The 144,179-nt window shown below is 35.9% G+C and overlaps 9 protein-coding genes, 3 long non-coding RNA genes, 3 other non-coding genes and 2 pseudogenes across 18 annotated transcripts; 6 read left to right on the top strand and 11 right to left on the bottom strand.

The window, feature by feature from the left end:
- Positions 1-24,882: 24,882 nt before the first annotated feature.
- LOC125581197 lies at positions 24,883-25,014 on the bottom strand. The gene has a single exon (XR_007318904.1). It is a non-coding gene; the product is annotated as a small nucleolar RNA snoR80 (small nucleolar RNA).
- A 40-nt stretch (positions 25,015-25,054) lies between these two features.
- LOC125581184 lies at positions 25,055-25,165 on the bottom strand (annotated as a pseudogene).
- Positions 25,166-25,228: 63 nt separating this feature from the next.
- LOC125581182 lies at positions 25,229-25,315 on the bottom strand. Its single transcript, XR_007318890.1, has one exon. It is a non-coding gene; the product is annotated as a small nucleolar RNA R11/Z151 (small nucleolar RNA).
- Positions 25,316-25,372: 57 nt separating this feature from the next.
- Positions 25,373-25,475, bottom strand: LOC125581178. Its single transcript, XR_007318886.1, has one exon. It is a non-coding gene; the product is annotated as a small nucleolar RNA Z157/R69/R10 (small nucleolar RNA).
- Positions 25,476-32,796: 7,321 nt separating this feature from the next.
- LOC125580221 lies at positions 32,797-34,213 on the bottom strand. The gene is made up of 3 exons (XR_007317971.1): positions 33,886-34,213; positions 33,489-33,533; positions 32,797-33,181 (listed from the first exon to the last, which is right to left on the bottom strand). It is a non-coding gene; the product is annotated as an uncharacterized LOC125580221 (long non-coding RNA).
- A 2,125-nt stretch (positions 34,214-36,338) lies between these two features.
- Positions 36,339-38,936, top strand: LOC106373810 (annotated as a pseudogene).
- A 4,861-nt stretch (positions 38,937-43,797) lies between these two features.
- LOC125579989 lies at positions 43,798-44,226 on the bottom strand. The gene has a single exon (XM_048743918.1). It carries the CDS (start codon positions 44,224-44,226, stop codon positions 43,798-43,800), a length of 429 nt encoding a protein of 142 aa, XP_048599875.1.
- A 90-nt stretch (positions 44,227-44,316) lies between these two features.
- Positions 44,317-44,784, bottom strand: LOC125579990. The gene has a single exon (XM_048743919.1). The coding sequence runs from the start codon at positions 44,782-44,784 to the stop codon at positions 44,317-44,319; it is 468 nt and encodes a 155-aa protein (XP_048599876.1).
- A 1,144-nt stretch (positions 44,785-45,928) lies between these two features.
- LOC106376904 (peroxidase 30) lies at positions 45,929-47,973 on the bottom strand. The gene is made up of 4 exons (XM_013817031.3): positions 47,645-47,973; positions 47,222-47,410; positions 46,979-47,141; positions 45,929-46,541 (listed from the first exon to the last, which is right to left on the bottom strand). Exons 1-4 carry the CDS (start codon positions 47,864-47,866, stop codon positions 46,126-46,128), a joined length of 990 nt encoding a protein of 329 aa, XP_013672485.2. The 5' UTR covers positions 47,867-47,973; the 3' UTR covers positions 45,929-46,125.
- A 17,507-nt stretch (positions 47,974-65,480) lies between these two features.
- LOC125579991 lies at positions 65,481-65,984 on the top strand. The gene has a single exon (XM_048743920.1). It carries the CDS (start codon positions 65,481-65,483, stop codon positions 65,982-65,984), a length of 504 nt encoding a protein of 167 aa, XP_048599877.1.
- Positions 65,985-67,693: 1,709 nt separating this feature from the next.
- On the bottom strand, positions 67,694-69,582 carry LOC106376902 (UDP-glycosyltransferase 71B2-like). Its single transcript, XM_048744435.1, has one exon. The coding sequence runs from the start codon at positions 69,376-69,378 to the stop codon at positions 67,927-67,929; it is 1,452 nt and encodes a 483-aa protein (XP_048600392.1). The 5' UTR covers positions 69,379-69,582; the 3' UTR covers positions 67,694-67,926.
- Positions 69,583-84,804: 15,222 nt separating this feature from the next.
- LOC125579992 (isocitrate lyase-like) lies at positions 84,805-89,180 on the top strand. Its single transcript, XM_048743921.1, has 3 exons — positions 84,805-84,944; positions 85,359-85,951; positions 89,083-89,180. Exons 1-3 carry the CDS (start codon positions 84,805-84,807, stop codon positions 89,178-89,180), a joined length of 831 nt encoding a protein of 276 aa, XP_048599878.1.
- Positions 89,181-91,080: 1,900 nt separating this feature from the next.
- Positions 91,081-91,779, top strand: LOC125579993. The gene has a single exon (XM_048743922.1). The coding sequence runs from the start codon at positions 91,081-91,083 to the stop codon at positions 91,777-91,779; it is 699 nt and encodes a 232-aa protein (XP_048599879.1).
- Positions 91,780-100,863: 9,084 nt separating this feature from the next.
- On the top strand, positions 100,864-109,229 carry LOC125580222. Of its 2 annotated transcripts, none has more exons than XR_007317972.1 (4): positions 100,864-103,957; positions 104,055-108,706; positions 108,839-108,906; positions 108,989-109,229. It is a non-coding gene; the product is annotated as an uncharacterized LOC125580222 (long non-coding RNA). The 2 variants fall into 2 exon arrangements; XR_007317973.1 differs by having other exon boundaries at positions 100,871-103,588.
- An 8,672-nt stretch (positions 109,230-117,901) lies between these two features.
- Positions 117,902-118,634, top strand: LOC125580223. Of its 3 annotated transcripts, none has more exons than XR_007317976.1 (3): positions 117,902-117,934; positions 118,021-118,219; positions 118,317-118,634. It is a non-coding gene; the product is annotated as an uncharacterized LOC125580223 (long non-coding RNA). The 3 variants fall into 3 exon arrangements; XR_007317975.1 differs by having other exon boundaries at positions 117,902-117,925; XR_007317974.1 differs by having other exon boundaries at positions 117,908-118,219.
- Positions 118,635-124,827: 6,193 nt separating this feature from the next.
- On the bottom strand, positions 124,828-126,282 carry LOC106374857 (vascular-related unknown protein 1-like). The gene is made up of 3 exons (XM_013814791.3): positions 125,850-126,282; positions 125,540-125,611; positions 124,828-125,268 (listed from the first exon to the last, which is right to left on the bottom strand). The coding sequence occupies exons 1-3, from the start codon at positions 126,231-126,233 to the stop codon at positions 125,083-125,085; spliced, it is 642 nt and encodes a 213-aa protein (XP_013670245.2). The 5' UTR covers positions 126,234-126,282; the 3' UTR covers positions 124,828-125,082.
- A 2,254-nt stretch (positions 126,283-128,536) lies between these two features.
- Positions 128,537-130,302, bottom strand: LOC106376901 (septum-promoting GTP-binding protein 1-like). Its single transcript, XM_013817028.3, has 5 exons — positions 129,738-130,302; positions 129,388-129,511; positions 129,184-129,280; positions 129,051-129,090; positions 128,537-128,853 (listed from the first exon to the last, which is right to left on the bottom strand). The coding sequence occupies exons 1-5, from the start codon at positions 130,062-130,064 to the stop codon at positions 128,605-128,607; spliced, it is 837 nt and encodes a 278-aa protein (XP_013672482.3). The 5' UTR covers positions 130,065-130,302; the 3' UTR covers positions 128,537-128,604.
- Between the last annotated feature and the right edge of the window lie 13,877 nt (positions 130,303-144,179).

The raw sequence follows: 144,179 nt of genomic DNA on the forward strand, positions 1-144,179 counted from the left end.
CTATATTGTGCCAACATCAATAATCAAAAATATTTCCTACCCAAGATTTTTGGTCGTCTATTTATCTCCCTTACTTATCAATCCAATTTCACACAAATCTTTATTTTACAACTTAAAAGAAACCACAATAACCCAAACAATCAAAACACCAAAAACTAGAATCCCAAAAAAGATGAATCATTAATGATCACCTCTCTTTTTTGTCTAATCTTACAAATAAACTTCAAAACAAATATACCAAACCAATCAACTCAACTAAAATTCAACGACACATACTAGGGGTGTTCAATCCGGATATCGGTTCGGTTTAGGTTCGGTTTTTTTCGGTTTTCGGCATTTCGGTTAGTAAAATATAACTACCATTCTAAATCCATATTTACTTCGGTTCGGTTTATATACCGTAGGTTTTCGGTTTAATACCAAAAAACATAATTATTTAGTTTGAGATCATATAAAATGAATTTTAGAATCATATTGTCAACACAGTCATTTATTAAAAATATTTTACATGTTCAAATAAATGAACAAAAACGTAAAAATGCTTCTACCATCAAATAAAATCATCAAATCTATAATTAAAATCAGAGCCTGAAATTTTGAAAATAAAAATATGAAACAAAACATAAACATGAAAGAAAAGTTTTTCCACTCTTCCATATTTAGTGTTCATTAAAGTCATGTTTTTTCGATTGAACACGAAACTCTGTTTGTTTATAGATAAGAAAAAAGTTGTGAAAATTTTCCATTAATTATTTTCCATCAAATTTATCATCTTCATATTAATTTAGTGAATACTAAAATAAAGCAAAAAGATAAAAAAAAAAAAGACTTAGAAAATAAGATGTCAAAATTGCGATGTATTCAAGTGTTTTACAAATTATATAAGGTTCTTTATTACTATAACATTATGGTAATAGTTATTAACACAAATTTAACTTATATAACAAATAGATTTTCATGTATTGTTATAAAATAGATACATATTTACATGTTTCTACTTTTAATCGGTTTTGTTCGGTTTATTCGGTTTAATCGGTTATATACCAAACCATATCCAAATCCTACGGTTTTTATAAAATTATATCCATTCGGTTTATATGGTATATACCAAAACCAAACCATATTGTCTATTTCGGTTCGGTTCGGTTCAGTACGGTTCGGTTTTACCATATTGAACAGCCCTAACACATACATTGAGCCAGCTAAACAAATATAAACTACACGGTCAGCTATTTAACAATTTACAAACTTACTTTTGTAGATGCTTACGAAGAAGACGAAGACGACAACCAAGATCAGTGAAATTACCTAAACAAAAAAACAGACACTACAAGAAAACATATTTTTTACGAGGGCAGTATTCGAGGTTAATTCGTCATACACGGGGGGTTACAACTAATTAACCTCGAAAGACGTTTCGTTGTTAAACGTCCGTCGTAACGGAGGTTTCGTCGTAAAGGACTCGTTACGTTTACGACGAAATAAATTCCTCGTAAAGCGAAAGGAAAGGTTTCGTCGTAAAAGACACGTAACGCTTCGTGGTAAAGCCCACGTAATGCATTCGATGTAAAGCACACGTAAACGAATTCATTGTAAAGCCCACGTAAACGTTTCGATGTAAAACCCTCGTAAAAGTTTTGATGTTAATCACTCGTAAACTTTCGATGTAAACTCCATGTAATGTTTATGAGGAGTTTACAACGATTCTTATTATATTATATATAATAAATTTATATTTATACTTAATATTCGAAATTTAGAATATCTTAAATTTTAAAACGAAATATGAAAATGAAAAACATATTTTAAAAAAGTATTTAAAAGTCATACAATAATATTTAAATTCATAATACAAACCGAAGTATAAAAAAAACTACACATTCTCGAAGTAGTCGGTGGGGTTGCTCGGCTGTTGACAGTTTGGATCAGACTCTTCGGGATCCCGTACTGGCAACCCAAGAGCGGCTCGTCTCTCACTTAACATTCTCTGCATAGTCGGGTTTCACACCGCCATCACGTCTAGCAGATCCTCAAGAGAGTCTAAACAAACCTGATGGCTATCCAATCGAGCTTTCATCTGAGAATTCTCTTCATCCGGTCTCGAAGTATATGACGAAGTTGCCCTTGCAACTTCGTTAACAGAGTCAATGCCGACTGTCCGTCCCTTCTTTTTATGAGCCACCTATAAAATTAAAACATATATTAAAATTAATGTACCTCTTCGAAGATTCTGTCGACCTCTTCGGTGGTCAATGTGACGGGTAATCCATCGGGAGACTGTTGGGTTAGTTGCGTCTCCCGTTCTTCAGTCCGAGCAGCCACTGCACGGAAGAGTTTCTCAGATGTAGGATCCACAAAAACTCCGTCGGATGTGGCGTGAGTCATCTTGAATAGCTCAGACAGAGATGGTAAGACTCCCTTCTTCTCTAACTACACAAAAAAAAATTAAATATTAAAATTTAAATTAATTAAAAATTTTAAAATAAATATTAAAAACAAAACTTACAGCTTCTAGACAGATTCCTGCATGAGGTTTTTGTCCGGTTCTGTGAACCATGGGAAAATGACCATCATTATCCTTCGTTCTTCGAGAACCAGAGCACGAATGGACCTTTTTGATCGAAGAGGGTAGCTTTCAATAGGCGATGAGGCCATACCACACATCCGTCGTGAGCTCAGTGAGCTTTCCCTCATACCCGTAGATCTCCCACTTGTCCTTCCAATCGGAGACAGTGTTGCAAAGGCGGGTCTTTGCCTTTGCAACGAATTCCCTCTTCACCCTCTCGGTGATTCCCAAAGACCAATGCCACTTTTGCTGAAACACAAAAATTTTGAAGAAATTACAATTAATAATAAATATTTAAAAATAAAGAGTAATATTTAAAAGTGAAAATTTAATTAAATTTAAAAATCTTACCGCAAAACATTTAAACCAAGTGGTCTTAACGTGATCTGGTGTCATGCTCCAGTTCGGATATGCTCCGTCGTAGTAACCCTTAATCGTCTCCGAAACGCTCCGGCTAACACGGTTGTTAGCCCCAAACCTGAAACAAAAAACAATTTAATTGTTAGAAAATAAAAATAATTTAAATTTTAATGTAATATAAATTAATAACTTACCAAAAAGTTCCTCGCGGTCTATCGGGGTCTAGAACATCCAAACCCTCCCGTCCAGGCTGGCCAAGCAAATCCTCCACCGTATATCTCGCGTATGGTGCATATGAAGGCACACGCAAATCTGGATGAACTGCAGCTGCTGGAGCAGGCTGAGGTGCAGCCGCTGGAGGAGGAGGTGGAGGCATCTGCGGTGGAGGAGGAGGACTCCAAGAAATTCTCTGAGAAGTCTGAGAGTCTGGAACTGCATCGGAAGATGATGGACCGGAAGAAGAGGCTCCATAACCGCCAAACAACTGAGAATAAGTAGGTACTGATGGTTTCCTCCTAGGAGCCATCTAAAAATAAAAAAATAAATTTAATCAATTACGACATAATTAAAATATTATTCCGTCACCTAACTAATCACCTAAACTATTATTCTGTTACCTAACTAATCACCTAAACTAATTACCTAACTAACCACCTAAACTAACTAACTAAAAAAAAAAGAAGAGAGAGAGGGTACCTTAGAGGGAGAGAGCAAAGGAGTTTGGGAGGAATGAACGAGGCTGCCTCGTTCTGCGGCGTCTCAATATATAGAGAAAGGCATTCGTCGTAAACTCCACGTAATGTTACGACGAAGTTACCAGGCCCGTCTTTTTTCATTTACGACGAAGTTACCAGGCCCGTCTTTTTTCATTTACGACGAAATTACGAGGAATCGATTTAACCATTTACGACGAAGTTACCAGGCCTGTCTTTTTGCATTTACGACGAAATTACGAGGAATCGATTTAACCATTTATGACGAAGTTACAAGGCCCGTCTTTTTTCATTTACGACGAAGTTACCAGCCCCATGTTATTTTTACAAGGACTTTACTACGCTTAACCCTAAACCCCGAGAATGAAACCCCTAAACCCCAAAGTCAAATATCATCTAACATCATCATCTTCTTCTTTACTTCTTCTTACTCTTTCTCCAACTTAAACCCTAAAACTCCAAATAATTTTTTAAAATCTAAAGAAATACATATTATATAAAACAACATTTGTTACACATACATTAAGATGATATAAAAACAATATTTCCTTAAACAAACATTACAATAGAGAAATACAACATTTGTTACATATATTACATCACTCTAAATCGTTTTCGTTCTCATCAATATTACATAACTCTAAATCGTTTTCGTTCTCATCAATATCAGTACAATCATCATCGTCGCTTCCCTCGAACTCGTCTTCACGTGCTTCATCTGCCGCATCTTCGGGAAGATCTTCATACTGAAAGTTTTTCGGGTCAATCAAAAGGATTTCATCAGTTTGTTGTTCAGGTACCTCAACTTCAGTGATAGCGTCTTCTTCTTGCAAAGGCGGTTCTTCTCCAGCGACAATGCGTCCACGAGGTGTAATTTTGATAGCAGCTAACCAGTTTATCCCGGAAGTTCGAAGGCGAAGATAAGGAAAGAAGCTAACTTGGTCGGCTTGTGAAGCTAAAATGAAAGGCTCAAATTTGTTGTATCTTCTCCCAAAATTGACATCCACAACACCAAATTTGTTATACCGAATCCCTCGGTTCACAACAGGATCGAACCATTCACATTTGAAGAGGACACATTTTAGCTTCAATAACCTCGGAAATTCCACTTCAATAATCTCCTGCAAGATCCCGTAAAAGTCTGTTTCACCTTTCACACGTATTCCGTAGTTACTCGTTGCCAGATGTCTCCCATACTCGTATGTGTGAAAGGTAAATGCTCGTGTGAAATACATAAGTGATGTGGTGACCTTTGCTACTGGACCTTGAACAAAATCTTGAAACCATACGGGATAATATGGATCGTCATAATCAACCTGCAAAAAATAGATATTCTTAATTAATATTGAAGTATCAAAAAACTTGCTTAATTAATATATGAATGAGATATATTACGTACCTGTGATTTTAATCACTTGAAAAAGTGCTTATCTTTCCGTGTGTCCACATCAGTTGCAGATATTCCTGGTATTGCTTCTTTAACTTGAGATACAAACATGCTGCAAATTAAACAAATGATCAAGTCATATATAATTAACTTCAATTCATATAATTAACATTCACATAGTTAACATTCACAAAAATATTTACCTTTCAAAGTAACGGGTCACTGCATCCTCGCAGTTGAGCAGAATATAAGTGTGGGCACTATGTTTATCCTCTTCACATGACCACCATACTTCTTTCGTTTTACCACCAAACCGTCCAATTTGGCAGAAAAATGTCAGGAACACCATCAATTGCATATGATGTCGGTACTCCACCATCATCATATCTTCTAGGAACTCTTTTTCTCGTACGAACAGTTGGAGCAAAGTAGTATGATGTGAAGTTAGATGTTTCGGCTATCAAACTCTCCGCAACTATTGAACCTTCCACCTTTGCAAGATTTCTTGCTTTCCCCTTCAAATGTTTCATTTGTCGCTCATACGGATACATCCATCCGTTGTGAACAGGTCCACGAAGCAATGCTTCATACGGTAGGTGGACAACTAGATGCTCCATGACGTCAAAAAATGAAGGAGGAAATATCTTCTCCAGGTTACACAATATGATCGGAATGTTCTCATGAAGTTGTTCGAGGACTTCTTCCTTGAATGTACGTGTGTTAAGATCTCTGAAGAATGCTCAGATGGCTGTATATTGCAAAAGTAATCAAATTAATAACATTTCATAACATATGTATATATATTATAAATTTATAATTACCTGCAAGTGTTTCATGGACATTTGCTGGAAGGAGCTCGGCAAAAGCAAATGGAAGTGGTCGTTGCATAAACACATGACAATCATGACTCTTCATTCCTGAGAACTTTTGACCTCGTTCAACACATCTTGACAGATTTGAAACATAACCATCAGGAAACTTAACTTCTGATGCAACCCAGTCAAACAAAGTTGTTTAGGCTTCTGATGACAACCGGAAGATGGGAACATGAACGTTTCCATTGCTCTTGATATGTAACTCAGTTCTTGAGCAAATATCAGATAAGCCCATCCTTGACTTTTTGTTATCTTTTGTCTTCCCAGGGATGTTCAGTATTGTATTCATGATGTTCTCAAAAAAGTTCTTCTCAATATGCATGACATCTGGATTGTGGCGTAAGAGAAGATCTTTCCAATAGGGTAGCTCCCAAAATATACTTTTCTTATGATAATTGTGAGAGACACCATACCATCATGCATATTTCCAGGAACATGCCAGTTTTCTCCAACCTTAACTGTTTCCTGATCAATGTCCGCTTCAATCTGCTGGCCGGTGAGATATGGAGAAGGACTGTCTTATTTCTTCTGTACGGATGGGAAAGTGGAAGAAAGTGACGATGACAATAAAACCAACAACTCTTCCTACCATTCTTCAGTTGAAAAGCATCTGTCGATCCAAGACAATATGGACAAGATAATCTTCCATGTGTTGTCCAGCCAGACAACATCACATAAGCAGGAAAATCACTTATCGTCCATACCCAGAACTGCTTGCATCGTAAAATTGTTTTTCAATGAACAATTGTACGTCCTTACCCCTTCCGACCACAATTGCTTTAGCTCTTCTATCAACGGTTGAAGAAAAACATCAAGAGACCGTTTTGGATGCTTCGGCCCAGGGATTAATATGGTCAAAAATAGAAATTCTTGTTCCATGCACATATCTGTCGGTAAATTGTACGGCGTAAGAATGACTGGGCACAAAGAATATTGTCTCCCAGACATTCCAAATGGACTAAATCCATCGGTGCATAACCCAAGATAGACATTCTGAATATTTGTACCAAAATCTGGGTGTACCTTGTTGAAATGTTTCCACGCTCTTGCGTCTGAAGGATGTTCAACCTCGCCATCTCTCTGGACATGTTCAGCATGCCACCTCATCGACGCAGCAGTCCTCTCAGATTGATATAATTTTTTCAATCTGTCTGTAATTGGTAGGTATCACATCCTTTGGTACGGTACACTATTCCTCCCACGGCCTTGCGGTTTGAATCGTAGTTTTTTGCAGAATCGACACTCTTCTAACTTGTCATCTTCCTTCCAGTAGATCATGTAGTTGTCGATGCAAACATCAATCATCTCCGAGGGCAACCAAAGACTATAAACCAATTTATGAATCTCATAATAAGATTCAGCAGACACGTTGTCTTCTGGCAAATACTCTTTAAACAACTCCGCCCATGCATCCATGCAATTCTTAGGTAAATTATGATCCGTTTTAATATTCATCATCCTAGCTGCTAGAGACAATTTAGAGAGACCCTCTCTACAACCAGTGTAGATTGGTTGATTTGCAGCATCTAGCATTTCATAAAACCTTTTTGCATCCAATTTAGGTTCTTCTACATTTTCAGTTCCATCAGCTATTGTTGTAGTTGTTTCTAAAAATGCATCACTAATCATATCTTGAACCCTATCATGATCTACCATCTGCTTCTCCTGATGATAATTATATTCATTATGCAAATGATTTGGTTCTTCATTATGATGAGCATCCTCAAAATTATTATTACTACTACTAGCTTCATTTCCCCCATAACCCTCTCCGTGTTGATACCAAATGTAGTACTGTGGTGTAAATTTTTTGTTTACTAAATGCTTCCATACAGTTTCACTACGTGCCAATTTTGAATTCTTGCATTTCCGACAGGGGCAGAACATCTTACCGCTTTCCTGCGTGATTGGTGTACAGCCCGCCTGGTGCATAAATGTCTCTAGCCCACTTAGAAATGCGTTCGTCACCCTCTCGTTGGAATCTTTGTGCAAATACATCCAACTCCGTAACTCGTAAATACTACCGCCACCGGCCATTTTTTTCTTAGATTTTGTTTTGAAATTTTTTTTCTGATTTTTTTTGTTTTCGTTTCTGTGTTGTGAGGAAGAGAGTTGTGGAAAATGACATATATATATAGAAATTTTTGAGTTTGGTAGGTGAAATATAACAACGAATTTACAACGAATATATAACAACGAATTTACAACGAATATATAACAACGAATTTACAATGAATTTAGGTAAGTTAAAGCACATTGAATACACGTTTTCACCTAAATATAACGGTAACATGTTTTGTTGTAATGTCGATGTAACGGTTACGACGAATTTCTCTTTCCACGTACTTTCGTCGTAAGCTTACATTGACTTTACGACGAAACTGTTTCCTCGAAAAGTTACATGGAGTTTATGACGAATTTTGGACTCGTCGTAATTTCGTTGTAAACGCCATGTAAATTTACGAGGAAATATTTTCCTCGTAAATCTTCGTTGTTATAGAAACGTTTTCTTGTAGTGAGAGCAAGTTACAAACTCTGATAAATACAACTAACAATGATTTTTGTTTACATATTACCCATCAAATAAAAGAGAAACAAACACATCCACACCTGGAGATACAAGAGACAATCCCAACAGACACAAAGGCGGCAACAACATCTTCACCTGCTCACTCCCCTTGTCTAATGAAAATAGCTTACATGCTCAATGTCAATAGGCCAATGCTATTGTCTTCTTATGAGAAATGCATATATTCGTTTAAAACCCATTAAGGCTCAAATACTAATTGTCACTCATTTTATAGTTATTTCTACAAGTCTTCGTGTATTTGTTTTAAAGGTCCGGTAAAAACAACAAGTTTTAAAATAAAAAAAAACATATAACCAACATAATAAGAATAAAAAAATTATTACTTAATACACACAACTTACACAACTAAACTGGAGAAAAATATCCAGAAACAAAAGGTACTCTCAACAATCTTAATATAGTTTATGTAATCTCAGCAGTACAAGTAACAAATTAAAAAAACAAACAAACAATAAGTCTCAATGATACAGCAAACAACACCACGAACTATATCAATCACATTACTAACACAGTTTAGTCCTTCAAGAGTGGAGAACAAGGCATACACAGTTCATCATCACAACTCTAACCCTATAACAATAAAAAACTTGAAAAACAATGATCAACCCAAAACGCAAAATTCACAGCTACAATAACCCTAATAAATATTGAAATGAAACAAAAACTCTGTCCATAACCCCGCGCTTGCGCGGAGACAATGCCCCTAGTATTTATTTAATGTTTCGATGTTTTGTGTTGATATTTTCGATCTCCTACCAATCTCCGATTCGTGACACTTACACCTCTTGCCTCCGAACGTTCAGTGACCAAGCCCGTGATTCCTTTCCTTCATGTTCCATGATTGTTTGCTTACGGTTTAATGCTTCGGTTCGTCTTATTCCAACCAGAGCCGTGCTTACCATTGTAGAAAAAAGGCAGCAGCCTCAGGCCCCTATCATTAAATCAAAATATAGGGCCCCATTTTATATATTCAACACACTAGTTTATCGTTGTTATAACTGTTTGCATACATATTTATGTATGAAATTTGACTGTTGATACACATTTCAGTTTATGCTATTTTTTACTTTAATTATGAACATATTAATAATATCTATCATTTAGTTATTTGTAAAACATACACAGAAAATCTTGAAAACCCATTTTAAAAATCAAAATTGCCTTATGGCAACATTATCGGACACAAAATTTGGTCCTTAAGGGGAGGGGACCCACAAAAACACCAAAACCGAAGGGGAGAAATCATTAAATAAGAGGCGTTTTGGCTTGTCTTTGTACTGTTCACGGGCCCCACTGACACGTGGCGGCCCGCGATTGGTTCGTTTCTATTGTTTTTTTATTTTTTTTTAATCGGAAAAAAAAAGAAAAAAAGATAATTAAGCACTTTTACCGATAATGTTGCCCTTAGGCCCTATGAAACCTTCGCACGGCACTGATTCCAACTAAACCACACGTGAGGGTTAAGTAACATAGATAATAAAAGGACGTGGGGTGCTTAGATGATTGATTTTCAACTCACGGCGAAACATTGTCAGTGTTTGTTGGTTTAGTGATCAAGAAGAAATTTAAAAACACGTGACCATTATGGCCGTGTTCGTTTACATGTCGCGCGACCTGCGACCTGCGACTGATCGCAGGTCACAGGTTGTTGTTCGTTTTGCTGTCGCGTAACATGCGACCTGCGATTGGTCGCAAGTCGCAAGTCGCTGGTTGTTGTTCGTTTTGATGTCGCGCGACTGATCGCGCGACCAGTCGCGGATTCCCATTTAAGTCGCCCGAAAAAACAGCGACTAAAAATTAAGAAAATTTTGATCGCGCGACTGGTCGCAGGTCGTAGATCGCAGGTCGCGCGACACGTAAACGAACATAGTTTTAGTCGCAGGTTTAGTCGCAGGTCGCAAGTCGCAAGTCGCGCGACACGTAAACGAACGTAATCTTAGTCGCAGGTCGCAGGTCGCAGGTCGCGCGACACGTAAACGAACATGGCCTATCTATGTGATGAAAGGTCACACCGGTTCATGCGAATGTGTTCACCCAATAAACGTAACATGCATAAGGTAATAGTAAAAAGATTATTAGATTAATTTATAAAAAGGTCATCACTTGAAATAGTGAAAGGTGACAAACAAAAGAATGGTATTAATTAATTTTACTTATATTTTAAAAAGTTGCAATGTTGCATATTTGCTTATAATTTCTTTTATTTTTCAAGCTGTATTTTTCATATAAATAATGTTATGTTGGAGAATAAAGTGAACTGTGGCGATCATTTAAATGAAACACTTCGATTATTTGGATGAACATTTGCAACTGTTTAATGTATCATTGTAACTTTTTTATGGTTAACTGTTGTAAGTTTTGTGTTCAACCATCGCAACATTTGGTGATCAACCATTGCAACTCTATTTACCATTGTAATTTTTGGTGGTTAACCATTGCAATCTTTAGCCACTATATATATAGTAGTTGTGAGCAATGAAAAAATGCAACAACAAGAATCATCGAAACAAAGAAAAAAATAGATAAAAAGGAGAAGAGATTCAATAGTCCAAAGGATCATAAAAAGATTTTGAAGAAACACATATAAACTTTTAAAAAAATTGTTTGTATCTCTTTTATATTAGTCTAAAAGAAAACAAAATTTAGTTGCTTTATCCTACAAAATATTTTGTGTAACCCAAAGATTTACAAAGGTCAAAATACTTTTGAAGGAAAGTTCTTTAATCTTCAAATGATAATCAATTATGTAAGACTCTAAAAATTGTGAGAATGTTTTGATGGTAAAATTTATGGTTCTTTTAAAAGTGTTGGAGAGGATTTCTTAGAAGAAGATGTTGGCAAGATACAATAAAAAAAGCAGCATTTTGGATACACCATATGAATTGGTAATTTATCAATCATATTATTAGTTCACGGTAAAGTTACAAACCCATTACAATTATGAATTTCATATTGAAAAGAGCTTACTAAAGACATGGAGTTTCAGCAAAATAAATCTTTTTTTTTAATTGCGGTGAGCAAATTTATTTAAAAATCATGGTTCATTTTCAAATAACCTATTTTGCCTCCCTTACTGATTAGATAATTCCTCAATTTTCTTTAATTTACTGGGTTCAGTAAGATTTTTTTTTCTTAAAATTATTTCATTTACTAGTTTAATTTCAAACACCGACAATGTCGATGTTCAGAAATCAAACATTAGCAACTGCTTGTGAATTTTAAAACTGGAAATATAAAAAAACACATTACTGTTATTATAGATTTTTTCACCATGTATTTATTTGGTGTTTACATATCTTGCAGACATAATTAGAAAATAAATTTAATAATCTTAAAATATATATTTTAGAATTTCTTATTTTAAATATTTTTTAATTATACAGTTTTCAACAATTCCACATTACAAGAAAATGTTTTGAGAAGTTATATCACTTTCTCTAAAAAGTTTTGTTTGCTATATATATATATATATATATATGCATATTCTATAGACAATATTAAACCAAAATAGATTTAAAATATTGCATCATTTATCATAATTTTTTATATTTTATTTATAATTAAATTTTAATAATTTAAAATAGTATTTCATTTTAACTATATTAAGATATTTTTAAATGTTAAGTTCTACATATTATTTTTATATATAATTGTTAATATAGATTTACCCCGCTCCTAGTTAAGGTAAGAGCAACCATATCAATAAGAAACTTTCTAAAATACTTACACAAACAAAATATTAGTATTTAAATACAATTTAGATATGTGATTAAAATTAATTTTGAAATGAGATATAAACTAATAAAAGAGTGACAAGTGTGAGATGGACTTCTATGAGATTCTTAAAGCTTCTCTTTTGAGAAACCTCTCGACTCTCTGTTCTTTTTCTAATTATTTTGCTTTTGTAATCATGAGTTGCTCTAAGCTATAAACAAGTTTCATTTTTCTTTTTCTTCTTTTGTTATCTTGTTTCATCCATAAGAGAGAGTTGAATATGACATGAGGCTGAAATTTGGAGGAATTTGACCTAAGAACCCGTAAGTAGAAGCTCCTGCATCAAGAAGCATGTCACTGAGGGGTTGGTGGTTGGACACGTTACTAAAAGATGGAATCCAAGATCAAGGGGGTTCCGTTCCCCCATCAAACATGAATGAAACAGGCTTTGTAAAGTCAGTCTCAGACTTGTCCATTCCTTCATTCATTCCTTGCACAAAGGCATGTTTGTGACTGTGACTAATCCAGGTTCATATAAGGAAAGTGTGATTGCATCATAATTGAGAAAATTCCTAAAGTTGTTCAAAAGAAAAAAAAAGAAATTCTTAAAATTACTGGCTGTGACTAATACAGGTTGATATAAGGAGAGTGTGATTGCATCATAATTGAGAAATTCTTAAAACGACTGGAATTGTATCAACAGTTTACATATTTTATAATCGGAAATTAGATCACATAAACTAAATTATATTAATTGTTTAAATGTTGTATAGTGCATTCACTACAAGAAAACAGCGACATACTGAGGGAAAAAATCGTCGGTATGTCGTCGGAATAACGTTATTCCGACGACATACCAACAAAACAAGTCCTCGGAAATTCCATTTTCCTCGGAAATCCCTCGGAATATTCCGACGGAATTCCGAGGAAACAAATTTCCGAGGAAACTCCGAGGACCACTAGTTCGTCGGAAATCTCCTCGAAATATACCGAGGGAGAACGTCCTCGGAATTTACCTCGGAAGTTCCGACGAAATGTTCCTCGGAATTTTCATCGGAAAATTCCGAGGAAATGAACCCTCGGAAAATTCCGAGGAACAAGAGTCCCTCGGTATATTCCGAGGAACATGTCCCTCGGTATATTCTGAGGGTTCATTTCCTCGGAATTTGAACCCTCGGAAAATTCCGAGGAACTAGTCCCTCGGTATATTCCGAGGGTTCATTTCTTCGGAATTTAAAAAAAAATTAATTTTTTTTTAAAAAATAAAAATTTTAAAATTTAAATTCGAAAATATAAAATTAAAATTAAAATTAAAATCATATTAGTTAATATTCAAAGTTGTACAAATAAAAATAAAACATTCCGAGTTTTAGAAAAAAAAAAACTACGGGTCTGGCACGTCCGGGAACACCTCGTTCGGGTACATCCTCTGCATCATCTCCATCATTTGCTGGTTCAACCTCCTCTGTGCCTCATAGCCCGCCTGTTGAGCCGCCATCTGGGTCTCCAACAAAGATATGCGATCATCCTTGTCCTTCAACTGAGCCGTAAGTACTTCTGGATCAACAAAGGGCGGTGGTGCAGAAAAAGGAGGAACCGACCATGTGCGACGACCTAAACCGACTAAACGTCCATTCTTCTTTGGAACCGACTGAAATAGAAAATAACCAAATTTAAATCAAGAAATAAATGAATTAAACTTTTAAAAAAGAACTTACGGATTCAACGATTTCGTTGATTCGAAACCGGGACAAGTTGGTCGAAGCCGTCGAAGCGTCATCCTCGGTTTGAAGCTGAGACACTTCATCCTGCACCTGAGTTTGGACCAAGGTGACCACTTCACTCACAAGACCGTCATCAATCTGGCCGGTCTTCTTGTTGGTATACGCCCTCTTCATTAGGGCGAGATCATCAACCGGCTCGGCATCATTTTCTTCCGCCTTGAAAAAAACATAAATTAAAGAAACATTAGAAATTAGAAGAAATGCACAAAAAAATAAAATTTCAAAATTTAAATAATCGAAGAAAAAGCGACTGAACTTACCATGCGATCTCCCAGAGAGGCAATAGATTGAGCACCCAAGTTATGCTTGAAGACGCCCTTCCCTTTACGGTCGCTCCTGCGGTTGGTGGAGTTGGTGGAAGAAGTTTCTTTCGTCTCTTCTTTATCCCAATGCGCACACAACTCCGTCCAGACCGTGTTGTTTATCGACTTTGGGACCTTTTAATAAAAAAAAAAAGAAAATAGTTAAATAAATTAAAAAATCGTTTAATAAATTTAAAAAATTGTTTAATACATTAAAAACAAACCTTGTTGATTTCCACTTCTTCTTCCACTCGTGGATCTGCTTCCCATAGTTGTCCATAACTTTATGGACGAAGTGGTGATAGATAAAGAGCGTCTCATCGGAATTCCAGTTGAACTCTTGCTAAAAAAAACACAATTAGTAGAAAATTTATATTAAAGATTAAAAATATAAGTAAAAAAATAGAATATTTACCGCAAACTGACGAAACCACAGATGCTGCTTGTCGGTAGGGAAGTGAGTGAAAGTTGGATGTCCCCTGTCGAGGTCCGAGTACATCATACGGTTGATCCATGCGCTGATCCCGTTCCCGGATCGGTTGAACCTAACAAAAAGAACAAACGGTTAATAATGAATTAAATTTTAAAGAAAAAAAAAATGTTTAATTACCATGTTTGACCCCGTCCATGTGGATATGGAGTGAGATAGGGAAGATGGTCACGACCGGGCTGTCGGACCAACTCCGCAACACTCATCACTCCCGGAAGACCCGAAGGAGCAGGAGCGGGTGCAGCAGCAGGAGCGAGAGGAGCAGGAGCGGGTGCAGCAGAGGGAGATGTATGGTAGGAGCTGTGGGGCGAAGGGGAATCCTGAAAATGGCTGGAATCCCGAGACTGGCTCCCCGTACCACCACTACCACGACGCTGTCGAGGCCAGGTCTGATCATCATGAGACCTGTAAATTAAAAGAAAATATTTAATAAATATAGAAATATATAAATTAATTTTTTTAAAAAACAAAATCCAAAATAATAGTTTTTAATCACAAAAAAGTTTTATAGATATTAAAAATGTTTAATAAATATATAAAAATAGTTCTAATAAACAAAAAATAGTTTTAATAAATAAAAAATAGTTTAATAATTACAAAAAATAGTTTTAATAATATTAAAAATGTTTAATAAATATATAAATTTATATAATATAAATATATATATTTTTTATAAAAATAAAATCCCAAATAATAGTTTTTAATCACAAAAAAAGTTTTATAGATATTAAAAAATGTTTAATAAATATATAAAAATAGTTCTAATAAACAAAAAATAGTTTTAATAAATAAAAAATAGTTTAATAATTACAAAAAATAGTTTTAATAATATTAAAAATGTTTAATAAATATAGAAATTTATATAATATAAATATATATATATTTTTTTTAAACAAAATCCCAAATAATAGTTTTTAATCACAAAAAAAGTTTTATAGATATTAAAAATGTTTAATAGATGTCTAGTGAATGATCTGTGGCAGTTGTCTTATCCTAAAGGTTTTTGCTCCTTCGAACCTCCGGAGTTCTCTGATCATACGCCATGTCATATAAGGCTTACCTCCACTAAGCCAGATTTCGGGACCCGATCGTTCATGTTCCCAAGCTACTTAACAAAGCTGCCTTCTTTTGTTCCTACTATCAAAGAGTGTTGGTCTCAGTTAGGGGCTCCGGCAGGGAATCTCACATATCTGTGTTTTAAGCTCAAGCAGCTTAAATCTCCTATAAAGTCTCTTTGTAAGGAAAACTTCAGCCAGATTGAGAGAAGAGTTCAGGAGGCAAAATCGACTCTTGATTCTCACCAGCTGCAGGCACTTAATTTACCATCCCAGGATAATATTGCCTTGGAGAAGCAGTCTCGTGAAACCTGGCTGTTCTTATGTCTAGCTGAAGAAATGTTTTTCCGTCAGAAATTGCGTATTAAATGGCTGGAGGTGGGAGATTTAAATACCCGTTTTTTTCACAGAATTACTCTGGTCAGGAATGCACTTAATGGGATTACCTATCTATTAAGAGGTGATGGTTCACGTTCTCAATCTCTTAAAGAAGTTCACCAGATTGCAGCTTCTCACTTTGCGGGAATCTTATGTACTCTAAGAGGTTCTCACTGTCTTTTCCTACCTGAAGTTCTCTCTAGAATCATCTCAGCAGGCTGTTCTCCGGATCATCAAGCTCACCTTTCTGTTCCAGTGTCAGCTACCTTGATCAAAACCACGTTATTCAAGCTATCTCTAAATCGTACTCCTGGATCTGATGGTCTAACTGCTGAATTCTTCAGATCAACTTGGAGCTTTTTAGGAGATGAAGTATGTATGGCGATCTTGGATTTCTTCAGAACCAAGTTCATGCCTTCATGTCTCAATTCTACAACTCTTATTTTGATCCCTAAAAGACCGGGAGCAGACAATATACAGGATTTCCGACCTATTTCCTGTCTAAATACCTTATATAAGGTGATCTCTCGTATCTTGGCTGACAGATTGAAAGATACTCTCCCAGATCTTGTGCTGCCTAATCAAACAGGTTTCATCAAGAATAGGTTGCTGCTTGAGAACGTTTTACTAGCCTCTGAGGTGCTTAATGGATATCATAAGAAGAATCGCTCACCAAGAATAACGCTTAAAATTGATATTTCAAAAGCGTTTGATTCCGTTCGTTGGGATTTTCTGCTTCAGACTCTCAAGGTTATGCAATTCCCATCTGATTTTGTTGACTGTATTCGTGCCTGCATTACTACTCCATCTTTCTCATTGAGCATCAATGGAGTCACTTCAGGGTTTTTTAAACGAAAATCCGGCTTAAGGCAGGGAGACCCCATCTCCCCTCTTTTATTTGCTGTGGTCATGAACGTCTTATCTTTTATGTTGAATCGGGGAGCAGAGGATCGAATTTTTGGCTATCATCCGGGCTGTGCCGGAACTAGACTAACTCATCTCGCTTTTGTGGATGATTTACTGATTTTTCTTGATGGTACAGAAACCTCTCTGGCTGGATTATTTACAGTTCTGTCCCAGTTTGAAAAATTCTCTGGTCTTCAAGTTAATATGTCAAAAACTTCCATGTTCTCTTCTGGTCTAGCAGCGCACTCGCAAGATAACATTCTTAACCGGTTCAGGCTGCGATCTCTCCAGCTGCCTGTGAGATATCTTGGTTTGCCTCTCTGCTCCAAGAAGTTATCGGTTAGGGACTGTGATCCTTTGCTTTCTCAAATTCGTAGGAAGCTTAATGGTTGGATGAACCGGCACCTGAGTATGGCGGGTAGACTTCAGTTCATCTCATCAACTATTCCTGGCATACTTGGATTTTGGTCTTCTGCCTTCTCTATCCCTAAGAAGGTTTTAAAGATGATTCAGTCCCTTCTCTCCTCTTTTCTCTGGCATGGAACACTAGATAATGCATCGGCCAAAGTTGCATGGGATTCATTGTGCTATCCGAAATGTGAAGGGGGTCTTGGAATCAGAGGACTCTCCTCTTGGAACACTGTTTTTGGCATCAAGTTGATTTGGATGCTCTACTTTCGTGCTGGTTCAATTTGGGTGGCATGGGTTCGAGACAAATACCTCTCTGCAGGTTCATTTTGGTCTCTTAATTCGCGGAATTATTCCATCTCTTGGACTTTCCGAAGGCTGTTAAAGCTTCGTCACATAGCTTTGTCTTTTCTCAGCATCTCAGTGCGGGAAGGAGGTGAGACTTACTTCTGGTTTGATCCTTGGACACCTTATGGTATCTTGATTGACTATTTGGGACCTTCGGGACCTATGGATTTGGGAATTCCACTGAATTCTCTGGTTTCCTCTATTACTCAAGGTTTTGCTTGGATCTTAAGACCGGCCAGGTCTGAGAGACAACTGAATCTTCATGTCTATCTCACTTCATTCTCTCCTTCTCCTGGATCAGATGCTGCTATTTGGAAAGTTGGAGACAGAATTTGTACTAAATTCTCTACTAAGGATGTTTGGAAGTCTATTAGGATGGCTAAGCCTTCTGTTTCTTGGGCGAGATTCATATGGAATCAGGCAATTGTACCAAAGTATAGGATTACCTCTTGGTTGTTCACCCTCAATCGTAATCCGACTATGGATCGTATGATCTCTTGGGGACTTGATTTGGAGAATTGTTGTTTGCTTTGTGGAAGCGCCCCTGAATCTAGGGATCACTTGTTTTTTGTCTGCCCCTATTCCTCTCTTGTTTGGAAAGCTGTTATTGGGGTGCTTGGTTTCACTAACCCTCCACTGCAGTGGGATTATGTTTTTGAGTGGTTTGTTTCTGCTTCTTTTAACCGGATTCAACTTGCTGCGGTGCTTCAACTCTGGCACGGTTCTATATATGTTATATGGCAAGAGCGCAATGCTCGATACCATAACGGTCTTACGAAAACTCATTGGATGTTATCTCAAGATGTCATCAAACATGCAAAGGAGAAGTCTTCAGCTATGAGAAACTCTGGATCTGATCTTGGCTTTAGTTTGGTGGCGTTCTGGTCTACGTTTTAAAAAGTGCAGCATCTCTACTGCTGTGCTTTTTCCTTTCACTTCCATGGTCTTCAACGACATTGTGACCCTCTCCTTACTTTCTCTTTAAGTTCCCTTGCTCTGTTTCTGTTTAGTTTGTTGTTTTGTTCTTCCTCTGTAAACTCTGTTTCTTTGTTTTAAATATGAAAGCCAGTTAAAAAAAAATGTTTAATAAATATATAAAAATAGTTCTAATAAACGAAAAATAGTTTTAATAAATAAAAAATAGTTTAATAATTACAAAAAATAGTTTTAACAATATTAAAAATCCCAAATAATAGTTTTTATATACAAAAAACGTTTTTAAAATCCAAAAAATCGAATTTATATACAAAAATTTATAAAAAAATTCTAAATCAATTCAACAAAACAAATTATTCAACCAAATCACAATTCTAAACCTATTATACAACCAAATCACAATCCTAACCAATCACCCTAATAAAAATCTATAAAATTTACACAAAAACCTAACAAATAGAACCTAAGAGAGTGGGATAGGGTCTTTACATGATTTGTGTAAGAGAAGGGGGAGATCGCCGGAGATATCGTCGGAGAGAAGGTGGAGATCGCCGGAGAGGAGAGAGGAGCCGCACAGAGGAAGAAGAGAGAAATGGGGAAGAAGAAGCGGCTCGGGGTTATAAAACCTAGGGTCCGACGGATAGTATCCGTCGGAATTCCGTCGGAATTCTAATTTTAATTTTCGCGAAATATTTGCCCGGTTAAATGAAAAAATTCCGAGGAAATTCCGATGGAAACATAAATATCCGTCAGAATTCCGTCTGAATATTCCGAGGAATTTCCGAGGAACTAGTGTTTGGGGTTTCAAAACATCGATTTTTTTTTGCCGTATTTCATTTCTCATACAATTGTAATGCATACCATTGAGGATTCTTTGTATAGATGATCATAAACCATGAAATAACAAAATTTCAAAACGAATTGTAAGTATTCCCTTTACCGTTCATTAAAGTGTATAAGTGTTTCTCTTATGTTGTGGGGATTTCGTTCATACAATCCGAAAAGTGTTTATTATAGGGTAAAGAACAAATTTTTGACTTCATAATCAGTCTAAGACACTTAATAAGGGTTATATAAGTGTTATTCAAACCGCAAAACGTTGTTTTCGGTTTAAAAACCCTACTTCCTCGGAATTTCCTCGGAATATTCCGAGGAAATTCCGAGGAAACCCTTATCTTCCTCGGAATTCCGTCGGAATATTCCGAGGAATTTCCGAGAAACTAGTGTTTGGGGTTTCAAAACATCGATTTTTTTTCCCGTATTTCATTTCTTATACAATTGTAATGCATACCATTGAGGATTCTTTGTATAGATGATCATAAACCATGAAATAACAAAATTTCAAAACGAATTGTAAGTATTCCCTTTACTGTTCATTAAAGTGTATAAGTGTTTCTCTTATGTTGTGGGGATTTCGTTCATACAATCGGAAAAGTGTTTATTATAGGGTAAGGAACAAATTTTTGACTTCATAATCAGTCTAAGACACTTAATAAGGGTTATGTAAGTGTTATTCAAACCGCAAAACGTTGTTTTCGGTTTAAAAACCTAACTTCCTTGGAATTTCCTCGGAATATTCCGAGGAAATTCCGAGGAAACCCTTATCTTCCTCGGAATTCCGTCGTAATATTCCAATAAAAAAAAAATCGATGCTAGTCTGTTTCCGAGTCATCATCACCAGATGAATCTGAATCTGGATCATGGTGAAACTCTCCAATCACTGGTTCATCCTCTACGTGAACGACGGCTTCCTCTCCGAAGTCGATTAAACTGACTACAAGGCCAACTCCAGCTAAATCTTCTGCTGCATTTAAGTTGTCGGATGTGCTTGGTTGTAGTGGGTCTTCCAGCTCAGAACTTCCCTGAACTCGGCCTCTCGGGTTGAGTCCTGTAATAGTAACCCATGGATCATCTCTGTTCCTTACCCGGGGGTACTTGATATAACAAACCTGTAACATTTAAAAAATTATTAGTAAAATTATAAATTAATACACATGATGATGAATCATTCTGAATAATTAACATTTAATTACCTGATCGGCCTGAGAAGCAAGAATGAAAGGATCATAATATTGCAGCTTTCGCCTCGAATTTACTGATGTAACACCAAATGCATCTGTTCTCACACCTCGATCTAGAGTGTTGTCGTGCCAATCACAATAGAAAATAGTACAGCGCAATCCAACCATGCCCAAATACTTGATTTCCAAAATCTCATGTATGTGTCCGTAGTATACATCATCTCCTGATGCAGAACAAACGCCAGCATCATAAGTCGTACTCGAACGTCTCCTCTTCTGAGTTGTGAATGCATATTCTCGAGTACAAAATCTCGGATATGGCTTCACAACAAAGTTTGGTCCAACGACCATCTCGCGTATCCAATCGTCAAATGTTTCACCTCTGGCCAAACCAGCAGACACCTATTAATAGCACATATATATGTTATATCAATAAATGTGAATTAGTATAAATATGTGATAAATGATATTTTAATTTGTTTAAAGCTCTCACATAAGTAAACATCCATCCAGCAAATTCTCTCTGCTTCATTTCTTCTAGTTCGTCCTCTGTGGCGTATCTATATTCGAACCGCTTTTCTGCCATGAAAATCATGTACATATGATAACAATAATATAATTAATTAAGATTTAAATTTGAATTTGTTAAAATAAAAATTTGTAAGCTAATTTATTTACCTCTCATATTGAAGAACATCTTCGCAGTTGGTGAGCAAATATGTTTGCAAATTACTGCGCTCCTGCTCAGTAAGTCGACGGTCCTTTGGTTTTCCGCTAAGTCGTCCAACGTCTGTGAAAATGTCTGGAACCGTAACATGGTATGTTGCCCGTTCGCCTCTATCATCATGCCGAGCAGGTCTTCTGTTTTTGGTCTGAACTTCTGCTGGAAAGTAGTACTCGGCAAAGTTTGAAGTTTCTTCATTGATCATCTGTGCCACTATAGAACCTTCCACCCTACTTAAATTTTTCACCATCTTCTTCAAATGGAACATATACCGCTCATACAGATACATCCATCTATACTGCACAGGACCACCAAGTTCCAATTCTCTTGCCAGGTGAATAACAAGATGCTCCATAACATCAAAAAATGAGGGAGGAAATATCTTCTCAAGGTTGCACTGAATCACGGCTATGTTAGTCTTCAAATTTTCAATACCTTCAAGAGTCACTGATCTCGTGCATAAATCGCAGAAGAAACCACTTATCCCTGCAATTGTTTCATGAACATTTCGTGGAAATAGTTCCTTGAAGGCAAACAGGAGGAGGCGCTGCATCATTACATGGTAATCGTGGCTTTTCAAGCCAGTAAACTTTCCTTCCTTTCTGTCGATACAGTTACGCAAATTAGATGCGTAACCGTCTGGAAATTCCACATCGTTTGAAATCCAATCAAAGAACGCATCTTTTCCCTCTGCATCAAATCAGTATATGGGAAAAGGAGCCCTACCATTCTCATCAAAATGAAGTTCTGAACGAGCACATATATCGACTAAATCCAGTCTTGACTTCAAATTATCCTTTGTTTTACCTTGAACATTAAGGATCGTGTTCATGAGATTGTCAAAAAAGTTCTTCTCAATATGCTTGACATCTAAATTATGCCTTAGCAGATGATCCTCCCAGTATGGCAGATCCCAGAAAATACTTTTTTTTTGTGTCAGTTATGTAGGTCTTCAACAGCATCTACCGGAAAACGCTCATGTCCAGCGACGTCTGGCGTCCTTTCTGCACCAAAATCTCTTAGTTGTGTCTTCAAATCTTTCCCACAAATTTCCGGAGGTGGACTGTCAAACACCCTCTTGTTCTTCGTAAACAAATTCCTACTCCTACAATATGGATGATCAGGTGGTAGGAATCTTCTGTGACAGTCAAACCAACACGTTTTCCTTCAATGTTTTAGTTGGAAAGCATCAGTATTATCTTGACAATATGGACATGATAGCCTTCCATGCGTTTTCTATCCAGATAACATACCATATGCTGGAAAATCACTTATTGTCCACATTAGTACTGCCCGCATTTGAAAGTTTTCTTTACACAAAACATCGTATGTTTCAGCACCTTGAGCCCATAGTTGTTGCAACTCATATATTAGTGGCTGAAGAAACACATCAAGTGATCTCTTAGGATGCTCTGGTCCGGGAACGAGAATCGAGAGAAACAAAAACTCTCGTCGCAAGCACAAGTTTGGGGGTAGGTTGTATGGTGTAAGAATGACTGGCCATAGAGAATATTGTCTTCCACTCTTGCCAAACGGGCTGAAACCATCAGTACATAATCCAAGGTAGACATTTCTTCTCTCATACGAAAACTCGGGATACTTTGATTGGAAATGCTTCCACGCTTTTGCATCTGAAGGATGTCTGATCTCACCATCTGTTGAGTGCTCCGCATGCCATCTCATTGGTTGCACTGTGCATTCAGACAGATACAACCTCTGCAACCTTTCCGTCAAAGGCAAATACCACATCCTTTTATATGGCACTGGAACTCTTCCACTCGTATCTTTATAACGAGGCTTTCCACAAAATTTGCATGTAACCTGCTGTTCATCCGCCCTCCAATAAATCATGCAGTTGTCGCTGCATACATCTATTACCTGATACGATAAACCAAGACCAGCTACGAGTTTCTGAACCTCGTAGTATGAACCATGAGCTACATTATCCTCGGGTAGAATACCTTTTACAAAATCAGCAATCGCATCCACACAGTCTTCAGCCAAATTATAATCTGTTTTAATGCCCATCAATCTTGTAGCAGATGATAAAGCTGAATGACCATCTCTGCAACCTTCGTACAATGGTTGCTTTCCAGCATCCAACATATCATAAAATCTCCTAGCTTGTGCATTGGGTAAATCTTCCCCTCTAAAATGATCATTTACCATCTCCTCAGTACCTACACCATAATCTACATCCGTTCTAATTGGTTCTTCTAATCTAACCGCTGGCTGAGGTTCGCTAGTAATACCATGTTCATAATCAGTATCCTCATGATGATACCAAATTTTGTAATTTCGTGTAAACCCACTCAAATATAGATGAGTCCAAACACCCCACTATTTAATAACCTTTCTATTTTTACAATTAGAGCAAGGACATCTTAACATACTTGTTTTTGCTTCCGGTTGTCGGTGAACTAACCCCATGAATTCGGTTATACCTCGTTGGTATTCTTCCGTAAGCAATCTCGTGTTCGGATCCAAATGAGGTCGATCGATCCAAGAACGAAAATAATTTGAAGAAGACATGTTTTTTATGAATCAAATTCGTGTGTAAAGAGAGTAAGAGGGAGGATGAAGATATGGAGTGAATGAAGAGGAAGAGGGGTACTTGTATTTATAGTTGAAATCCTGCCGACAGACCGAGGAAATTCCGACGGAATTCCGACGGAATTCCGACGGAATTCCGACGGAAACGGCTAGTTCGTCGGAATTTCCTCGGAATTTTAAAAATCCCCCCAACGGCTCTCTAACGGCTATAATATATCCTCGGAATTCCTCGGTTTTTTCTGAGAAATACATTTTTTCTCGGTATTCCATAAGAATATTCCGACGGATTAATATTTCCTCGGAATTCCGTCGGTATCTTCCGAGAAAATTCCGAGGAAACCAAATTTTGTGTTTCCTCGGAATATCCTCGGAAATTCTTCTGGATATTCGGAGGATTTCATTTTCCATCGGAATTTCCGTCAGAATACCGCTGTTTTCTTGTAGTGATTACATAGTTATTAGATGCAATTTCCTCGGCTTCTCATAATTTATTTCATCACTGCTCCTTTCAACGATATCGACTCACCAAGTAGACAAAGTATATGTATATATTTATTGCATACCAAATTTCAAATATAAAGTGTTTTACTGACATTCCCATCTCTGAAAAGACGGCTGTGTGGTAAGACAAGTTTGATTTGCGATAGCTGCCTCGTCAAATTTCGTGATGCTAATTAAAGATAACAATACTGAGTATCTAGTTACACTCACATGTTTATTCGTACACAGGTTGAACATTCCTTATACAAGGAAATTAAAAAGTATATGAATCAAATGTATGAGGCATTTCCAGGATCAAATAACATAGAAAAGAAGTAAGATGATCAGGATATACCACAACTTAATTAATCTTGCGTCAATGCCATTATACCTAAAGGAACAGATTTTATCCCTCAGAATTGGTAAAAGACGCCTTTACTATCATCATATATTAAAAAGGTAATAATGCTCAGTGGAAGGAGAAGTCGTTTAATTAAGAGAGCTCACGGCAAAACATTTTCTATTTTGTCCACTGCCCTTCATGCACCTCCGTGCTGTTTTATCATCATCGCATCAAAACAATTAAACACAAAACAAACAACTAAAGTTCTATCTTTCAAATTAGTTATAGAAAAAAATAGCCTCAGTGTGTGTAACAATTCAGATCATTGATCTTAAAACCTAACTGAAATCCGCTAAGATAATTATTCTATCCTCATCGGCTAAATATAAATAAAGAAGAAGAAAAAATAACGTTTATGATTGAGGTGGTGAGCGTAAAGAGAGATACTCAGACAGCCAAGGGTTATATCTTCAACTTCTGGGTGAAGAGCCCAGATCTGAAACTCTAGTCCACGAAATTATTCGTTTCATCACCATATCCTCTTTCACGCCCTAAACGAAAACGAATCAATAACATAAAGACCCTAGTGAACATTGTGAAACCAGGCATTAAAGAGAAAGATAGAGAGAAGCAGCTCTTGTGTTTTGAATTATTAGAAGAAGGCGAACTATATATATACGGACTTAGATGGATTTGACCTTCTAAAATTAGGGTTTTCTTTATTGCCTTGCGGCTACAACATTCTCCTTGGTTTTTATTTAGGGTTCTGTTGTTAAAGATAGCCCAATAACTGAAATCTAGCCTTTTCTTTTTAAGCCCAATCACAGCACATACAGTTACACGAGAAAAAAAATTATGTATTTGGAGGGATCTTTAAACCGATTTCACCACGACCAACATTTAAGAATGTAGTCTACAAGAAAATAGCTCAGTGACCTTATATCAAAATTGATCATAAGAACATTGCATAAGAAATGAAAAGATATTTTAGACTGAAAAGGAAAGGAGGAAACATTATGGACTTTTCAATGTTCAAGAAACCGGTCGGGAAATGACCTAGCGCCAAGCGCCTAAAACAATTAAGCGGGCGCCTAGATTATTAGTTAGGCGTTTGTGTTGTAAACTTAAGAGATTGTAATCTGTAAGTTCTTGTTATATTAATCAATCATAAGATGCCCTTATATATGAGAGTTACAAAGTGATAAAAGGAAAGATATAAATATGGAAAGTGTACAAATACAAGGAAAAGGAAACTAGGGTTTCCCCTTTACTAAGCCGCCTCTGCCTCCTCTTGTTGTGCGGCCGCCTCTCTCTCTCTCTCTCTAGGTGTTGGGCCGGTTTATGGACCGGACCGGTTATGGACATCCATCATATGGTTTATAACACTTCTCCTTGGATGTCATAACCATTCAGAGTTTGTAATACGCTTTGGATGTTGCCTCATTAAAACCTTATCAGGAAAACCCAATGAGACAAAACCATGATGAAGAAAAAAGAGTACAACACGTATTACTACCCCTGATGCGAACATCACTGAAGGTCTTTCAGTCGACGCATCCCAACCTGATGGTTGAGCTTCATGGACGCCAATGACTAATGGTCTCAATACCAAGGTAAAGTAGTGCTACCGCGTTGCAAAGACATAACTTGCCTGGGATATATCATTGTGGATCCGAGAGATAACTTGTATCAATCAAAACATATTAACCCTTCTTTAGGTTTTGGTTAGTATAATGTAATCCCAAATTTTTAGTTGGACATGACCTAAACCTAGACAATAGGTTTACATCAATACTCATGTCCGGATGTGTATGACATGACAAATACATCAAGGCAAGGCACCAACAGTACTTAAGGTAAGGGACGTGTATGTCTTTATTTTCAGTGCCTCGTGGTCGAACATGAGCTAAACATATATAAGAGATTCACGGCAAGAACACATGTCCGGCCTAGTATGGCTTGCCTATTACATCAAGGCGACAATGGCACTTGGGTAAGGGAATTTACCGGACCAAAGACATATTTCTTGTCCTTCTTGGGACCAAAGGATCCGTGTCCAAGTCAGGGGTACTCATAACCATGTCCTTTTTGGGACTTACAATGGGTTTGTGTCCGGACCAAGGGACCTTATGGGACAACTCAATGGGAGAGCATTGGTCCATGTTAAAACCGTTTGAATACCTTTCTATAAGTTTTTTGATGCACAAGGATTCCATCTTTTAGATGTTCAATTTGTAATCCTAAACAAAACTTTGTTTGTCCCAAATTTTTATTTCAATCTATTTCTTTAGATAATCGTTTGAAAGTCTCTCCAGAGGTTCCTAGGATATTTTAGATCATTAACATATACTTGTATACTTTAGTTCTCGAGAACCTGTTGCATTTGACAACTCAATACCTTCTTGGACTTTTATATATATCTCATTATCCAGTGGACCATACAAGTAGGCGGTTCTACATCCTTTAACCGCAAGTCTATTTTTCTTCTTTTATGGCCAGACTTGTTAGGAATCTAAATGTTTGTTGCATCCACCACATGAGAGTATGTCTCCTCATAATTGATTCCTGGTCTTTGTGGAATCATTGTGCATACGGCCGTGCCTTATATCTTGCTATCTCGCTATGTATCATTTCTTTCACAACTTTTTTGTCCAACTGGTTTCACATCTAGAGGTGTCCGAACTATGGGACCAAAACCTCTCTTTTCTTAATGAACTTAACTCCACGTCCCCTTTCCATTTGATATAATCTGATTTGTTGAGTGCACTCATGTATGGACGTGGGTTCATGATCCTCATTCATTTCATAATCTCAAGTGCTACACTGCATGCAAATATATCATCAATGTCGACATTCTTTCTCTTGTTCCATTTGTGTCCTGGACATGACATAACTTATTGAGGTTTCATTATGACCTTCAGTACCTTGAAGCTTGGCGTCCCAAGCCTCATTGTTAGGCACCTTAGGTACAACCATGTTTATGGTTTCCTCATCCACGGCCGTGGCTTTTAAGTTTTTCCATCTTAGGATCGACCATGTCTAGGATTCCCTCGTCCACGGATTCATTAGCACCTTTCTTTAATATCCAAGGGATCTTATCTTTGGAACTTTATTGGTCTACCACGTTTCAAACGTGCCTTAGACTCAGTAGCAACTTGATTGTGTCCTTCTTGAACATCAATTTGAATTTGGTGTATTTACAGCTAGTATATATGACTTAGTCATTCTATTCGGGTCAGTAACGGAATCTGGCAATTGTTTAAGCTAGCTTTTGTATAATCTTTTGGACTTCTAAATCTCATTCTTGAATCCGAGGATCTTGCCAATATAAGGATGTATGATTCCATGTAATTTTGTTTACTCTTTTACCAGCTTATTACCTTTTTTCCCCTAATCCGTGTACCTGGCCTCAAATTGATCACCCATATTTGGCTCAAGGTACTTAATAATCGTGGGAGAATCATGTCCAACATATATCCCCATCCTCCTTTGAGGTCCCATCTTATTTCTCTGTGGTGGAGTAATTTGTATATAAACGGCGCATCCAAATGTCTTACGATGGGATATATCTGGTTCTTGACCTGTTATCTAATTGATGGGGAATATCTATGCTTACTAAATGGCCTGATGCGTATTAACTTAGATGCATGTACATTTCGTGTGGCCCAAGCTGTGACTGGGAGTTTTGACCTCATAAGTAATGGTCTAGCAATCAGCCGTATGCGTTTAATAAAAGATTTCGGTCAAGCCGTACTTGGTATGGACATGTATCACGGAATTGTCCACACTTACCCCCATGGACATACCATAATCATTTAAACGCTTGAGACATGTATTCACCAGTTTATTATTTACTTAGTCTTTTTGACTGGTGATGGCTTATCAATGAGTTTCCCTTGTGTACATGCTACACAAGTGAGATTCTTTGGGATAACTCTTTCTTTCTTTCAATGTGTGTCCATTTGTATATCAATTTCGCATCATGTTTGAACCAGGATGGCCAATCCGGTTATGCCATAAAGTGAATATTTTTCGCAGGCATTTAGCCTCTATCATCCGATCCTGATCTTGGCATAGTAAAGACCAGTAGAGAATGCATGTATAGTTTCGACCATTTTTCTATGGTATTGAGCGAATTTTATATATCTAAAAGGAACTTTTTATTTCCTTTGCCCATTGTTTCAATATGGAAACCACTCTTATATCTTTTAAACTCAATGGGCAAGTGAATATAAATCATTAAATTTCTTTAGTCTGGTCGTAGCTTATCATGAGAATGGCTATACCCGCAATATTTCTTATAAACTTATATATTTGAAAAAAAAATCACTCATTCCTTTTATTATGTTTGGAGAAAAAAAAAGTAATTAAATAAATTCAAAGTGATAAAACAAAGCAAGTATAAAAGCAAAACAAACACAGAAGTCGAAATCAACATTATTCTTTTAGGCAATCAAGAGTTTCATATTCCGTAGGATCATCTCTTTCATGATCAAAATCATCTTTACCATCTTTATATACCAAGTGGGCTTCAAGATTCTTCCCTTTCAGACTCTCTTGATAGAGGTCACAAAGATGTTTGGGAGTCCTACATATCTTAACTCAATGGTTCCCCATTCCACATCTATGGCATACTGATTTGGTCGAGCTTGGTGGTTTAAAGGATATACCACGGTCTCTGCCTCGATCATGGTATCTAATTAGGTTGATATCCACGGCCTTTGCCATAGTGGTTCCCACAGCCAAATGTATAATAGTAGCCATGGCCACGTCCTTTCTACCCTCCACGGCCATGTTCGTGTGGTCTATCATCCTGGACGTGGTTAGATTCTTTGGATTCTTTCTTTTCCTTTGCGTCCTTATTGGCTTCAGGTAATGGGGTTGTTCCAAGAGGTCTCAATTCATTGTTTCTCATCAGTATTGGAGGCTTAGCTCGCAATAGACTCATCCACGGACTTGTAGTCCTGGATTCTGAGATTCCTCCATAGCTTTTGGTAATAACACATTTCTTTGGTGATCATATCTCGATTTGAATTCTGTCCAAAGGTCTAGAGGATTCTCAATTGTCAGATACTGATCTTTGAGACTCTCAATAAGATGATGGCGAATAATTAATATTGCCCTGTATCAATCTTTCTCATTTGCATTATTGCCTTCTATTATACATTCACCAAGTCTTTTTGACTTTAGGATAATCTTTGTATCCAATGTCCACTGTAAATAATTATCTCCAGAGAGATTTAGGGCAGCAAAATCCAGGTTGATTTTCGACATCTCAAATCATAGATTATATAATTTAGCAATTCTAATGATCAAACAAAGCAATAAGCCTTAACGGCCAACAAGGAAGCCTCACGGCCAACAATGAAGCCTCACGGCCAAGACAGAGAACAAGCCGCACGACTATGGATGCAATCAGTTCGGTTTAATGCATTAAATTCATTTGTGAAATTGCAATCCTAGCATAGATGATTTCTATCAGTTCATGATGCAATCAAAACCTCTCGGCCAAGTCAAAGAACAATCACACAGCTATTTGATTCAATTCATTACCATTCTAGCATAAGGTTCTAAGTGTAATTGCAATCAATCAATGTGATCAGATTAGGTATGAATGCAACAAGGCCGCACGGCCACGAGGTATGATTAAGTCTAGAAAAATTAACCTTAGCATGCAGTTTCAGATTCGATATCAAAACAATCAAGACTACGTTATAAGGAAACACTTATCAAACAGGCGGTTTCAATTGGGGTTTCAGTTTAAACAAGCAAAACAATTTCATTTCATTCAGATTCAAGTTTAAACAATCTTAGCAACAGTTCTAGGTGATCAAGACAATCAATTCTCAAAACAATCAAACAATCGAAACGATTTTCAAATTAGGGTTTAGTGTTTCGATTTTGATCTTAGATCAAAAGAGATTGATTTGAGATTCAAAACCATCAAAGATTTTGATTTTAATTGATCAATAGATCAATCTCGATTTAGGGTTTGGCGTATCGAACTTTAGAGCTTCGATTTACTCATTAGGGTTTGATCTATTACACTATGGCTTTATTCATAAAGATTAGGTTTTATGGTTTCATTCTTTATCAAACAATCCAAATTCGATTCATAGGTTCTTAGATTTTGAATTACCTTTTAACCTAGATGTTTGTTGAAACCGGACCACCAAGAAGGATGAACCCCGAGCTGAACACGAACGGGTCGTGGGCTGACTCCTATTGGATCGAGCTGCTTCCTATCGGGTCGCGAACGGATTGAGGCTGATGTCGCGAACGAGCTGGAGCAATCAGGAACGGGATCGCGTCTATCGGGTCGCGAACGTCTGTCGCGAACGAGCTGGAGCAAGTCGGGAACGCGAGCTGGATGAGCTGAGATCGGGTTGATCAGGTCGCGAACAGGTTAGGGATCGGGATGGTTTGTATCGCGATCGGGGTTTAGATTTCTCGCCGGGAAGATTAGGGTTCAAGCCGGCTAGGGTTTCAGTGTTTGTTGATTTTGAGTATTATCTTATGGATTTAGAGTTTCGTGCTGATAACGTGCTGTAAACTTAAGAGATTGGAATCTGTAAGTTCTTGTTATATTAATCAATCATAAGGTGCCCTTATATATGGGAGTTACAAAGAGATAAAAGAAAAGACATAAATATGGACCGGACCGGTTATGGACAACTCTTGTTGTGCGGCCGCCTCTCTCTCTCTCTAGGTGTTGGGCCGGTTTATGGACCGGACCGGTTATGGACAACTATCATATGGTTTATAACAGTTTATAAATTATAACAATATATTAAATAAGGCTATTCTCTCAAATATATATATTTTTTTAAGTTTTTGTCACAAAAATAGACCTTAAAAATTAAAAAGACCAAAATAGCATTTTTTTTAATTTTGAAAACTTTAAATTTATTTTATTGTTTTTAATTTGAAATCATATCCACAAAACCCCAATTCTCAACTCTAAACCCTAAACTCTAAACCCTAAACCCTAAACCTTAAACCCTAAACCTTACCCTTAACTTTAAATCCTAATGTCTATATTAATAAACTTTAAAGGTATAAGTGTATATTTATTTCTTTTGATAAAACATTTAAGTTTATTTTGGTCATTTTTATTTTTAAGGTTTATATTTGTGACAAAAAATTTTAGGTCTATCTCAGAGAATTTTTCTATTAAATATGTATAATGTTTTATATTAAATATTATTATTTTAAAAAGATAAAATGCATATTACTTTATTTCTATAAGATCTATATTATAATATATTAATTATTATAATTTATGAATAATAAATAATAAATTATATATTATTACAATATTATATTTTTCTAGTTGGTTTAGAAAGTAATCGGCAGTGTCTTATAATGCCTAGCATGTAAGCACCGCCTACACAGTTTTTTAGAACATTGGTAATTATCAGCATGTCTGTTTTTTGTTCGACTAAAATTCATTTAATAAACCAAGATTACAAAATCTTAAACAGGTGTAGAAATATACTTTTACTTAAGCTGATACTCTTCGCCCATTAATTGAGAATGATACAATAACATTTTCTTCTACAGCTATACTTCGCCGTATGGCTTGCCAGGCTTCAGTGTACCATCTCTGGAAACAAAGGAATAACTTGATTCACAACCAAACATCTTTTCCTGCTTCTACAATATTTCAGGGGATTGACAGGGAGATTACAAACGGGATAACAGCGAGGAGACACAGAAAGAATTTCTCCTCCGTAATGTCTAGTTGGTTGAGATGAGCTCATTGTTGTTTACTTCAGCCATCAAATTTGTTTTCACCATGTTTTTATTTGTTTTTGGGGGTGAAGCAGTCTTAGAGCATCATTAACCCAAAAATCCACTTTGGATCTCTTAATCATTTTTAAGTATTAAATGTTACTTAAGAAATCTAGTTAAGAGACACTAACATATTTGTGTTCCAATGGGAATCTCTTATTTAGGGGTTCTTAAAAAAAAAATTAACAAGAACACATGTGAAGAAAGAACATGAGAAAAAGAAGGAAGAACAAACATATGAAAATATCAACGTAGACAATCCAAGTTATTATCAAACATTCGTTGATATTCATAGACAGAGAGTGATGAAAGGGGGAAGTAAAAAAACTGACTTGAAGGGTGGATTTGCAGTGAGAGCACTTGAAGCAAGACTTGTGAAAAGGGACACCATCAGCTGAGAGAAGCTCCATAGGGTACACTGTCTTCTCGCACGCCCTGCCTTTCTACTGCGTTCCTGTAAACGACATCGTCCACATATCAAAACCAGAACACAAAGACAAACCCCATCAGTCCATCAAGCATTCTTAACTTATCGACATTGACAATGCTTAGCTGTTTGCATCAAATCAAGACACTCAAAAAAAATTCAGAAAAAAGATTGATTCTTTATACTATAAACATTGTAAGACGCAGCCGGAGCAAGCACGTTTCTGTTCAGATCACCACAAGCACCGAGCGTGCTCCCCGTGTTTTTGATGATGGAGCTCATTAGAGAAAGAAAGACAAAACACAAAAACCAAACACCTATCTGTTGTATCTACCGTGAATATCCCATGATCAGGACCTCCCTTGATATGCTTCTTGATCTGCCAATCCAGAGGGAAAACATCAGAAAATGATACACAAGCTATACAAAACAGAGTCTCAGTGAGTAGCCAAAGAAGCAAGCTAGAGGATCCAAAACGAAAACTTTAACAACTCAAAACAAAATGTAGCAAAATCCACATAATTAGACCCACTGTGTGAGTTTTTTCAACCAACCAATCGATGCTTCAAGTTAAAGGTAAGAATCAAGTGAAGACTGATTCAGTACTAGTTCATACTCCAGAAACGCAATCAAAGGGAAAAAAAGAGCTTATACACTCATTCTTTCAACGCAAAAACTGAGCAAACAATATATACATACATAACACACAATGATTCAAAAGACTGACTCACCAGATTCTTTCCTTCAACAATGACACGATTTGATCTGATGACACGCTTAATGGTTTCAGATAGAGAGAGAGAGAGACTGATTCAAGGAAACGGCTTCTTCTTCCGCTGTTAACGCCACTGGTCCACTGGGTTTCGATTCCATTATCCTTCCCTCCTCCTCTCTATTGATTCAAGGAAAGCATCAGAGAGAACATTAATTCAATCAGAGAGAGCATTGATTCCATTATCCTTCCCTCCTCCTCTCTATTGACTCATGAGTATTATCAATCAAAAGTGAGGAAGAGATGAGACGATTCATCTGAACGAGAGATTCGACGGGAACAAGAGAGAGCGACGTGGCTTAATATAATTGCCTTTTTTTAAGAGAAAAAAGACAAAAATAGCAATAAATCAAGTTTTTGTTCTCAAACTAGCACTCAAGGTCAAAAGTCACAAAAATAGCACTTAATGTTTTATCAAAAGTCACAAACTTATGGTTTAGAGTAAAAGGGTGGGATTTAGGATTTAGGGTTTAGGGTTTAGGGTTTAGGGTTTAGGGTTTAGGGTTTAGAGTTTAGGGTTTAGGGTTTAGAGTTGAGAAATGAGGTTTTGGGATAAGATTTCAAATTTTGAAAAATAAAAAAATTAAAATATTTAAAAGATAAAATGATATTTTGGTCATTTTAGTTTTTGAGTGCTAGTTTTCTGATATAAATTTAGAAATGTGTTATTTTGGAGATTTGCCTTTTTTTTTTAATTGTAATAACACTAAGAGATGGGTTAAGAGACCGGTTAATGATCTCTTAGGGCAACATTATTGCTGTCCTTGGGCCGCGTCCTTAGATATTTTGGGCTGAAAAGAAAATAAAAAATAAGCAATAAAATGAAGGACGACCTTAACTAAGAACTTTTTTTTTTGGTCCTTACGTGCCAGCTGGCAGCTTGTGAGCACGGATTGAAGTCGTGCTTCTTCCTCTCCCGATTCACTTCGCTCTCGACGGTGAAGCATTTGGAGATAGGTGTTCCGACGATTTCATCCCGCAAACGAAATCCTCTCGGTTAGTTCGCAACACAAGACCGATCTGTTGTCTCCAGACTCGACATCCTTGGATTCTCCTCCGTTTTCGATAAAAAAAGGTATGTTGTTTTCCGTTGAATTTTTGTTGAATCTTTGATCTACCTCGTCGATGAATACATCTAAACGATAACAGTATACCGAATTTGTTTGATTTTTGTTCTGATCAATTAGTTTCGATTTCTAATTTTGTTTATTCTCATGAAATATTGAAACAATTGAGCTCAATTCATTGTTTCTTTGAATTTGTGAGCTTTCGATTTGAAATTTGAAGCTTAAAATCGAGAGGTTTCAGGTCGTGTGATTCGAATTTGCCGAGTATAAACTAACCTAGAGTTGCTTAAGGAGATTGATTTCAAATTCGGAGAAAGCTATATCTTAATCATTTCTTCGGGGTTTGAGCGGAAGTACTGTTGAAACTGATAGATGAAGCAATTGTAGAATCAATTAGGTTTCTGCTTGCTGTATTAACAGATAGATGTAGGATTGAGCTTTTGTGATTTATAGTGCTATTGGGTTTTGAATCTTTGGTAAAACTAAACATGGTTTCAGTTTTGAAAAGGTTGTATAGAAGAGGCTTAGCTAATGGCGCCTTCAAGATCAACAAAATCTAAGTACAAGAGAACTCCGCGTCCTAAAGATGTTTCTCCTCAGAAAGAGGAAGAAAGTATGAGCAAAACCAAACGACGGGTAAGCTCTTTTCTTTAATATTCAACTGGGCAAGCTGACTTTAGGTTATATGATTCGTGTACTCTCAACAAAGATTTGATTGTGAACAAAATTGTAAAGTTATGTTGCAGAAGGATACCAATCTTTAGATGTCTGCTAGACTTTTGAGTTGCTGTTTTTGTTCCATTTTTATCTCAAGAAGGTGACATTGTGTTACACTTGTCTCTAGTCTGCTAGCAATTTTTGTTGTTATTTTGCGGGAAAAATTGTACAAGGATCAAGGATAATCTTTATTTTACACGCAGAAGAGGAAGTTGTCGGATATGTTAAAGTCCCACCAATAATCATCACATTACATAAATTTTCTTAACAATGTCCTTACCATAACAATAATAATAAAAAATTCTAAGGACTAAAATTAAAGTTCCTGCAATAATGTTGCCCTTAAGGTCGTGCGTTTGTAAAACCTTTAATCATCTAATGATATTTATAATTTAGCTAAAAAAACTGGTATACTTTCTTCGCATATGTTCTAAGAATCTTAAAATTGTATAGCTGAGATCATTGTCTGTTAGAAAAATACTTGATTTGATGACCCCTTCTTTTGATAAGGCTGGTCTAATAATACGTTGAGGGATGTGAGAAACTTGTGACCACATGTTTATATGTCGCCCATGCTCATACAAAAAGTCTTCACCAAGATAACATGCCAGGATATTTAGTTTGTTTTTATTATTGAGAATAAAAAAAACACAGGCTAGAAAACGGACACATCGGTTAACCAGAACCTGTTAATAATTCACAAAGAACTAAAAACTCGATGCGATTGGTAAAGCTTACTATTAATCAAATCTCGTAAATCTATAGAACATAACACAGACAAAAAGAAACACAAACAGAGAAAAGCAAAAGAAGATGGAAAAAAATGAACTTCGAGCTTGTCTTCATACCGTATCCACCTCAGATCAACAGTGGAGATGGCGAAGCTACTAGTCGACCAAGAAAACCGCCTCACTATCTCCGTTCTCATCCTTCCTTTCCTCTCCGGAAGCGCAGCCGCTGCTTCCCCCTACGTGGAAGCTCTCTCTGCCGCATCCAATGACCGCCTCCGCTACGAAGTTATCTCCGCCGGAGACCAAACAACGGTCGGACCTGAGCCTAGGACGCTTGACATGCATATCGAGAACCACATCCCAACTGTGAGACGCGCCGTTGCAAAGCTCTTCGACTACTACTCCACACTACCAAACTCACCAAAGATCGCTGGCTTCGTCCTCGACATGTTCTGTACTTCGTTGATCGACGTGGCGAACGAGTTTCACGTCCCGAGTTATCTTTTCTACACGTCAAACGCCGGGGTACTCGCACTAGGATTTCACGTTCAGCACCTATACGATAATAATAACTACCATGTTAGAGAAAGTGATTTCGAAGACTCGGAAGCCGAGTTAGTCATCCCCGGTTTGACTCGTCCTTATCCGGTGAAATGTCTTCCACACGGCCTTGCATCGGAACTGTGGCTCCCCATCTATGTGAACCACTCAAGAAGATTCAAAGAGATGAAGGGCATTCTCGTAAATACTGTTGCTGAGCTGGAACCTTACGTGTTGGAATATCTCTGGAGCGGTGGTGATACTAATATTATCATTCCTCAAGCTTACTCGTTGGACCACTTTTGTATCTTGAGCACCAAGTGGACGAGACACAAGTGGAGATTTTACAGTGGCTGGACGAGCAACCGGCTAGATCAGTAGTATTTCTATGTTTTGGGAGCATGGGAGGCTTCAGTGAGGACCAAGTACAAGAACTCGCAGTCGCACTTGAACGAAGTGGGCACACTTTCTTATGGTCTCTCCGTCGCTCTTCACCGAATATACTAAACATACATCCTGAAGAGTTTAAGAATCTTGAAGAAGTTCTCCCGAAAGGGTTCTTGGAACGGACGCAAGAGAGAGGGAAGGTGATCGGATGGCCCCGCAGGTGGCTATTCTCGCGAAGCAAGCGATAGGAGGTTTTGTCAGTCACTGTGGGTGGAACTCTTTGCTCGAGAGTCTTTGGTTCGGTGTTCCGACAGCTGCGTGGCCGTTATACGCAGAGCAGAAGTTCAACGCGTTTGAGATGGTGGAGGAGCTTGGACTGGCCGTGCAGATTAAAAGGTACTGGAGAGGCGATCATTTGGGTGGAGTGGCGGCGGTGGACTTGGTGAAGGCGGAGGATATTGAGAGAGCAGTGAGGTGTCTGATGGAGCAGGATAGTGAGGTGAGGAAGAGAGTGAAGGAGATGAGCAAGAAATGTCATGCAGCTTTAGGGTCCGACTGGTTTAAACGTAGCGGTTGCGGTTGCGGATGCGGATGTTTGCGGATGTGGGTGGTTGCGGTTTCAAGCGTTATTAAGCGTTTTGTATGACTGGTACAACGTTTAAAAATTATTGCGTTTACGGGATAGCTGTGACTGGTTAATTATAAGATATTGCAGCGGTTTAATAATAAATTACCTATATCAACATATTATAACATTAAAAAAATATAAAAAACATACTATTGTAATAAAATATAATAATTATCAGTATAATATGATTAATAAAAATATTAGGTTTATTTATAAAAAATTCAAATTAGTTGAAAATTATAATTTTAATAAAATTTGTTTTGAAGATTTATATTAAAAAATTTTAAAAAATATTTTATTTCGTTTTATATATGTGTATATCTTTATATATGTGTGTATAGAAATGTTTAAAAATTCTAATAAATAGTTCGTTTAAAGTTTTTATAAAGCAAATTGTGATATTGTTTGTGAATTTTAATTAATATATAAAATATGTATATATTTTTATTTATAATATTTCCATTTTTAAATTTTAATTTGAAAATAATTTTATATTTATTTTTCCACCTGCAACCGTCCGCAAACGCAAACGCTAGCTGGAACTAACTTTTGATTTTAAGAGGTTCGGAGCGGTTTGGAGCGATTTGTAGTGGTTTGTATGATTGTTTCAAAACATTGTCAACCGCTACCAACCGCAAAAACTGCGTTTGCGGGTCGTATCGGGAAAACCAGTCAGGCCCTTAATGGATGGTGGATCGTCGCGTATTGCTATGCAAAAGTTCATCCAAGGCGTTGTGAAGAATATCGCACTACCATGCTCTCAAATTATATAGGCCCAAAAAAATTAATAAAGTTTTGTTACCATATTCCTCAATAATAGTACGTACTACTTTGAAGTATACATCGATTGTCTCAGAGATTAGGGTAATGACTCATCTTCGCACTAACTGAAGAGAGTATTTGATTAAGGAAGAATCAAGCCACTCATTGGCCAATAGTTTTGAATTTAAAACCCATAATAATTTCAAATTTAACATGGTATAAAAACCGGCTGATGTTTAGTTACTTTGTGGATATTATTCACATAGTTGCCCACGTTTCAGATGTTCATGCGTGAATGTAAGAACAATCTTTTGTACACCCGTGTGTTGTAAGAAGATTGTACTCAAAACTGGTTTCCAACAATTGATTGGTGAACAATCTTATCACGCAATACGAACTATCTTCCTCGTGATGTATGATATAATATATGAAGGGAAAGAAATGAAACAAGACATGGAGTCTCACCGACTATATCTCTATCCATTGCAAAGATGATAGACAAACATGTTCGCAGTGTACAAGTGTCCGTTCGAGCGGATGAGAGATCATAAATCCGATGCAAATTTATAATTGTAGTTCGCCATATGGTACTAAGCTCTGTTTCTTTCAAGATGTAAACAGTAAACCTACTATGTTTCTAAAATTCTAGAACTCTAAAACACTCCCATTTATCGTAAAAGGGGTATTTTTAGGTTTGAATAAATTTTACATTAAATTGAAGAAACAATGCAAAGTTTAATGGCAGATTATAACGTTGTGTTTAATTTTTAAGTTGCAAGGAGACACCAAAGTAATTTCTAACTCATATATAAGAGTTATACCAATACCTTCCATTGCAATTATTGTGTAATTTATTATGATTTGTTATGAAATAACTTATAATTTATAGTATCGAGAAATTTAAATAAGAGTAGAATTCAATATCCGTAGGAAGCAAATAACACTAATATAAGTGAGAGAGTTTATTATAAGGAAGAAGAAGAAGATGTAATGGTGTACAAAAGAGTGAGATGAGTGATGGTATTTATAGTGAACAACAATACATAAAATAATAAAGATGGTGCTTAATTTGGTAAATGAGTGGGTGATCATAGTGCTTGATGAGTAGATGATCATAGTGCTTGAGTTGGTAAAGGAGTGGAGGATCATTTCAAAGTTTATCTTATAACACTCCCCCTTGATCATCCATCTTGTATTAAATTAAGTTTCGTAACACTCCCCCTTGGGGACCGGTGTCACTCTCCGCTCTCGCTTAACGTCTTTGTTGCCTCGTTAAAAACCTTTCTAGGAAAAACCAATGGGAAAAACCATAGTTAGGTAAAAAGAGTACAACTACGTAAGCTCCCCCTCGATTGAGCAGTCATAGATCCTTCTGATGACGCATTCCAATGTTATGGACATGTTTTCTGAATACCGAAGTAGGAAGTGCTTTTGTGAAGAGGTCGGCTGCATTGTCGCATGACCGGACATATCTTACTTCAATCTCTTTCTTCTTCTCGAGCTCTTGAGTGTATGAGAAGAACTTTGGATGTATATGTTTTGTTCTATCACTTTTGATATATCCTTCCTTCGTTTGAGCAACACATGCTGCATTGTCTTCATATAGAATAGTTGGCCTCGTACTTTTGTCAATCCCACTACTTGAACAAATGTGTTGGCTTATTGATCTTAGTCATACGCATTCTTTACTTGCTTCATGGAGTGCGATGATCTCAGCATGATTTGAAGAGGTAGCCACAAGCGTTTGTTTCTGAGAACGCCAAGATATAGCAGTGCCTCCGATCGTAAAAACATATCCTGTTTGCGATCGGGCTTTGTGTGGATCTGAAAGATATACTGCATCTGCAAAGCCAACCATTTGACCATTTGAATCTCTAGGGTAAAATAAGCCTAAATCAATAGTCCCTTGTAGGTAACGAAAGACATGTTTAATTCCATTCCAATGTCTTCGTGTTGGAGATGAGCTAAATCTTGCTAGAAGATTAACAGCGAATGATATATCAGGCCGTGTACAATTTGCAAGGTACATCAACGCTCCAATTGCACTTAGATATGGTACTTCCGAACCAAGTATCTCTTCTTTTTCCTCAGGTGGTCGAAATGGATCACTTTCAATGTTAAGTGATCTGACGACCATCGGAGTACTAAGGGGATTAGATTTATCCATATTAAAGCGTTTCAACACTCTTTTGGTGTATGTAGATTGATGTACAAATATACCATTTTGAAAATGTTCTATTTGAAGGCCAAGACAATATTGTGTCTGTCCGAGATCTTTCATCTCAAATTCTCCTTTTAGATATTCTGATGCTTTTTGTATTTCCTTCTGAGTTCCAATAATATTTAGATCATCAACATATACCGTGATTATCACAAATCCGGATGTTGTTTTCTTGATGAAAACACATGGGCATATAGGATCATTCACATATCCTTCTTTTGTTAAATGTTCACTGAGACGATTGTACCACATACGTCCAGATTGTTTTAACCCATATAATGATCTTTGCAATTTTATTGCACATAACTCTTTAGGTTTGGAACTTAATGCTTCTGGCATTTTAAATCCATCAGGGATTTTCATGTAGATATCAGTATCTAATGATCCGTATAGATAAGCTGTAACAACATCCATGAGACGCATCTCAAGATTTTTATCAGCGACTAGACTCATCAGGAATCTAAATGTGATCGCATCCATTACAGGAGAATATGTTTCCTCATAATCAATACCAGGTCTTTGAGAAAATCCTTGGGCTACAAGGCGAGCTTTATACCTTGTAATCTCATTTTTCTCATTTCGTTTTCAAACGAAAATCCATCTGTACCCAACTGGTCTCACATCTTCAGGTGTGAGTACAATAGATCCAAACACTTTTCGTTTGTTAAGCGAATCAAGTTCGATTTGTTTTGCTTCTTTCCATTTATTCCAATCATGTCTCTTTTGACATTCATATATGGATTTCGGTTCTGGATCATTGGTATCTTCATTTACCTCATTTGACATAAGATATGAGAAAACATCACCAATGTCATCATTTTCATTCCTTTTCCATATCTTTTTATTATGGATGTAATTAATAGAAATCTCATGATTATCTTTCGATTCATGATGCTCTGATTCATCAGAGTCCTTATCATTTATTTCTTCCAAAATATTTTCTGCTATTTTGGGTGCATCATATATTTCAGCTTTCTTCTGTTTCCTAGGATTCTTATCCTTAGAACCAACAGGTCTACCACGCTTCAGGCGTGTTTTTGGCTCTCGTGTGTCATCCTCCTTTTCTTGTTCATTTGGCATTTTGATACGAGCAGGAGCATTTGCAGCTGGTATATGAGATTTAGTTACCGTCTTGGTATCTGCAAATGTATCAGGTAACTGATTAGCTATACTCTGTAAATGCATAATTCGTCGAACTTCTAGTTCTGACTCTTTAGTAGGAGGATCAAGATATAACAATGATGGTACACTCCATTTTATATCACTTCTAACATTTTTGTTTTCTCCCCCTAGAACTGGGAATACATTTTCGTCAAAATGACAATCAGCAAAACGTGATGTAAAGACGTCACCAGTCTGTGGTTCTAGGTATCTTATAATTGATGGAGAGTCACAACCAACATATATTCCCAACCTTCTTTGTGGTCCCATCTTTGTTCGTTGTGGTGGTGCTACAGGCACATATACCGCACAACCAAAGATTCTAAAGTGGGAAATGTTTGGTTCTCGACCAAACGCTAACTATAGTGGGGAATACTTATGGTATGCACTCGGTCTGATCCGAATGAGTGCTTCTGCATGCAAAATGGCATGTCCCCATACAGAGGTTGGAAGTTTTGATCTCATGATCAATGGTTTTGCAATCGATTGCAGACGCTTAATTAAAGATTCAGCCAAACCATTTTGGGTATGAACATGAGCAACCGAATGTTCAACTTCAATTCCCATTACCATACAATAGTCATTGAATGCTTGGGATGTGAATTCTCCAGCGTTGTCTAGTCTAACTCTTTTAATAGTATAATCGGGAAACTGTGCTCGCAGTTTGATTATCTGAGTTAGAAATCTCGTAAATGCCACATTTCGAGATGATAATAGACAAACGTGTGACCATCTACTGGATGCGTCAATTAATACCATAAAATAGTGGAATGGTCCACATGGTGGATGTATAGGTCCACATATATCACCTTGAATTCTTTCAAGGAACCTTGGTGATTCTTTATCGATTTTGGTTGGCGATGGCCTTACGATCAATTTTCCTAGAGAACATGCAACACATGTCATTTTATTCCCTTGAGAAATCTCCTGGATTTTCAGTGAATGACCATGTGAGCTCTCTATGATTCTACGCATCATTGTAGTGCCTGGATGGCCAAGACGATCATGCCATAGTGTAAAACCATCAGAATTTTCCTTAATCACCAAATGTGATTCAAGGGCACTTATATATGTATGATGCAGACCAGAAGAGAGTTTTGGTAATTTTTCCAATACCTTTTGTTTTCCCGATTTCTCAAGAGTAATATACATATACTTCTTTCCATCCTCAGTTGCAGACTGAGTATCAAATCCTTGAAGATATATGTCTTTAAAACTCAACAAATTCCTTTTAAAATTTGGAGAAAATAGTGCATTATTTATCGAGAATTTTGTCCCATTAGGTAATGTGAAATGGGCTTTACCAATCCATTCAATCAAGTCTGCAGGACCCGATATTGTGTTAACAGTGATATTTGTCGGTTTTATTTCGGAAAAATATTTTCTGTGTTTCAGAATAGTGTGCGTTGTTCCACTATCTGGTATACAAATATCTTTAGTATTGATCTTAGTTGATGTTCCATTTGTAATGTCCATTTCTGAGACAAACATAAGAAAATATTATTCATAAAATATTATACATCATTAGGAAACATTAAACACACAATAATTATACATAAAAAGGTAAAAAAACACACAATAATTATACATTAATCTTCCACAAATAATAATTATTTATGGTATAATTGTGGAATTTCAAGAGTCACATGATGGGCACTTAAGCTTCCGTGATAGTGGTCTCTTCGAAATCATTCACAAAATCAAACGCATCGAGGTGCGTTATACCCTGAGAGTGTTCCACAAAGTTTACTTCTTTTTCTTTCCCTTTGACGGACTCCTTGTACAGAGCGCAAAGGTGTGCAGGGGTACGACATAAACGAGACCAGTGTCCCTTAGTACCGCATCTGAAACAAACTTCTTCTCGCTTCTGGGAGGTATTTCCTTGGTGTTCTTTTCCCTTAGGGGTTTGTTCAGAGCGGACCCACTGAAATGACTTCCTATCTTTTGGATTGTAATTTTGTCGTCGTCCACGGTAGTTTTGACGACTGCGACCGCGAGCCCGAAAGGTATTATTTTCCCTTAGTGGTTTCTTCGCATCTAATGCGTTTGCTTCAGGAAACGGTTTAGAACCAGTTGGACGGGTCATGTGATTCTTGATCAGAAGATCGTTGTTCTTTTCTGCTATGAGAAGAGCTACAACCAATTCCGAAAATTTGGTATATCCCCGCAACCTGTACTATTGTTGCAGGGTGATGTGGCTCTTGTGGAATGTGGTGTATGTCTTCTCAAGCATTTGAGATTCGGTGATCGTTTCACCACAGTATCTCAATTTAGCCACAATTCCTAACACAGCAGAATTGTAATTCATCACTTTGTCGAAATCTTGGAATCTGAGACTCTGCCATTCATCTCGAGCAAGTGGAAGTGTTATGTCTTTCTGATGATCAAAACGATCTTTCAGAGACTTCCATAGCTCTTTAGGGTCTCTCATGTTGGCATAGTCATAAATAATACTTTCATCAAGGTGTCTTCTAAGGAAGATCACCGATTTAGCCTTTTCTTGAGGCGTTGAAGTATTATTCTCTTTAACGGTCTGGGATAGACCAAGAGATTCAAGATGAAGTTCAACATTTGTAACCCATGAAATGTAGTTGGTAGCAGTGATGTCTAAAGCTGGAAATTGGAGCTTCTCTACTTTTTCCATTTGTATTTCTAAGACACAAAATAAAAATTATTAGAATATTATTAATATTAAAAAGAACCGTTTACATTAATCATGCAAGCAATAACAAGTAAATATAATGCAAACAAACATAAGGCGATGTTAATGCCAAAATATTTATCAGTGGTTCCTCCAACAAAAATAAAATACATAGCCGAAAAAATATAAATCGCACATAAAATTAAAGCTAAGCGACTCATCTTCATTGCGATTGAAAAACCGAAATATGGCGATTTCAAAATTTTGAGAGGAGATGAAATGTTTTGGATGAGTGAATGAAGTGATGAATGAGTTGTATTTATAGATGAAAATCACTGTTCACGACCGTTTGAAAAAGGGTAAAAATTTGAAAAAATTTCTTTGTGACCGTTGGGGTTAAATCGAGTGCACCGAAAATCAGTCTGAAAATATTGTATTAAACGATCAATCAAATCTATTAATTTTCATAAAATTTTGATAAAAATAAAAATTATGGTGAATAAATATTTTTTGTTATGATAATAAATTATGCGACAGCTCAGCCGGTCAATGCAGAATAATAAATAAATTATACGGCGGCTCGGCCGACCAATTAGCAATAAACAAAATATAAGGTGGCTCAGCCGACCAGTTAACAACAAACAGAAAATAAAGGCGGCTCGGCCGTCCAGTTAACAATAAATAGAATATAAGGCGGCTCGACCGACCAATAAATTAATTAAAATATTAATAAATAATATATGCGGTATTCCGGCCATTATAACATAATATAAATAATAGTACAGGCGGTATACCGACCATTATAGCAGGGTATATATGATACAATAAATTTTACCGAATTGCAGAACGATCGTGCTGATAACGTGTTATGAAATAATTTATAATTTATAGTATCGAGAAATTTAAATAAGAGTAGAATTCAATACCCGTAGGAAGCAAATAACACTAATATAAGTGAGAGAGTTTATTATAAGGAAGAAGAAGAAGATGTAATGGTGTACAAAAGAGTGAGATGAGTGATGATATTTATAGTGAACAACAATACATAAAATAATAAAGATGGTGCTTAATTTGGTAAATTAGTGGGTGATCATAGTGGTTGATGAATAGATGATCATAGTGCTTGAGTTGGTAAAAGAGTGGAGGATCATTTTAAAGTTTATTTATAACATGATTCATATTTTAATAGAACCACAAACATAGATTTTTGGGTGCATAAACCCAAATGAAACAACGTCAAAATCAAATTAACAACACTTTTACCCCCAAGACTCAAAACGCAACAACAATGCACAATTAAAAAAAAACAGAATATAACATAACACCATTTCCCGATCAGGTTAGCTAACTTCGGGCAACAGAACAACGTGTCCTGATCACACCGGCTGAGCCCGTCTTCACTTTAACTCTCCCCATCTTCTCCATTGACTTAGCGAAAGCCTTGTAGAACTTCTTTTCAGAACCGTTGACCAAATCGTTGATCATCTTTAACGTGGCTGAGTTCTTTGTCAAAGCAGAATCAGACTGAAAGAGACCTCTCCTTTTCAAGACAAGCCTGTAGTAACTGAGATCGAAGCTTCTACTGCTACCGGGATCCATCTCAAGGATGGTGGTGTTGTCGGTGAGGCTCTTACATTTGTTGGCCTTTATGTTCGCTGCGTACTCGCTGTCCAGAGATGGATCTTGTTTGACTGTCGTCGAGAAGTTGTAGAGACGTTCACTCATGGAAGAACAATGCGAAACGCCGATCGTGTGAGCCCCTGAAAAAAAGAACAGTAAACAAAATACAAACCAGTTATACGGATGTCCATATTGGATACCAAACGATAATATCCAACGTTAAAAAAAAATTCTAGGCATAAGTAATTATAAAAATATAGCACTTAACCGGCTGTTTAGCCTAAACGCTAATACTGTTAATCATAAGTAACTCAACACTTAGCACTTAACACTTTTAATCAGAAATCTAAATAGTTACTAAGAACGTTTAGATAAATAGCATAAGTATAAAAATATATTAAATATATTTTAATATTTGGGTAGATACCGTTATTTATTATTATTGTATGCTATTTTTAAGCCATAGCGTTTAGGCTAAACAACCGGTTAAAACATTTTTATAACACTGATAACGGTCAGTGTCGGGGCTACATGGAAGCCCAAATCAATTTGGTTATCTCCGGTTATTGAAACTTACCGGAGAGTAGAACAAGGTCTTTGAGATTAAGGCCTTGGTTGGCGAAACGTTGTTGTAACGTTGTGAAGTTACTCGTCGGTCCGGGAATGTTGTTCGTAGCCTCAGCCAATTTTGAGATCCTACCGTCTCTTCTTCCGGTTGGAACACTCCACCAAGGACCTCCCTGTAGAATTTATTCAATGTAAAACTTCATTTTTGTTTAATTTGCAACGTTAGCTGAAACTTTTCAAGTTGTTTACTTACGGTAGCAACAACCGAGTCTCGAGCGGTCAAAGCGATGATATCAGCGCATGAAACAGTCTTAGGACACTCTGCTTCTAGAAGAGTTTTAATCCTCTCTACGAAACCGAATCCTCTGAGTGTTAGATTTGGTGGTGCATCTCTCTCTGCGTTTCCAGATGTTGAATTTATCAACACTGATCCATCGCATCCCTTCACATTTTCAAGAATCAATGTCAGTGTTAATGAAAATTTAATAATCTCAAATTTTCTACCCTAGCTCAAATTTACTATCAACTAACCATTTTATTTAATATATAATACATTTTCTAGGTTATTTCACCATTATTAGTAAGCTATTTGAACTAGATGTGTGTGGATATGTTAATCTATATGTACATAAAGTACGAACATATCTAAAATAAATGAAGACATTAGAAAAAATACCCTGACGAAGCAATCATGGAAGTGCATTCTGATGAGAGGAGCTGCAAGAGAAGGACCATTATGGATATGCTTTTGAATATGGTCTGAAATTATTTTCTCAGCGTTTGGACAGCTTTTCGCGTAGAAATTCATCTGAAGCTGAGCATCGGATGATTCAAACATTCCCATAAGTATCGTTGCTGCAACCGCAATAATGACATTGAAGCGATTCGTCGTCTTCATTAGATGCTTTCCTCGATCTTGTTTCTCAATATTCTCTTCGGCTGGGATATTAGTCTAAAAAATGCTTTCTTTGGTTTTGTGTCACTAAAGAGAGACCAGATATAGAGCAATAATGGAGGGGGTCTATTTATAATAGGAGTGATTAATATGGTAAAAGTAAACACATAACTTAAATAAACCGGAACTAACAAAAAAAAACTTAATATGGTGGTCATATTATATTTCCTTGTAGAAATATATAATATGACGTAAATACACACAAATAAACGAATAAAATTTGTGTTTTAAAACGTAAAACACACAAATAAACGAATAAAATATGTTTAAAATTTTATTAATACTAACTATTTATTAAAAAGGTAGATACGTATTGTTTAGACCAACTAAATGAAGTAAAGAACCGTAGATACGTATTGTTTATTTGTATTTGAGAAAAGCAAAAGGATAAAATTAGCTAGGAGAGAGAGAGAGAGTACATCATGTCAAAGACTAGAAATAGTAGGTCTAAATAATTAATATCACATGTGAATAGTGCATTTTTATTTAAAAGAAGGCTATTACATAAAAAATACTTATCAAACTATTTCTTTATAAAAAAGACGCAAACAAGGTATCATATGTTATAAATCAATTAGTGGATGTCCATAACCGGTCCGGTCCATAACCGATTCATACAACTAGAGGGAAAGAGTTGGTCACAACTTGGAGAGAGAGAGAGTCGGCCATGACATGGAGAGAGAGAGAGAGGCGGCTTGGAGAAAAAGAAACCATCTTTCATTTTTCTTGTAATTATTAGCTTTCTATTATTATATATTAGTAGTTTTCCTAATCCTATTGGGTTTAGGTTTTGAATACTTTCCTTTTTACTTATCTTGTAATCCCCTATATAAGGGAACACTTATTCATTAATGAAACATAGAAATATTCAGACCTAAAATCTTCGTTTTACAACACGTTATCAGCACGATTGTTCTCTGCAATCTAAGCTAAAATCGCCAATCCCTTAAACCTAACCCTAGCCGGCGACTTTAACCTAATCCCGACGAACCCTAATTCGTCCTAGCTCGCGTTCCAGCTCGTCAGCAACCGATCAGCTCCATCCCTAAGGTGTTCCTGATCCTAGACGACGTCAGCTTCTGTTCGCATCACAGCCAGCTCGTGTTCCCGATCAACCAGCTCGCAATCCCTATCAGCCGCTTGCAAACCCGATAGGAAGCAGCTCGCGAACCCGATAGGAAGCAGACGCGTCCCGTCCCGTCCCGTTCAGCTCGCATCCGACGACAGCCAGCTCGCGTCTGTCCGTGTGCAGCTCGAGGTTCATCTGTTCTCTTTGGTGGTCCAGTTTCAACCCTACAAACAAAGGTATACCGATTAATCTAAGAACATAATGATCAAACCCTAAAACCCTAATCCATTATTATGGAAATCCAATGTTCTTGATAAACCCTAAAAATTGGTATAACCTAAAACTGATCATCTTATAATCACTAGATTGAAATCGATTCCATTAGAACATGTTGATTGATTGTTCTGATCTGAATTATGAAAACCCTAAATCTTGGAATCGAAAACCCTAAAACCCTAAAGCTTGAAATCAATTTTAATTTGTTCTTGCTTGATTGAATGATTGATGATCTGAGTTTTAAGATTAATAGATTGATTGAATCTCGAAACTAAAATCTTAAGGCCTTGAAACCCTTAACCTCATGTTGATAAAATCGGCCACTTAAATGTTTAAAACCCTAAATCTCGTTTTAAATTCCTAAAGGCCTTGAAACCCTTAACCTCATGTTGATAAAATCGGCCACTTAAATGGTTAAAACCCTAAATCTCGTTTTAAATTCCTAAAGGCCTTGAAACCTTAAATCTCATATTGCTTAAAATTTGAATGATTGATTTGAGGTTTAGGATTGATTACATATTGCATGAGAGTTAGGTTGCTAGATTATTTGATTCTGGAACTCTAAATCCTAGCCGCATATTACCAGCCTTGAAATTAGTAAAACCATAATTGATATGCAACTGAATGATAAAATTGAATGCATCTAAATTGATTATCCTTGTTTGCATTATATTCTGTTGTGGCCGTGTGATTTTGCTATGAACCATACCGAGCGGCCGTGTGGCCTAACCATTCCGATGCATTGTTCATACTCGCGGCCTTGTGCCCTTGATAAATCACATTGTTTGCATCATGTGATTGAAAGCCGTGTGGCTTAATGCATCATAGCTTGGCCGTGTGGCCTATAGAGACACCATATCTTAATGGTCGTGTGACCTTGCTTGCATATCTCATGAACCGATCTCTAGGATTTTTGTATCACATTACATGGCCGTGTGGCCTAAGCATCACATATAGACCTAGCATTCTCGACTTGTTTCGCACCATGATCGAGTAGTAAAGTGTTTTGGTCGAGAGACTTATGAAATCATATGCACTGATTATTTTGAATTGGTTGCATCCTAAATCATGAATTGATTGATAATATGGTTTCAGATGCCGAGATTTGAGCCTTTGGATTATGCTATTCTAAATCTCTCTGGAGAAAATTATCTAGAATGTTCTGAAATCAAGAGGACTCGGTAGGAGTATCATTCAGGGTAATTATGCAACTGAAAGTGAAAAGTATAGGGCCATAACAATTATGCGCCATCATCTCACTGAGGATCTAAGAAATCTGTACCTAAATATTGAGAATCCTCGTGACCTTTGGAAAAAATTAAAATCCAGATACATAATGGTGTTATTATCAAATGTCAGGCATGAATGGATGAATCTCAGATTCCAGGACTTTGAGTCTGTGGATGAATATCATTTTGCTTTGTCCAAAATCGTTTACAAACTGAGACTATGTGGTGAAGTGGTAACAGAGGAGGATTTACTGGAAAAGACCTTCCTCACAGCCGATCCAAGAGATCTATTGTTACAACATATCTATAGAGAAAAAGGTTTCACCACCTATAATGATCTGCTATCATGCCTATTACTAACTGAGCAGAGTAATCAGTTGCTAAAAAGAAATAGTGAGATGAGACATCTTGAAGCCAATAAGGCTGAAGAAGATAAGAAAGAATCCAAGGAAGCCACGTCCAAAGTAACGGATGGTGTGGCCGGCTTGTCTATTGATTAAGAAAATAAGATTTCGACATACTGATTCTGTGTTAAGTTTTATGTTTTGCTTTGACCTTCTTGTCATTTAATAATAGAATTGTTTTGAGTTCATTGCTATTATACCTTGCCTGATTTTGCTTGGTAATGTGAATAATTTTATTGATAAAGAATACAAATTTGCGGGTATAATAGCCTAGTGAGAAATCTATGGCCAAGGCATTGTCTAAAGGGCATTATATACACCCAAGAATTCGTGACCCATTGAGTTATAATAAAATGGTTTCCAAATAGAAACAATGGGCAAAAGGAAACAAAAGGTTCATTCAGATTTAAGAAGAAAAATCGCCTAAGGCCTTATAAGAAAGTGGTCAAGACTATACCTGTGTACTCTACTGATCAAAACTATGCTACAGATCAGTATGATAAGAGGCAAGAGCCGTGGTGGCCATACTGATATATCCCACGAAATTATATACTTTTATGGCACGACTGGATTAGCCATCCTAGTCTAAAACTTGATGCAAAGATTGTTATTGAAAGGCACACAGAGTTATCCCATAAAGATCTCACGTTGTGTAACATGTACACAAGAAAAACTCATTAGGCTTGATTGTCCTAAGCATCACGAAATTATAGTATGTTCATGAGGGGGAGAGAGGATGAAACCCTAAATCCATGACCACACTACAAATTCGTGTACCATGGTCTATGACCATGCTATAAACGGTTTGGCCGTGCAGGTCATTACCTATAAGGTTCGGACATCCATCCTAAAGCTTAGGGACATCATGAATTTACATGTATATAAAGTTAAGATGCATCAGGCCATATAAGTGAGCATAGATATTCCCATCTCAGATTGAATACGGGTCATAAACCAGACATCACCATCTTAAGAGACTTTGAATAAACCACCACATACATATGTGCCGTCTAAGATGGAACCTCAGAAGAGGATTGGGAATATATGTTGGATAAAAGAATGACTTTCTCCCACGAGTCTTAAAGAGACCTTGAGCCAAATATGGGTGATCAGATTGTGGCCAGGTACACGGATTGCATGACCAATGAATCCGACTATCCAACATTAGAAGGAGAAAGTTATAAGCTGGTACAAAGAAAAGAATGATAAAGAGAAATAGTATGGTATCAACCATCATTGTCTTGGCAAAGATCCTCGGACTAGAGAATATGATTATAGACGTCTAAACAAAGAAAATAAAAGATTATACAAAGCTAGCTAATCGAGATGCCAGACACTGACCCGAAAAGAAAAGAAAAGAATGACTAAGTCATAACCAGCTTAGCACCAAACGATTTTGATGTCCTAGAAAGAGACACAGTCAAGTTTCTACAGAGTCTATACAAGATAGACCAATGTGTTCCATAAGATAAAGGAACCTCGGAAAGAAAAGAGAAAGGTGCATAGAATGAAAAATCCGAGGTCATAAGAGAAACCATACCAGACATTGAGAAAAGACTGCGCAACTACACATCTAAGGTACCAAACCATGTAGCTTGGGACGCCAAGCTGCTAGGTGACAAAGGTCCTGGTTAATGAAATCTCAAATGGATTAGATCATGTCTGGAACACAATGGAACCATATACATAAGTGTCGACACATAAGAGATATATTTGTATAAAGATACATAAGAGAGTAGCACTTGAGTTTAAAGAAATAAATGATGATCATGAACCCACGAAAGATTACTCATAAAGATTAAAGATTATATTGAAAAGATAAAGGTGGGGATTAAAGTATCTAAAGAAGAGATATGCGTATTGGCCATACACATATATAGAAACGCAATCTGATAAACCAGTGAAATAGATGGGTCTTGTGAGGAATAAGAAACCGTGAGAGATGGTACATGATCACAAGGTGTAAAGGTGTTCATGTTTTCCTACTAACATCATTAGATCATAGCTTGTTACACAAGGATACTCACAGAGACCATGGAACATATTATAAGGAGATAAACTCCTATGTGGTGGATGCTGCTATACAAATTCGAAATTGATAAAGGTCTGGTCATAAGAAAGAAATTAGATACTGATGTAGTAAGCATCATATGGATCACTGGATAAAGAACAACATTGTTCCTAAGCTGTTCATGGATAAAGAACAGCATTGTTCCTAAGCTGTACATGGATAAAGAACAGTATTCTTCCTAAGCTGTTCATGGATTGAAACAAAGCAGCTGCATATAGTATGTAATACTAGTAAAGGAATTGTATAAGGAAAATCCAAATTCAGTCCATACATATACTTATAAAAGAGATTTGAATTTCTTGTGTTTACTTTATACTAAACCAGCCTAAAGAGAGGTTAATTGGTTGATACAAATTATTTATTAAATCTGTGTGGGTGTCTGGCTAGAGGTGTCCGGCCCTTCTTCTTTGATCATGGCTAGTGGTAAAGAAAGATCAGCCATCATGATTGCCGTCCATAAGCTCGTGTAGTCGAGGTCCATGACCTAATAGATCTTCCAGTGCGTGGTATGATCCACGGCAACAAAGGTCATGGGACACCATCAAGGTATGGATAAAAGACTGCAATAGCATTACCGAATGCAAGAGAGATTACTGATCGAGATCCATGAGTGTGTTCGGCCGAAGAGCCATAGCTTGATGAGATTATAAAACTCATTACAACAATAATCATTGATCACATCTTGATCTAGAACACTCTTGAGACAAGTTATAAACATGTATAGAAGAAGTCTATGACTCAATATGGAGCGATCAGATTAGTGCATAGTCGATGATAATAAAGAAAGATATATGGACAGAGACATTGGTACACATCTGTGTAGTAGATACACCGGAACATAGGTTTACGACCTGAGACTATAAGTTCATAAGTACCATGCTCAGTATATATATTGTCCACAGTGTGTTTAGTCTGTCCGACCTAATTAAGAGTAGTCGACAGCCAAAGGTCCACTTCTTGACCACGCACACACGATGTCAGAAGACATGAGAAGAGACCGGAAAGGTCAAAGTAATCCAATTGCGGTTCAGTAATGAACTTGGCCGATTTGTTTACTCCCTACCTGCACGTTCAGGAAAGATCACGCATCAGATGCGTAGACTGAAGAAACCTCCACTGAGGTCCACATCAGGGGGAGTAGTACGTGTTCTACTCCTTTTCCTTCATCATGGTTTTGTCCCACTGGGTTTTCCTGATAAGGTTTCAATGAGGCAACATGAAGCGTACTACGATCCTGAATGGTTATGGCATCCAAGGGGGAGTGTTATAAATCAATTAGTGGATGTCCATAACCGGCCCGGTCCATAACCAGCCCATACAACTAGAAAGAGAGTTGGCCACGACTTGGAGAGAGAGAGAGAGTCGGCCATGACATGGAGAGAGAGAGAGATGGCTTGGAGAAAAGGAAACCATCTTTCCTTTTCCTTGTAATTGTTATCTTTACATTATTATATATTAGTAGTTTTCTTAATCCTAGTAGGTTTAGGTTTTAGATACTTTCCTTTTTACTTATCTTGTAATCTCCTATATAAGGGAACACTTATTCATTAATGAAACATAGAAATATTCAGACCTAAAACCTTCGTTTTACAACATCATATACATATATATAATTATGTGTCCCCTTTTATAAGAGAACGGTTAAGTAGTTTACATCTTTAAAACGAAAAATATTACGAATGTTTAGTTGTTTATCAAGACATAATATATACAATATTTTATATACGGGAAAACCTAGAAATAAAAGAAGTCAAATGAATTTCAGTTTAACTGCATAGATGAGAAACATAATCTATGTTGAACATATTGTTTTTAAATATCAATTACAAATGTATCTAAAAGAAAACAAAGCTAATTTGGCCTAGTGTAAAAGGGTCATAGCGGGAGTTTGAACCATGGATTCAAGTAGCATTGACCACTTAGCCGTATTTTAAATTAATTTAATCGTCCATGCATATTCGGATGCAAAGCCTCGTGAAATTAGTATTTAGACTTAGAAAATTTTTGGGATTCACGGTTATCAAAAAAAAATTATGGTGGTGCTAGTTATTTTTTGTTTGGATCTAAATGTTGTTCTAGTCATATATGAATTTTCTCGGTGCGATTTTAATTATAACTAGAGTTTAACTCGTACATTCGTGCGGATATTTTTTTTCATTTATAAGCTTTTAACTTTGAGATTATCATAAAAAAATTTAAATATATAATTAATATTTTAGTGTTATATATTGTATAACTCTTTAATTTTATTATTTATGTTTTATTACTTTGTTGATATAATATAGTGATTTGTTTTATATATTTTAATTTTTTATTAATTGTTATTATATTTTTGAATTTGGTATCAAATAGAGAATTTTCTTTAACATATGATTTTTGAAAATATATAGCCGTAGAAATAAAAAGAAAGTAACATTTGTTTATAACTTTATTTTTGTATAAAAGGAGTAAAAGTTAACATATTTTAACCCGTTTTAATAGTAAGTGATACTTTATTTAAATGATAATATTTTAAATATATAAATAGGTTAATTTATCAATTTAATATAATTTTTTATATTTAATTTTATAAGTTAATATAATATTACTATAATTATAATTTATAAAAAGAAATTTTATTTATGGTTTAATAATAAAATTTAATTTATATTATTTAATACTAATATCATATCACTAATAATGAAATTAATTAAAGCATTATTTAATAAAAATATTTTTAAAATAGTAGAATTTTGTTAGATTTTTTTCAACAAATTTTGTTATAACAAAAAATAAAATTTAAATTTATAGTTACGGCTGATTTATTATTAATATTATTATTGATTATAATTAATAATATGGTACTAGCATGACTTTTTGTGTCTCATTTTGTAGTAGATACAATACTACTTCTCTTTTAATAGAGAAGATTGCTAATTCAGACATTTTTTTTGTCGATTGTATTATTAAGCCTTTTAGGAAAAAAAATCTAAACAATGAGAACTACCAAAACAAATATAGAAAAGATATACATTAGTAGAGATTTAAAGTAAACTAATTACACATATATCTTGCGTGTGGATGACTAAAAATTTTTCGTATAAAAGCTTCATATTTGCTTCTGGAATAGTTGAATTTCAAGGGAGATAATCTTTGTATTAATCCAAAAACACCACGTTTCAAACTGAACTGGGAACGATTGACACTCTTTTTTTAATACTCTAGTAAGAGTCACCGAGACAAGACAACTCTTTGTATTGCTCTATTGAAAATAATAAAAGCAAAGAGATTACCATTTCATAGAATTTCATGATGTATTTCGAAGTAACCATAATTTGCAACAAGAACTCCATCTCCATCAAATCGACGACTGAAGCCGATAAGATCCATCACCACCATCCGCAGTAGATCTGTCAATTATTTTTTCTAAACGGTTCAATTGAACCAAAGTTTTTCTCTTGCCAAATCCATGAAAAAAAACATACAAAAGAACAACAAAAAGCTTTACGAGATTTAAAATAAATTGGAACTTTAAATACTTCCGGCCATTGGCTTGAAACGAAAAGAAAATCTCTCTCTCTCTTTCGACCGCTAGGATTTTTCTCTCTAAAGAGACACTTTCTCTTTAGCACCAAGATTTGCTGGAAATAAAACAGAGTGGTTGATAGATCCCAACAGTGGCGAGTGAATTAAGGACGACCTTCAATTCAAATAGGGTTTCACAAAAAAAAAATTAATTAAATAACTCAACTAATTTAAATTAAATTATTAATCCCTACCGGACTGGATAAAACTCTTGTTTAATTAAATTCGGTACAACAATTAAATTATTTTTCTTAATAGTAAGAAGTATTAATGACAAACAAAAATAATATTAAACATTATTACCGTAATTAACGCCTTAAATTGCACAATTTTTAAAATCATATAGATCTTTTTTACACCACTTATTAAACTGACCATAATTACTTAAAAATTGTGTACTCTAACCATAAATTTTAATATTGTGCATGAAAATAATTATGACCAGTCCTTTTTATTCCCAAACTTTCCATTTTATATTACAGAAGTGGATATAATTTTCCACGACATATGTGTATTTATATCTTTATATATCATGATGTAAATGACATAATTTTTATATACTATGATGTAATTTTTTATTTTTAAAAATATATAATCTAACAAGAAAATCTAATTCCACTAAATCATCGATCCGATACTAAAAATTGTTTTCTTGCTCGGAAGCTCATCCTGCTAGGCAGTCAGTTAATTAGGGACATGGTTGGAATAACTTAGAGAGTTAGAGATCATCCATGGATCTATGTGTCTATATAGATCATGTTCTTAGATTATCAAAAATGTACAAATGCTCTATTTGCCACTGCTGTTCTATAAATCTCTTCTTTTTTTGCTGTTTAGTTTCCTTATTTTTCTTGCTGCCATGGGCCATGCACTGACGTCAGGGTATTCGAGATTAATCTCTCTCTTTTTTTTTTTTGAAAACCGTGATATCACTCTTGCCAAGTTATATGTGAGCTGTAGAAGCAAAAGAATCAAATCGGAACATTTCAAACAGCGTTTGATATTATAAATTTCCAGAAAAGACACTTTTTCACTTTGATTGAAGGAACAATACAACTGGCCAAATAAAGAAGGAACAATGAAAAGGAAAGATACCGACGATAATCACCAAATCCCACTATCACATTTCTCCCTTCCATTTACACAAATAAGTCTCAGATTCGTAATAATCGAATATAAATGTATATACATTAAATAATAGCAATAATAATGAATAGTAATTAGATACGCAATAGTATGGCGTATGGAATTATACAACATGGGAAAATTAGGTCTTAAAATACTTGTAAATATATGTACTCTTTTTTTTTCACATCGAGGCCCGGTTTTAAAACATTTCGACTCGAAGAATTAAAATTAGAAGCTTTGTAAGGTTAACAACTTTTTTTTTTTGTTAACGTGGAGTATGATTTGCAGTGGCTGTACGTGATTGTTCACAACTCAATTTATTTTTACAGCACTAAATTTACAACAATCAATTTTTAATTAAAAAAAAAATTAAAATCATAGTTTTCGAAATAATCTACGGCTATACAACTGCTACGTAGAGCCAAATATCTATATAACTATTTTTGGAACTTTTTATAAAAATTTTACAGTAATAAAATCTAAAACCACAACAAAAAATCTATAAAAAATTTGTCGTATTAAAGCTACGGTCATTACCGATCGGATCCGAAGTCTAAAGATTTAAACTTCTACCTCTTTAAATCATTTTCAGACATTAGCCAATTGAATTACTATAGATTTTAATAAAAACAAGTTCAAAAAATATTTTAATAAAAGAATGGTCAGCAATGTAAATATTTTAAACAGAAATAGAAGCACATGATTCTTTAACTTCCATTACAACCGACACTATTCACACCTTTAAAAGACCATTACGGACATCCAGATTTTGAAGCCATAGATCGAACGTCAATATAATATTCTTGCAGATTAGTTAATTCTTATAGTCTGGAAACATAAGCAGCTAATTGATATCAAATAAATAATAATATTACTAAATTGTTAATACGAAATTAACTAAACTGATACTTTCTTTGAATATTTAAAAAACGTTTTATGAGATTTCATAATATTGAAATGACTCCAATAATTGCTTATACATTTATAGTAATTATAACAGAGCTTTACCTTTTAACTTGATATATGAAGGCAATGAATTATTAAGAGAACTTCCAAAGAAAATGTTCTTACCATATGTTTTCCAAAAGAGCATATTTAAAGTATTTTATATTTTGCAACATATTCTTTCCTGAATGTCCAGGTTAACAAATTTAGAGAAACAAAGTAACAAATGAATCATTAATATGATTAAAAATACATGATTATATTTGTAAAAGAGTATGAAAATACCATACCCCACCCCCACAAAAGAGGTTGTTCATATATGTTTTGTGGTCATGTTTAATTGCCAAAACCTCCTCGTCTCTATTATATCTTGTCTTCCTCTTTAGATTTGACATTGCCGATATTTTTTAGATTTTTTTAAACAAAAACAGAAACAAACGAGAATACTAGGAAGACTGTTAATAAAAAGAAAAAAATGAATCGTACAAGAAACCAGTAAGTAACGAAGGATGATTGTTTGGAAGTCACTTTAACATGTTTTGGAGCTATTTCTTAAACCGATAGAACTAGCAAAATAAAAAGGTCGTCCTGCAGTGGCTTTAGACACAATACCTAATGGCTTATTCTTTGCATATACATTTTCATTTATGATTTGTATAATTTTGATTGGTCAAGAAATCTAAGAGTGGTAGAAAAATTTGACCCAGTATAATACCAAATAAAGCTTCCATATCTTCTCCTTCTTGTTTGGCAGCAAAGAGTTGTTGGCAGATCCACTTTACAGGCTTACGAAATTGGTTAATTCCTTTCAACATGGTTTACTTTTTTAGCATAAACTTCTGTTGCAATTCATCTCCTTAATTAATAAAACCCTTTACCACAAAAGCAATAGTTTCAAATTTAAAAATATTCAGAATTCAACATGGATTATTCAATTTTTAGTAGAAACTTTGTTGGAATTTATTTCCTTTACTAAGAAAAGGTAGTTATAACAAAAAAGAAATATTTAGATCAGTGCTTATATTAAAATAAAATCAAGAGGTTATATGTTTTTTTTTTCTGCAAAAAGACTTTATATGTTTGAGTTAAGATTTTATTTGATTTAAAAAAAAAACAAATTTTAAACGGTAGTTCACGAACGTGAACGAAATCACATCCAGATAAAACCCATGAAAACGTGTAAAAGCTTATCCCTGAAGATGTCTTAACAACTGTGCGATCGCCAATTTTTCACGGGTGTTGGCGTAGAAATAATCTTTTGCTTGGCTTGAGAGTCTTGTGAGACTTTTGATTCATCTCTTTTAATCATTCACTGTCTTTATCTTTTGCATTTTAAACTATTAGTTATCCTTTTAAGCAAAAAAAAAAACTATTAGTTATCCTTTAGGATATTAAAAAATAAATAAAAAGAAAACGTTTTAAACTATTTTTTCTTCAATATAAAATAAAATAAAAGTGCACAATTATAAGTCTAGCTAAGACTACTAACTTCCCCACTTATGAGAGACTATTAGACTATTTTAAATTTAAAGTTCTCACGTCTCATGAATCCATATTAGTGGTCAACAAGACGTCTAAGCAGCGTCTAATCTCTAGCTTCAATTGGAATGTAGTACTTTAAAACATTTGGAAATTGGAATGCAGTATTTTAAACAAATAGACATTATACATGTATAGTAAAGTGGATAAAGCCTGTAATGCCTAGTGGGCGGCCTAGCCGCTGAGGTGGATACCGGAATGCTTGGCCAGACCAATCTGCAACAATAGGCTTAATTAATCGTTTGTCTAATATGGTTAGTGGGGGTTTACAGTCCGAATTCATATGCTTGTTTAACAATTAAATTAGATTTTTTGACAAAATAAATCGAAAAGGGCTTTTCCGGTGATGACGATTTTTGGTGCGATTTCCGGTGACAGTTTCTTTTCTCCTTCCAGGAACGGTTTTCCGACCGTTTCTCTTGTTCTTAAGGTTCGATGTGTCGGTTTTTGTCCACTAAGCAAGATCTTCGGTGGTTTCCTATTATGGTGGTTTCTCCTCTACGGTTATTCTCAAGTCAAACCGCCTTGGCCTTGGATCAATTTAAGAATCTTCAAGTTTTTGTTGGATATTCTACAACTTCCAATTTCAATGTCAGAAAATATTCGATTGAAAATGCAAAACATTACGCTCGGTGTTGATGATGACCCAGTGGCTATTCCCCCTTCCAATTGTGTTCAGGCAGCGGCGATTAATCGTCTCTCTCTGGTGGTGGTTCATGTCAATCCCCGTAAACAGAATCTCCGTGCTATTAATCGTCTCTCTCTGGTGGTGGTTCATGTCAATCCCTCTTCAGTACCTTACCCGTCCGACGATTGAATGGATTGGTGGAAGATTGGCTCCTGTGTTCGATGTTGATTTTGATGAAAACTCAACAAAAGTTGGTTTTGTTCGAGTTGAGTTACTGTGGAATGTGGACAATCCTTTACGCTTCCAGCGTAATTTTCAATTCTTGGAGGATGTCAACACTCTCCTCTCTTTTCGTTATGAGAGGCTTCGTTCCTTCTGCCAAACCTGTGGTCATCTCTCGCATGAGAGACAGGAGTGTCCCCTTGGCTTTGATGGTGATCATCCCCCTCCTGCTTCAGATGACGACAATGATGACGATGATGATGACAGTGGAAATGATGTGGACGGTCATGAAGTTCCTGGACAAATCAATCTGGCAACTAATGAAGTTCCTAACCCAGAAGGTGATCCTGATATGTCTGAATGTACGGCTGAAGAGGTGGAATCGCAACAAGGTGTAAAGAGGAAACGTGAATGTCCTCCTGGTGACGACCCTTTGGATGTTGATAATGTTGAGGAACCTTGGTTGTCTCCTCATTGGTCTCCTCGGGCTCTGGGAGATTTCCCTACGGAAGAGCAGTTCTGGCGTCATGCTCCAATGTCTGAAGTTCAAGCGGAATTTGATAGAATGGGGGCTGCACATACTTTGAGGAAATACCAGTTCATTGATAATCTTCTGGCTGAATCGTTTACTTCATTTGGTCCACAGTCAATGCTCATTCAACAGCTTGATGTGGAGGACGATGAGGATAGTGATCACATTATTCTGGAATGGGAGGAACGCCGTGATGCTGGTTCGTGTTTTGAGCATATTGGTGCTAGTAACCCCGTCTACTCCTTGCCTGAAATGACTATAGAGTCTGAGTATGTGTGTGGTGGTACTTCAGCAGATTTGGTTGTGGACAAGTTTCAAGTGGGTACGAAGGTAGTCGCGTCTGAGTTCTTTGCTCTTCAGAAGATCAGTGTGGACTATGCAGATGAGGAGCTTCTTGCGGAAGCATCCAACCCAATAGACAGAGGTGCGGTGGGCCCGGTTCCACCACCAGTTCAATGAGAGTTGAGGTTTGGAACTGTCGGGGCTTAGGAAAACACCTCACAGTTCGACGTCTTACGGAAATGCATAGGTTGTATTTCCCTGACCTGTTGTTCCTCATTGAAACTAAGCAGAGAAATGATTATGTTCGCGATATTGGAGTCTACTTGGGGTTTGATCAGATGGTATTGGTTCCTCCTGATGGTCTTAGTGGTGGTTTAGCTGTGTTTTGGAAGTCTTCTGTTTCTGTTTCTTGTATTTCCAGTAGTTTCAGACTTGTTGATTTGGCTGTTCAATATAAATCTTTTAAGTATTATCTTTCCTGTGTTTATGGTCACCCTGTCCCGAAACATAGGAATGATTTATGGGAAAGACTTCAACGTCTAGCAGTCCATAGGTCTGGACCTTGGATGATATGTAGAGACTAATGAAATTGTTGACCCTGCCAAAAAGAAAGGTGGAAGAATCAGACAGCTTAGTAGTTGTGTTGATTTCAATAACATGCTTAAGGCGTGTGACATGAATGATGTACCTTTCAAAGGTAACCCTTTTAGTTGGGTGGGTAGACGACGGAAAGAGATAGTGGATTACTGTTTGGATCGAGTTATGGTTAATTCAGAATGGCGCAAACAAATTATGGTAACAGAGACAGAGTTTTTGGAATTGGCAGAATCAGATCACATGCCAATGATCATCACTATTGATTACGGTTTAAGACAACGTAAAGGTTGGTTTCGTTATGATAAACGTCTGGCAGAGGATAGGGTGTTTGTTCATACAGTTTCTCAAGCTTGGGATCGGACTGACAATTTGGCAGATTGGAACAGGAAACTTGGGTACTGTCGTGGTGAGGTGATACGGTGGAAGAAAAGAAATCGTACTAATTCCTCCATTCCCATTCAGGAGATTAGAGATAAAATTGATGAAGGCTTGAGAGATAGTTCTGTCTCCATTGATCTGATTAATGATTATCGATGTGATTTGAATAAGGCATACTATGATGAGGAGGAATATTGGAGACTAAAGAGTCGTAATCGATGGCTTAATGTGGGTGAACGTAATTCACGTTTCTACCATGGAGTAACTAAAGCTAAAAGAAGCAGGAATGATATTAAAGGGATGCAGGATTTAAATGGAATTATACATACCAAAGATGAGGCAATTGCTCAAATAGCTGAAGACTACTTTTCTTCAATGTTCTGTTCTTCAAATGTTATGCAAGGCAATGATATCATGTCACATATTCATCGCAAAGTGACTCCTGCTATGAATCATATGTTGATGAAAGAAGTTTCTGAGGATGAGATAAAGGCTACAATGTTTATGATTGGTGCAGAAAGAGCCCCGTGACCTGATGGGTTCACAACCTTCTTTTATCATCAATTTTGGGATGTCATAGATCAGGATGTTTATTGTATGGTGAGAAGATTCTTTGCCAACAGCAAGTTAGATGATGGCATAAATCATACCCATATTTGCCTCATCCCAAAGTTTCAAGGTGCGTCTGATATGTCTGATTTCCGCCCTATCAGTCTCTGTTTCGTTGCATACAAACTTATCTCTAAAATCATGTGTCAACGCCTTTAACAATACCTTGACAGAATCATTTCTGAATCTCAAGCTGCCTTTGTACCTCGTCGTCAAATTTCTGACAACATATTGGTTGCTCACGAATTGATTTCGGCTTTATCGTCCAAGATTGATTGATCTCGTCAATGTATAGTAGTCAAAACTGAGATCAATAAAGCCTATGATCGTGTAGAATGATCCTTTTTGGAAGCAACTATGCATCAGTTAGGTTTTGATGATCGTTGGGTGATATTAACAATGGAATGTATACGATTTGTTTCCTATTCAGTACTTATTAATGGTCTCCCGTATGGCAACTTTAAGCCATCGAGAGGTTTACGACAAGGTGATGCAATGTCTCCTTATCTATTTCTTCTGTGTGGGGAACTTCTCAGTCAAATGCTAGACTATGCTCAACAATCTAATCAGCTCCAAGGCATGAAGTTGGCCCGTCGATGTCCAACTATATCTCATCTATTCTTTGCCGATGATTCCCTATTTTTTCTGTCGTGCTACTTTGCAAGATGTCACTTGTTTGGCCTCGATATTTGATCAATATGAACAGATTTTGGGTCAAAAAGTGAATTATGATAAATCCTCTATCATATTTGGTAAAAGAATTGACACTACAGAACGTGCTCAAATTCATCAGGTCTTGAAGATTCATTCAGTTGGGGGTGGAGGTAAATATCTGGGGTTACCAGAACAGTTCAGCCGTAGTAAAGTTTCGGATTTCCAGAGCGTGGTTCAAAGCGTGAAGAAGCAGCTCTCCCCATGGTACAACCAATATCTCTCCCCTGCTGGTAAAGAGATATTGATTAAATCTGTCTTACAAGCAAAACTTGTATATCCTTTGAGTTGCTTCCTGCTTCCTAAAACGGCTTGTGATGAAGTTAACTCTCTGCTATCTGGTTTCTGGTGGGGAGTGAGTGAAGGAAAAAGGAAGATTGCTTGGATTTCGTGGAAAAGACTATGCTTACCTAAGAAAGAAGGAGGAATGGGTTTTCGTGATCTGAGGGATTTTAATGTGGCTCTCTTGGCTAAGCATGCTTGGAGAATTTTAAATAATCCTCACTCACTGCTTGCTAAGCTTTATAAAGGAAGATACTATAACTCGTCGACATTCTTACAGTCGACAAGTTCAACCAGTTCTTCGTATGGATGGAAATCCATTCAGGAAGGTAAGAACCTTTTAAAAGAAAGGTATGGTTTTGTAAGTAGGGAATGGTAGGACAATTCGAGTTTGGGAAGACCTTTGGTTGCCAGTTCTCCCACCACGTCTAATTGAGTCGCCGTGTCTTATAACTAATATGACAGTATCAGAGTTCATTAATGAGTCTACGACTACTTGGAATGAGGAAAAGTTAAATATGTTTCTTCAGCATGAGGAAGTTGAGTTGATTAAGACAATTAGGTTATCGAAGTATAACCAATCTGATCAGTATGTCTGGCCTTATACCCTCAACTTGGATTACTCTGTTAAGTCTGGATACTGGACTGCAATGCATGACTTTTCGGAAGAGGATGCGATAGTCCCTCCTGAAGGTTCTGTGATATTGAAGGCGTAAATTTGGAATATGGAAATACTCCCAAAGATACAACAGTTCCTATGGAAGGTCATTTCAGGAGCCCTTCCTGTCTATGTCCAACTTTGTTCTCGTCGAATTAATACGGATCCAACTTGTCATCGTTGCTGTATGGAGGAAGAGACAATCAATCATGTCCTCTTTCTTTTCCCTCATGCTCAAGCTACATGGTGATGTTCAGGTCTTCCTCTATTCAACCTTCAGTCTTCTAATTTTGAAGAAAACATATCTGATGTATTCACATTTATGAATAATATTGATACTTCAAAAAAGATCTCCAAGTTCTCTTTTTGGGTGTCATGGTATATTTGGAAATCTCGGAATGAGTTCATCTTTAGTCACAGGAATGTTCATCCAATGGAAGATATTTATAGAGCGTCGTCAGCCAATGAAGAATGGAACTCTGTTTATGTTAGTCAAAAAGCTCCTCCGGTCATTAATCCGAAGCCAATTACATGGGAACCTCCCCCTATGGGTTGGTTAAAGTGTAACTTCGATTGTAGTTTCAGAAAAGAAAGTAACAGTGTTGGGATTGGGTGGATTATAAGAGATGCTAACGGTGTGTTTGTGTATGCGGGAATGGCTCGTGTAAACAATGTCTTAAATGCTTTCCAGGGAGAAGCTCTTGCGTTTTTGTATGCAATGCATCAAGTGTGGATCCGAGGATGGAGACAAGTCTGGTTTGAAGGGGATAGTATGGAGCTAACTTGTGTTGTCAATCAGGTGGTTCCTCGTCATGCTCAACTTGGAAATGTGCTTCATGATATTCGTCATTGGATGTCTTTATTATCAGAATGTTCTTTGGGTTCTGTCAATCGGGAAAGAATATGGAAGAACACGAGGATGTCATATGTTATTTAATTCTTCCTACGTGGTTGATAAAGTTCTTGTATTGTCCGTATACTATTCAATATCAATGAAACGTTGTTCAAAAAAAATCGAAAATGGCTTTTGGGTTATTATTGCGGCCCATTTAGAAATCTCAGTTACGCAAATGGTACGTTGTTTGACAGTTACATTGTTTAGAATGGTAGGCAAGTAAAAATTCAAAGATTCACTTGTTCAACATCTAAAATGTTGTTATGACTATCTATTCTATTAAAATATGATCATGACCTATCGATAAATATTATGTTAAATAGTAATAGAATAGCCTTTCGACGAAAAAAAAAAAATGTTATGTTCAATTATTTTTCCTCTTTATTTAATGAGTCATTTATTATTCTCTTTATATAATTGTATCTAGCTTTATTTAAACACTAACCACCATATTATTATAAAAACTGTCGTACATACTATTTATTATTAATACATATTCTTTGTAACTTTTAATTTAACTCAAAAACTTTTGGAACCCACCTCTACGGTTACAAAGATATATTTAAGTGAGAAAGCAAATGCTGGTCGACCAATAACGTATAACATGCTAAGTAATCATAGTAACCCACTCAAAGATAGTTCTTTTATTAATTCTTCTACAAATATATTTACCACTCACATATAGATCTTTTACGGACACATGGGACCTAAGGTATTTATCCTTTCCAGAACATTACAAACAATTTTTCTAGCTATTATTTAGTTCTTTGGTTTCATGTCTTCCGTTTTATAATTAACTTATCAGATATTAAAAATTAATTTTTTCAAACATTTTTTAAAAAAATTGTTTGGTTTTCGGTGTGGACCGGGTCTGATATTGGTTTTCGGATATAACACTTTAAGAACCGTTCAAGTATATATGTCATGTCTAATAGAGTATGAGACTTTGATTTTCGGATAGATTCCGAGTTAGGTTTTTCTGGGTACGAATATTCTTGACTAATTATGCTAGATAATTACTAAAAAAATATAATATGCTGCAAATTTTAGGAATAAAGTTTTAAAATAATTTCTGAAATGCATATGACACAAGTGTATAGTTATGCAACTTGATATATTTAATATAGTTACCAAAATTATCTATTCTATTAAATTTATATTAATTACAAATATAATTACCAAAAGACACAAATATAAATATTAAATTTCTCAAAAAAAATTTAAAACAAAAAAATATCCAAAAACGGATCAGATCTAGTATTTGTTAAAGAGGGATAAAAACATATATAGTGGTCAGAGATGATGGCATACAGATACAGTAGTTGTTTGGCATTTCCATTATTTGTTTCTCTATCGTTCATGGGTCAGAGATGATGGCATAAGACACGACTTCTGCAGACCCCGTTTTTGTCCACATACGACATAACCTATCAAAGAAACGTCCCCCCATTTTATCGCATTATAATTATTGATCTGAGCATACAAAAATGATTTGATATGTGTCCTTATAACTCTTAATCATAAGAAAAATTGCATTTGGTGACTTAACATAGATTTACAATTAGGAAACTAGCATTTGTTATATATAAATTAGCCACCATAACAAAAAAATATAGACGAGACTACGTACATCTTTAATTAACCCTTTGCAGTTTTGCGTAAAATTCAACACAAAAAAAGTTGATATCTGCAAAAACAAAATTCCAAATCTAATTAGTACCTTTTGGAAAACTCAACTACGCAAACGAGAATAGTAACAAAGTTAGACCCGTAAGCGTTCAAAGTTCACTTGTTCAACATCTAGATAGAGAATATAATGTAATGCATATATACAAACAAAGTGTAAGAAAATTCAAAAGTAACGTTCTTGTAATAACTCATTATCAACGCCATGGAAAATTCAAACCTACACATGGATATCGCCATAATGGAGACTAACACGATAGTTTTTTTTTTTTTGGAACGTTCACCATATCTCCAACATTCAAGAGATATTACGAGTAGCGTCTTGAATAAACTTTACAAGAGCAGCATGCGAAGATCCACCATCCATTACTGCCATGTGGCTCTTCTTACTCATCTTCCTCACTCTATCCCTCACATCGCTATCCTTCTCCATCAAACACCGAACTCCTCTCTCTATCTCCTCTGCCGTCATCAGTTCCATATCCGTCTCCGCCGCCATATATACTCCTTGAAAATGATTCCTTATCTCAACCGCTAGCCCCAGCTCCTCCACCATCTCGAATGCGTTAAGCTGTTGCTCCGCATAAAGCGGCCACGTGGCAATGGGAACTCCGAACCATAGACTTTCAAGTATTGAGTTCCAACCACAGTGCGACACAAACCCTCCAATGGCTGGACTCGCCAGCACGGCCCTCTGTGGGGCCCAACCTATAATCTTACCAATCTCTGATGTCCGGTCTAGAAACCCTTCTGGAAGAATCTCTTCAAGATTCGTGAATTCTTCGGGAGGTCCCATCGGTGTAGCACGGCGAAGACACCATATGAACCGATGGCCACTTCGTTCAAGCGCTATGGCAATCTCTTTGGCTTGATCCTCACTGAAACCTCCCATGCTCCCAAAGCAGAGGAACACAACGGATCTATCCGGCTGGTCATCAAGCCACCGTAGGATCTCCGTTTGTTTATCGTCGGCCGAGTCTAAACCGTTGTTTTTGACACTTAAAACCGGGCCCACCGCGTAAACCGTGGGAAGATTATTATCTCCGTTGGAGAGGAAACTCATAGCTTGTGGCTCAAGTTCAGCAAACGTGTTAACCAAGAAACCTTTAGTTTCGCGGAATCTTCTGGCTTGCCTTAGAAAAACAGGTAACCACTCCTTGTTTAACAACACGGATGGGAAGCACTTGGCTGGTAAAGAGCGAGTCAGACAAGGTACTTCCAACTCAGTGTCCGAATCTTTCAACTCGCTGATGATGTCGCACTTCTCAACGTCGCAAAGATACTGCACATGTATCTGTAATCCGAAAAACGTGGCGTTGGAAGGATAGAACAAGTATGTCGGAACGCCGAAGTCGTTGGCAACGTCAATCATCGTCGTGCAGAAAATGTCCATCACGAAGCCAGCAAGCCGGCTAGAGGGAGGTTGAGCATAGTCGGTGAGTTTAGCCACCGTAGCTTTCACCACCGGTTTATAACTCTCCATGTAGGAGATGAAATTCGGCTCGGCGTCAGGAGAGTTTGGTCTATCGGCAGATGATATGAAGCTGAAGCGTAGGCGGTCGTTGGAAGTTGTGGAGAGAGAAGCGATGTAGGAGGAATAGCTTGTTGTTTGGAATTCGTGCATGGAAGGGATGATGATGACGGTGATGGAGAGATGATCATCGTTGTCGAGGAGGAGCTTAGCAACCTCCACTAGTGGCCGGAGGTGGCCGTCACCAGTTGATGGTATGAGGACTAGCTCCAGTTTCATTTTGTGGTTTTTGAAATATAGTTGAGAGAGAAAGGTATGGTCTAATTAGTGAAATACTTTTCTTCACAGTTAGATAGTTGTACGAGCATATGGCTTCTTAAATACAACATTCTACCTGTCAACAAAAATCTTATGATTCAATCACTAGCTGCCATTTGTCTAATATCCATTGGCGACGAATGCCAAGCCAATATAATTTTATTTTCTTCCCTTTGAGGGCTGCCTTTGATTTCGTTGCTACGTTTGAAATTGTTTTGCAGAGACGAATCACATTTCGATGAGCTGATGGGCTTTCCGATATCTAGATTTTGAGATTTTGGGCCTAGGATGATATTTGCATGATTGCATCGTTTGAGGTTTTCTCGTTGAAAGTTAAACCAAATGCAAATCCCTCATTTCTGAGTTTTTTTTTCTTCTCCTAGCAGCAGGGTTTTTAAAACCGGACCGACCGATAGTTAAACCGGTTCGACCGGAAACCCGTTACATAGTCGGGTTGGGTTTAATAATTGGGTCGGACATGAACAAATCATGTAGCTGGATTGAATCTGAAAGTTATTAAACTGATAAAAACCATAAAACTATCAAAAATCTATAAACCATCCATATAAACATAAAACTAGTTTATATTTATAATTTTTTTATGTTTTAAATTCATTTATATTTTAACTATGTATCAATATTTATTAACATTACTTTTAAATTTATACACTAGAAATATATTACACCAGATTACTGAACCAGGTTTGATCCGGTCGAACCATATTGAACCGTGACCCAAAAATTATCCGATTCAGCTTCGGGTCCGGTTTTAAAAACACTGCTTAGCAGATTTTATGATATATATCTGTATTTATAGTTGAAAATATTTTAATTAGATTCGAAATAAACCAAAAAATCTAGATTTGGCATGTAAATATGTAATAGGAAAAAATTGACTAGTTATTTACACATAACTCTTTTTGGTATTGTACAACAAAGCCTTTGATTGGTAGAACATTTATAAAACATCATGTTTTTTCATTATCAAATCAACTGTTATTAAATTATCGTTTTGAAAATAGTTAGAGAATACAAATCCTCTTCAACTACTCTTCGCTCAATGTTTCATGCTATTTTGTTTTCTTTCTGACAATTTCTTTCAAAATTTGTTGTACTGAATCACAAAAATGAACGCATTAATGATCGGAATGCTCACTTGCACCTCGCTCATTTGTTTCTTGAAAAGAGTTTATACTTTTCCATCAACTCCTTCTCAAACTTTGCGGAGAAATGAAGCTTAAATTCATAAGGAGGAGGTATAAATGAAGTCTCTTTTGATGATGAAGTTGCCCATTTCTTATGTGAATCCTTTTGTTCTCCTCAAACAACCTTTTCCTTGCCTTTTGATTCCACTGTCTTCTCAAGAATCTCTTGATTCTTTTCTTTACTCAAAATATTATAGTATCGTCATATAAATTGATGATCATCTCCCTTCTTTGTTTGTTATTGTCTTTAATAAAATTCGAGAAAGTTTCTCCTTCCACTCCTAACTGCAGTGTTTTTAAAACCGGACCGACTCGGTAGTTGAACCGGATTCGACCATAACCAGTTACATAGTCAGGTTGGGTCTAATAATTGGGTCGGACATGAACCAATTATATAGCTGGATTAGATCTGAGAGTTATTAAAATTATAAAAACCATAACACTATCAAAAATATATAAATCATCCATATAAACAAAAAACTAGTTTATATTTATAATTTTTATGTTTTAAATTCATTTATGTTTTAAATATGTATCATATTTACTAACATTATTTTTAAATTTATAGACTAGAAATATATTACACCAGATTATTGAATCAGGTTTGATCCGGTCGAACCATATTGAACTGTGACCCAAAAATTATCTCGTTCAGCTTCCGGTCCGGTTTTAAAAACACTGCATAGCTGTAATATAATTGAGGATTTTCTTTGGGTTTTGTTCCGACTTACCACCACAATCACTATAGCACCCAAACTGATCAAAATATATGCATTAATTAATTTTTACCATGTTTTCCCTCTAGGTCAACCCAAAGTTCGAAAGTTTTAAGAAGGTTATAAATAGGTTTCTGAGGCAACAATAAATACAACTATCTAATCCTAGATTTCTTATTTCCTCTCATTATAAGATCCATCTTTTGTAATTCTTTCTCTAGTATATTGTATTACTTTTGATTTATCTTGATTATATCTCTTCTATTCCTTTTAAACACGAATCTTCAAAGAACTATAAAAATACTTTGTATGTTCATGTCTTTTGGTGAGTAGCCTTTTGAGTTTTTGGGCTGGGTAGATTAAGGTGGCTATGTGTTAGAATATGATGCTTAGGGTTTAGTTTACAATAATAATTGTTTGATTGATGTGTTAATTGCACTTGATTTCTCTTAATCTAAATGTTAAATACTTTCATGTTTGAAATATGTTTGATATAATGGTCGAATGAATCAATTATTTAATTAAGTGTCTAGTATATTTAGCAAATGTAAATTGATTTTAAGATGTTTAGTGGTTATTAAGATTTAAGAGTAATGCATTTTAACTTGTGATTGACCAATGGAAATTTGTATTAACTTCATGATAGAGGATAAAATTAAATTAGTGATTTTATACCTAAAAATTAAAAATGGTTGATTGTGTTAGCATCATATGATAGTATTTGATCACCCAAGTGAATACCATAAACACTAATGTTTGTAATTCTTGCATTTTTGTTGGTTTAACTTTTGATTAACTTTTTGGTTAATTTTTAGAGTTGTTTGTCATCAATAATTTCCTTCTATTTTTCTAGTAAGTTACTTACTTTTTGTTGAACAATATTGTTTTAATGAAAAAAATTAGTTCCTTTTTATGTATTATTTAATGTGTTTTAAGTAGTTTATATTTGGATACATGTGTCGTCAGTATAAATGTATTTGAAGTGTAAAATGATAAAATAACATCAATGTATTTAGAAATATTAAGAAAAATTAAGATAAACTTCACTATGAATAAAAACACACTATACAATCTATTCTTTATATTTATATAAACTTTATATACAATAATTATTAATTTATGGCTATATGAGAACTATATATATTTACATAAAGTTTTTTGAAAACAACTATTGCATTGTGTCATATTTTACATTGGCCCAACTTGAAACTGAATTTTTTATTAATTTATTATATTTATTAATTTATCAAGTATTAATTAATGGAATTTCTACTGTATTTGTTTTAACATAAAGACTTTTTTTTTTCAACCAAATGATTTATTAAACTTAAAATGGGTTTGAGACCCAGAGAGCTTGTTTGGCTACAGAGTCAGCCATAACATTAAACGGTCTAGAAATAAACTTAAACACAATTGACTTAAATGATCGAGACCGAAGTTAGATATCTCGTAAAACACCATAGATCTCCAGCTTCATGTCGCTCTTGTTGATTGTGTTGATAAGAAATTGTGAATCAGAGAGGATCATGATGGAGTCTACACCACGAGAAAGGGCAAAGTTTATTCACACTAAAAATAACGCAGTTGCTAAAAAAAACTTTAAAACGCCGACCGACCTGAAGTGTGATTCGTAAAAGCTTTCTGATTTCTGGAAATCACGCATTAAATCAAAGCTTTTGTAAAGTTTAGATGAAAATGATAAATAATCGTTTTGGAAAGATCTTGATTAAAGATTTAACATCTCCCAAATTTATGAGTCATATGATATAGCCATTATTTTGTTTAACAAAAGCAATAGGAAATACGTATGGTAGAAAGCTTCTGTTTATATGAATTGAATAAATAAGTTTTTATTATTGTAAATATATATTTTATTTAGAGTATTTCTAGTGTAGTTATGTGTGAATTTATTTGAAAGAATTGATTGAAATGCAAATTTTGAAATAAATTGTTCCATTTTATATGTTTATAACTATTTTTAATAAATTATTATTTTGTAATTATGTTTGTGAATGAACATGTTGAAGAATAAATTGATAATTCTATAGAGATAGTTACTTGTTAAGTGTCTAGATTGCAAATAATTTCAAATCTAAAATTCCTTTATTTTGAAACTAAAATCTTTCATTAATCGATGAAAATTTGGTCTGATCTTCTTCTGTTTCTTTTTCTTTGTCTTCTCTGGCTCAATCCGTCCCGCATATGACATGTTTTCAATCGGACCGATAAGAATCATCTTTGAAACATACTGAATAATAAACCGACTCATTAACAATCAGACATGATTGGCATGTTCCGCCACACAGCACAAGCTGGAGAAGCAGAGCTCTGGAGATAGCGGAGAACCGTACAGAGCCAGAATTAATTTTAATATAGGGTTAACATATTATGTGTTTTAAAAACATGAAGCGAAAACTGCAAGATGGTGACGACTAACATAGTGTTGCAAATATAATCTGCAAAATTCACATAAGCATTTGACCAAAACAATTTACAGAAGCATGAATACATATTCTATGGTGGTTCGTCAAAACATTAAGAATATATACCATCGGACTCACGACTAAGACATTAATGTATTTTATTTAAAAAATATCTTAGGTAATGTATAAAATAATAATCATAACTTTGTATATTTAGATGGATGCGTTGACCAATTTTAACCAGACATAAAATTTGGTTGATATAATAAGACTATGCTATAACCTTTGGTTGTATATATATATATAGGTTAAATCTAACTAATAGGTCCAAATAATTTTACAATAACTTTTTTAAAATGATTTCTTTTTAATAGTATAGATTTTAATTAACTGTAATACTATTAACTAGTACTAGATTTGACCTGTGCAATTACACGGGTGATTGTTTTCCCATTTATATATGTAGAAATCTTATGTTATACCATCAGTGGCAAATATATGTACATCAAACATCTTTTAAAATGTTTATATGAATTTTTTAAACACCAGAATGATATAGTTTACATGTTTATCATTTAATTAATTGTTTTTAACTATCACATGTATTTATAGCTGCTTATTATATATTTTGTAGTACTTATTAGATTTGCATTTGATTACAACTTAAAAGATTAACTAATTTGGATTTTTTTTATGTAACTATATATCGTTTAAATATCATATCAAAAATTATAAGTAATAAAAAATTAATGAGTTTAGTAAAATTTGCATCTTATGAAAATTTTACAATATTTAAATACACTAATTTCAAAACATTTTGTATTAATTATTTATATTATTAAAACATTTAGTATTAAATTTGATAAAAAATTAGTATTAATTATATTACAATTTAAATTAGGCATTAGATGTTGAACCGAACCAATCCTGCCAAACCAAAATTTTGGTGAGAAGCTCCTTTCGTTTCGACAGGTTTAAAAAAAAAATTAGTTTTTGGTTCAGTTCAGTAATCAATTAGTTTCAGTAAATTACGTGAAATTACCCAAGTCGTACAAAATTTTTAACCGAAATATAATCAAAACTAAAAACGTTTGTTTAGTTTCGGTGAAAAAATTTGGAACGATTCGAATGTTTTCCGGTTTAATTTGGAAAGATTTTGGTCGAAACTAACTACTCGAATTCTAAACTACCGAGCCGAGTACCCGAACCCGCAAGCCTAATTTAAATCAAACATATTATTATCTTATTAAATTGAGCTTAACATAAATATACAAAACATCTTACCTATTAAAACATTACATAGATCATATAAATGGGCCAATATATTTGAAAGCTATAACTCAAATGTATATGATATTGGGTATATGTATTGTGCATGTACCGATCATGGTTTTATATATGGATCTATTTGAATTTTAGAAGTATGGTTTAGGTGAGTCTTAGTAAAGAACGAATATAGTCCGGTTGAATATCTTATAAGAATATGATAATTTGTTCCCAAAGTTTGAGTATGTTAATACATGTTTATAACGTTCAAAACTTGGTTTATGTGAATATAATTGTTTAACACATAAGAATATGGTAAATTATTCCCATTATTAATCTGACCCGATTTGGTCAGAATTTAATCAAGGGTTAGTGAAATATTTAAATACAGTTCGCTAGTTAAGGGGGAAATAATATTTTTTTAGATTAATTTGAAAAGATTCTTAGTTAATATATATATTTTTTTTGTCATCGATTCTTGGTTAATAATGAGACATAAATGAAATGTTTTTCGATTAATGACTTCTAGGAATGATCCATTTTTAAAAAGATTATTGTGACTTCTATTTTAATAAAATAGATTAGTAAATATTCTGAAGCAGAAAAAAAAAACAATTATGGAAGAAAACATCAAAGTTAAAAAAGACTTCAAGGCTAAAAAAACAATAATAGCAACAAGATACTATAGTTTACAAATGGTTCAGCCCATTAAATATGCTATTTTGTTAGAAGTAGTCGCCCAGAATGTACGACCCAAAATATGGCCATTCAATGGGTGAGATTAAAGGCGAGTCTCCAGGTCCGTTTGGTTTTTTGCACTGCGACCGTATCTTAGAATCCTATATCGGGGTTTTGGAGATCTTCGTGATCCGATCTTTTTCGTCTAAATAATTAATTATCTGATTTAATTAGACTCGTAACTATCCGGATATTAAGTATCCCGATATACGAAATCTTTTAGATTTTTGACCGGATATCCGATTCAATTCGTAAAGTAATAAAATTAAAAATTAATTAAAATCCTAAAATAATATAAAAATAATATTTTATTACAAAAGTAAAAATTTATTTACCTTTTAAAATCCTAATAACTAATATAATAAATATAAATACTGTAAAACCTATACAGAATATAACATATATATTATATATAATTCTTTAAATATATGTATATGTATGCATACGGATATCCGCTCCTAAAAATATTAGTATTTGTGATTTTCTTTGTTTTCTTGCGGATATTGCATATTAGTATTTGCTTTGATTCGTAAAATTATATATATTCAGATTTTTCGGTTCGAATCGGAATAATAACGAATCGACCAAAATTTACGGATATTTTGTCTAGTCCTACTTATAAGTTTATATCAAAACCAAACTGAACATAATCTTTGTACGCTGCATGTCTACTGAATATTGATATTCTGTAGTCTGCAGTTTCCCATTATATTTAAGCTTGTAAAACTTCTTAAAATTTTACACCGGCAAAAGATGACAGTTGATACGGGCCATACGGCATGGCTACACCCGGCTACAGGAATAGGTTCGAGTCTCCACATCTGTCAATGCATTACTAGTTTAGACATTTTGACTTTAAACAGTTAAACATTTAGCAAAAAAAAAAAAACAGTTAAACAAAAAGAATTAAAATAATAATATTGTACCTTTAAGAATCTCATTTTGGAGCTTGACTGACGAAGTTGTTCTAATAGCATGATTATTGGGGGTTCTTAATGTTTTATTTAAGAACCGGCTCTTAGCTTTTTTTAGTTAAAAGTTAAGAGACAGATTCTTATATTCCGCTAAGGACCTCAGACCCCTCGATAATCATGCTACATAGCCGTAAAGCTGTTAAGTTGAAAGTTTAACTGTTCAAGCGATTGGCCCGTTTTGAATTTGGTATTTTTGTCCACCATTACCTGGTTACTACATCATAACTATCCTTTTCTCTAATCTCATATTGCTAGTTGCAATTATAAGATATGATCTTGAGCAGGCAACTGTTTTGATCCCGAAAAAAGGCAGCAACATAAAGACATTATATGACATTTGCAAAAGATAGATGTCTAAAACAAGAATTTGTAAGAACATATATTAGTAAAAGCATTTGAAATTTGTTCCTAATCTCGTAGAGTATTTGAATCAATGTATTCAACTGATATATATGTACTGGCTTCAGGTCCCTCGAATGGCTAGATCCGAATGTGTTATTGAGCTAATATCATTCTAATCCTAAAGCCCATACTGGGGCACACCTTCCAATGTCCAAGTTTCAATATAAAATCCAGTTATATATGATCAGTTTATCTGTTTATAGTGACGTAGTTTCCGGCCACGTCCAAGTAGCTTCTTGATTTAATCAACGACCAGTGCTAACACTCTCTTTTGTCCGTTTTCTCCTAAAAACTTCAATATCGTATTACATCTTCCCATATATCGGATGCGATGGTTTGGAATATCAATGTCATTAATTTTCTTTTTCTAGTAATTTGGTTTTGGGGTGGAAGTTGACCTAAATGAGTTAGATATGTGTATCTAGTAAAAATGCATTCATATAATTAACCAAATGCCAGAAAAGAGTTAGATACAATTTTTTTTTTTTGCTAAATTATAAATATCATAGATGAATAAAAGAAAGTACAAAGAATAATCTTAAGTCTGAACCATCTTAGCAAAAAAAAAACAAACGGGTCACAATTTTAAACTTACAAAATGTAAGATCTAACTTATCTCAGCCACATAACTATGAGTTGGATACAATTTTAGAAACATTAGATTAAAAATATCAGACTAAAATTACAGTATAAAGTTAGATACAAATTTATTTTAACAATTAACCAAATGCCAGAAAAGGGCAACATCCAAATTGAAATTCTCTACTAGGCTAAGGTTATTTTATAATTTCTCTACCGGTACATTTGAGGAAAAAATAAATATTATTTTGGTTTATATACGTGGATGGGCTACAATAACAAAAAAAAAGAGGAAATTACAAAATAAGAAAAATGAAAAAGTATAGAAGTTAAGACTAAAAAGAGCAACGAAACCGACAGAAACAAATTGGAAAGATAGGATTGCCAAGCAACTTTTTTTCTCTCTTTATTTGCTCTAACTTCTCTCTACAAGAGCCGCTTCATCAAAGTTGTCTGTCGGTGGCCGGTGGCTCTTGAGCTAAATGTTACAAATATGTCTGCAAATATTTTTAACATTTTCAAACTAATGTAATGTATTGTACATTTAAATCATACCCCACAAACTAATGTATTGTACGCATAAGTGGGACCCTAAAATTTGATTGAAAATTAAGGAGTCTGAGGCTTGTATTTTTTTCTTACAACGGTAGGCACGGGTTTGGCTGCTGCATGCTATGAACGTATTGAGCATGATTAAAGGACCGGGGATGGAGAAAGGTTACTATCACAGTTTTCAAAATTAAAAAATAAAAAATAATGAACAATTAAGAAAGAGGAAAGATAAATGTTTTTAACTAACAACTTAAAAGAAAAAAAAAACTAACAACTTAAAAAACCTGTTTCTGAACGACATACATATATGGCAGAAAACAATTGGAGTTCTTAAATAAATTATTATAATAATATCTTTTTTTCTTACAAACTTTTATGAGTTTTTTTGTTGGAGTTCTAAATTTTAATATATATATATATATATATATGTATATATTATATATACGTATGTAATTGTGGGATCCATTAGTTTACGGAAACCCCAACCAAAAATTTATTGAAAAATAAAAGTTTAGAAAATTTTGGATTAAATTTTCTATAAAATAATGGATCCCACAATTACATACGCATATATAATATATACATATACATATATACAAATATATGAAAGTTTAAAATCCCAATGGATATAACCTCCGTTGAAAGTTTTTTTAAGTTCTGAACCACGTGAACAATTTATTTTTTTGGGTTTTAATACAGTGTGGAACTCTGACCGCGAAGTTTCTTAAAACATGAAAAATTAAAAACTTTGGGTTTGGTTTCCATAAAATAATGAACTCTATAATAACATATGCATATAATATATATATATATACACACAGATATATATGAAAGTTTAAAACTCATAGAACTCCATTTGAAGTGCTCTCGAGTTCTGAATTACGTTGCACGGAATCGTAGCGGAATCGTCCACGGAGCTACGATTCCCGCTCCGGAACCGGAAGTGAAAACAGAATCGCTCAAAATCGCTTGGAATCGCATGGGAATCACGATTCTTAAAAAGAGGTATTTAGAATCGTAATAGAAACGCACGTTTCAGAGTTGGAAGCGAACTCAGTGTTGACCGGAAGCGTACGGAGATCTCAACACAGAGAAGTAAGTGCAGTTTCACGAACGTAAATATGTATGGCCCAATTGGAGTATTCATTTAACACAATTAAAATTCTAATTGCACACATATTTAATTTATTAACTTTCTTTAAGCCTAATAAAAATCCCCTAAACTATATTTGCGAAATGATTTATACACACGTCGCCACTTCAATCATTCTCGCTGAAAAAAATGACATGACACTTAAAATAAATAACATGGTTTTAGAAAATAGAGACATGACATCATATTAATTGTGAGATGTAAAAGTTCCTTATAAAAATTTAATTTTTTTTGCAGGGATTTTAAATATGGTAATAAAATAACTCATATATCATCATTAATGTCAATTTTCCATATAAATATTTATTTATGGTAAACTATTAAATATATTAATAATTCATATATCACAATTAAAATAATAATATATATGTATATATTTATCTCACATTAATAAAAATAAACTAAATAAAGTAACACTAATCCAAAAAAAATTAATAGTTAAATATTTAAACATTATTTAAATTTTTCTGTTCATCTTCATCGTTTAAATTAACAAAAAGATTTTTCAATTTAACTAAAACAAACAAAGTCTCAAATTTATTAGAATTTATATTTATATGTATATATATATATATATATATGTATATATGTACATATATGTATATATTTAAAATTAGATGGGAAGATATTTATATATATATATATATATATATATAAAATAAATAATCATTAAACACAATAATATAATTAAAACTATTTTTATAAAATCTAATTTTATCTTTATTAAAATTTAAATAAAATCAAATTTAATTAGTTATACCAAATAAAAAAAATAAGATTACAAAAATACATTTATGATTTTTCATAACAATTGAAATTAAAATATAAATTAATAATGTTGAAATATAAATTAAAATTTTTCTTTTAAAATAAAAGATGTTATGCTAAAAATTACTATTTAATGGCGCAGAAAAACTTCTAGTACCTAATTATTTATCACATAATACGAACTTTATCTTTTTGAGAAACATTTAATATGAATGTTTATCCGTAGCCATCTGATTTTTTTTCTAGCTCGTTAACTTACGTAACTCAATTTTTTTTTAATACTCTAGTCACATTGTTTTTCAATATCTAGTTTTCTTATTTTGTGTATAAATTCTTATTTATATTATATATATTATATTATACACGCTTCTATAATGTACCTGCTTCCTAATTTTTTTTAAAAATTCGATTCTATGCTTCTAAATGATTTATTTTTGACGTACCCGCTTCCGATTCCATACAACATAGGTTCTGAACCAAGTGAACAATTTACTTTTTTGGGTTTTAATAGTGTGTGGAACTATGACCGCGAGTACCACGTGTCATAAAGAGAATATTAAAGAAATTATCTTTTATGGCTGTTATCGGTGTTCTCGTTTCATGAAACTGCTTCGTTCGAAGTTTTCCGTTGCCACGTTTTAAGATAATTTGATCGTCTGTCAAACTGTAGTTTCTACACGTTCTAACAAACTTCCCACCGTGAATTCTCCGGAAAAATACGATAGATTATTATTATTAATTTTGTTTACCAATTCGATTATTAAGCCTCCAAATATTATATTTAGAGACCATTAACTAAATCAGTCATAGATAATGTGATAAATTTCCATCCGTAAAGTTGCATGCATCAGGTTTTAATCTCCTACATTTTAGACCATTAACGCCAATCCTGGATTACGTGAGACACTTTAATTATGTTTTATAAGTTTAGTTAACACTAAAAATATGGAATAATAACCCTTAATTATCTAATAACAACCATGTTTCTCTCGCAGAAAGCAGAGGGAGGCGAGAATGAGCATGTATTGAGGATATACACCCAAGATATTCCCATATATTTTACTTGTAATCTATTATGTTAATATTCTTTTAATATCGGTGTACATACCGTAGGACATTAGGTCATCTAGCGTGTATATATACTTCTGGTCTTTGACCTTGATCAATACAAGAAACTCTTCTACATACCTTCTAGTTTCTTGACATGGTATCAGAGCTTTAAACACAAATACTTAGCTTTGATCTTTTGAAATTTTTCATTCTCTTCTCTTTGACTCGAAACTATGGGAAGCAACGACTATGGAAAGCAACGACGGCGATGACGTCACCAAAGAATCTGGCGTGAAAACTTCCTCTTTGCAGTCTCGCGTCGAGGTTCGACGGCGTACAATATCACCATATGACCTATCGTCCAGCGACAATCCAGAATCGGTGATATCTCAACCCTTACTCAAAGGCCCCAATTACAATGAGTGGACTATTAATTTGTGGATGGCACTTAAGGCAAGAAAGAAGTTTGGTTTTGTTGATGGTTCGATCTCACAGACACATCAAGACTCTGATGATCTAGATGATTGGTGGACCAACAACTCTTTAGTCTTGTCTTGGATTAAAACGACTATTACTGAATCAGTCCGTTCTAATCTCTCCCACCTTGAGATCGCAAGCGACTACTGGGATCATATACGTAGGAGATACTCCGTTAACAATGGACAGAGGGTTCAACGTATTAAGGCGGAGCTTGCGACTTGCAGACAACATGGACGGTCCATTGAAGCATATTATGGGAAACTGATGCAACTCTGGACAGCGTTAGCGGAGCATCGTAATACAAAGAACTGCGGCTGCTCTATCGGTATCGACCTTGAGAAAGAAAGGGCAGAGGATAAGCTTTATGAGTTCCTTAAAGGACTCGAAGAATCACTTCACAGTTCAGTTAAGTCTAATCTTCTTTCCCGTGATCCTCTCCCGTCACTTGACGTTGCATACAGTGCTCTTCTTCAAGATGAGGATTCTAAACATACGACTCGAACTCTAGATGAGAAGATTGAAACGATGGCTCATGCGGTTCGTAAGAACCAGAGCTTTGGGTCTTCTTCATCTTCTAGCGCTGCTTACGTTTCCAAAGAGGAAAGAATGAAACTTGTGTGCACTAGCTGTGGTCGCAAAGGTCACATTGCATCGAACTGCTTCCGTACTCTTGGATATCCCGACTGGTGGGGTGACAGACCTCGTGGACGTTCTACATCAGGTACTGGTACTGGACGTGGATCTTCCTCAGCATCTACTCGTCCACCATCTACTGACCCTGCTCGAGCGAATGCAGTCTCTCATGGCCCTCCTCTGCAACATTCCTCTAATACGATCACTTCCTCCGATCGGATTGGTCTTACTGGTCTTAACGACGAACAATGGAAAACACTAGTGACCATGTTGAATGAGCGTAAGACACCACCTAATACGCTAAGCGGTATGTCTCTTACCTTTTCTTGGATAATTGATTCAGGGGCTACGAACCATATGACCGGTTCACTCGCCTCTCTTACTGACATACGAGATACAATCTCGTTGCCTGTCAAATTACCTGATGGCAGAATTACACTTGCAACACAGCAAGGAACCGCAGTCTTGAGCTCTAATCTTACGATTCAGAATGTGTTGTTCGTAAACGGACTTCACTGTCATTTAATCTCCGTGTCTCAGTTAGCACGACTGAAAAAGTTTATTTTTCAGATTACTGATAAACTTGGACTGATTCAGGACCGCATTACGAAGACGCTGATTGGAGTGGCTGAGCAGTCGGAAGGTCTTTATTTTCTGCGAGGGATGGAGTTTGCAGGCGCAATTCATCAAGACAAGTCTGTGACCTCCAATGTTTGGCACCATCGCTTAGGACATCCCTCTTCTAAAGTGTTGGATTTTTTACCTATTTCAGTTTCTATTGATAGTGTTTCTCGAAATAAGGTGTGTGAGACTTGTATCCGCGCCAAACAGACAAGATGTCCTTTTCCTATAAGTTCTAATAAAACTAAAGCTTTATTTGAGATGGTACATTGTGATTTGTGGGGGCCTTATAGAACTCCAGCGAGATCTGGCGCTCGATACTTTCTCACTCTCGTCAATGATTATTCGCGCAGTGTCTGGCTCTACTTATTGCCGACTAAAACTGATGTCTCCAAGACTATTCGACACTTCATATCTATGGTTCACAATCAGTTTCATACGGACATACAGAAACTTTGCAGCGATAATGGAACTGAATTCATGTGTATGGCACAATATTTTCGAGACAAAGGAATTATGCATGAGACATCCTGTGCAGGAACGCCTCAGCAGAATGGTCGAGCTGAAAGAAAGCATCGGCACATTTTAAATGTCGCAAGGGCTCTACGCTTTCAAGCTTCTCTTCCGATTACTTATTGGGGAGAATGTATCATGGCTGCTGCCTATCTAATTAATAGGACCCCGACCCCTTTACTCAATGGTAAGACACCATATGAGTTACTTTACAACAGACCGCCTCCGTTGAGTCATCTTCGTGTCTTTGGCTCTCTGTGTTACGCACACAACCAGCATCATAAGGGAGACAAATTTGCTTCTCGAAGAATTAAAGGAGTGTTTCTAGGCTACCCTCACGGACAGAAAGGATGGCGTATTCTTAACCCTGACACTGAGAAATTTTTTACAAGTAGAGATGTTGTTTTATGTGAATCGGAATTTCCTTATGCAACGAATTCCTCGGCTCCTGCATCTTCTGTTGAAACTCCAGTTCTACTAGAAGTCTCACCTGCTCCGGAGGAACTGATACTTCCTACTGTCTCTGTCTCTCCATCCGTACCTGATATAGTTCATGATTCCTCTATTCCCATGTCACCAGAGGTTACTTCGGATTCTGAGCCTACATCGGAACCTGCAATTGACCTTGGCTCCATGACTGAGCCTTTATCTCCACCGACTGACTCGGGCGACACCGACACACCTACTACGGCTATAGAGACACCTACTACGGCTATAGAGACACCTGAGCCCTTATCTCCGACTTCACATGTCTCTTTACCACCGACTGCAACAGAGATTGCTCCTACTACGGTTCTTCCAATACAAGAACTTGGACGTGGTCTTCGAATCAGGAATATACCTTCTAAGCTCCAAGACTACGTTCTGCAAACTATTTTACCAGTTGCTGCTTCTTGTACGAAAACTCCTTACGCACTTGAGTTTTACGTTGATTGCTCGCGATTATCAGAGAGTCATCGACACTTTCTTGCTGCTATCTCCTCCTTGATAGAACCAACCTCTTACCGACAAGCCATTCTTGATGAGCTATGGAGAGATTCAATTCAAGATGAATACTTTGCTCTTGAAGATAACAATATGTGGATTGTTGTTGACTTACCCCCAGAGAAACATGCTCTCAGCTGCAAATGGGTTTTCAAATTTAAATTTCGCGCTGATGGTACTCTAGAACGTCGAAAATCACGGCTAGTCGTCTGTGGGAACAGTCAGGTTGAAGGTGAAGACTACGAAGAAACATTTGCACCTGTTGCAAAGATGACAACAGTGCGTACTTTTCTTCAAATCGCTGCGTTTCGAAACTGAGAAGTTCATCAAATGGACGTCCATAATGCATTTCTCCATGGTGATTTGAAAGAAGAGGTTTATATGCGACCACCTCCTGGCTTCCGTGGCTCGGATAAAAACAAGGTGTGTCTTTTGAAAAAGTCGCTTTATGGATTAAAGCAAGCTCCCTGGTGCTGGTTCGAAAAGCTTTCTTCTTCGCTACTCTTCGCTAACTACTAGGGGTGCGGATATTTCGATTTAATTATGGTTCGGTTTGAGTTTGGTACGGTTCAATTTATTTAGGTCTAAAAAACTTTAACCAAAGTCAATCCAAATTAGTTTTGTTTGGTTTCTATTTAGCTTGGTTTGACTTTACTTCGGTTTGGTTTAATATTGTTTTGTTGCGGTAGTTGCAACAGATTATTTAAAAGTGTTATTTATATTTTAGCACTAACGATTAGATTCTTTTTAAACAATATTCTTATCAAGTTTGTAAATTATAATCCTTGTATGTTAAGTAAAATATTTATAGTATTTTCAAATCTTATCTATAATAATGTTTCAGTCATTCATTTACAATTGTATATAACCTGTTGGAATAACAGGTATGAGAACTGCCTTTCAAATGAACAAGGCCGGGAATTAGCAGCAAAACTCGGTGTGGTGGATCTTTTCTGGGACTGGGACTTGCCCAGGACCAGAGAAGGATTCTACCGGTTCCAAGGCTCGGTCACAGCAGCAGTGGTCCGTGGCTGGGCCTTTGCACTGATTGCTGACATCATCTGGATGGAAACCGCAAGCCGTGACCTCAAAGAATGCACCCAATTTGCAGAAGGAGTCAAGTCCAAGATACCAGAGGTCATGCTTGCCTACAACCTCTCACCGTCATTCAACTGGGACGCTTCTGGCATGACGGATCAGCAGATGATGGAGTTCATTCCGCGGATCGCTAGGCTCGGCTATTGCTGGCAGTTCATAACCCTTGCGGGTTTCCATGCGGATGCTCTTGTGGTCGATACTTTTGCAAAGGATTACGCGAGGAGAGGGATGTTGGCTTATGTGGAGAGGATTCAGAGAGAAGAGAGGAGCAATGGGGTTGACACATTGGCTCATCAGAAATGGTCAGGTGCTAATTATTATGATCGTTATCTTAAGACCGTCCAAGGTGGAATCTCATCCACTGCAGCCATGGGCAAAGGTAATGTTACTTTTTGTTTAATTTGCACACACCACTACAAGAAAACAGCGGTATTCTGACGGACATTCCGACGGAAAATGAAATCCTCGGAATTTCCTCGGAATATACCGACGGAATTCCGAGGAAACATCAATCCGTCGGAATATTCCGAGGAAATTCCGAGGAAAAATGTGTTCCTCGGAAAAAACCGATGAATTCCGAGGAAATATTATAGGGATTTAACAAAATTCCGAGGAAATTCCGACGAACTAGTGATCGATCGATGCGTTTTTGGACATATACCCATCGATCGATCACATTGTTACGCTTTGGTTCATATTAGTGATCGATCGATGCGTTTTTGGACATAAATCCATCGATCGATCCGTTTATAAAAAAACATTCGAGATTTTGAAACCCCAAACACTAGTTCCTCGGAATATTCCGAGGAAATTCCGAGGAAATTCCGAGGAACACTTGATATCCTCGATCGATCGATGGGATAATCTAATCGATCGATCACATTGTTACGCTTTGGTCCATATTAGTGATCGATCGATGCGTTTTTGGACATAAATCCATCGATCGATCCGTTTATAAAAAAATATTCGAGATTTTGAAACCCCAAACACTAGTTCCTCGGAATTTCCTCGGAATATTCCGAGGAAATTCCGAGGAACACTTGATATCCTCGATCGATCGATGGGATAATCTAATCGATCAATCACATTGTTATGCTTTGGTCCATCTTAGTGATCGATCGATGCGTTTTTGGACATATATCCATCGATCGATCCGTTTAAAAAAAAAATTGACGTTTTGAAACCCCAAACACTAGTTCCTCGGAATTTCCTCGGAATATTTCGACGGAATTCCGAGGAAGAAAAGGGTTTCCTCGGAATTCCCTCGGAATATTCCGAGGAAATTCCGAGGAAATAGGGTTTTTAAACCGAAAACAACGTTTTGCGGTTTGAATAACACCTATATAACCCTTATTAAGTGTCTTACGTTCATTATGAAGTCAAAAATTTGTTCCTTACCCTATAATTAACACTTTTCCGATTGTATGAATGAAATCCCACAACATAAGAGAAACACTTATACACTTTAATGAACGGTAAAGGGAATACTTTCAATTCGTTTTGAAATTTGTTATTTCATGGTTTATACTCATCTATACAAAGAATCCTCAATGGTATGCATTACAATTGTATAATAAATGAAATACGGCAAAAAAAATTGATGTTTTGAAACCCCAAACACTAGTTCCTCGGTATTTCCTCGGAATATTCCGAGGAAATTCCGAGAAACAAAATAAATTAATAGAAATACATGCACAGGATATTTTTTTTCCTCGAATTAATGAAAATATTCCGAGGAAATTCCGACGGATATTTAAGTGGCCGTCGAAATTTCCTCGGAATATTTCCATTTAACCGGGCAAACAAGCCGCCAAATATTTCGCAAAAATTGAAATTGAAAATACTGAGGGAATTCCGACGGAAAATATCTCTCTCTCCTTCCGGCGTTCTCCACCTTCTCTCGCGACGATCTCTCTGGCGAATCCTTTCCATTCCCTTACAAATCATGTAAGGACCCTATCCCACTCTCTTAGGTCCTATTTGTTAGGTTTTTAAGTAGATTTGATGATTTTAGAAGTTTTTTGATAGATTTTTGTTAGGGTGATTGGGTAGGATTGTGATTTGTTGTGTAATAGGTTTAGAATTGTGATTTGGTTGTGTTGAATTGATTTAGAACTTTTTTTTTATAAATTGTTTAGTATTTTTGTATTTACAAAACGTTTTTTCTATATAAATTCGAATTTACAAAACGTTTTTTGTATATAAATTTGATTTTTGGATTTATAAAAGATGATTTCATATTTATAAAAATATTTATATTTATTAAAACTAATTTTGTATTTATAAAACATTTTTTTGATTTATAAACACTATTTTTTTTTTATTTTTGTATTTATAAAAACTATTTTTAAATATACAAAACGTTCTTTGTATATAAATTCGATTTTTCGATTTATAAAAGATGATTTCATATTTTAAAATTAATTTTGTATTTATAAAATTTTTTTTTTTGATTTATAAACACTATTTTATTATTTTTTGTATTTATAAAAACTATTTTGTATTTATAAAAAGATGATTTCATATTTATAAAAATATTTATATTTATTAAAACTAATTTTGTATTTATAAAACATTTTTTTTATTTATAAAAACTATTTTATTATTTTTTGTATTTTAAATATGTTTTCTATTTCAATTTTAAACACTATTTATAAACACTATTTTATTATTTTTTGTATTTATAAAAACTATTTTGTATTTATAAAAAGATGATTTCATATTTATAAAAATATTTATATTTATTAAAACTAATTTTGTATTTATAAAACATTTTTTTTATTTATAAAAACTATTTTATTATTTTTTTATTTTAAATATGTTTTCTATTTCAATTTTAATTTTATATTTTCGAATTTCAATTAAAAAAAATAAATTTATAAATTTTTTTTTTAATTTTGGAAATATTCCGAGGAAGTTTATCCCTCGGAATATTCCGACGATATCTTCCTCGGAATATTCCGAGGAATTTCCGACGAACTTGTGGTCCTCGGAATTTCTTCGGAAATTTCCGAGGGATTTCCGAGGAAAGATGAATTTCCGAAGAGTTATTTCCGATGACTTTTTTCGTCGGTATGTCGTCGGAATAGCGTTATTCTGACGACATACCGACGATTTTTTCCCTCAGTATGCCGCTGTTTTCTTGTAGTGCACTGACACACACAATAACACTAGCGAAATTAGAATGTGAGATAAAAAAAATCGAAAATATGTTTTGGATTCAGTCTTAGATCTACCACTTACTAGAACAACCAAAATAAGTTTTATAAGTCAAAATTTTATATCAACGAAAATTGATCGAGACAAGTGATCTATATTTTCTATTGCACTTATAGTCGTTGTAGATACTCAAAATGCCTTACGTAGTACAACATTCTGTCTTTTACATACATATATAAAATTATATTATATATGCATGCGGCTACGTTCTTTCGCTCAACTATGTATATCTTCTAGCTATACGAACTTTTTCTTTATCTCCACTCGTAAAATGATATTTTTGGTATATAGGTGTTACGGAGGAACAGTTCAAAGAGAGCTGGACAAGGCCGGAAGCTGCCGGAATGGGCGAAGGGACTAGCCTTGTGGTCGCCACGTCGAGAATGTAAGACAGACGTTCATTGCGGCTGTGCCGGCGTGCCGCCAAAGCTGTTCGACATCTTCGCAGCAAAACTTGGAAACAACACTATTGGGCAACCGAGTAAAAGAAAAAAAGAGAAAAAAGAGAGACAAATAATAAATGTTGTTATAAACCAAATGATGATCGACCATGGACCAGCCCGTACTGCAGGTCTAATCCGGGACATGATAAAGACAACCAGAGACTATGTGTTTATCTAGTATATATTCCATGTATATTCGTAACATAGTGTTAATCCTTATCCTTATCTTGTTAGGATAAACATGACCTTATGACGGTCTAATACCTTGTATATATATGGACCTTCTGGTCGACAGTAATGATAACAGAAGTATTTCCTCAACACTTCATTTACAACACGTTATCAGCACGACGTTGCTCTCATAAACCCTAACCCTAAAAACCAGAAATAAATCCGAGCAGTAAAAACCCTAATTCCCGACAAACTTCAAACAGCTCTATCCCTCAACTCCGGTGGATCCAGACGACGAGCCAGATACCAAATTAAAGCTCTTGACGAGACGAAGCCAACGCCGCTAACCCCGCATCAATCGGAGTTCGGACGCGCCCCCACGCTCAGCTACAATACAGGCGGAAAATTTGTTCCAGAAACCAAAATCTCTCTCAACCATATACCAGTCTCCTATTCCAACAAGCAGCAACAAAAACAATAATTCCGAGCAATCCATCAGCTAACCAGGAAGATCTCTAACTGATAGACAGATCAACCCATCAAAAGTTTTCAGGTATCATCGAAAACTCATCTAAAACCCATAAAGTATTTAATACCCCCATCCGCAGCCATGTAGCTATATTTAGCAACATGTCTCTGCAAATAAAATAAAACCAGAAACCATAAACTCTTTAAAATCTCGAACCTGAACTTGTTTTGAACCTGTTCTTAATCTGAAACTGATTTTAAAATTGTTTAAAACTTTTCCTGATGATAGTTTCACATTAGAACTGTTTAGGATTGAAAGTTAAACAATTTTTTAAAAAAATCTGACTGCTATATGTTGAAAGAAACCGACTGTTACTTGCTTAAACTTATCATTATTGTCCTGTTTAATGTTCTTATCTGATCTGAATCAACTAGAACTGTTAAGGACTGCATGTTACATAATTGTTTTTGAAAATCTGATCATGGTTTCATAAATTAATCCGAGGTTTTACCTCCTGTTCTTGTCTGAGAAATTTGTTTTCCTGATGATTGATAACGACTAGAACTTGATTAGGATTGAAAAAAATATTTTTTTTAATATTTAAAATCGAAATATCAGAGATATATCTGAGAAAATATATTTATTTTTAAATCGAAAAGTATATAATAAATTGCTTGAGTAAATCAAATCTTCCTGATTTATTTTTTTTAAGTCACAATAATTTCTGATTTGATTATTTTTCGAAAAAAATAATAATAAATATATGGTATATTTTTCGAAAACCCTAACCTGATTTCATGATTGAATTGGTTTGCTTGATTGCATATTGTTTGCATACTAATATTGCATACTGAACATGAAATCTCGACTGTTAGGGATATAGATCATTCATAGTTTTCAAGCAATCTGATCTGAACTGAAAAAAATCATTATACTAAATGATCCGATCCAATGGGATGAAGAAAATATGGAACATTTTCCTAATCATCTAAGATAGAATCCCTAAAGGCCTTGAAACCTTGTGTTTGAAATAAGAGGACCTTAAATCTGAAAAATACATTGATCCACACCTTAAACCGTATGGTTTTAAGAAAATGCATCATTTAGAAAAAAAATTTCATTTGGTCCGTGTGTGGCATTGATATGAAGCATGAATTTTTCTAAAAAGATTACTTAATTAAGACCTGTTTTGAATAATGATTTCAGATGTCGAGTTTCATACCCTCAGATTACAAAGCCCTTGATCTCTCTGGAGATAATTATCTTGATTGGGCTATAAACACTTCAGCCGTCTTGAAGTCTAGAGGACTTGGGAAGTGCATCAAGTATGGCAATGACACCCTTGCGTGTGAAAGACACAGAGCCATAATGATTATGCGACACCATCTCTGTGAGGACCTAAGAGACGAGTTTGGATATGTTAATGATCCTCATAATCTCTGGTCATTTTTGAATTCTAGATTCTGTGAGCCATTGTTGCACGAATCCAAGAAAAAATGGGAAGCTCTAAGGTTCCAGGATTATGAATCCGTGGACAATTATCACTCTGATCTTATGAGAATCACCTATAGTCTTAGACTATGTGGTGAATTGGTAACAAACGAGGATTTGTTAAACAAAACTCGTGACACATTCCATTCAGAGGAAGTGTTGTTATCACATCAGGCCAAAGGTTTCACCACCTATTATGACGTGTTCTCATATTTATTAGACATTGAGCAAAAGAAGCAGAAAATGATGGATAACATCACACGGTTTAATGACATCATAGAGATATATTATGAAGTACTAGACAGTGAGATGAAAATCCCTGAAGCTAATAAAGCCACATTTGATAAGAAGAGATCTGAGGAGGATTCCGAGTGGACACTCATGGACCATGAGGTCGGATTATACATTGAATAATTTTCCGACATTCTGATTTTATGTTTTCATATCTGATTTGATTTATTTGTTATTCATTTATGTTATTGAAATAATAAAAACGATTTTGTTTTTATATATTATCTTGATTGGTCTTGCTTGATGATTCTTGATTAAATAACAAATAAAACCTTAATAAAAGGATAATCAGTCCACTGATAGTTGATTTCATGCATAGTTTAACTTTACCTTGATTGTATAGGTTTAACTTTACCTTGATTGTATAGGTTTAACTTTACATTCCTGCAATCACATAAAATCAATTGTTGGGTGTAGACTAATGAGTCAGTTCACTGATAGATTGATTTCTCGCATAGATTTAACTTCATCTTGATTGTATAAGTTCAACTTTACCTTCCTACAATCACTTGAAATCAATTAATTGGTACTGACAATGGCAAAAGACACGACATTATTCAGACCCATTGAGTTATAAAGATTTATAACATTCTACATTGAACCAGTGAGCAAAGAAAATACGATTCCTTTCAGATTTTTGAAAAATCGCCTAAAAGCATTATGAATGCCTATACCCATATTTTCTACTGATTTATTCTATGCTAAGGATCAGTATGAAAGAGGCATAAAGCCATGGTAACCAGTATGGTTCACCACAAAATAAACACTTATGGCATGACCAGATTAGCCATCTTGATCCAAAACATGATGAAAAATTAATTAAGGCACAAAAGTGATCCCATAAAATCTCACAATGTGTTATAAGTACACAAAAGGGAAAATCACTAAAATAATTAAGGCTCCACTGTCCTAAGCACTACGAAATTATGAGTATGTTCATGAGGGGGAGAGAGGACTAAAACCCACAGTCCATGATCATATCATAAATTCGAATTCCATGGTTTACAACCATAATATACACGGCTGGAAAGCTTTAAAACCCTCACTAATGGTACATCACCCACGTCCAGCCTAAAGCTTAAGGACATTATGTATATAAATATTGATTTACATCAGGCCATACATGTAAGCATAGACATTCCCACCTCTGAATGATTAAGGGTCATAAACCAGACATATACACAAACCATCTTAAGAAAATACGAATATTCCACCACATATATGTGTGCCATTTAAGATGGAACCTCAGATGAGGATTGAGAATATATATTAGATAAATAAGACTTCCTCCACGAAACTATAATGTATCTTGTGCCAAACATGGATGATTTAATCAAGTGGCCAAGAACACAGATTACAAAAGATAGTAATCTGATTATCCAACTTTGAAAGGAGAAAGTTATCAGGCTGATAAAGAGTAAAGAGTAAAAGAGAAATATAATGGTATCAACCATAGTTGTCTTGGCAAGATCCTCAGACCAAAGATTATGATCTAGACGTTCTAAAAGAATATGATCAAAAGATATAAAAGCTAGCAGAAATATATGCCAGACACACTGACCCGAAAAGAAAAAATGACTATGTCATACCAGCTTAAGCACCACGAATTAGATGTCTAAGAGACACAATCAAGTTGCTACAATGTCTATTAGAGATAGACAAATAAGTTCCAAATAATAAGGAACCTCGGAAAGTAATGAAAGGTGCTCAGAATCGTACAAATCCGAGTTCATAAGAGAAACCAGTTCAGACAGAGAAATAAGGTTGCGCAACCACACATCTAAGGTACCAGACCATGTAGTTTGGGACGCCAAACTGCAAGGTATAAAGGTCTTGGATAATAAGATCTCAAAATCTAATTAGATCATGTCTGGAACAGTATGAAACTAAAGATAAAGAGTGTTAACACCAAAGATGTATTTACATACATAAGAGCTCATAAAAGATTGTAGTACTTGGGATTTGAAGGATATAACCTGAGGATCATGAACCCACGTAGAGTACTCATAAAACCTATATAGGGACGTGGGGTGTTCAAAGAATTCAAAGTAATTATAAGACAGATGGGCGTAGTAACCATGTACATACAGAAAAGCCATCTAAGAAAGAAACCAGTGAATGGATCTTGTGAGATAAGAAATTCCGTGAGATTAAAGGACATGACCACATGTTATAGTGTGTCCATGTTCCTTCTAAATAACGTTCAAGTATAGCTTGATTACACAAGGATACTCACAAGGACCAATGAACAATTTATAAAGAGATATGCTCCTATATGGTGGATGTTACTACAGAAAATCAAGTTTGATTTTGTCTGGATATTTACTAAAGAAATAATGGTGTAGTAAGCAGCAAATGGATCACTGGATAAAGGTATCAACGTACCATAGAAATATGAGAAAGAAATTCTCATAGAACAAGCTTTGTTCCTAAGTTGTTTATGGATTGTAATATACAGCAACTGTAAGTAATATCAAAGACTAAGTATTTACTTAGTGCAGTCGGTCCATACAGAAAATATTATAATTCCTTGTGATCATAATAAAGACCAACTGAGAGAAAAAGGTTTAATGGTTCAAAGGTTCAATAATACAAGTTATCGATTGATTAAACAGGCTATGTTTTACATATGGAAAGTCTGTAGAAAAATCATAGCCGTGTGTGTGTGTGTATGATTAAGTCAGCACGTCTAAGTGAGAACCATAAACCAGGATAGTGACCAGAAGGATGTCTGGTCGTGGCTTAATGATTATAAGCATTGCTAAAGCAAGAAAAGATCGATAACCATGTACAAAGGACATGAGTGTATGACTGCGAATTCATTGTGTGATGAGTTTCATTGCAGCAAATAATTATTGATGGTATGACCTTAGACACTCATGATTATGAACGAATATAGACAAGGTCTATAGCTCAACATGGATCGACAAAAGAAAATAAAGAATGATTGGTTACAATGGATAAAGCCATTGGCACATACGAAGAGATATAAGTCCGAATGAACGAAAGATATGAAGTAAAGTTGTTCGTATGTGTTCTGGGTCTATGACTCAATATATATTGAATGTCCACGTTTTGGGAAAGCCATATAACCAAAGAAATCCGTGGGACATGAAAAAGGACCTGCAAGTAAAGTTTTATTGCAGATTATAAAGTCCATCCGAGCACCGTTTGAAGCACCATCAGTTCAACCAAGACATGGAGTGATCAGCAGCAAAGATGTACATCCTGACCACATCTTAATGGAGTTCCAAAAGACATACCAACGTCCAAGACTTACAAGTTCATTCAAGGAGAATCCAGCTGATCATCTTCACCAAGTCATAGGCAACTTCAACGTTCAAGAAGACTCGGATACCAGATGGGAATGCGTCTACTACAGTGATGCATTCATCTGGGGGGGTTCATGTGTTGTACTCTTTTTCCTGTCCTTGGTTTCCCATTTTGCCACATTGGTTTTGGAGTTTTTCAGGAGAGGTTTTAATGAGGCAACATTAAGCATGCAACGAACCTGTACCGGATGTGTCAATCAAGGGGGAGTGTTATAAACCAAATGATGATCGACCATGGACCAGCCCGTACTGCAGGCCCAATCCGGGACATGATAAAGACAACCAGAGACTATGTGTTTATCTAGTATATATTCCATGTATATTCGTAACATAGTGTTTATCCTTATCCTTATCTTGTTAGGATAAACATGACCTTATGACGGTCTAATACCTTGTATATATATGGACCTTCTGGTCGATAGTAATGATAACAGAAGTATTTCCCCAACACTTCATTTACCACAAATGTATCTTTCTTATTGTGTTTGTTTTTACTGTTAGACCATGATTATAGGTAAAACCCGAAAGGGAATCGTTAAATTTTTTTTTATTTTTAATTTCTTTTTTATCTGACTAAAAAAAATATATATATTAAAAAAGCACCAATCGCGGACCGCCATGTGTCTATGGAGCCCGCTAATAGTGCAGAAACCTCTCTAATATCGAACCTTAATGGGTGATTTTCGGGACCGGTTATAAAAAATTTTATAGACCCCAGTGACCAAATAGTTGAAAAATCTATCTAAGGATCGCGAGATATTTATGCTCTTAGAGCATTTTCAGCCGTTACGGTTTGGTTTTTTTCAATTTATTATTACTTTTCAATAAAATATCACTATATATTTAAGTTTTTATGTTTTTAAAATATTGATTATTCATTATGAAATGCTTGGTAAAAAGGATATCTCATAGAATACTATAATATCTCAAACTAGGGAGAGTGTCGTGGAATATTGTTTATGATTTTCTAATGATGTAATTACGTAGTTAGTATTTATTTGTGAAGAACATTATTTGATGTTTTATTATGTTATGTAGTAGTAGATAATAAGTTAATATATTATGTGTTTGTCTTTTTAATAATGTGTTGTTGTATGTATAATACTACTTGTTAGTGGTGAATTGAGTTTTTGATGTAAAACATATTGAATTTCAATTACTTTGTCTTTAGGTATTCATTGATTCTAAGATTACGGCGTCAAAATTGTATTTTAATTTTTCACATTTTTCACATTACTCTTTTTAGGTATTTTTTTCACCCTCTCTCATCTTTTGACCTTGAGCAATCATCATCTATATATTTCGTTTACCTCTCCGGTGTGCAGTGCTTCTTACCGTCACTAAAAAAACACTCACCTCTGTGCTCTTGTTTTTCCTCACCTTCTTTTTTGTGAGATTATCTGGTATTTGTTATAGATTATGCATATTAGTTCCATGTTGTACGGTTGTTTCTTACGGTGTTGTATGTTTTTTCGGTCAATATTGGTCCTCTTTTTTTCTTAGATTTTGGCTAAGGTTAGAAACTCCATCTCGTTGGATTGGGTCAGAGTTTAATTGTCATTGATGTTGTTTTCCTCGTTGATGGTTTGCCGTCAATAGTCTCTGCTCGTCTTAGTTTTCAAGATCTGGTTTTTGATAAGCTGACTTCTATGCTCTTTTTCATAGCTCGAGGATGACTCCACGGTTTGTTTATTTCATTTTCTTTTTTATCTCATTGTTCTCTCATCTCGTTGCACGTTTCACGCTGATCACGTCTCTTGTGGCTCTCCCTTTCGCCATATTTGATATTCCAGGTTTGGATAGTGTTTTTCTCTGTGTATGCTTTGTGCGCTTGGAATGTTGTTTATAGTCTCAAGCTTAAGCTTTGGTTTCTCGGTGGTTGGCTTCCATTCTTCCTCACTCAGGTTGTTTATCTTCTTCTCATGCATCCCTTGGTATAGGTGTGCGGAGTTAGTCTTTTGGAACTTTGGTTTCTTCTATTCAGAGTTTTGTGGTTCTTTGCTGTCATGAGCGCTTTGTATGTGCTTGTTTAGTTTGTGAGGTGCTTCTTATCTCTTAGCTGGTGGTTGTTCTTCTGGTGCTTTAGACATGCGTCCTTTTGTTTTGCGGTGATTTTGTTCTTCCGGGGATTATTCTTTCTCTGCCCGCTTTTTTAGTTTTTTGCGCTGGTGCTTGATCGCGATCATTTGTGTTCTGGAGATTGTTTTGTCTCATATTTTATCATTTTACCTTTTTCTGACATCTGCTTGTTCTAGCCAAAACATTATATGGTAAGATGAGATAGGTTAGTCTTCTTTGTTGATCTTTTTTTAGCTCCAAACATTTATTGAGTTAGTGTTACTATAATATTTTGCTTTTTCTCTCTGACTGAAAGTTTTATGTTTAGATTATGTATTGCAGTCTAATTTCTTCTTATTAGTTTTATCATTTAATATTTATAATAGTTACATAAAAATATAATTTGTAAATTAAATAATAGAAAATGGTAAAAAATAATAAACTAACAAAAATTATGTTATTTTTAGCTGTGAATAAATTAAATATGTAAAATATATTTTTATTATTTTATTTATTTCTTTATTCAATTCTGAATTTTAATGAACAATAAAATAGATTATCAAACTTCATACGATAATAGTTCGTGCGAAAATGATTAGATAGTTCATGATTAGAATGTACTTAGCCAAATTGCAATAATCTAAAAAAAGAAGGACCTAAAATGTTTAAGAAAAAATACATGGATGACACATGTCGCAAAATTCCCCTGCCACTTGTCAGAAGAAGGGAAAAAACCAACTTTTTTTATATATATACTAGGATTTGGCCCGCTTTACGGGCAGGTTAGTAACTGAAAACGTATATATCATTAAATTTTATTGAATATTTTAAAATTTAATTTAATTTAAACTGAAGTAATCTTTAAATTGTAATAACGAAAATTACAATTATACGTCATTCAAATTTTTAATAATACAATTATATATTTGTATATATTATCTATTTTGATAATTCTGATATTTTGGTTGAAATGTTGCTTGTTATATCTTCATCATGCATTTTTCAGTCTATGTTTTGAATATATTTTTTGTTGAAAACTTGAAATACTGATAAATAACCACATATTATAGTTTAGTTCTCTGTTACTTTCAGCTAGCCTAATGTTCTTGGTTGTTTGTAGAGAAAACGCTGGTGTGAGAAATCGTCTGTTGATAACATAATAGAAATTCTTATGAAAGCTTATGATTCAGGTCAGAAAAGTTGTTGTTCATCTTTATATTGTTTGGTTTTGTTCTTAAACCATAAACAAAAAAGTAAGTCTCACAATGTTTGATTTAGTTACTTCAACCTCGTAGTGATATGTTTTACTATGATATACATTCATATTTTTGTTTCATGAATATCTAGTTATTTATTTCAAAAATCTATTATTGTTATAGCTATGTATTTTTTACTGCCGTGACTACAATTTTTTTAGTCATTGATTTATATTTTAAGAGTAATTAAAAATGTGAATAAATATTATGTTATGTTTAACTTAGTTTCAATTCCGATTTATATTTATTTGATTTTTTAAGAAATCACTGCATCATTGTTTTATCGTCTTTGAATTACCATTTTCATTGTAAACTAAAATATTTTGTGTTTGTATATATTTTTGTATTAGTATAACTTGTATTATTACTTTTTTTACTTTTGATGTGAAGAGAAAAAAAACATAACGAAAAAATTTGTAGTTTAATATAACTTGTAAATAAAATTATATCTATATATATAAAGGAGAAACTCCCTTCTGCAAAAAACATAACGCAAGATTTGTAGTTTAATATAACTTTTATTTAGATTTGTAACTATTTTCATCACATATTTTCCCGACATATAACTTAAGAGCTTTTCTCAAGAAAAAAATAATTATAACTTGTTTTTTGGTCATCATGTTTGTTGCTATGTCAAATAGCAGTTGATGAGTCTTTCTCCTTTATTTTTTTTTATCTGATTCTTTGAATTCGTGATATGCAATGTACTTAAACTAAATCAGACATGCTCGAAGTTCACCATCTGGGTCTAAGTTACACACTCAATATTATTCTTGTATGTAAGCACTAACTATGTTCTTGTTGAAGTCAGGTTTGAAACTTCTTGTACTCTAGCTTATCTTTCTGCCTTGAAGGTCGAAACATGCAGTGCATTTAGATTTACTTCCAATATTCACACTCAAGTGGCTATATACCAAAACTGATAATAAGAATTAGAATTTGTATTTAAATGGTTGAACTGTGTGTCAAGTAACACCAGTGGAGGAGCATTCTTAAATAATAACTGCTTATAAAAGTCTAACCCCAACAGTATCAGTTTTAAACATTCCAAGACTCAGCCAAGTTGAAAAGACAAACGACAAAAATCTTTAAAAAGCCAGCGAGACAGAAAACAAATTATTTAAACTTAAGAAATGATAAGATCCTCTGCAGAAAAAGAAAAAAAAAATCCTCTGCAAATGCAGTGCATACTGCATTGTTTTTTTTTTCCCGATGGGCATATCCTCCTCAACTCGTGGACCCTCACCAGTGATCCAGCAGGAACTGGTTCACCTTGCAAGACACCGGTAGAGGATGTAGTCCTCATCTCTCCAGAATCATTATTCCAAGATTGGTGCACATGAGCTGCATTTATCCCACCACTGGAGCTGTATTTCCGTTGAAATGTGAACATGAGCTTGTAAAATACAGATAACCATTAACAACAATCCTTGTATGAATGATTTTAAGAAATGACAGATTCAGTTGAGAAAATTTACTTCTCATATACCATAACCATGTCAACCCCCAGAAGCTCTTCATCTTTGTTCACAGACATTGCTTCCCAAAAACGAAGAATCCTAGTGACAACGGTCTCCCTACACAGACCAGGCTTCAAATCAGAGAAAAGCACCAGATGTTTCGCAATAATCAAAGTTGATCTTACAGGGAATTTTGAAGTAACGAATTTAGCGAGGTGAGCTGATGTGCGGATCGCTCCCTTCTGGTCCATCTATATTGTATGAAATACTAGGGCAGGTCCGCGTTACGCGCGGAATTTGATGGATCGGTTGTTATAAAATATATAATTTTGTGTAAATTTTCTTTTATGTTAAGTTGGGTGTGAGTATTATTATGTTGTATATACCGAGTTCCAAATATATAACTAAAAATGACTGAATTCTTAGTATTATTGTTGTTTCAATTCAAATTTGTAAGATTTTATAGTGTTTAGATATTATAACACTATAAATGTCGGACTTGGATTATTTGTGCAAATCGTATCTCTAATCGAAACTTATGCTCGGTCTCGGGTTGAATTAATAAAATTTATTTATTTAAAAAAGTGGTTTTTCCGGCACGCAGCGGTTGTATACTGTATTTTATTTGTAAATGAAAAAATAATATAAAATACATAAATCAATCGAAATCGATCAAAAGAGACAGAGATCGAGTTTTTAGATATCATTGTATCGTTTTTTGTGATGGTTATTAAACATTAATAAATTTAGTTTAATTTAGAAATATTAATTCATTTGTATGTTGATAATTAAAGATACATGAGTTTTTTTTCTTGGTTCTAACATATTCTTTTGTGATTTAGAATAAACGTATGTTTGTTCGAAGATAACACGAAGACCTCCGAATTCCATTTGCTAAGCAGTACTCTATCCGATTTTAAAAATGTCGTTACATCTACTGCAAGCATCTGCTCTGTTCCATATGTCATATATTTTTTTTAGAATTGTTATGGGAGTTAGTAATTTGTGTTTCTTGTACTTTAGCTATCAAATAACGAAGAATCTTTATTTTTAAAACTTGCTTATAATTAAGTTTAAAGTACAACTTCTTGTACCTGAAAATAGTTTATGTGTTTTTGCTTATAGTATATAGTTTGTGTTAAACTACAGTTTTCATAGATGTAGGTATCAAAAGTTTAATTGAATTAAAATAAAATAGCTTATAGACTATATAGTGTTTTGTTAATAGATTTAGTATAACAGTAAGAATGAGAATGAGAATGAGTAATAGATTTATTAAAATCTGTGTTGACATGCATGCTTGGTCTCTCGGTTGATGAAGTGACGCTCAAGGAAAAAAACATGTTCTTATTTATATTTATTTTTTTAACATCAATTTCTTATATTAAGAAACATTTGCGTTTACAAAGTCATTACGAATATTGTTAGTGACAAACATTGGAATATAATGACATAACTGAAAGATGAACCATTGGAGATATTTGCCTTTGCCAATTGAACATCAACCATATGATGTTTTTATTTATTAATATAGATAGATATGGATGTTTCATCACTGTGGGATATATATATGTTGATAAACTCTTCGTGCCACAATTGCTCATAGAGGTTTGTAACTGTAGGATCTTATAATACAATATTATTGATGAAAAAGAGTTTAAAGTAAATTATATTGTTTTGCTAAAAACAATAAATCATAAATCTCTGCATAAGACATATATTAACGGTTGAGAACAATATAGTAAAGATGCATTATATAAATCCACATATAAAATATATACAAACGGGTTGTATATATTTTATTAAGAAATCAGTAACTAATTGTCAGTCTTATTGTATTTAATTGATTTGTTTATCTTTGCTCTTCGCATGTTTGGTCACCAGAAATGAACCATTCTTTGTATTAACTAATAAAAATGTATCAATACAAAACAAAACAATTTATAGTACTAATTGTGTATGTCTACATAAAACGTATAACATTTTCACACCAAGCATACTAAGCCAAACATCAAGCTGCCTCTGTTCTCGGGATCCAGAAACCAGAGATCATCTTCTTCTCAGCTGTGAGTACAACTCAAATATATTGATTATGGTTCTCACGTATAAGCGGACCATTGCAAAAGTTTCTTAATGGGTCAGAACTGCTAGCATGGATCAGAAGCAATCAAACCAACAACTCCAACGCCAGTACTGTATCTGCTGCTACTATGGAATGGAAGCAGCGGCTCCTTCTTTGGAAAATGGTAACTCAGGCTGTCGTGTTTCATATTTGGAAGCAGCATAACAATGTTTTCACAACAACACCTCACTTACCACTACAACTATTTTCACACTATTGATCGTGAGATCAAGAACACTATTTGCAAGGAAGAACCGAAAGCTTTTTAGGTGATACTAAAATTAGATTAGATGTAAATATTGTTTCATAATACTTCGAGGGAATTGCCAAGGGATCTAGAAAACTATCAGTTTCAGCTATACCGACTTGCTGGAAAATTTACATAGCAGGTACACATCCCGAATATTATAGATTTTAGATTATCTAGTTATGTATGAAACAAAATAAAAAGACTAATGAAAGTGAAACAAACTATTAAAAATCAAATCACGGGAAAATATATTTTCTTGGCTATATACGTCACATGGCCCCTTAGATTTGATATTCTTGGAAATGAGATTCATTGATGAATATTGAGATTTTACCACAAACAGAGGCCGAAACTGGTCATATCCTAACATGCTTACTTCACAACCCGACAAGCAAGACCGCTTCAAGATCCACACAATTTTCGGATACAGTTGGGACGCACTCTCTAACGTCCACTTTACACCTAGATAGAAGTCCACCATACACCTCCACACAAATAAGCCTCATCGATCGATTCCAATAATAGAAGCATTCATTAGCAAAGCACATCGACGAGAAATCACTGCACCCACTATGGAAGAGAAACCTGAAACTGAAAAGTCGAACACCAAACCCCAAGCCAGAGACTCACAGCAGCTGTCTGGACCCAAAATTCCTACAATCTGAAATCATGAAAACAACAGAAGAATCCAAAGAGAATCCCACAAAATCCAAGATAAACCTACAACTCCATTTCTTTAATCACCAAAGGCAAGATAACTCCAAAAGACCACAACATTTGTCGCCAAATTAATCAGAATTAAAGGCTCGGACCAACACTTCAAACACCCAAAGCGGTATCCTGCTTTCGAGTAGACCATCTCTTCCGTGACTCAATGTCCTGCTCCTTAGTCAAAAATACGGAGACACCTTACGAACTGATAAAAAGCGGGCTTCGGCGGCAACAACGAGACTAGTTCAGCACATAAAGATTCCAATGGGGAAGGCAGGTAACGCCGACGAAGCAGATTCCCCACCGCGTGCTACCTGCAAAGACGAAGCCATTTTCTACCACTCATCACAAAACTCTTCCAATCGTCTCACCGTCACTTGGAAAAGGTGAAACCAAAGGTGGACAAACTCCCCACTGAGTCACGCGCCCCGCCGTAAAGGACGCCGCCGGAGACCTAAAAAGTAAAAACTAGATCTGATGCTCCACTTAACCCTAAACGCCGACCTTCCTCATGACTACCTCTTTAACATCTCACCGCTCCTCTAAAACCGTCTAATTCCGTCACTTTGAACCACTAGGTTTCTCCGGTGAAAGTACTGGCCGGTTCAGAACAACAAGTATTTCGACAGTGAAGGAAAATAGAAGAAGAGGAAGGCAAAGAAAAAAGAAGAAAGGGATGGACAGAGGCCCTCCGGCACCGGCTCGAGACCAGGCCGGAGAAGGAATGTCGAAGCTTTTGCGAGGTTTGGATCTCCCTCTTTCTTTTCAGACCGTTTCTTTTCTTGACCAATCCTATTGGCTTTGATTGCATAAATGATGCATATTCTTATTGTATTTGTTATTCAATTTCGTTGGTGAAACCGGATAAACCGGATAAAAAGAAAGCACAAACCATTATCAAGCTTAAGCCGATTGAATATATGAAGATTTTGGGAAAAAAAAAAGATTTTTGAAAGTGACCTTCAGCTCCATGTCAGCCTCAACCTCTTAATACAGACGTAGATGTAATGGAATTATGGACATCTGTGCTTTTGACAATTGCAGTTTCCACTGAACTTCCTTCAACATATAGATGAATGAGTTTTGTCACTTCCTTTAACATTTTTTTTTTGGTAATAGTTCCTTTAACATTTTGTTTACAAGAACATTGAAATTTTATTCACTGATATTACATGATACTAATAACAAATTATGGTTTCCGAAATACAGCTGACCTATCACATGGAGTGTCGTTCTCCAAGAGCACGATTCTTAAAATAGCCAAAGGGTAATATGGAGCTTCATATTTAATCTGCACGAAAACAAAGTCACAAAGAAGTCAAACCAAGAAGAGAAATAAACCAGACATTTAATTTACTAAACATTTTTGTGCATAGTTTGGAGAATACATTAACAACATGTATAATCTGTGCATTGCTTGAGCTCTGTGGATTGGTCTGAGCTACGTGCATTGTTCCTCTGTTGTTCTTGTCAATGTAAGTTACTTTATGTTCAAAAAACATGTATAATATGTGATGTTCAATCCTAAGCATTTTTTTGTAACGTTCAGTCATAAGCATATTGTACATTTTTAAGTTGTAGATTATTATATTTTCGTGCAAACTTGTGGCTATTAAACGATATGGACCAGGACTGGTGGTACATGTAATGGTCAGAAGAGTTGATGAGCTCTTGATATGAAGAACAAATTATTAGCCCCAAACAATAGAAATATATGGGTTTCGTGCGTCTTTGACGATTCAATCTGAATAGTCTTTTACCAAATGTTATGATTAGATAAGTGCACTGAATACAACATAAAAGTTATATTTCCTCAAAAATCTATTATTAAAATATATGGACATCAATTATTTATAATGCAAAAACCAACAAATTAAACAACAATTAAATGGTCAACATTCAAAATTTAAAACTAATATTTTATAAATATCCAAGTCGCATATAAATTTGAATTTTTTAAATATTGTAAATAAATTTATAATAAATAAAATTAATTGATCAAAAATTATCTAAACCATTTGAATTTGAATTTGAATTGATTAAGTCGCATATAAATTTGAGTTTTTCAACAAAACAAAAACAAAAAAAAATTATTAGATCAAAACTGTGTGAAAAGACAAAAGTGAATCAATAATTCACATAAAAATAAAACAACAAAGTAAAACAACTTAAGAGCATACAATTTAAACGCAGCTTTTACTTAAAACATTATATTGTGCCATAAACTATACAAAATTCTATTTTTTGGTCTACCTAAATCAGACTTTTTTTGTGAGATGATCAAATCCTGTAATATTTTTTTTTGTGTGTAACCACTAGTCCATTTAAATTAACATAATCCCGTAATAATTTAGGAACCATAAAATAACAAAAAAAAACTTAAACTTGATATGGACTTTTCAAGGGTCCAAAGTTCAAATCAATGTAGTATTTTAGATGTCAATTCATTTTTAATTGTTTCAATTCAAAGAGAATTCATGTTCATATGCATTCAATGTAATGAAATGATTAGATCAAATTAACAAGACTCTAACACAATCAACTAGCAACTTTCAAGTAAATGGATAAAGGAGAAGTCAAGGGTAAAGGAATTTGATTTCAGATGACTAAGATTTAATCTAAAATGGCAAAGTTTTAATCAACACATTTTCCTAAGTCTAGATAACAATTCTAAGCAATTTCTTTATCAAGACAAATGCTCATTTACTCTCATTGATCAAACATCAAATGCCTTTGGTTTGTGTCAATCAAGTAATCATTAAGAACAGATCATTCAACTTTCTAAACTCCCCTAACATCAAATGCCTTTGGTAGGGTAAGCTAAGAGCATGTTGAGTTGGCTCAGACATTTCATCAAACACCTTCCGGGCAATCAAATGTCTAGATTTCTAATCTAAAATGGCCAACTCTAGATTACATTAAGATCACTCAATCAAGCAAGAAAACATATTAATCTACTCTAAACATTCTAGATCATCACTTAATCATCCTAATCATCCTAACCCATGAATCCAAAGATGACTACTCACTCATTATCATGGTAGACACTAAATCATTAGTTGATCTAAGTCTAAACATGATTAATGATCAAAGCAATCAAGCAATCACAAAAGATAATGATCAAGATTCGATCTTTCACCTAAAAGTGGCTTTTTGATTAGATAGAAAACAAGATAAATCTAACTTTGGGATTACAAGAGTATTTATATGATCCTTGGAAAACCTAAAGACTTCCTTTAAAAAGTCTAAAATGCCTTTAAAAAGTCTAAAATGCCCTTAAAATGCCGTTAATCTTTTGGCAAGATTCAGTTCATTTCCTACGCAAAGACATTGGAATGGGATCAAACATGTCTTTCGCTACCTTCAAGGAACGATTGGTTTAGGATTATTTTATCCTAAAAACACTAACAGAGAAATGGTTGGCTTTGCAGATGCAGGGTATTTATCTGATCTTCATAAAGCTCGATCACAAACAGGGCATGTATTCACAGTTGGAGGAAGTGCTATATCATGGCGCTCTCAGAAGCAAACACTAGTTACCACTTCTTCCAACCATTCTGAAACAATTTCTCTCCACGAAGCAAGTAGAGAGTGTGTTTGGCTTAGATCAATAAGTCAACACATCCATTCAAGTAGTGGAATACACATCAGTCCAAAACCAACCATCTTATACGAAGACAATGCAGCGTGCGTCGCCCAAATAAAAGAAGGATATATCAAAAGTGACAAAACCAAACATATACCACCGAAGTTCTTCTCATATACCCAAGAACTTGAGAAGAATAAAGAAATTGAAGTGAAGTATGTTCGATCATGTGACAATGCTGCAGACCTCTTTACGAAGTCACTACCCACTACAACATTCAGGAAACATGTTTACAACATTGGAATGCGTCATCAACAAAACCTGTAACGATCGTCTATTCGAGGGGGAGCTTCTACAATTGTACTCTTTTTGCCTTACTATGGTTTTTCCCACTGGGTTTTCTAAGAAAGGTTTTTAGTGAGACAACAAGAGATGATACACATAAGACATTAATGATACTGGTCTCTAAGGGGGAGTGTTACGAAAGTCAGCAACACTTTCGTGTGAGAGTTGATATGGAGCCCATATCATTTAAAACTCACAGTAACAATTGTCGAAATCTTTTCTATATAAGGAATTGTATTGTGATCATTTTACGATGTCCCTTCTGAACATTTATAATATCTCCTTGTCTTTTGGTATACTTCTTCTTCTTTCGCTTTATCGTAATTATTATTCTTCTACTTTATATTATTTATATAACATTATTGAATATATATACAAAACATGAATGAAACTATATATAATAATTATAACAAAAAATAATTTATATACTGTTTGTAAAAAATCAGAATTTAAAATCCAAATTGAAAATCTTTTTCCTTACACTATTTGATTTATATACTAATAACTACCTAAGTAATCACTACCAGCCCATAAACTTCAGCTTTCAAAACATGAAAGCTTTAATAACACTAATGGTCGATCAAAGCATTACGGAGATAAGCTATGAAAATATCAACATATATGAATTAGCTGGTCATTTTTATATCAACCTAATCAAACTGTGTCGCCTCCAAATTCCATTCATCATCATTATAGAAAACATGAGAAAAATAAAATTAAAAATAAAAACAAACGACAAAATTTCATACGCAAAACAACACATCAACAACGTACCCGATTCCGCGCTTGCACAGGGGTTATGCCCCTAGTCTTTTTTAACGCTGATTTATTATGATATTACAGTTAAGAGGAAGATTACATAGACGATTTGAAAACCGAAAATATTACATGCCTTATGAGGATCTACAACTAACTGCATCACCTGAGCCGTCCTATGAAGATCCACGCCTAGCCGGATTTACATGCACCATGTTGAAGATCCCTTGTAAGATTTTCTTCCATAGTCTGCATAATTGTTTAATAAATCGTTTTCACCGGGAATTGAAACCTGGACCTCCTGTAATGTCCAATCTGCAAGAAAGTGCATAGCATAGGATTTGAACCCGATACCTTGATGTAAAAGTCTTTAAACCTTAACCACTACGATACGGTGCTTCCACAATTATGCCTCTAGTCTATTACAATAAAGTTGGATTACCTCTCTCCTCCTGCGTCCACATCATCAAAGAAAGAGGGGTGTGTTGTTCCACATGTCACTCCACCAAACCATCCCGCGTTTGAATTGATTCCGGTTTATCTCATGTCTTCTATCCTGGACTGGGATATTATTCCTCTGTTGAGATTTAGTTAATGGGCTCTTATTGTCTTTTCAAACCAAACCCATTGTTACTACAGTTTTGTTCTTTTTCGTTCACAGAGCTCTAAGCGTCTTGCCTCTTCGAATCTGCTGACCTTTGAGCAACGACTTTGTGTGTCTTCCGTTTTCGGTTATCATCTCAATTAATCCAAGCATTTATGCTGATCCCATCACTCCTCCCACTCTCTCTCATTTAAACGTCCCTCATCTTCTTCCAAGGTGACCGATTAAATCTCCATCTATAAATGTCTTCCATGCATGCGATGAACGGCAGCAGTGAGAGTGGGAGAAAGAGGGAAATCCTGAGTTCGGAACCTAAATCCGAGATAGAAAAATCAATAAGCACGGCCTAAGAAAGCTGAGTTTTGAAAACTGATTTCTGTATTTCACGATGACAAATTAAATTCAGTATTAGCATGGAGCAATCGGTTTCTTCAAAATCTCCGTGATGCCGTTACCAAATCTTTCGAGCACCATCAGTGGTTGAGAGGCTTGCAATGTGTTGGAGCTATGGAGATTGTCACGCCGAAACCAGTCAGTTTTCTCTGCACGGTCCCATCCATGTTTTCACCGGTAAGTTGTTTCCATTTTTCACTTGAGCTCACTTGCCGCCTAAAAAAACTTACGTTACATCTCCCACTTCTTCATTGACAACTTCATCAGATCTCACTTCTTATTAATTTTTATTTTTTAATGTTGTCACAGAGTGTGTGCTCCGAGGTCCCAAATGTATACATCTTCTAGGATAATCTTGGGAAAAGCTACAAGTTAAAGTGAAGAAAAAGATTCCTCTTTTAGCTCTAGAGGCTTTGCTTTACTTCGTATGATTTCCAATTATCGTTTCTGAATGTGCAGGAGAGGATGACAAGCTAGATGTAGATGCTGCTATGAACAAGTTTTCCAGCAATATATATGAATGAGGACATGAGTCAAGCCATGAACAAATCATTCATGGGCTGAGCAATAACCTTTTTGGTCTTCTTTCTAACAACTTTTCATTTCTCCTTTTGATTGACTATTTACTCTTTTTTTAGGTTTTAAAAGCAGACCTTGATATGCTTAGGTTCGATATTGGCCAAAATGAAACAGTAACAGATCAATTGTTGGTGGGGTCAAAAACGGTTACGACAAATTTAACATTCAAAACGTCCGAGGAAGAAAATAAGAATTTCTACGAAGAGTACTTTTCGAAATAGATTCTTCCTTACGAAAAAGCTTTACGGAAGAAAGAATCGAGATGTCCGACGAAAGCTCGAAACAGGTCGTTACGCAGCGACCGAACGTCCGTCCCGCTCGGTCGCTACGTAGCGACCGAGCTCGAGCCCAAGCTTGGTCGCTACGTAGCGACCGAGCGCTCGTCCCGTAGCGACCGAGCGTTCGTCCCGCTCGGTCGCTACGTAGCGACTAAGCTCGGGCCAAAGCTCGGTCGCTACGTAGCGACCGAGCGATCGTCCCACTCGGTCGCTACGTAGCAACCGAGCTCAAGCCAAGGCTCGGTCGCTACGTAGCGACCGAGCTCAAGCCAAGGCTCGGTCGCTACGTAGCGACCGAGCGGGACGATCGCTCGGTCGCTACGTAGCGACTAAGCTCAAGCCAAGGTTCGGTCGCTACGTAGCGACCGAGCTCGAGCCAAAGCTCGGTCGCTACGTAACGACCAAGCGCTTGTCCCGCTCGGTCGCTACGTAGCAACCGAGCTCGAGCCAAAGCTCGGTCACTACGTAGCGACCGAGCTCAAGCCAAGGCTCGGTCGCTATGTAGCGACCGAGCTCAAGCCAAGGCTCGGTCGCTACGTAGCGACCGAGTGCTCGTCCCGCTTGGTCGCTACGTAGCGACCGAGCTCGAGCCAAACCTCGGTCGCTACGTAGCGACCAAGCGATCGTCCCGCTCGGACGCTACGTAGTGACCGAACTCAAGCCAAGGCTCGGTCGCTACGTAGCGATCGAGCGCTCGTCCCGCTCGGTCGCTACGTAGCAACCGGGCCCGAGCCGAAGTTCAGTCGCTGTGTAGCGATGGAACCCTTCCGAACATCGATACGACATCAATCCATGCATTCTCGTCAAACCTTCGAATGATATCTCCCGAAGACTGTAGCAAGCTCAGTCCATGTTTTCCGCTATTCAAATCCATCAATCAAACTTCGCAGATTAGAAACCACGGAAAGTTCGTTCTTTATCGAAAAGAATTCGTAGTAATCGTGTCGGGTCGAAAGACGGCCCAAAGGGATCTAAAACACGACTCGAGGCCCATCCTATGATTTCTTAACCAAAAGCCCGTATACCGCAGCACGGTTTATGCTTGGTCCACAAGGAAGGATAAATGTCAAGTTTCCGCGGATAAATACGGAAGTTTTGAAGATAATTGGAAGATCGGGAAAATGGAATATCTCCATTTTTATGCTATGACGGCTTAAGGGCAGAAGAGTAAAAGCGTAAACCGACCTTGGAGCTAGTATATAAGGAGTCCTAGGCGAGGAGCATGGTGGAAGGACTTTTAAGAGCAAACTTAGCACTTAGAGCAATTTAGGCAATTTTCCGTTTTTGTTATTTTGAGCTGCGAGTCAATTATGTTTAGCCGTCTTAGGGTTGCTAGAACTAGGAATCTCGCCGACAGCTCTCGAGCCCAGGCTTATACCTTGTTGTAAACGCTCATACGCAGATTCGGAATAAGATCTACTTTGCTCTCTTTTTCGATTTCTTATTCTTATCGTTGTTATTCTCGTGTTCTGATTGCTTGACGTGTGGTAATTAGCAGATATCCGGGTCCTCTGGAAAATTAGGGTTTTCCTAGTTTCCTTATTTAAACGGAAATCGACAGTGCGAATTTCGGTTCCCACAGTTTGGCGCTAGAAGGAGGGGGGGGGTACGGATCAATCTAACCCGTAAAAGCCACATCACTCTCGATCAGACATGTCAACTAACGACGCGGATAACGTGCAAACTCCTCTTAACGGAGGCAGCGGCACCGATCTCCACACTCCAGTAGCGGACGTATCCGCGGCCAACGCACAAGCCAACGCCGCGACGCTCGAGGAGTTTAAAAAGATGTTCGCCACATATGAGAAAAGGTCGGAAGAACAGGATAAGCTCGTGAATACCTTGACCCAACAGGTTGAAACCTTAACGGCAAGGACCCAAGCAATCCGCCCCCGCGGAACCACCAAAATCCGCAGGAAAAGGCCCGACTTCGCTACCCCACTCGACAGATCAGGAGTCGCGCGGGAACGACCTTCTGGTCAAAACCCTAGCGAGAAATCTCCCATCGAAAAGGGGAACCCTGAAAGTCTTCCGCCCCCTGCAAAGGACTCAGAGAATAACGAAGCCGAATACATTGACCTGGATCCTAGCGATGTTTCCAACGACACCGACGAGGACGTCGACAGACATCCGAGAAGGACCAGAAGCCGATCTGCTCGGGAAGGCTCCCCGTTCGAAAAACCAATGCCGGAAGAGGAAGAAATCGCCTATTGGAACGAACAGGAGGAGCTGGCTGAAAGACAAACCGAGCTCACTCGCAGTAAACGGCGACAGGCTCGGAAATCTACTGACGAGACATCGGATATCCGCGATCTTCGCGACTACATCACCAAGACTGCGGCAGAAGTGAGGGCCGTAAAGTCTCAAATCCATCATGCTACTAGTGCTGCCCCCGAAATCGAGCGACTGTTGGAAGGAGCTCGGAAGACCCCTTTTACCAATCGCATTTCGGACATGAGGGTGTCCGATCCGGGAAAAATCAAATTACCGAAGTACGATGGTACGGCCGATCCAAAAGCGCACCTTCAGGCTTTCCACATCGCGATGGGAAGAGCTAGACTGAAGGACGGCGAAAAGGATTCCGGCTACTGCCGCCTGTTCGTTGAAAACCTGGAAGGAGCAGCACTTGAATGGTTCGCACGCCTTCATCGTAACACCATCGGGAGTTTCCGACAGCTCGCATCGGAATTTCTCAAGCAATACTCTGTATTCATAGACAGAGAAACTTCCGATGTTGACCTCTGGAGTCTCTCCCAGAGGGAAGACGAACCCCTCCGCGAGTTTATCAGTCGGTTCAAGCTGATAATGTCAAGGGTCAGTGGGATAAGCGACAAAGTGGCCATCGACGCGCTGAGAAAGACGCTCTGGTACAAGTCAAAATTCAAAAAGTGGATAACTCTCGACAAACCACGAACGATCCAGGACGCCCTCCACAAATCAATGGACTACGTCATAGTAGAGGAGGAAACTAAAGTCTTATCGCAAAAACATAAGGCGGTAAGACCATCCTCGAAAGACGTGGACCCGAAAGGGAAAAAGAAGAACTCTCGTAACGGCAAGTACGTCCATCACGAGGGGGAAGATCTCCAGGGGGCGCATAACTATGCGATCAACTCGGATCAGGGTCGGACCACAGGCAACACATGGACTCGCAATCAAGGGTATGACGAAAACACCTTCTGCGAGTTCCACCAATCCCGAGGACATTCCACAACCAACTGCAAAGTCTTGGGAGCAAGACTGGCCGCGAAGCTACTCGCTGGAGAGCTCTCGGAAGTAACTAGCGTCAAGGATCTGATCCTTGATTCTAATCGCCCTCCAAAGACGGACAGAAATCCGTCCGCTGAAAAATCCCCTCAACAAAACCAGCCTGGGGATAAACGCGGCTGGAGGACAGACGACAAAGGGAACGATAACAATCGCCGCAGAGTCAATATGATCATCGGAGAATCACAATACTGCGGCAACACTGTGTCGGCCATCAAGGCTTACCAACGGAAGGCGGAGTCGAACGCAAATTGGTCTACATGGTCTCCTCCCCGAGATGGCCAAAATTGCTCGATCACCTTCACAAAGGAAGAGGCCGGCGGCATCGATCAACCTCACTGCGACCCGCTCGTCATAGATCTCGTTATACGAGACTTAGAAGTCGGAAGGGTACTCGTCGACACGGGAAGCACGGTCAACGTAATCTTCCGCGACACTCTCAAACGGATGAGCATCAAACTGAGAGAAGTAATTCCGACGCCAAAACCACTCACGGGTTTTTCAGGCGAAGTATCGATGACTCTTGGATCGATCCAATTGCCAGTCATGGCCAAGGAGAGCACGAAAATCGTCGAGTTCGCGGTGGTCGATCATCCCGCTATCTACAACGTGATCATGGGAACCCCATGGCTCAACGCTATGCAGGCAGTTCCGTCAACCTTCCACCTGGGTCTCAAATTCCCAACCCCAAGCGGAGTCGCGGCCATCTGGGGGTGCCAAAAACAGTCGCGGCTATGCTTCCTCGCAGAGCACAAGTTAAGGCAAATCACGACTTCTGCAGCTGTAAACGGCAAGCGCACGAAGATAGACCAATCTTCGGCCAAAAGCACCCCGGGAAAAAACAAATTAAAAACATCTACCAACGTAAACGCATCGGACGTCGAAGCTCGACACAAGTCTGAAGCCCACGCTACAACTCAACCGGAACATCTGGAAAATAGCGTTGACCCAGCCACGATCGACAAGGTTAAGGCGGACATCGCGACATCTACCACCGAGTAAGAACACTCGCGGCATGAAACTGAATTACGAGACGGCTTGATCTCCGCAAGGAGTACGTAGGCAGTTTGCCGAAAGGCAAATTCAGTTGTACCCCCTCATTAAAAAGGGGGTAGTGGGTACGTATACTCGTATACTCCCCAAAATCGAAAAAACTTCTTACCACGCTCTTGGTGTTTTCGACTTATCAAAACCTCCTCACCTGTAAAATCAGTGCGAGGTCTTCGGATATTAGTCAACCGTTTAGGAGAAGCAACCTTTGGCATCGCGAGACGTCGCAAAAGATAACTCAAAAGTTTATTTCTTTCGAACGAACGAAACTTCCGTTACAAAAGAAACATATATATGCACACACTAGCACCTAATTTGCAAAAAAATTGAAACAACGGCACACGCCACCAAGTCCGATGCTGATCACATCGAACTCACAAAACGTCCTAAACAGACATAGCCATCTCACGAAGATGACTCTCTTACATCCGACACAAGGATAATAGCGCTATAAAAGAAATCCGAAATTTTGGTCTAGCACTACCGGTCTCCGGAGAGATGCTCGATTCGTATCAAACAAGTCGTATAAGCCGAGAACCTATCGCGGACTTTACATCGACACGAATCAGGAAGAACTCGCGACAGGAAAAACGATAGCCGGTTAGTCACCGCACAATCCTTAAACCGAGAGTAAACCTAGGTCTTGCACTAAACCCAGCGCACTGGTCTCTAACATCTCAAAGGCATGATATCGAAAGATAAGAGATTCTTAAACCATGCCTCTATGTTTATGTTCGACATCTTCAGCACCCCCGCAGAGTTCACATCTCGCGGAAGAACTCTTGAAACAGGTCTCGAATGAAAGATTTCACAATCGAAGAAGGATATGAGACGACAACTCATCACCTTCCTCCCCACTATTCGCAAACTCATAAAAAGCGCTATCCGATTATCTTACCATAAAAAGAAAGCCGCAGAGCGGCAGGGATTCAAAGCCACACACGGCCAGTCCCGAAATACAAATAAGGCCATTCAAGGCTGAAACATAAAAACATAAAAAAATCTCTCGCAAGAGATCTAACCCAAGTCATCCTCAGAACTTACGCCCCCTCTTCACCCGCTGCCTCGTCCGAGCCTGGAGCCGCGCCACCTCCGTTTTCTACGACCATCGGGTCTTTCCCCTCTGGGTCTTCTGAACACGTCGGAAGGAAGCACGCGGATTTCAGGTCATCCAGGACGAGACCGAAATCTCCATTCTCGGCCGCCATATCTCCCTTGCAGCCGGACAGTCGGGCCTCTTCGGCCTCCAAGGTCGGGGGAGTCTCACTTTGGAACTTCCGAACCACGGCCATCCCACCCTCAATCGTCGCCAAAGCTAGATCCCTACTCCGGATACACTCGAGGGAACCCATGGAAGCAGAAATCTTCGCCAAGCGAGCTTGAAACTCCGCGCGAAGGGCATCTGTAGCCTCTTGGATCCCACGGCACGCTAGTCCCGCGTCACTCTCGATCTGACGCTGGAGTCGACGCACCTCCGATGATTTGGCCTTCCTGGCCTTCTTTCCTTAAGTAAGGAACTCGCCGTCTTCCCAAGGTCCCTCTTAAGCTCTCCTATCGCAACCTCGAGCTTCGACACTTTCGCAGAGTGAGAGTCCTTGACAGCCGTCAACATGGCTTCAGTTTCGGACCATCTGCCCTGAAGCTCCACCAACTCCCCAGAAAGGCGACTGGTCTTAGAACCATATTTTCCGATCATCCCATCGATCAACGATATGAACTGCGAACGGTGAAAATTCTTAAGACTAAGTCCGAGAAAAGAATGCACAAAAGACGATCGAGAATTCAAATAAGAGATAAACCTTTCCGCGAAGTCCCGATGCTAGGCTCGATCCACCTCGCTGCGAATTCTCCCCGTCACCACTCTTGGAAAGTTTCCTCTTCCGACTCTTAGGCTGAGTAGCCAGGACAGCGCTAGGAGCACGCAATGCCAGAACGACATCTTTTCTGGCTGGAGGAGGAGGCATAGAGTCAGCGGCCTTCTCCTTGTCCTCGACAAGGATCAGAGTCGTGGAAGATCCTGCAGGTAGGGCTTGCGGGAGAAGAGCCATGACTTCGGTCCCATGACACGAGGCAACGACCTGCGCGGAAGAAGACGGAAACTCAGAGCCAGCTTGAGCTAGTTCTTTCTCGGCTTGATGACGAACTAGTTCCTCGCGGAAAGAAAGATGACCGGCAACACAAGCCGGCGCTTCCGCCGGAGAAGTTAGAACCGGAGCTGGAGACATGTTGAAAGAAAAGTTATGAAACTAGAGAGTTTTTTAATTTTTGAATGAGTTTGAAGGAATGAAGAAGGGAAGGTGTGAAGAAAATGAATGACAAGAGCTCACTACTTATAGAAGTATGGATTCGGAATATCGTCTCGACAACTTTTTTCCGCAGAGTTTAAAATGTGAATTTCGTCCAATACACTGAACCTTGTCAAAGTCATCTATCCGCCCGCTAGAGTCACAACTCTAACGGGCTGGGAGGCTAACTGTTGGGGTCAAAAACGGTTACGACAAATTTAACATTCAAAACGTCCGAGGAAGAAAATAATAATTTCTCCGAAGAGTACTTTTCGAAATAGATTCTTCCTTATGAAAAAGCTTTACGGAAGAAAGAATCGAGATGTCCGACGAAAGCTCGGAACAGGTCGTTACGCAGCGACCGAACGTCCATCCCGCTCGGTCGCTACGTAGCGACCGAGCTCGAGCCCAAGCTTGGTCGCTACGTAGCGACCGAGCGATCATCCCGCTCGGTTTCTACGTAGCGACCGAGCTCGAGCCCCAGCTCAGTTGCTACGTAGCGACTGAGCGCTCGTCCCGCTCGGTCGCTACGTAGCGACCGAGCTCGGGCCAAAGCTCGGTCACTACGTAGCGACCGAGCGATCGTCCCGTAGCGACCGAGCTCAAGCTAAGGCTCGGTCGCTACGTAGCGACCGAGCGCTCGTCCCGCTCGGTGGCTACGTAGCGACCGAGCGATCGTCCTGCTCGGTCGCTACGTAGCGACCGAGAGATCGTCCCGCTCGGTCGCTACGTAGCGACCGAGAGATCGTCCCGCTCGGTCGCTACGTAGCGACCAAGCTCAAGCCAAGGCTCGGTCGCTACGTAGCGACCGAGCGCTCATCCCGCTCGGTCGCTACGTAGCGACCGAGCGCTCGTCCCGCTCGGTCGCTACGTAGCGACCGAGCGATCGTCCCGCTCGGTCGCTACGTAGCGACCGAGCGATCGTCCCGCTCGGTCGCTACGTAGCGACCGAGCGATCGTTTCGCTCGGACGCTACGTAGTGACCGAGCTCAAGCCAAGGCTCGGTCGCTACGTAGCGACCGAGCGCTCGTCCCGCTCGGTTGCTACGTAGCAACCGGGCTCGAGCCGAAGTTCAGTCGTTGTGTAGCGATCGAACCCTTCCGAACATCGATACGACATCAATCCATGCATTCTCATCAAACCTTCGAATGCTATCTCCCGAAGACCGTAGCAAGCTCAGTCCATGTTTTCCGCTATTCAAATCCATCAATCAAACTTCGCGGATTAGAAACCGCAGAAAGTTTGTTCTTTATCGAAAAGAATTCGTAGTAAACTTGTCGAGTCGGAAGACGGCCCAAAGGGATCTAAAACACGACTCGAGGCCCATCCTACGATTTCTTAACCAAAAGCCCGTAAACCGTAGCACGGTTTACGCTTGGTCCACAAGGAAGGATAAATGTCAAGTTTCCGCGGATAAATACGGAAGTTTTGAAGATAATTGGAAGATCGGGAAAAATGGAATATCTCCATTTTTATGCTATGACGGCTTAAGGGCAGAAGAGTAAAAGCGTAAACCGACCTTGGACCTAGTATATAAGGAGTCCTAGGCGAGGAGCATGGAGGAAGGACTTTTCAAAGCAAACTTAGCACTTAGAGCAATTTAGGCAATTTTTCGTTTTTATTATTTCGAGCTGCGACTCAATTAGGTTTAGCCGTCTTAGGGTTGCTAGAACTAGGAATCTCGCCGACAGCTCTCGAGCCCAGGCTTATACCTTGTTGTAAACGCTCATACGCAGAGTCAGAATAAGATCTACTTTGCTCTCTTTTTCGATTTCTTATTCTTATCGTTGTTATTCTCGTGTTCTGATTGCTTGACGTGTAGTAATTAGCAGATATCCGGGTCCTCTGGGAAATTAGGATTTTTCTAGTTTCCTTATTTAAACAGAAATCGACAGTGCGAATTTCGGTTCCTACAATTGTCCTGGCGACACTTTCGTGTACCTAACGTACTTTTATAGTATTTCCCGCTTCAGGTTTGAGTACACTTGCTAAATAATTTCATATTTTGTTTCCTCTGATGCGTATATTCCAGGTTTCTGGGGCTTCTATAGATGAAATTATGACTTCCGAGCATACAAGCTTAGGACAAGTGTGACTTCTGGAGCGGTGAAAAAAGGCTCATGAAATTTTACGGATATGAGATATATTCCAAATGGATACGGAAACGTAATCGACGCATATTGCCATCTTCAATTGTGATGGAATACTACATAGAAGGATTATCTATAAAGGTAGCTGCTTTGTTTCTTTCTTTCTTTCAACTTCTAAGCCTATCTTTAATAGCCTCTACAACGCCAATGTGAACCTTCTTTATTGATGGCTGGATAGGAAAAGCTAAAGACGAAGAATGCAAAGGGTGATGAATGTAATTAGGTCAATATGATTAGATGAGGTCAGCATGGGAAACAAGAGTCGCTACAAAAACAGGGCTAAATTTGATCCAAAAAAAAAATTAATAGAATAAATCTGATAAATAATAAGATTAGTGGAGTTTTTGAAAAATAACCGTAATTATTCAGATTTGTTAATTTTTGCGACGAACAGATGAGTGTGGTGCTAAGCTAATACTTTTTTTTATATTGCATTTCTGTTACAAACAACTTGAAACTTTTGTTTCCATCTTAGTATCAAATGTTTATAACAAAAGAAAGGATATGCTTACGAAAATAGCGACAAAGAAATGAAAACTTATGATATGGTTTGATGTAACACGAGCTATATTGGAGCAACTAATTACTGTATAAAAGGTTGGGATCTTGTTTAAAAAAAAATTAATGGTGATATGGTAGCTAAATGATAACTTACATACATGAAACTACAATTAAATTATATATATATATATATATATATATATATAAAGTTAAATTTCCTTCTTATTATGACACATCATCAAAACTTGTCTATAAATTCTTTAGAAAAATAAATTATCAAAAATATGACATATCACTATAACATGTTTAACTACTCCACATTTCTCATCATCTTATCTTTTAAACCAAATATATTAAAAAATTACGTATAATTCAGAATTTTTTTAATTTATAATTTATTTTTAATCTAGAAAAAAATTCCTACCATTATAAATATATATATTTTAGCACTTTTATTTTAGCACACAATACATAATATATTCTAATATACGTAAACTTTTAGCAAAAAAAGAAAAAAATAAAATACAGAACTTAAAAAAAAAACAAAAGATTAAAATCAGTTTATGATATCAGATTAACATAAAAGAGTGAGTCTCACAAAATTATTCAACCATTTTTTAATTATGAAGCTCAAATTAAAAAAATTAATGAGCTATACATAATATATAACCAAACCTTTCAATTTTTATAAGAAAATGTTGAATAAAATATTTAAAAAGAAACAAATTTCAACTAGAACATGGTGGACCATCATCATCTAGACACAAGGCCGACTCTAAGATTTATGGGGTTATAAACGATTTATTAAAAAATTCCAACTAAAATTTATTTTATTTACAAATTTAGGGGCTTATTTTTTTTTTAGGTATATATCTATATAATTTTCTTCAAAATATATTAGGGTCCATTGCAAATATTTTACTTAGTATGGTTTAGAGTCGTCTAAACATCTATGGACCAGAAATAGCGACATGTTCTAAGTAAAAAACCATAAATGTACAGTGAAGAGGCGGGCTCCAAACTCTTGAGCTATATGGTTAGTTTTGGTCTAATCCAGCTTGATTTGAATAACATATGGAAACTACACCCATCAAATCTTACAAATAACAACCTCCCAATACTTCAACAATAAAGTCGCAACAACAACAAATATATATTATCTCAAATTGTACATCCTACCACGTCAATACGGACCCCCTTAGATAACAAATATACAAAATTCAATATAACATTTTTATAAGAAACTATACATCAAACATATACTACTCACACGTACGGGGAGCCAACAACCACACCTTCCGCTCAAATATAAACAATCCGCCAACCACTCAACACCGTAGCTTCTAACAAGCATCTTAAGCAGTCACAGTATGCGAAACCAACTAAAGCATTACCCCAAACACCCCCTCAAACCACGGCCATGACAGAATGATCAACCAATCACTCCCAACGTCCAACATATTTCACAACATCATGGGATGAAACATTAAGATATTTTAACAAATAACAACGCGCAGAAATACCACTAGTCCTAACTAAATTTGTTGGGCGGCAATCACGCGTTTTATTCCTTCCTTTCCTTCCTTTTCTGATTAAATTTTTAAAAATTATTATGACTTATTTATCCGATTTTTTTTTTTGGAATATCATGAGATTCGAAACGGAAGCCCGTAAGTCCGTTAACTCCAAAACCACAACATTTGGATGTTCTAGGGTCATATCCGACAATATTATGATTCATGTATCGTATTACGATAAGAGTTTGAATGTAGTAGGCATTTACATACATCTAAGTAAAAAAGGGTCATATCCGACAACATTATATATGATTCATGCATCGTATTACATTAAGAGTTTGAATGTAGATATTTACATACATCTAAGTCATTACTACTAACTAGTAACTACATAGGTTTTCTTCATAAATCTCAAATTTGTCCCAGTCTCATGTTACATATATTTATTTATGAAATTTTAATACTAGCAAATAACTTAACATTGTTTTTTTAATTATAGTAAACTCATTTTTCTCGTCATATGACCATATTAATTTTGGAGATTGTACTCCATATACTAATGTGTTATTAGAGTGTAGGCCATAAAATATGCCTTAGTTTATGATATATTGAATGTACCAATAATATTCACTAGCCGTGATCGATCAATCTTTTATTTTTATGTTAATTACCAATTCTAGTTTACTTTATATTCTCATGGTTACAAAAGAGAAAACAAAATAAATATCTGCATAAAACGTGAAAATAACAATTTGGAAACATCTTTTATAATGAAGCGGGAGAGTAACATTTAGCTTATCTTCAAAATCTGCGAATTACATATAGCTAAGGTTTCACTATACGTACTACGATTTTACTATGACTTGCAGTACCGTAGTTGGGTTATAAATTGAGCTATATAAAAGCTTTTTAGAGATAGCAAACGTCATTTACCAGTGGCACTCACAACCGAAAGACAGTCATCATTTTTTTAACCATCAACGGTAAATCCTTATCATTGAGATTTGATAACATATGTAGCAATTTATTTTAGAGAGGTCAATTTGATAACATCTGTATTTTGCAAGGGTCAGTAACTAAATACATGAGATTTTTCTCTAAAAATACAAGTAAAAATTTTCTTTTACAAAAGTTCTCATGGGTCATTTCACCCCTGGTATAGTGCACTGGCTTCGCCACTGGGCCCATTATAAGTGGCTAATCACAAATTAACACCAGTCTTACAATTGGTTAACCATTGACGGTTAATGATTATAATCCACTAACGGTAAATCCTGACTTATCATTAAATAACTGGTAACGGTCAAATATTATTGTTGGTTGAACACTGACGATTAGTCATTGTTACTGGTCCTCATCGTTGATTCAACATAAAATAATCTGAGAATTGTTACAGCCGGAAATTTGTTTGCCGAAAAGATATATGGGGTTTAGTGCTATCAAGAGTAGTACAGTATTAGATAACAATTAAGTATCTTTAAACATGAAGTCGACAAGTTAATAACGTGTCTTCAAATATGCAACATGATTTGTCGCCAAATGCTATTGAATGAAAATTCAAGGCATATTCATCCTAAGAATCATGCATACTTCTAAAATTCAAGGCATATTCATCCTAAGAATCATGCATACTTCTAATATATAGTCACACTTAATTAACATGTAAACATACGGATTCACACTAATAGTTAAGTTTTTTTCTAATATAATTTTCATGGAATTAAGAAAGCTATATCTCCCATCAAAATCCCTAAATAGCGAACATAAATCATTTTATCATGATGTCAAAAAAATAAAATAAATAAATCATTTTATCATTTAAGACAAAGAGAAGAATAAAAATCATTGAAGAGATTCTCAAAGGATCTGATTTGACATTTAGACGATTTTAAGATTGTTTTATCCAATACTTGTTTGTAAATATTTTCTTGGAAGTGTGGGAATCTCTAATTAATCATACCTCAAATAATTGATCGGTTACCTTTAATAATATTTGAACTAACGTTAAGTGATGTATTATCTATTTTGCAACAATTTATCGAGCTCAGTTTATCGAGCTCAGTTTATCGAGCTCTTAAGGATCTGGGAAATTATTGAACCTATTGAAGATTGAACATTGTCTTGCTGTACCAGATTAAAAACCCAAAAAGGTTAAATCTCTTAACCGATGCCCATTTTAATATGCAAAACTATGAAGCTTCTTAATTAAAACTGAAACGAACTAACTGAATATATAAATTCATTTTAAACAGCATTTAATATAACGTCTAATCATAACCAAATTGATTAGACGCTTCATCTATTACGTTTAATTTATATTGTGATGGATATTGTTTTAGGTTTCAAATGTTTTATAGTATTAGTTTGTTGTATAAGAATAAATTATTGTTGAGGACTTGATCGATCACCTAACACCAAGGGTGCTTTATTGGCTGATACGGACGTTTTTGGAATAAAGCGCTTAGTGATACAGAGTGCATTGAATACCGCACTGTTTGACTTAAGTTTAGAATGATTTCCGACTAATACCAGAGAATATTCATATGATATGTTACCGGATTACCATGCAAATTGAATGAGTCGACCGCCAAACCTAAACTGGTCAAATAACAACTTTGTTTACAGTGAATTCATGATATATAGGTCTTTACTATACCCTAAAGTTTTTACCATTAAGCTATCACTACTTAGTTTCTAACACGAAGATTTAACAAATGGACGTACGAAATATATACTCCTTCCGTTTCATTTTATTTGTCGTTTTAGACATATGCACATGGATTAAGAAAACGTTTAATTTTGTACATTTTCAAAATAAAAACATCATTACCCATACACCTAACCATATATTCAACCAATCAAAAAATAAACAGAAGAATCTAATTAATAAATGTTGCATTGAAATCATAAAACGACACTTATTTTGAAACGAAAATTTTCCTCCAAAACGACATTTAAATTGAAATGGAGGGAGTATATATTTTAAAAGTCTTTTAGCCAAATATAGAGATGCCGTAAACCTGTATATGTAAGTTGAAACTTCTTATATATTAAAACAGAAGTCATAACTTTGATTCATGTGTGATTTTTTAAAAAATAGACCCTCACTAGAAATCATTTATCATTCATTTATTACTAATAATATGGATTAATAATATGTCATTCTTAATATAACATCAACTCCTAAAAACCCGGATTGGTTAACAAACTCACCTTGATTCATGTGTGATATTTTAATTTGGACCATCATTTAAAGTTTTTATTAAATGTATTTCCTTAATGCTAATATATAATCTTTTAACTACTTAAATCATAATATAATTTGATATCTTTTAATTTAAAATATAAATATATACATTATAACAATATCTTAATTATCAGAAATCGTATATAAATATTTTCACTAATTTTGTAATTAGTAATGAAATTAATGTTATTTTACATTAATATATATATACTCAGTTATCTTTTATAAAATGAAAAAAATTATATCAAATTTTACTATTTTATAGTTATATCTATCATTTTAAAATAAAACATTGTATTTAACTAAATATGATAAAATTATTTTAAACTGATAAATTAATATATTTTATTTTCACAAACATTAAAAATTTATGCTAGAAATATAATATGTTGGTAGAATGAGTTAACATTAGTAAATTAGATAATTCATGTATAAAATTAACTTATCTTAAATTCTTATATATATATATATATATATATATAGTTATTATCTTAAATGAATAAACATAAAAAAAATATTGATAAAGAAAATCTAGCGCTTTGAATTACGGATCAAGATCATAATAATTGAATAAAAAATAATTTTAAAATATATATAATAAAAAATACCAAATATATGTGATGATTTGAAATGATCAATTAACTTACAGCATGAAAACTATCAAATTGTTATATTTAAAATAATTATATATAAACATAAACATAAACATTTAAATATATAAGTAACTTAAAAAATATATTCTAATTATGTAAAAATATATATAAACATGAAAATTGATACCCGCACGGTTGTGCGGGTCCAAATCTAGTTTTTTATTGAAAAGGAAGAAAGTATATCACTTCTCCAACCATCTTAAGGTAAGGAAAGTATATCACTTCTCCAACCATCTTAAGGTAAGGACTATACATGTATACACAGATGACCTATGAGATATGCGTCAGACATTATATACACATATGGAGAGAGAGCGAGAGATATGTACATAATATATATTTGGATAATGTAATTTGATCTGGATGACTGGTTATGAACTACTCCGTAACATTGTTTTTTAGCTTATTACGTTTGGAAGCTTGGAGCTCGGACGGCTAACAGTTCATATATAATAAAAAGTGTGTCAAACATTTGGTCAGTTATTATTGATTTTTAAACCATAAATATAATTTTGAATATGTAATGTAACGTATCATTTAATAAAGTAGTTAGATTGATGAATTTCTGTATTGGCCCGAACTTTCAAAAAAATTTTTTAAAACGGATCAATTGTACCAACTTCGTGTGAAGATATTAATTTCAGTCGTATAATCTTATCATGTCTACATTAAACGAAATGTATCCATATAATCTTCCAGTCTGCCATACGGTATACGCATAGTCTACATATATAACCTTCAATAACCTAGGTATAACGAGATAGATAATCGTTTGTCGATTTCCGAAAGCTTTCTTTTATATGCTTTATGAAATGGTAGCTCTTTGAAATGCTTACAAACATATTCGTTGTAGGATTTACAAATATCCCACCGATATGCGCTTACATATATTTACACAAACTATACATATATAATTAATCACTTACACACCACGATGTACCCACGTCAAGCAAATATATTCAAGACGGGTACATATATAAGCACCACCAAGTTCACAAGGGTGTTTAAATTAGAATTGATTATCATTCAGAAGCGACTATTAAAGTTAGCCAACATGGAAATAGGAACGACACATAATCCTCTATTCCTCAAGTCCATATTGTTGTTATTGTCGTTGATGTTTCCTTCTCCAAGATTCCTCGTCATCGTCATACTTTGTTCATACCCTTCTTGGATTTGGATCTGATTATCCACCATGCCTCTCGTAGTTCTCTACAATACCACATATCAAAAACATATTTACGTGTTATCTCCGTTAGATATAATGTAAGATTGTTAATACGAAAAGATCATTGAACCTTCCTTATAATCAGACAAACAAATATTTATTTTTTCTAATAATAAAGGAACAAGTCTGTCTTAATAAAGTATTGTGCAATGTGAAACTTCTTTATATTTTCCGTATGTGTTATAAATGAATTTAATTCAAATGGATAGATAGAACATGTAATATATATGTATGAAAGAAGAGTAGACAGATTACCATAACGAAACTAGAAGAGACATAGTCCTCAGTTTTTCTAGGAAGCGTCTGAATATGTTCAACCTGACTGACCTGTTCAATACCGTTCATATGAAATTGTAATTTGCTCTAACTACTATCAAGGGAGATACTACAAAAAGAGATAAATAAAAAGGCATAGATTGAGGTATATGTGTCATGATAATCAATCATGTTTTACAATCTTATTAAAACTTATAAAGAGTCCATAGATTTCCACCAAAAGAAAATATAAAAGAAATTTGTGATAAAATTTTCAACCATGGATCATGTTTTATTTGGATTAGGTTACCTTAGGGCTATTAACCGGAGAGCTAGCCGTGTCCTCTAGAGAGTCATCCTCACAAATCATTTTGGTTCTTGCTTTCCCAAACTTCAACTTGGCCGGAAAATTAACTGGAAAGTTCCGGCCGGAAAAGGCGTCAGTGGCGGCGTCGGAGATCAGAGAAGGAGACACACCAAGGAGCGAACAAGAACTCTTGTCTTGATGATCGCTGTCTTCACAATGAGTTCTGTATTGATTTGAGAAATCGTCGAGATAAGTTGTCCATCCACTCTCTTCTTCATGATCACCAGCATAATGATGATCATGATCATCAATATCAACAACATCATCCTGATGATCGAAAGGGGCGTGATTTTGTTCATAAGTATTACAAAAGAATGTATCCATCATGTGGAGAAAGGAGGAATAACCCAAGATAAAATGGAATAGTTCTTTAAGTGGTTGCGTTGGGTATATATATATATATATATATATATATATATATATATATATAGAGGTCGTTAAATTTCATGGTATTTTAAAAAGGCGTAATAAAATTAATTGGAGAGATAACAATCGGAATCTTGATGTAGTCATCACATGGGTCCCAAAGCGTTGATCAACATTATTGATGAAAAACCAAAAGCCAACGAGGGACTTCTGAAGAAGTGCATGTGACATTAAGCTACCTTAGAAATTATGTTTTAACATAATTCATACATTTTTTAGTGAAAAGCGATATACAAGTCCATTTTTATTTTCTAAAATATTTGCATATGTATTCAAATATGTGGAACAAAACGTTTACATTACTTACTTTTCAAAAGTAGGATATTGTTGAACTTAAGATTTGTATGGTTTTGTTCTTCGCAATGATGTCTTCTTATTAGTCGTTTTGACCCTTTAATAAACTTAGATGAGATTTTCCCCAACTTGCGTTGATTTGTGGCCATTTATATATTATTAGATGAGACATTGCTTTCCATCAAATTCATCTATGCAAGGTAACAATGTTGAATGGTATGAGTATATATTATATACATTATGCAAAACCAACACCAAACCACCACGAGGATTACAAAAAGGAAATTTCTAAATAAAAATGAACTCATAGAGGGTTGGTCAGTGTGAAAAGTAATACAAATACTCAAATAGCCCAATATGCCTTCCTGATGTGGCCACCAGATTTGTAGTTCTTTTTGCTACTTCAAAGAATAATTAAATAATTAAACCCAACTTGTTAAAGGGAAAACTTTTATTAAATTTGTAACCGAATACAAACCAAAATAAAAGGAGAGGGGAGGAGGAATGTTATGTTCGTTGAACTTGACTACTTTTGATGTTGCGTGAGAATGGCAACGCCAAATATGTAGACTTTTTTTCTTTTATCGTTTGGCCGTTACAGAATGATGACACTTGAAACAGTTTGGATTTGGATGTGATGTGCACAAACATGTGAAAATGGAATACGATGACGGAATGTTTGTCACCTTATAATAATGGATCACTTTTATAACGTATCTTTGGATAATAACCATTCGTAGTGGTGAAATTGGTCGAATAGCTTGTAACTTTTTCGTGAGCCATGTTACAAAAAAAAAAAAACCTTTTCGTGATTAGTAAACTGACGTAATAGTTATGCAATTGGACGAAAGCTTCTATCAATCAAACACACAAATTTCGAGATACAAAGGAAAATATAAATAATAGGAATATAAATTTACGTGATAAAACTTTTTTTTATAAAGAATGATAAATGGTTTTGAGATTTTTATAATGGAAAATTGAAACAAAGAAAAATAGAGATATTTATTAAAGCAGAGTGTTGAGCTTTTGTGGTTTCATCTGCTGATTTGTGGAGCAAACCATCTGCATATCACATCTTCAAACTCTTGGATCCTTGCTCTTTCTAATGGAAATGATGCGGTTCCTTACAACTTTTATCCACAAGTTTGATTAGGGCTGATATCATCAGAGAAATTTCACCATGTCTGCAATTGTTCTCTCTCTAGAGAATTGCTTTACGTGTCCAAAACCGCTACGAGTAAATAATTAACAAGACTAGTTTTTATAAAGAAAATCGGAGAATTCTGATTAATCTTCTAACTTGAGAGTGAGAGCTTGAACTCTAGTCTATAGATGTGAATAAGTAATGTTAGGCCACATAAATAAATTAATAAAAACTCAAAAGCGAAATGGTATTTACTATTTTGCAATTTACTGGAACCGAAATTCTCCAGTGGTGACCGAAAGCGGAAACATTATAAAAATAATAAGAAAAATGTCACGATCTCCTCTCTTTTTTTTTCCATGCTACTTTTCTCTCAGTACCATTTTTTTTTTTTTTTTTTTTGATAATCTAGGGTTCCCCGCTTCGCGGATCATTCCCTGGGCCCGGTTAGGCAGCGGTCCACTTCACCCGGGAAGGCTTTACCTGGGCTGGGGACAAGGCCCAACACCCAGTACCGCATTTGATGACAGGATGGATAGTTCCCCTCCGCCTGGCGTCGAACCCGGGAGCATGACAGTTGGCCCCCAAAGTCCTTACCAAACGAGCTACCACATCCCGTCTACCATTTTTCTCTGTTTTCTTTTCTTTTTTCTTGTTTTTTGAAAGAAAATAATGAAGACAGCGGGCGAAATCTCCGCCGCATCATCTCTCCATTTCGCTTTTAAAGACGGCTAGAAACGGTGCTCCGATCATCCCACGGCGGTGAATGAAAAATAAATCGGATTTTTTTCTTTTATATTTATATATATTTACAAATACTTGTGGAAGATGCTAGAAGTCGATGAGTGGTTCTCCGATGGTGAGATTCCTCTCAACCGTCCATGGCAAGTCGAAGAGCTTGGCCGTGACAAACTTGAAAATCTTATTTACGTTTATGTTGTATGAAGCACTCGAGAAGAAGAGCGTCGCGTTTAGCGCCTTCGCATAGGTTCTCGCCTGGCTAGCAATAGTCCATTGAAGATCAATAGGAAGCTGAATAAACTCATCAAACTTGGTTCCTACCATTACTGGGATTGCCGTCTGCACAAAAAAAAGCACATCAATGTTTTGCTTTGCCTCATCTAACATATCAGTTTTATAATTCGATTTGGATTTAAAACTCTGAATCTTAAAACATATTTAGATCAGTTAACAATTCAAGTTCCATATAACAAGACTAACTATAAAGAGATAAAAATGGTAAATGCTAGTGATGTGTAGAAATTTAAATCTCTCACCTGATTATACTTTCTAGCTTGTTGATACCAGCTAATCACACTGCATAATGACAAAGATAAAAGGAAGTTTAGCCTCAACAAATTTTTTCAAAATCTTTTCATGTTTTAAAAAGCCTTAAACAGTAATTTGTACCTGTTAAGAGTGCAACGACTGGTGAGATCGAACATGAAGAGAATGGCTACAGAGTCCTTGCAAGCCATGGGGATTTGATCCCGTGATCTCTCAGCTCCTGTAAAAATGTTAATTAACTTTCTAATTAAGTTAAATATTCCACCAAGACTAAAGTATCATAACATTTCTAACATTACATAATCTATTCTTACAGAAAAATGTTACCTTCTAGTTCCCAGATGCTGTAGGAAATGCGAGCACCTCCCATGGATAACATCTTGTCCGTACAACTGATCCCTTTCTCCAACTCTCTCATCTCAACTTCTTTCTCTTCCCCAACATATTTGGCCTTCATAATTAAAATCACTATTTAATATATATATATATATATATATATATATATTTATAAGTAATGAAAATTCCAATTTTAAGAATTAACATTCAGTTCGGTCGGTTTGAACCCGGACACAACAAGTAACCCCTTTATCATTTTGGTTCCGATTAATGACTTTTTTAAAATAATTTTAAAACTCGAAAAATTGAAAGAGACTTAATGACTTTTAATGTAAACTAACCAGGAAGCAAGTTTTTCCGATCTGGGGATCTCCTAAGAGGCTGATCTTAAGAGAAACCAGATCCGAATCTGATCTCCGGTGGCTGTTATCGTGTTCGTGCACCGATGTACGGCGTATGACGGGGATGGGAGGAGGCTGAGGACGAGAGACAGGCGGAGACGGAGTGGTGGCGCGTGACAACAATGAATATCTCCCTGATCTTTTGGAAGAGAAAGCGACTATTCTGCTCCAGAGAAGTCGCGTGAATCGACGGAGAATCAAAATCCGACGGTTCACTCTGTTCCTGAGATTGTTGATTCGAACGATTCTAAGACAGGACTGACCCATTTTGCTATCTCTCTCTCTCTAGATTGATTATAAGAATGGAGAATGTTTTCAAGAATCAAAGAAGAAGATGCAGAATTGAGAGGATATAGAAAGTAGGATGCAGGTTCAAGAAGATGTGATGATGGCCAGAGAGAAGCTGATGGGTTCCATTTTGGCCATGAAAAAGGGAAAGGGGAGCGAGAGAAAAGGAATATACGTGAAAGCTTCTTTAGGTTTATGTGTTTCCTCATTTTTTCCCGGAAGGGACGACGACACACTTTAAAAGCTTTTTGGGAAAACTGTTTTTTAGAGCAAAAAAAATAGTAACTATGTTCCTTTAGACTAATATATATTTTGTGTTATATTTTCCTATAATACCTTTTAATATTTATGAAAATAATTTTAATAAATAGTCTTACAAACAAAATTTTTTTGGAAAAATAGTAACATTTGTTAAAATACCTATATGAACTTAATGGTATATTTTCCAGTTATAAAAAAGTTAAAATTATAAATTTCAGATTATGTTCTAAAAAAAGTAGAAATGACATTCTACGAAGTAGAAAACAAAATCTATTTTTTTCATTGAATCTACAATGTTTAGAATACGTGATCTACGTAAATAGGAGTATTCTACAAATATGTAGAATACACATTCCGCGCTTAACCTACCATTCTAAAATTCTTAGAAATCGAAATCTACACATTAATCTAATTCTAAAACATGTAGAAACCGACTTCTACAGATTTACTATAAATCTAAAACATGTAGAAATCAAATTCTAAACATTACTATAATTCTAAAAAAACTGTAGAAACTGATTTCTACATATTAGTTGTATTCTACGGATAAGAAATCAGTTCCTAAAAATATGGAAACAAAATATTTGAGAATTTTCACTTTTCTATTTTTTAAAAAAATCGATTTAAAAAAAAAACAAAAAAGGAACAAAAAAAAGCGACAAAAAAAACCTTGGCAACCTTCTTCGCCGTCTTCTATATTCCATTGATTGTTCACAAAATTTTCACATTATTTCTACCATGATTCATGTCTATGCTTCATGTGGTGTTTGGGAATTGGTTGTATCTTCAGGTTGGAGTTTTAATGTTGATAAAAAGAAAGGGGGAAGGTTACTTGCTTTGGAATTGAAGTCTTCTCTCGAAGAGTTACAGAAAAAACGTTATAGAGGATTTTGGTTTTGAAGAAACAGATGCTGATTTGGAGTTGAGTTACCTTCCTATTGGATTGATCAATTCATCAAAATGTCCACCAGTGATCATTGGAAACTCAAGGTAAGTTCAAAATTTTCTAGGGTTTTGTAAGAAGCATCAGTCAACTCAATTGTGTGTCAGCTATAAAGCAAAGCAAGGAAATCCAAATAAGATCGACATTGATCTTAATAAGATGCCAACTGATGCAAGTACTAGTGAAGAGAACGAGCGAAATCCTTGTGACATTGGGACCGCTTCAAATATTGTTAAGGGGGCTAAGCATAACGAGAAGAAAAAAGGGAAGATGAAGCAAAGTGAAGTTGATGGAGATGATTATCATGCTGACAAGCATAACGAGAAGAAGAAAGGAAAGATGAAGCAAGACGAGGTTGAAGGAGATGACAATAGGTAACATTTTATAGAAATAACCGGTTGAATGCTTACGTAGTTTTTAAGCCAACTGCTGGCAGACATAATACGTCCGGCTAGATCACCGTCTAACATAGATGGACCAATCTGTATAGCTCTGTAAACAAAATACAATGGTAGAGATGTCAATTATTAAGAAAATCAACGGAATGATATATACAAAGGAATAACATACGTTCGTGTATCTTGCCAGTCCTGCATCTTCTTAAAATATGTAGGATGCACAAACACCAAGCAGCGATCAGGGAAATCTTCGCCGTCTAGCTCTATATCTCGGTCATCTAATCGGACCGCTAGCTTCTTCAATGATTTTAAAAGTTCCAATGAATCTGTTGGCTTCTTCAATGATTTTGGAAGTTCCAACCAATCCAATGAATCTTTGACTTTAGCTTGAGAAGGATTCAAACCTTTCACAAATGTGTCTAATGGAAGGTTCTTCATGCAACTTTCCAAAAACTCTTGTGTACCCATACGAAGATCACTAGCTGATGATTGAGTAACTTTTGCACGAGGTAAATTGACACACGAATCAGCAGTCTTTAACTCTTGGTTTTTTACAGCCTGTTCACGTACAATTACAAATTACACATACAAATTTCAAGTTCAAAATAGAGAATAGACATAAACGACAAGTTCGAAATCCATAATAAACATACAAACTTCCAAATACATATTACATTAAATATAATCATTACATAAACGACAAGTTTCAAATACATATTACCGCCTCATTCCAAGTTCCAACAACCTAGCTTCAAAGACCTACATTCCATCGCCTAGTTCCAAGCATTCAACAACTTTTAACTCTTTCTCTTAGTAGTTACCTTTTTCTTTGATGGAGCAGTGCCTTTTTTGCTGGTGCTAGGACCACTGTTGATTTTGGTCATACTAGGACCGCTTGCTTGATCACTCGTTCCCACCAATTCAGTCACCACTAAAGTTGTCCTGAGCTGTGTAACCTCAGCCTCAATTTTCCCCAATCTGTCGGTTACAACTGTCTCAAATTGCTCAGTTCTCTCCGAAGCTGTCCTGAGTTGTGTAACCTCAGTCTCAATCTTACCCAACCTGTCCGAAAACTGCTGACAAAATTTCTCCCCAAAAGTAGTAAAAGAAGCTTGTACCAGATCCTCCAAGAAATTTTTCATATCTGTGTCAATATTCCCTTTTGATGAAGCAGCTAGGTGGCACAAAACATTCTTCTTCCTTGACTCTGCTCCTCGGTCTGCAAGCTTTCTCTTGTTTCTTCCCGAAACATCAGCTGTGCCATCAACATTCCCTGCAACATGACTATTTTCACCTCTCTCAGTATCAGCTGTTTGATCCTCTCCTTTCTCTTCCCCAGATTCCTCAAATTCAGAGTTCGTAGCTTCTTTTACTCCCCAAACATGATTGTTCCAATCATGTTTACTATTGATCATATCCAAAATGCGATCTACTCTTTCATCTTTCTTCTCATCCTTCTGTACAAAATCAGTTGCCAAAAGGACCACTCCATCTATGTGGGATTCCATGAATGAATGCAAAATCCCCTACAAACAATCAAATCATTAGTAAAGTGAACAAGACAATAAATATTTTAATTTGAAAAATATATGCATACATTTTCTGGGAATAAGTTCTCAACGCCAATCATATCTTCATAAGAACATTTTGCACATCCTCTCCAATTACCACACAGTGGACCTGTAAAATTTTTACTGACTTTTGTGCCACAAATCTCTCCTAAAGCAGGAACAGCTTCCATTATCCAAATTTGGAAACCAAACAAGAATCCTTCCATCAGATACCCCTCTTTCTGCTCTAATTTATGCCTTGTTTTATCAATTTGCTTCAGAAGGAAATCAAACGAATACAGACCCCATGGGTAATTCCGAAGCTTCTCCAAATCCATCGCCAACTTCATGTACAGATGCGGGATATTCACCTTCTCATCCTTCCCCATCACCACACCCATAATAACGCAAAGATATATCAGTCTCACCCTATCAACCCAAGTCCAGGTATTGCTCTCTTCCAAATGCTTCTTTTTAATGATCTGCAAATTTATTTTTCCATTTGTCTTTATCTGCTTGCTCCAAAAACCATCATCATCTTTCCATGTCACTAACCCACTGTTATTCTCTCGCTTCACTTTCAGACCACTGACATCATGATACTCTTGCAATCCAAAACGCAGAGGTCTCCTAGCGAAAGTGAACCACTTCTCATGTCTCTTGCTTGTCATCAACTCCTTACACAAGAAAGAGTGTACCAACCTCGCCGAAAACTTCAGATCATTCTTCTGGATAACCATAATCTGTGAAAAAATGGGATCTTTCATAACTTCATCGAATTCTGGCTCCATTTTTTCTTTCAGCAACTCGAGAAGTTTTAGTTGGCAGCTGTTATTAATCTTCTTAGCCTGAGGTTCCAATCCCTCACCGTATAAACGATTAGGCAACTCCAACTCCATACCTGAAAATTGAAAACAATACAACATATATCTATTAATAACAAATATCACAGCTCAGTTAAATAATGTCTCTTAATACTTTATCAATAACCAATGTCAAAGAATTAGCATTCTCACTGTATTAATTTCAATTTTATGGTGTTTTAATTTTTTTTTTAAAAACAAAACCTAAAATTCCTAAACCTATCCCAAAAATATGATTTAAGCCATGATTGTGTACAAAATCTTCTCTAATCATCACCTTAACACATGATTGAAGCCTAAACATCCTAACTAACTCAAAAAATTTACCTTTTACCTTTCTATTTTCAAACTCTAAAAAGAAGTGGAGATAGAGTTTCATACCTTTGCAGAACGAACTAAAGAGTGATAGATTCGTAAAAAGCTCACGAAATCGTATGGGTTAGGCCAAATAATCGTCTAAATCAGAGTGAAATTGAGTGAGTTAGGGTTAATGAACTTGGGTGAGAATTTGATTTTGTCTCCCTTTATTCGTGAATGGGAAATTATGGGTTTCATCCCCAGAGAAATCGAGTTTAAAGAGTTGAAATCATGCTTGGTCGGTTCAAATCAAGTGGGAATCAATCCGGATATAATCATACAAAACCAAAAAAAATCGATTTGGGATTCTTTCCTCGGCACGAGATCAATCGATCTATTCTTACAGATCGGTCGATCTGTGTAAATCGACCTTCGCCGATCGAGTGAAATGGACCAGGTCGATCAATATATATTTCGCGTTTTTTTTTGTTCTGAATAATGATCGGGATCGATCGATCCATTATAACTTGTAAAGTGGGATCGATCGATCCCCTTGTCGAACTCAATATATATATTTTTTAAAAAAATTACAATTTTAAGGGCATTACTGCCATTTTAGAAAAAAATTAGTCTAATAGGACATAAAGTAGTATAAATTAGTCTAAAGGGACATGATTACCATTTTTTTGCTCTAAAAAAGCAGATTTCCCAAGCTTTTTTCGATATATTGAATCATAAGTTGAAGTTATAAAGAAAACAAGTTTAAAGATTCTTTCGACATAATCAAATTTTACAAGAATAAACAAACCAAATGATTTTGGCGAATCAAATGCTGTTGATTTAATTCGGTTTAAAAGATGTTGGTTCAAATAATGAACTTTGGGTTAATAATTGAGATCCACGTGTATTAAAGAAACACATAATGAACTCAAAAACATGTCTCCGACCACTGTGGCACTGTTTCTAATTTATTAAAACCAAAATGCACTATCATCTAGTGGCTGCTAACTTTTCGTTTCTGAATGATTTACTAGAGTTGGGGGATTTATTAGGGAAAATGGTATATTCCCCTATGAACTAATTGTTCCCTGCTTTTTCACAATTTTTAAACCATGCAAAAAGCCACATGAACAATCCGAAAATGACTTATTCCCCTATGAATTAGTTTTTTTTTTCTGGTTTTTTCGCACACGAACTTTTAAATCATGCCAAAAAGCACATGAACAACTCTATTTTTAGAATTACATACACAAACTATTTATTTTAAACTAATTCTCCTAAAACTGTAACGGTGCAATTTAAACGTTAACTTGGTTTATGACATGTGGAAAGCCGGTTTAATTTGGGTTGATAAAAAAATACTATGTCGTTTTTTTTTGTCAATTGCTCTTTTTTCAGAAATTGTTTTACTCTTCATCATCAGTTGGGGATACTGCGCCGATTTTATAGTTCCTTGTGGCAATATACGAAGATTGTAAGCTAGTAGTTGCTGCTTTTCTTTCTTTATGCATCATGTAAAACGTTTTATTCTTCTGCAGATTAATAAATTTTATCTCCAATTGATGACGAAGAGTAAAACTATTTCTGAAAAAGAAGAATAGTTGACAAAAAAAAAAGAGAAGAAAGATAAAACTACATAGTAATTTTTTTTATTAATCCAAATTAAACCGTCTCTCCACCTGTCACAAACCTAGTTAACATTTAAATAACACCATTTACAGTTTTAGGGGTATTAGTTTAAAAATCGATAGTTTGTGCATGTTATTCAAAAAATGGAATTGTTCATGTGTTTTTTTGGCATGGTTTAAAAGTTGATGTGTGAAAAACCAGGAAAAGCTAGTTCATAGGGGAATAAACTACTTTTCCGTTGTTCATGTGGTTTTTAGTATGGCTTAAAAATCCGTGTGTGAAATAACCGGGAACAATTAGTTCATAGAGGAATAGACCATTTTTCCGAATTTATTGTTATGTTTTTTTTTTTGTTTAAGTTAGGGGATTACATTACACTTTCCAAATCAAATAATCGCACCCAGCCGGTCACGAGATTTCGAGAGCATTACTCAAAACAAAAATTTTGTATAAATTAACTTATAATGCATGAAATCGGAAAGGGGTACTCCGAAGCGGAAGCTTTTTTGCGTGGAAACATATTTTTAAAAGTATTTAGAAAACGGATACGTGTTGGAAGCGTGTACATATATATATATATATATGTATATATAATATATATTGAAGCACAAAAATAAAAATATTTAAAATGATAAAAATTCAACGCATAATTTAAATATTGTAATCCGACTTTGACACGGAAAAAAACTAAACATAACACAAAAATAGAGTTCAAGCTTGTACGAATAGTAATATCTTAAGCTACTAAATATGATACATATAAGAAATTTATAATATATCACATGAATTTAACACGTCGCGACTCACGATCAAACAATGCAATATATAAACCACTTGCATAAAAACAAACAAACAAGTGACAACACATCAAACAAAATATAATAATTGATTATTTATCAAATCAAAAGTTACATACCTTTATTCTCTTCTCTCACAATTCTGGATAAAGGTTGAAGAAGTATAAGAAACTTCTTACGGTAAGTGAATTCAAGCTAATCTTTTCATTTATTTGTTAACTAGGGCTTTGTTATTACAATGGGATAATTGGGTCACCTATTCACAAAACAAATTAAAATTAAAAATCCCAAAAAAAATTTTCAGCTTTTCTAAACCTAAAGAGTTTATCTCTTCAAAAACGCTTCCGTCCATATATCCATCGAAGCTTCCAATTCTGAATCGCGTGCTTCCATAGCGGTTCCAAACGTCTTAAACCGAATTGCGTTCCCATGTCGATTCCGGGTGATTTCTAACGATTCTGTTTCCTGTTCCGCTTCGGAAGCACAAAACGCATGACAACTGACGAATCCATGCTACGTAGAAATTAACTAATATCTTATAATTCTTTTATCTATAGTAAGAAAATAATAGAATTATATCTTTAAATTATAAGAATATTTTTGAAAAGTAATTATAATAATACATTCTCGTACATCATTTTTCATTGGTTTTTTGTTTTTGTCCTTTTTCTTTGTTTAAAAACCACCTCTTTGATGGAAATTCAAATATTATAAATAATCTTTTTCAGCGTGAAAATCCAAGTAGCGGTAGTTACAGTCGCAATATCTTTACCACTGGGCCAACTCAACGTTGGTTTGTTTTTGTCTTATATTTATGTTTTATATATATACACACATTAATTTACATATATAAAATATATTTTTAGAAATGGATGTCTATAAAATAGAAATTTCTTTTAAATGTTTTATTGCAATGGGGTCAGTTCTAATTGTACCTTCCATCATCATTACCAACTTTCGACGCTTGCAACTTGCTAAAATAAGGAGTTCCATTTATTTTATAGTTTTTAGTACTATAATTCGTGATTTTTTTTGTTGTTATCTTTATGGAATTGCAAGGCATGCACTCGAAAATATCAAGAAAAAAAAATTATGAAAAAAATTTAAATAAGAAAAATAACCTAGAATTAATAAATCAAACTAATTAAATTTTATAGCGATCAAAGCTCCCCGGCAACGACACCAAATTTGATGCTTGCTCAAATTACCATAGAGCAACTTTATTCTCTCAGATAAGATGTTCAGTTGTGTATTTAGGGATTGTAACCACAAAGAGCGAGGACACACAATAGATTTAAAACAGTCAAAGATTAAGGTAGACAATAAATTATAAAGCAGTAAATAAACGTAAAGCAAGGTGAACAAGGTAGTTGTTCAGTTAATTAAGGTTGTAAACAATAAGAGAAAATAGCTAGATGTAAGGTTCAAGTAATCATGATTATAATGATATAGAATGCTTAAGGTATGCAGATTGATGTTAGGAGTTTTCAAGGCTCCTAATCAAATGTTGTAGTATAAAAGATTGTCGAACCAATCCTAAGTGATTCTAAAGCAAAGAGAATGCAAGTTCATGTTTAAGCTAAGTGCAATCCGGTTTTAAAAATTGTATGAACTAAGAACTAATAAGCTAATGTAATAAATTAATGATCTTTCTTTCTCAGTATGAAGCAAGAGGACTCATGGGGCTAGGCATTTAATCTTGGGTGATGCAGATCCAATCTAGAGGTGGCAAGCTATCAATCAAACACTCTCCTTATGCCTAGATGATAGACCATGGATTTTACCCACTTTCAGCCATGGTCTATAAGTGTTTTAATATCTATTTAATACTATATAGAGTATATTTAGAGTATTTACAGGTTCAAGTACGTTCTGGAGAAATATGGTGATTTTAGAGCCTTTTGAGGTGCAGAACTGCACAGACGCGTCAGATGTCTAGCTATGGATGGAGACCTTCTCACCGTTAGACTGAGCTCATATTTTGACACAAAGTAGAGCTTTGAGTTATATTTCTAATGCAGCCGGTTTGAGGTCAATCAGCATCCGGTAGTAGAATTGATGCCTGTTTTACTGAAGAGTGGTCAGCCTGCTTCGCGAGAGGAAGCTGTCGAGAAGAGGAACGTATGTCGATCGATGCAGAACTCCTGACATCGATCGATATGGATGCTAGAATGCGGGCCGAGCATATTTTATGACCGACTGAAGCCCAGAAGCAACACCAAATTACCATAATACCCTTAGACGACCAAAAATCCTATTTATGTGTTTTCTAAGCCATTGTTGACGGCTACGCTATCTAAGCTTTATTTGATTCATTGTTATTAGTTAGGAGAGAAGAGAGGAACTCCTTGAGAGTCCTCTTGGAACTCCATTGTTTTGGTTTTATATTATTTATGCTTTTTATCTATTCATCTAGGATTTTTGTGACAAACTTCATGTCTGAATAGATCCACCTGTTAGATTTAGAGTTCAAATAAGTTAGAGGGATTAGCCCCAACTATAGAATTGCTTAGTTGTGATATTCATTGATTGATTGTTCTTAATGCTTGTTCTAACCTTGCTAACTAGAATATTGAACCTAGGAATTTGCATGTGTCAAGCATCCTTGATCATCCTGTCCTGAATCTAATCTGTCATGCTAGGACTGCTAGAGAGAGCTAACCGCTGATCTAGGAGACTAGTGAGCATTATCAACCTGCGCCTACGGCTTAACTAGAAGCTATCGATCGATATCGTCATCTGACAATCGATCGATATTGTGAAAGGTGTATCGATCGATATCCCTATAGGATCATCTATCGACACTTTCTTGTGATCAAAAGACGATAGTTGAGATCCAAGATCTAGTTAGTTAATCAGTGAAACATTGCCATCGCTGATCACTGTGATTAAGGAGTTGAGCTCTATTATATCATGCATGCAACTGTTAGGCATCTATAGGATTATAATCTCCAACACCTGAATAGAAACCCTAGATCTAGCAAACCATCCTTCCATCAAACAAACTCCTTGCCAAGCTGAACAATAGTCTTGTTCAACTTGTTCACTGCTTTATTACTGCTTTACTGCTTTATTTACTGCTTTAAAACTATTAGCATAGCTTAATCATAAACTATTAGATCTAATTGGTTCTCAAGCTCCCTGTGAATTCGATCCCTATGTACTACAACTCGACCTCTTATTTGAGAGAGTATAAATCACTCCTTAGGGTAATTTGAGTGGTATCAAATTTGGCGCCGTTGCCGGGGAGCTTTGATCGCCATTATATCTTGTTTAGTTAGATTTAGTCTAGGTTTTTCTATTGTTAAAAAAAAAAACTGATAAATTTTTTTTCTTGTGTTTCAGATACATACATCTTAGTACCACGAACAACAATGAAGAGAGGATTTTTGGGTTCTTCAAAGAAGAAGTCTGCTGATTCACGCACGATCCGTAAGTCTACGAGAGAAGAATCGATTGACACCCTCCAAGCAGCATCGATCGACAACATACACCATCAATCGATCGCCACCCGACAAACAACAATGATCGATAGAGCCAATCAACCGTCGGAAAACACTGTTCATCCGAACACTGTTCACCCGACTACTGTTCATCTATGTACTGTTCATCTCGACACTGTTCATCTCCAGTCGATCGACACTGTTCATCCCGCGTCGATCGACACTGTTCATCCTGCGTTGATCGACACTGTTCACCCGAACACTGTTCATTATGACACTGTTCATCCGGGCACTGTTCATCCGGGCACTGTTCATCCGGACACTGTTCACCCCGACACTGTTCATCCGGTGAAAAACATCACCTCTTGCAGGGAGACAGAGAAGATCGAAGTGCTCATACTTAAGGTCGATGAGAATGGGATGTTAAGAGACGAAGAATGTCGCACTCGCAACAGTGCATGACAATTGATTAATGCTCAGGGTGCTGTGATCCCTGCTGTGATTGCTGTTGCTGAGATGAATGACTTTGACCTGAGCCGAGAGTGGTATGATTGGGTAGGCCAAGACCCCTTCCAGGGTCTTCGTCACCAAGATCCCAGAAAACACATCGAAGAGCTGGAAGATCTCGTGTCAAAGAGTAAGCAGAATGAAGTGTCTGAAGACCACATGCTCTGCAAGATCTTCCCTTATTCTATCTCTGGGGATGCATTCAGATGGTTCAGTCAACTACAACCAGGATCTATAACCAGCTGGGATGACATTGAAAGAGCCTTACTTACAAATTTCTTGATGATGCTGAAGCAACTCGAGAAAAGGAGAAAAATGATAAATGAGACAGGTTCTTGGCATCATTAAATGATGAGTATATGATTCCATTACAGCTGCTCGACGACTTTATTGCAAAAAGGGATGAACAACATGTGCCTGGAGAGCTGAGCAGAGTAGAGGAAGCTGGTACTGAAGATACGACCTTAATGTCGACCGACATCACGATCTCAACGTCGATCGACATCACGACCTCAACGTCGTTCAACATCACGATCTCAACGTTGATCGACAACATGACCCAATGTCGACCGACGACAACCTCACAACGATCGATAGGTCGACACAGAATAGCACTGATGTATCAAGTTGTGTTCTTGTCCCAGATGTAGACAGAGAGATCACTATGGAAGATTTTTTATAGCTAGAGGATGAGACTACACCAGAGAATCTGGATCACAACTTGGAGAAGAAGCTTGATGACCATCAGCACACTCCAGAAAAGGGTCTGGAAACTTCACTAGAGGCTAGCATCGGTCGACACCAACCTGATGAGATCGATCGACAACCACCCCGCATCGATCGGCACCGCCAACCACTTATCGATCGACACCACCCACCTAACATCGATCGATTCCCATTGTTGGACGAACCGCACGGTTTCATAGTTGAGATGGAACCAATTGAGGAAAGAGTGCACGAGTCTGAGACCTCACACAATGATGACTACAAACATCTGAGACCACTTACATGCGCAGAAGAAGCTGCTGGGCTTCACAAAAGAGTGAAGAGGATACATGATCCTGTGAAGATTGTGTTTTTCATGCGATGTATTGAAACTGAATCTCCTATCCACCAGATAGAAGTATGCAGTTCATTTCTTACATCGAGGTATTGGATGATCATCAGCAGGAAAAAGCTTCTCAGAGAGGGTTGCGATTTCAAGATGAAGTCGATAAGGGCCCAGCAGAACCAGTATCGATCGACACCAACCGAAAACCATCGATCGACACTAACAAACCTGCATCGATTGACACTACCACTTCACCATCGATCGATACTACCAAATCACCATCGATCGACACTACCACTTCATCGTCGATCGACACTGGGCGCTTATCAGAGCAAAAGGAGTTCGATGTATGTGGAAATCTTAGAGATGAAGATACCACCCCGCGATCAGACATGTCTGGGGGAAAGAAGAGGAGGAATTGGAAGAAGAGAAAAAGGATCATGGGTGATTCTCTGATAGCATTGATTCCTCGCTTCTCAAATGGTGTCAGGAAATCCAGAGTGCGCAGCATATGCTTCTCACAGCCATTTGCAAAGCTTCAACACTCCTTATTGCTGAGATGATAGACAAAGGAGAAGAGTCTATGGAGAGGCTTTCACAAAAAATGATAAAGCTTCAGAGAGCAGACATTGAGACTTGTTTTGGAGCATGTTCTCATTCTCATCCGGACTAAATCAGATCTCCAAAGTCAAGCTAAATGACTATAACAAAGCGCTGAGTGGGAGGCAACCCACTATTAGGTTTGTTTTAAATTTAGTTTTATTTTCATTTATTATGGATTCTTTGTTTTCTAATGATTTCAGGATAAAATCGATCGACACTGTAGCAAACAAATTGATGAATAGTACACAACGATACTATAGCAACTGCAATGTAGCAGAGGCACTGTAGCATCTATCGACACTGTAGCAAGAAAATCGATCGACACTGTAGCAAACAAATCGATCGACAATGTAACAGCGTCACTGTAGCAGCGTGTGTGGCTGTAGCAGAACACTGTTCATAGAAAAAAAATCTATATTGTTTTATTAGTTATCTATTACTGACTTTTAGTGTTTTATTTATATTAGATAAAGGAAAAGTTACAAGGAAGATGAGTTCTGCATCAGCATCGACCGACACTTGATCATTGTCGCTCGACAGAGCATCACAAGTATCGATCGCCACTTAGCTATTGATCGATACTCACATCATTGTAGGTATACTCGCGAAACATTGTTAAATAGTACTTATGGTTTATTTTCCCCACCAATCTTAGACTGTATAACACTGGTCACAGTGTTGTTTAAGTCTGGGGGAGTTCTACTAATATTATGTTTTAGTTAGCTATTACAAAAAAAAAAAAAAAAATCTGAGTAGACGATTCCTCAGCACATCAACCGATGAGACTATCTCGATATCGATCGACAGCACTTCAGATCCAACATCGATTGTCTCTTCATTGTGTTGAATGATTGCTCTAGCCATCGACCGATGAGACCATGTCGCTATCAGTCGACAACACTTCATTAGCACATCGATCGATTGTCATTTCATTGTGTCGATCGGCACTGAGCAGGTTATCGTTCTTACTCGTTAAATTATGTACTTATGTTTATGTTATTACAATAACTCCGACTGGATACACTAGGGACAATGTAATTTAAGTCTGAGGGAATGTTTACTGATATTAGTGTTTCATGAGTCTTTATTAAAATATTTCAAAGAGTTTTATTGAGTCAAGAAGGAGATAATAAACTTATTAGATATTTGCTTGTTATGTAACCACTATTTAGCACCATTCTAGACTTATTGACTGCAGATAGTAGTAAAGATACTAAAGTGGATCAACCTGTCAACTATTCACACTTGTTGAGATTGTTTGAAGGAACCAAAGCTGACCTCCAACCAACACTACCTGACACAACTGCTTGTCTTGGATCTAAAAAGTATTTATATGGCTTCTAAACCCTAGTGGGCTCAGTCAACAAATCTGAGAAAGCCCATTAAAACATAGAAATCCGACTAACTGGGAAATGCCGAGCGGGTACGTGACGTCGTTCCACAAGGTCGCTCAGGTCACAGCGGCTACTTGACCCCGCTGCGCTCGCCCGCTCCAGATCATCCTCGTATCGCAACAAAATGCCGAGCGGGTTGATGATGTCGCAATGGACACCCGCTTTGGTTTCACAGCGGGTACGTGACCTCGCTGTGCTCGCCCGCTCCAGCCGACTGCTCCATACTTCAAAGGATGCGAGCGGGTGCCGCAACTCACTCCGGTAGGTCGCTCGCTAAGCGTTTACACCATTTCTCCAAAAATGTCGAGCGGGTACGCCATGTAGCTGCGAGAGGTCGCTCCAGGTTTAGAGGGGTTGC

This window comes from Brassica napus, chromosome C1 (genome assembly GCF_020379485.1).
Source record: "Brassica napus cultivar Da-Ae chromosome C1, Da-Ae, whole genome shotgun sequence".
In the NCBI taxonomy this organism is placed as follows: Eukaryota; Viridiplantae; Streptophyta; class Magnoliopsida; order Brassicales; family Brassicaceae; genus Brassica; species Brassica napus.

What these genes read in the sequence shown, in the direction of transcription:
- LOC125579989 (XM_048743918.1), bottom strand. Translation starts at nt 44,226, where the DNA reads ATGACCCGTCCAACTGGTTCTAAACCGTTTCCTGAAGCAAACGCATTA.
- LOC125579990 (XM_048743919.1), bottom strand. Translation starts at nt 44,784, where the DNA reads ATGGAAAAAGTAGAGAAGCTCCAATTTCCAGCTTTAGACATCACTGCT.
- LOC106376904 (XM_013817031.3), bottom strand. Translation starts at nt 47,866, where the DNA reads ATGAAGACGACGAATCGCTTCAATGTCATTATTGCGGTTGCAGCAACG. An exon ending in TCCATGATTGCTTCGTCAGG is followed by an intron (nt 47,411 to 47,644) that starts GTATTTTTTCTA and finishes GAAAATGTGAAG; the next exon opens with GGATGCGATGGATCAGTGTT. An exon ending in GAGACTCGGTTGTTGCTACC is followed by an intron (nt 47,142 to 47,221) that starts GTAAGTAAACAA and finishes TAAATTCTACAG; the next exon opens with GGAGGTCCTTGGTGGAGTGT.
- LOC125579991 (XM_048743920.1), top strand. Translation starts at nt 65,481, where the DNA reads ATGGAAGATATTTATAGAGCGTCGTCAGCCAATGAAGAATGGAACTCT.
- LOC106376902 (XM_048744435.1), bottom strand. Translation starts at nt 69,378, where the DNA reads ATGAAACTGGAGCTAGTCCTCATACCATCAACTGGTGACGGCCACCTC.
- LOC125579992 (XM_048743921.1), top strand. Translation starts at nt 84,805, where the DNA reads ATGGACGTCCATAATGCATTTCTCCATGGTGATTTGAAAGAAGAGGTT. An exon ending in GGATTAAAGCAAGCTCCCTG is followed by an intron (nt 84,945 to 85,358) that starts GTGCTGGTTCGA and finishes TTGGAATAACAG; the next exon opens with GTATGAGAACTGCCTTTCAA. An exon ending in CACTGCAGCCATGGGCAAAG is followed by an intron (nt 85,952 to 89,082) that starts GTAATGTTACTT and finishes TTTGGTATATAG; the next exon opens with GTGTTACGGAGGAACAGTTC.
- LOC125579993 (XM_048743922.1), top strand. Translation starts at nt 91,081, where the DNA reads ATGTCGAGTTTCATACCCTCAGATTACAAAGCCCTTGATCTCTCTGGA.
- LOC106374857 (XM_013814791.3), bottom strand. Translation starts at nt 126,233, where the DNA reads ATGATGGATACATTCTTTTGTAATACTTATGAACAAAATCACGCCCCT. An exon ending in CTCCGGTTAATAGCCCTAAG is followed by an intron (nt 125,612 to 125,849) that starts GTAACCTAATCC and finishes GGTATTGAACAG; the next exon opens with GTCAGTCAGGTTGAACATAT. An exon ending in TCTCTTCTAGTTTCGTTATG is followed by an intron (nt 125,269 to 125,539) that starts GTAATCTGTCTA and finishes GTGGTATTGTAG; the next exon opens with AGAACTACGAGAGGCATGGT.
- LOC106376901 (XM_013817028.3), bottom strand. Translation starts at nt 130,064, where the DNA reads ATGGGTCAGTCCTGTCTTAGAATCGTTCGAATCAACAATCTCAGGAAC. An exon ending in AGTCGTTGCACTCTTAACAG is followed by an intron (nt 129,091 to 129,183) that starts GTACAAATTACT and finishes GTCATTATGCAG; the next exon opens with TGTGATTAGCTGGTATCAAC. An exon ending in AAGCTAGAAAGTATAATCAG is followed by an intron (nt 128,854 to 129,050) that starts GTGAGAGATTTA and finishes TTTTTTGTGCAG; the next exon opens with ACGGCAATCCCAGTAATGGT.